Consider the following 136,486-nt stretch of genomic DNA (forward strand, 5'->3'; position numbering starts at 1 on the left):
CCACCTGCCTAGGGACAACGCCACCCACAGTAGACTACCTCCTGGCCCTGTATCAAAAGACAGTTAAGAAATTATCCCATAGATATGCCCATTGCCACTCTGATGGAGGGGTTTTTCCATTGAGATTCCCTTGTCGTGGATGTGTTTCAAGCTGACAACCAAAATTAGCCATCACACCAACTTTGGCTGATTCTATTATTACCTTTGGCTGCCTCTGTTTACCAGGCCCTTGGCCTGCAAAAACTTCCCGCTTGCATTTCCATGTCTTTGTGGGAATACCAGAGGTGACACAAATTCCTCCTAAGGTGGTCCCAATAATGTCTTCATGTCCACCTTGCTACCTTCACTCAGCCTCCCCATTTCTTCCCAGTAAAGACCCTGGACTACTTCCAACTCCTGTGTCCCCCTCTTCGGTCATGCCCAATGCCCCTTTTCTTTCTTTAGTAGCTTCAGGGTACATGAGAGAGAAGAATAGACTATCTGGGTGCTGACAAGATCACTCAGTGGTTAAGCCCACTGACTGTTCTTTGAGAGGTTTTTGAGTTCAATTCCCAGCATCCACCGAGGCTCAGAACCATCTGTAATGGGATCTGTAGCATGTATGAAGACAGAGCACTCACATACATAAAATACAGGAATAAATAAATCTATAAAAGAACAGAATATCTAGCTGTGGTCCCTGCCCACCTGATCTCCATCTCCAGTGATCTCAGGTAATCCCAGGATTGCTGTTCTCTCTCCATACTGTATCATCCTTCTCCCCAGGTGCCAAAATGCCCCCTCATCTCTGCAGACTCAGCCTGAGTGACCCCTCTCAGAAGCAACTTTCTCTACCCTGGAAACAACCACCGTTCCCCACCTGTCCTCCTGCCTTTTCAAATAAATCTCTTCATTGATGGCTTCCCAAGTGTTCTTGGGAAAGTAGAATCTGTCTCCACTCTTATCCCGTTTTTATTTTTTGATGGGTTTGCCCTGAAACAGCCCCTTCTCTAACTCACAAAGGTCAGTAGATAAAAATCTACAGAAATAGGCAGATAAACATGTCCGCCTTCTGTGTACTTCCCAGCATACAGGTTGCCTAGTTTCTATGCTTGCCCCACCCCCACCCCTAAAACTGCCATTGACTTGGCACACGGCAGGCCTTCAAGGAGGATTTTCCCTCCCAAATGCCTTTTTTATTGTCAATGTAACTCTAAAATATCAAACACCACTCAGGCCAACATATGGGTAATTATTTAACACTAACTGCAGATGCTGTCAAAATTGACCACCATGCTGAATAAAGGGGCATGTCCTGTAGGATGACTGGTGGGCAGTAACACCTTTAGAACCCAATAGAATGGATACAGAATGCTAGTGATCTCTTTCTGCCTCCCCATGCTCTATTTCTCTCCTGCCTTTGCCATCTCTTTCCCATACCTTCCTTTTGGTTAAATGCTTTCTTCCTTGATCCCCATATTCTCCTGGCTTCTCCTAAGGGTTCTTAGCCTATCAGTCCCCCTACACCTAAACAATACAGTTACACAGTTCTAAAAGTGGAAGACATTGACCAGAAGGCATGTGGCAGAAATCTACAGGGGTTCCACCTGCTCCTCTACACCCTTCTTCTGCTCCCTGGGGATAGCCTTGCCTCCCCATCTTTGAACAGTTGGTTCTGCATTTGTCTCTGAGTAATGTAAATGCACTATAACACTTGAGTAACCAAGTGTAGGCATCCTGTCTTACAGCTAAGGAAGGTCTGCCATACATGTTCCTTACTCATCTCCAGTCTCCCACTGTAGAATATACTCTGCTCTTCTATGATTGGCATTTCCTAGGCTTTCTTTTCATTGCTCACTATTTTTCTAAAGTTTTTGCTAATTTCTTTTCTATCCTCCAAAAAGTGCAAAAAAAAATTAACAAAAAAAAAAAATCTCAGCATCTTTCTGTGATGAAACCCCATGACCAAATACAAGTTGGAGAGGAAAGGGTTTATTTGGCTTAAACTTCTACAGCACTGGTTATCATAGAAGGAAGTCAGGACAGGAGTAAAACAAGGCAGGGGCTGATGCAGCAACCATGGAGGGGTACTGCTTGCTGGCTTGCTCCTCGTGGTTTGCTCAGCCTGCTTTCTTATAGAACCCAGGGTCACCAGCCCAGGGATGACTCCACCCACAATGGTCTGGGTTTCCCCCATCAATCATTAAAAGAAAATGTTCTGCAGTTGGATTTTTATGAAGGCATTTTTTCTGATTTGAGATTCCCTCCTACCAAGATGACTCTAGCTTGTGTCAAGTTGACATAAAACTAGCCAGATCAGCAACATTTTCAGCATCACCAAATATATTTACCTTCCTTTTGTTCCTGGAAACTTTCCGACTGTGGGGCCAACTGTGGTCCTGATGCTATCCTTCTGAGCCTCTTCTCTGCCTTCCTTTCTTCCTGCTGAGAAAAGACCTGCTTCACAGACTGGTCCAGACGCATCATTCTGATCCCATCATGGTGTTTTATAAAGTCCCACCTCTCATCTCATGACTGTATTGGTCCACCCTTCTGAAGACATCAGTCATAATGCCTGTGTCTTTGTTTCCTTTCTTAATAGCGATGGCAACCCCCTCAATGTTGCTTGCTTGCTTTGATTCCTATTGGGGACTTCTTTACACATTCTGCAATGCTTCATATGTGTTCATAGGTGAGCGTTGAGCTAAAATGTTGTAGTGGGATGTCTGTGAATGTAGATCTGTGTCTCTGTACAGAGGATGAATGTGGGGATGTAAATGTGGGTTTGTGTCTGTGTGCCTGTGTTGTGTACAGTGGTATATCTGTGTATATACTTGTTGGGGATGGTGTATCTCATGAGGATAAAAGACAAAGCTATATAAGTGTGTCTCTATATGAGTATGTCTATGTATGCATGGATAAAGGTGTGTGTAAGTGGTTTTAGGCATACAGAGGTAATTTCTGTGGCTCCCATGAGAATATAAGGAATAAATATAAACATGTAGGTGTGTGTCTCAGGAGTACGTGGCAGTGGACTGGGGACAGTGTCAGTAATCTCTGGGGCATGTGTCTATATCGGGATAGAAGAGAAGATGTGTCCAGGTGTGTCTAGTGTGTGTGTGTGTGTGTGTGTGTATGCCCGTGGTATATGAGATATTAGTGAGAGAGCGGTGTCTATGTATGTATATGCAGAACCTGTCAGCTAGTGGGCTCTGCAGTACACAGACTGCATATTTCTTCATTCTCTAATCCAGTCTTTGGAAAAAAGATAGGGGTAATGCAGGATCCGGTAAGCTTGGCTGTGTCCTTTTGTGGCTGGGCACATGCAATGCGGACACCTCACTGTTCTAACCCCGGTGTCTCACTGCCCAGTTTTGAGTTCAGCACCTCACCGTGTCCAAGACCAGTCCCTTCTCTACCACTCAAGGTATTAGTCTTGTAGTTGACTGCTTAATCTCCTGTCCTTCAAGTTTCTACTCCGCCATCCCCATCTCCATACTGGCATGATATACAGTGCCCCATCAGAGTAAACTCTACTTCAGTGATCCCCCAGTCTCCTACCACCCATCTCTCTGCTCCAACTATTGCTGTTGCTACTGCTGCTGTTGATGTTTGAGACAGGTTTCCCTCTGTAGCCTAGGCTAGCTTGGAATTCACTGTGTAGAACAGGCTGGCCTTGAACTGCCTCTGAAATGCTGGAATCATCATCAAGGGTTTCCCTGTTCAGCTCTCTGCTTCTTTTGTGGCCAAATTCCTTCAGGAGACCCTGTCTGTGCTTTCTCTATTTGTACTTCTTTTGAATCCACAATGTGTAAATATTCACCCCCTATCCCACTCAAATGCTACCATGCAAGTAAGCAATGTCTCCAATATTCTCCAAAGAACACAGAGAAAGCAGTTTTCTCTCTTGGCTAACAACCATGGAGGGCTCTAGCTGGTCACAGTGGGTCCTCACTTACCCGCTTCTCTCCCATCTTTCTCTGCTACCTCAGACCCTCCTCACAGTATCTCTGCAGCCCTCAAGCCCTGAGGTCCTTGGGACCTCATCCTATGCACCTGTTCTCACACATGGCTCCTTTCCAAGTCTCTGGTCTCAACCTAAACTCAGAGGACTAATTACTGTCTTTGACTGACTGCTCTCCAATGTCTGCCTGTAGTCAGACTTCTCCCCTGAAGTTCAGTCTATACACCCAATTGATTACTCAACATCTCTCTTTGGTGTCTAATAGTTCTCTCAAGTTAACCATATTCCAAAGAAGTCTACACTCCTCCCTGCCCCATAATCTGTTTTATCTTGGCTGTCAAAGCCTTACCCAATCAAAAACCCTTTTCCCCTGAATCATCTGTGCCCTAGCCATGCCCACCACTCCTCTGCCCCCACCCTCCCAGCTCTACTGTGACAGTAGTGGTGACAGGCTGACCCAGTGACCTGTGGGAAGTGGGACTCTTGCACATCCCCACAACCAACCTACTTCCGTGTGACTCATAGCACTTATAACCACAGGATGTTTATTTATTCATGTCCCGACACAATATAGCAATCTGAAGACAGAGGCTTTATCTGGTCTGTTGACTTCATTGTTGGTTCCCCCCCCCCCCCGCAGTACCCAGGACTATCTTTAGCATGCAGAAAGTTCCTGAGAATGCACTAAAATAGGAGAATAAAAACCACTGCATGGCTTTTCACACCTCAAGTTAGACTTCCAAAGTGTACATTAGAGGTTTTGATGGCAGAAGTAATGCCTCATGCCTTTCTGTATCTCCAGGTTGTACACACACACACACACACACACACACACACACACACACACACACCCTGGCTGGTCAGTGCCTGCGGATGACACAATGGCTTCAGATGATTAAGTCTACTGAGAGGGAGGGTTAGTTCCTCAAGACCTGCAGCTTATAGCTAGGCCTCTTTTAGGAACCCTGATGCTATCTGTCTCTCATCACTGCTGTTACTGACTTGGGTCCATCCTAGTTGCTGGCTCTGGGTCCAGGAGACCAGCTACTAGGGAGGATAGAGGGCAAGGATCACCTGACACGAACCTGTGCCGTGTTTTCCTATTACCACCCGGAAACCAAAGACCCTCTGACCCACTTAGAAGCCAAGCTGGCAGCCTGAAAGCCGAAGTGGAGATGACACAGCCTCCTGTTTACGTAGTATACATAACCTATATCCCACCCCAGGGGAGCTAGAAGTGACAGATTTTCAGACAAACAAATTTAAAACTCTTTACATTCCAAATAGCATACACAGTTGAGACAGTGTCTATAGCAGTGGGTCTCAACCTTCCTAATGCTACAACCCTTTATTACAGATCCTCATGCTGTGGGGACCCCTAACCATAAAGTTATTTTTGTTGCGACTTCATAACTGTAATTTTGTTGCTACTATGAATTATAATTATAAATATCTGATGGACAGGATAGCCTCTGTGAAAAGGGCTGTTCATCCCCAAAAGGGCTGTGACCCACAGGTTGAGAATAACTGGTCTATAGCCTCTGAGAGTAAGTCAAACCTAAGTAGCAAGGGTATCGGGATTTCAAAGTTTCTTGGGTAAATACATTTCACCTTCAGAGTAGTAATCTGCACACATTTAGTGCCAGAGTCTCTGCCTGCCAGGAGAATCTGCCCTTGAGCCCAAGACACTATTATCTAAAATGCCTTCTCTGTTCTTTTTTTTTTTTTTTTTTAGTTCTTTTTTTCGGAGCTGGGGACCGAACCCAGGGCCTTGCGCTTCCTAGGTAAGCGCTCTACCACTGAGCTAAATCCCCAGCCCGCCTTCTCTGTTCTTATCAGGAATTCCACTTCCCTCATCATCATCCTCTGATGGTGTCAGCAATAGTGTCAGCATGTCCAATGAGCCCCGCTGGATAGGGACTTGCCCAGTGATTGACTGTTGGCATCTCCAGTCATCTCATTACTGGTTAGCCGTGGCTCCTGAAGGCTGTGGTCCTGCCTACAGCCTTCCCACCTCCCTTTATGTCCCCAAAGTTATCCCAGATGGGACATAGGATGAGGTAGCCCCCAAAGATTTGAGGATGTCTTGAAAGAACCACAAACAAACAAAGGAGACATGAAACTCTAGACAGAATACTCCTGTGGCTCTGGACAGAAAGGGTTGGGGAAGCCACTGAGCTCCTAGACGAGTCTGAGACAGGTCTCCTCTCCAGTGTAGATCTTTCTCCTTTCCTCAGTTCTCTCACTCCTACTTCAGACTGTCACAAGCAAACTCTGAAGGCCGGAGCATCTAGCCACCCTGGGAGCTTAGTCCTCTCACAGAACTCATCTTACACCAGCAGCCACTGTCTTCCTCGTAAGGCTCAGGCCCCGAGTTCCGTCCATCTTGTGGCTCTACCCTTTCAGGCCTTTGTTTCTAGTTAATGGATAAAGATCAAGATAAGAGATGTCCAAAACAACACCTGTTTGCTGCTGAGGTCCAGAAGTAATGCAAGTAACCACTACTCGTGTTCCCATTGGCAGAAGGGAGTGGCCGATCAAAGGACAGGACTAGGAAATTCAGTCACTACCACATGGAAGGTAAACAGACCCAAAGAAGGACACCCAGCCACTTCAGGCACACCTCGCGGGCTCAGAGTCTCTGAACTCCCCCTCTGTCCACACATACACAGGAACCCCCAAACCAATCCACTGCCATCAAATGTTTGATGATTGGTAACTTGGCAGCTAAACACATCATTCCGCTGCACCATTACTCTACTGGACACATCGGCGACAAAGAACAGAAGGCAGAAGAAGGGAATGGCGTTTCCGTCTTCACCTGAGCTCACACTCAAGTGTGTCAAATTGGCTGGTTTGGTTTGTGGCTCCCCAGTTCAGCTTCATCCAAGGACAGCTTATGTTCCATGGCGTTTCCACTACATGGGCTCTGCTCTCCGCCCAAACCTAGTTGGGCTGTGACAGATACCGCTGAGGCAAAAAAAAAAAAAAAAAATGGTGAGCTCTGCCTGCGGAGAGGAGCCAGGTCTGGTTCATATTTGTTACTGGTCAAAACAGGAAGTGCTTAGCCCAGTTTCCAAAATGAGCATCTCTCAAACAACTATTTTAAAAAGCAAATGTGCTGCGTTTTACACAATGATGCAGCCCTGGTTGTTATGTGAGGGATGCTTCTAGCATCTCTCACAGCCAAGGAGAGGTCCTTGACCCGCTTCATGCAGGGCACATGCAGGGTGGCCATCACCCCAGTGCTGCTCAGTTCACCTCTAGCTGTGCTTCGCCTGCAATCATGGTATGACTCTCCTGGACATTGGGGACAGCTTCATATCCGATATCTGCTCTTCCCATAGTCCACCGCCATGCTGTATACAGCAGCAACCCTAAACCCACCAAATTCCAACCGCGGGATCTTAGTTTCTCACTGCTGTAAAATGATTCTGAGAGCAGATGCTGCTGCTACTGCTACGAGAAAACATATAGGCTTCCTCTAAGGTCGAAGTCAAAGCTGTTGTCTGCTTCCTCCTCTCCACAGACGCCAAGGCAGTGTCAGGATGGATCCTTTCCTGCCAGGCTCTGTAGCTTTCTGACCAGCTTGATGTCACAGAGGGAGAAGGTGTCTGTGCAGGTGAAACTGACACCGCCTGAGGTCTCCACTCATCTCTTCTCCGGAGACTTCAATGAATCATAATAGATCTGTCTTAGATAGGGTTCCTCTGGCTGTAATAAAATACCATGTCCCAAAGCAACCTGGAAAGGAAAAGGTTTCTTTCAGCTACAGTTCCACAACATAGTCCATCAAAGAAGGAAGTCAGCAGAGGAACTCAAGGCAGGAGCTGGCACAGAGGCCATGGAGGGATGCTGCTTACTGGCTTGCTCCCCACAGCTTCCTCAGTCTGCTTTGTTATAGAACCCAGGACCACCAGCCCAAGAGTGGCACCAACCATGTCAACCATCATCAATCAAGAAAATACACCACAGATTTGCCCACTAGCCAAATTGGTTGAAGCACTTTCCTCTCCAAAAATAACTGCAGCTTATGTCAAGTTGACCAAACAACAAAGAAGCACAGACCTGAAGGATTTCAAGATTGCTTGGCTATCCTACCCTGCAATTCCGGCTACAGGTATTTATGGAAATGAGAGGGAACCAGGTTAGGCACCCCAATTCCTAGAGAAAACTGCCATCTATTCTGGGATGCACCAAATGCTTGCAAGGTTCTTCCCTGATACCCACTAGATGGCTCTCAGATCAAGAAAAAAAATGATTTAAAAAAAAAAAAAAAGCTTAGCAATACCTGTGGCTCCCAGAGGTAGAATGGCCCACACATCTTTTTTGTTCTTTGTGGCAATGTAGAAATGAAACTCAGGCCTTACACATACTAGGCAAGAGCTGCACTACTGACCATCCATCTCCAAGCCCCAGTTAGACGTTCTACCTTATAGCAGGCACCAGCAGCCATGCCTGTCTGTGAGTTCCCATCTGTCTTTGGAAGGAGGAGCTCTCTAGGTGGGAGCGCTCAGCTTTAGACCATAGGATCTACTTGGCATTGTGCCAAGGCTGACAGGCTATTTCCAAGTTCCCTTTCTGTTGCTGTCTGTGAACAAAGGTTCTGAAAAAAGAAAGAAAGAAAAAAACACCTTACTGGCCGAAAGTATTTATTAGGCTTGCACTTCCAGGTCACAGGTCACAGTCCATCACTGAGGAAAGTCAGGAAGGTGACCAAGCCAGCTCAGTCAGTCATCAGGGTCTCAAGGGAGGGAAGGAGACTGAAAAAGACAATTAGACAACATTATAACACGACTCCAGCCAGTGCTGAGGCCGAGGCTGGTTTATTTTTTATTTTTTCCTGGTCAGCTTTTATACCATTCTAGGTACTTGCAGAGAATATCAGTTCTTAGATCAAAGACAAAGTAATCAAACAAGTTAATAAAGAGAGAGATCAAATGAGGCAGTAAACAAAGCCCCCTGGTCACTCTTTCTGGGGGCTAGTCAGGATGACCAAGATAAAAGGAATGCCACACATTCCGAGGCTGAGTTTGCCTTGAGCTTTGCGTTGGCCCAGATGTGAATATTCTTATCTGAGCCTACCTCCTTGAGCCCAGTGACAAGTACTTGCCAAATGTCTATAAGTGGCACCAGGAAGAAATGTCTAGCAGGAACTTGAAGCAGATACCATAAGGAACGATGCTTCTCTGGCTCACTTGAACTCATGCTCAGCTAGATTCCCTTCAGTTTCTTTGTTATTATCATTATTGTTATTATTTATTATTATTAATTATTAATCAGTGATGGATTATTATTGGTGTTATTAGTATTATTAAAAAAGAAAGGGTCTCAGCCAGGAATGGTGGTACACACCTTCAATCCCAACACTCAGGAGGCAGAAACAGGCAGATCTCTGTGAGTTCAAGGCCAACTTGGTCTACAACCCAGGACCTCTGCCGAGGGGTAGAGCTACTCACAAAGGACAGGGTCCTTCTGCTTCTATTAATAACTAGGACAATCCGCCACAGACATGCTCACAAGCCAATCTGTTCTGGGCCATTCCTCACCTGGAGCTCCCCTCTCAGATGACTCTGGGCTATGTCAAGTCGACCATTCAAGTCAACTGTAGAATAAGTAGTAAGCCCCTCTCTCGTCTTCAAGGTGTCAAAGCAAGGAGGAATTATCCACCTTGGGTGGTCACCGGAGATATTTAAAGGTCCCATGTCAACTTCAGATAGAAGCTAGTTCAACAGGAAGGTCAGGATTTGGGGCACTCACCTCATATGCACAAGGTCCTGGGTTCCTTCCCCAGCATCAGGGGGAAAAAATCATAACTTCATCAACAGCAAAACACCCACATAAACATGGAGTGAAGGCTGTTTCATTCTACCTCTTGTAAAAGTCGGTGCTTAGTGATGATGGTGGTTTAAGTGACTGCCCACCTTGCACAGAAGTTGAAAGGATAAAGTTGAGAAATGAAACATCAAATGCATCTCTTCTAAAACCAAATGTATCATTTCACATCAGCTTTCCAGAATGTTAATGCTAATTGGAACTCTGACTAAGGTTTTAGCTGCACTTAATTCTAAGTGCATTTGGGCTTTGTTAATGAGGAAGGGACTAGGGTTGTGCACAAAAGAAGAATTACAGCCAAAGAATTTCGGGTGTGCATCTCACTTGCTAGAGTCCTTGGCTGCCATGCATGAGGCCCTGAGTTCAATTTCCAGCACTGTGTAAGTCGGGTGTGGTGCTGTGTGTCTGCAAAGGAGGTGGCTACAAGAAGATCCAAAGGTCAAAGCTGACCTTGGTCACATAGCAAGTTACAGCTCTAGACTGGCCTGCGACACATGAAACCCTTCTCAAAATAGTAGTACCAATTTGAACTGCAGATACACACACACACACATGCACGCACACACGCACACGTATCCTTAGCAGCTTCAGAGGACCCAAGCTTGATTCCCAGCCAGCACTCATGTTGGATAGCTCACAATCGCATGTACCTCCAGTTCCAAGGGAATCCAGTCCCCTCTGATGGCCTTCTCGGGCACCAGGCACACTTGTAGTACTTACATGGAAGCAGTTAAAATACTCATACACACAAAAATCTTTACAATGGTGGTGGTGATCATTTGGTTAAGCTCCACACCATTTTGAAGATGAGTCTTTAAACTTAAGGGGGGAAATTGCTCTGTAGCCCTTACTGGCTTATCCAAAGAAATACATGTATACAGGGCCCATGAATTGACCGCTGGGAAAGAGCCTGATGAAGCACACTTTATTATCCAACCAAGTCTATTACCATCACTCTTTCCGTGCTGCCCAGTAGTGAGAATCCAAACTTTGGTCCTGATCTGAGTCATTTTCAGTCAACTAAGGGATGGATCACACAATCAACTAATACTGGAAGTTTTGTTTGTTTTTTTTTTTTTTTTTTGGTTTCCTTTGTTTGTATTTTTAGATAACCCCCCCCAAAAAAATGGATCAAGATGACAAAGAACATTCTGGAAAGAAAGCACAAGTCGCTGAAATGAATGGGTTACTTGAAAAATATAAACCATTTCTTCTCAGCTTGGCTCTGCAGACCATCTCAGAAAAGGATGTTTTTACAATCGGAGCAGAAACACGACTGGCTGCACCTCCATTTACATTTCTTTGTTGCAAAATGAATGTGACTTGTTGGGGTTCCAGCCTCGGGAGAAAGTGGCAGCACTGGTGGTTACTTTCCGAAGTGAAACTTCCAACCACAACCTCCGGTGCACAAAAGGCGGAGTGAGTCACAGGAAGAGGCCACTTGCTTGCAAAATGCATTAAAAGTAATGCAGGCTGAATGGACTTCCTGCACCAGTGAACAGATCGCTGGCATTGGGACAGGCTCCTCTAGACTCCCGACCATTTCTGGGAGGACGAGACCATTAGGAATCTGGGCACATCCACCTCTACCCTGTTCCCTGCATTCTCACTCTGCCCACTGCCAGACCTGCTGTCTCCTCTCAGGCCTATGGCTCCCATCTGAGATTACCCAGGAAGGCAGATCTGACTGGACGGATGCCTCCCACCACAGGGTCACAAGGGTATCTTGTGACTTAAACAAGTACCTGTGGCTGGGTCTCTAAGGACCTTTAGTAGAAAGAGGTGAGGTGTTCTTTGTAGAGGCTTCTCCGGTTTGGGCAAGTGGGGTAGGGCTGATGTGTGTCCGGACCGGAGCGGATGGCAATCCTGGGCTGGCCGGATGACAGATGTAAACAAGGGCCTGGGCTGCATGGGCCACAGCATGTGAGTGCTGTGGCCCACAAGGACTTATTAAAATATTTTCAGAGGCCCACACCCACTGCTAGGGTCGGTAGGTCTAGGGTCCTGAACATTTGTATTTTTAACAAACTCCCTCCAGGGCCACAAAAAAAAAAATTGTAAATCAAACAGTTTGGCCTCCAAAACTCACTCAAGGGTTTGGGCCTCCGATTGAGCACATCCAAGGGACATCAATACTGAAACAGTCCCCTAAAGAAACTCCCCTGCCTCCACACAAATCCAATCCACAACCTGGCTGGTCTCCAAGCCTGACACTACAGGGGAAAAGGCCTTTGTCATAGCAGAGGCTGCTTTGAAAGGCTATTCAGTCAAATAAGAACCAACTGTGCCCCCCTGTGGCCACTGGCTTTCACTGACTTCCAGGGACAGCTTCTCTGGTCAGACTCTGCTTCCCTTCGGGGACCCAGGCTGGCTGTACCACAAGTGATAGCAATCATCCTCTTCGATGCTACAGGATTGAAAGGATTGGGCATGCAAAGGCTATGCTGGGGGTGTGGGGCAGGTAATTGCCTAGCATGCATGAAGCCTCGGTTCAATTACCAGTACCAAGCAAGCCAGTCCTAGTGGCACACACCAGCAATCCCGGCACGTGGGAGGGGCCGGGGAAGCAGGCAATGATGGTAATTCAAAGTCATCCTTGACTATGGTGTTCCAGGCTATCCTTGTGAGACCCGTCAGAGAAACTGACACTGGGAAGACAGCTCTGTGGAGAAAGCACTTGCCACTCAAGTGAGAGGCCAGCATTCTGATCCACAGACCACGCAAAGTCCAGATGCCGTGGCCACCTGTAATTCTTGCAGTTCACAAGGTGGAAATGGAATCCCTGTGCGAGCTGACTAGAAAAAGGAAAAACCCCGGAGGCCTGTCACCTCTCCTAGTTCAGGGGAATGGGCAGTGCTGTTCACACTCTGGGACCATGATGGACAAAGTGAGATGGGCAAGTGGCGTATAGGTCTCAGCTCTGATGTTGGGGCCATAGGCCTCCTGAAGTGTTTAGTCCCAAACTGGGCCTCTTTAATTTTCCTCTATGACAACACCATTCCAGGACTGCACCGGGGTCATATGTGTTATGAGACCAGTCCACTATAGTCTGTGGCATCTGATGCAAAATGGGAACCTGTTATTCTTTGAAACCAGACCAAGCCCTTCAAATACCGGGTGAACAGAGCTCGTCTCTGGGAAAGTTTGAGCATCCAAAAATCATTTATGTGCATGGGGGTGTGAGCTGCAGGGACACAGGAGAGACTTGGGTGCCACCATGGAGGTACAGTGTCAAAGGACAAAGAACACATATGAATGAATGGCCTACACACAAGTTTATCCTGGTTTTTAATTCCAGACAAAAGAGCTTTAGACACTGCAGTCAGGTAGCAGAGATCTGTGGTGTCTGCCCAAGGGTTTCTCCTGCTTTGTAACATGTTGAATCTACGGCACCCAAGGCCCTGTTGGAATTTGGCCTCCTCAGTTTTTACCCAGCAATGCCTTTAGCATTTAAGGATGACACTCTTCCATCCCCTCCATAGTCACCAAGGCCAACACAGCAATCCGCAGGAAGCCATTACTAGTGCACAATGTTATTAGAATATGACCAACCTCAGCTCAAACTAGTCACGGGCTTTGCTGGGTTCCTTCAAAATGAAAACCTAAGGACAAACGTCCAAAAGATGGGGGCAGTGGCTATGGACGTGAAGACACCTCACATGGCAAACAGTACCTGTGAGGCACTGTGTATTGAACCTTCTGTGCCTCCTGCCTCAACAATCCTCCCAGGCTCTTCCAGGGAGGAGCCAACATATTCCAAACCTGATGATCTAATGTGAGGTGTGCAAGGACCTCACGCATTCGCTTTAATGGAAAGGACACATTCTTATCTCTCCTGTCCGTCTCAGGGGTAAATGGGGTTGGTATGATACCTGTATCAACTCAAACAACAGAAAAGGTATTTGTTCCCATGGTGAAGGGTTTGTAACCATTAGGCTTCTTTTTCCGTGTTCCCAGTCCACTTGTGTGCTGATCCTTAGATACACGTGTGTGCCCGTCCATGTAGAAGCCAGGACCTCAAGTAATTGTCCCTCCTCAGATTCAGTCTACCATATTTATCGAGACAAGGGTCTCACACTGGGACCTGGGGCTTATGGATTCTACTAGGCTATCTGTCTAGACAGCACCCAGGATCCACCTGTCCTCACGTCCCCAGCACTGGCATTACAAGTGCACGCTATGTCATCTGGCTTCATACATGGGTGCTGGGGATAGAACCTGGATGCACGTGCTTGCATGGCAAGTACTCTTACTGCCTGAGCCATCTCCCTAGCCTACACTAAGGGTTTTTCCCCCTTCAAGTAAATGACTAAGTATTGTATACAGTAACACACCAGGAAAAAATAAGAGCACCGGAAGAACTTATAAAAATGATTTAGAGTTCATATGCCTGATTTTTGGAAGTCGTTCACTCATCTTGTTTATTACAGAAATTTCTAGCTCTGCATCAAGCACAACGCAATGAAATATTACATTGATTTCTTTTCCGTCATCACACCGGCATTTGCAAACACACAGCCAACGTTGTAAATAAAATATACTGAAGTAGTGATCTGAACCTGAAGTCCAAAGGGGACATGTCTGTGACGACAGAAGCCTGTCTCTGCAGTGTGCCAAGTGAGTTCACCTCCATGTGTGTGATCGGCATTTGAGGACATGTCACTACAGAGCAAGTCGCTCATTTCCATGAGCAACTCTGAAATGTATGGCACCCATATAGTTTCCCAGCATGGGACCTTGGGACCCCTGGGGTTTAGTGCATATGCAGATAAGTGACTTGAGAGAACCTGGGTGCAACTCCCATTTGGCCCTCACAAGGGAGCCTCATAGGAAGTGTCGGCATCACTGCCTGTCCAGGGCTCCCAAAGAACTTCACAAGGTAGAGTGCGGTTTTGTGGTAGGTGTGCTCTGTTGGAGGGTAGACTGATGGGGAAGTTTAAGGTAAATCAGAACTAGGTTCCAGAGTCAAGTGGAAGGACTGCTGCATTCTGAGATGGTGCACTGCAGACCAGCCTTGGTTAGAGAGACACTGGCTCCAGGCATAGCATGCTGTCAGAAAGCTACCTGGATATCTGGCTGCGGAGGGCACTTGAAGAGATTCCAAAGCTTCCCCTGGGCATGAGGGAGAGGGCTCGAACCTCTCTGCAGGCTGATGAGCTCATACACAGTCCACAGCAATCAAAATACACACAAAACCAACCCACCGGGAGGATTACTGAGGCCTCTAAAGGTCAGTAGACAACAAGCCAGGAGTTCCCTACAGCAGAACTGTGCTTCATGACTTGTGGGACACCTAGAGGGAGCCACACACTCAGGTCTGAGTTTCTCCATCAGTGGATACCCACAGTGGATGGCAGCTGCCTTTCAGTGGCCGTTCCGGTGAATTATGGTAGGCCACATCCGACCTTAACAGAGCCCAGTGACTACAATGGCAAGGACTCTAGGTTTTCTTTCACAGAAAGAGTAACAGTCCATCCTGCTCCTTTTTGTCCTTTTTAACTCTTCTTTCTATCCTTTTTTTTTTCCTTTTTTTGCTCCTCTGACTCTAACAACGAAATTTAAATAGAAAGGTCTTTCAGTCTCTGGAGTAAATCACCGTTTAGAAAAATAATACTTTCAAAGTAAAGCAAAATCTTTTACCAAAATACTTATTTCATTTTTCACATTGTTCTGAGACAGTTCACAGCTACCTTCTATCCGCTTAAAGAACATTGCTCAAATTACTACAGTTTTTTTTCTTGCCCTTAGACTGCGTGGGGAAAAAAAAACTAAGAAAAGTTAGTGAAGGGGAGGTTCCAGAAGATCAGTGTGGCATCCACAGAACAAGGCTCTTTGGATTGTCTAGCACACTTGACTTTTAATGCATTCATAACAGCCATAATCCTACGGATCTGGCTAGGATGCTCACAACAGCAGCCCAGGGACAGTAAAGTAATAAATATTATCTGCAAAGAAAATAATTTAACTTCCGGAAACTATGTTTCTTAAAAAAACAACCAGTTTCTTTAGCGGCATCCTTCTCGTTTGGCGTAAATGCTGCTTGAGTCCACAGTAGTGGCGCCTCCTTGCCGGGTAGCAGGACGCAGGAGGTGCTGAGATGCCACGGACGCTGCCTTGGGGACTCCCCACAGTAAGGTAAGGCATTGCAGTTACGGAGAGCTAGACAGTGCACGCTAAGTACATGCCTGCTGCAGATGCGTTAAGGCAGACATAGCCCAGCGTTGAGCTATGAGGAATGGGGAGATGCAGCTGCGTCACAGGCCACCTTTAACCAAAGCAACTTAAGAGCTTATCAGCTAAAGTGAGACTAAGTCAGCAATACTGCGAGGGAACGTCTAAAAAGTCAAAGCCAAGGCCAGGGCTGAGAGCCAGTGAGGCCCATGTTCCCTTTACTAAGGATCGGGACACAGCCTTCCCTATGTGAGGAAAGTGTCATGGATGTCACCGTCGTGGAAATGTGCCCCTTATGCTACCAATCACTATGCACATCAGAGTTCCAGGGGATGGGGCACAGTGATACTGAGACAGCTCTCAGGTGGCCTGCCGCTTCTGCTAAGGGGCCATCGCCCATATTGCACATTAACTAACTGCTGGAGCAGACTGGACTGGAGGGTGCAAGATGATGTGTGCTAAACCCAGACAGGGCTGCTTTGCACACTGCTAGTGCACCCAATCCTCTTGACGCCTATGGGATGAGATGCAGCCTCTCCGCCCTCCATGCTTAGAGGTGCCACCCTGGGGCGAGCGAGTTGAGGGAGAAATGCTTCTCTCAGACGGATGGCCACATATCAGCCTTCCCAGCAGCTCCAGGGTCCCCACAACCTATCCTTTAATGCTGGGTCGAATCAAGCTGAGGCTGAATGCACGTCCTGGTTTTCAAAGGGTGGCAGTGGCTCTCTCCAAAAGGTGAAGTTACTGAAAGTGTCTGAACAGGGGAAGTCGCAGGAATGGCTTCTCTTCAGCAAGGGGAAGACGTGGTCGACCACTTCGCAGAGCCGCACATACCTGGGAGGTGAAAAGAACAGTGGGGGTCATTGCCCATGGAGACAATGCCTGACACATGAAGGGCAATGCTAGACTCTGCACTTCAGGCTGGGAAGAGAACACTACCCCAACCCCAGGAGCAGCCAGCGACTCAGCCTGACTAGAGCCATCCTAGCCTTGGGAATTCACTGGAAGTGAGAAGGGGAGCCAGGGTACGCCAAGCCTCACGTCATGAAGAACAGACAGACTGAGAGGAGGTACAAGGGATGGGGGGTTCGGGGGATCTGCCTGCCACAGAGGCCATGTGTGGGGTGAGGGGGAGGAGCCACCGTAAGTCGTATGTCTGAAGCAGCAGAGATTACCACAATCAACGGTGACAAAGTACAGGGTCTCGTTTTTATCTAAGTGCAGATCTGGCATCAATCCTGCCCTGTTATAGCTGTGTGATCTCAGGCAGAGAGGGGCCTGGAAGTCTCTACGCCCTGACTTCCTCTACCATGAGGGAAGGAAAATGAAAACCATGCCACTTGCTTAGCATCAGAAACAAGAGGATAACATACCCAATGATTCCACTGATGTATTGGAGACTCATCATTCCACAGTGGATCACTTAGACCTCAGGAAAGGGGCCCTGGCCATGGGTCAGAAAGCCTGAGGCCTCCAGCCTTACTTGTGTGACTCTGGGAAAGTATCTTACCCCTCCCTGAGCTTCAACCCCTTCATCCTCACAGTGTGTGGGGCTAGACCACACAAGAGTTTCCTACTCAGGGCATTTCCTCTGCCCCCAGGAAGATGTTGCCTAGTCATAGCCTGCACTAACAAGAAGAAAGCAGCCATATGAATCAGCCTGGGAGACCTCCAGGCCCCTCCACACAGTGATTCAGACACACCCAGCCCTCTCCTACACAGCCTAGACTTCTGTTTGACAGTTTCTGAGCCCCTCTCCACTCATGCTAAGAATCAAAAGGGGCTTTCGAAATCCAAACGCCAGGAATTAGCATGTTCTGAGGCATGAAATGACTTATTCAATAAGGCTGAGTGTGTGTTTAATAAAGGGCCTCCAAGAGACTTGTGAGAAACAGTGTGCCTGCACAAAGTAGGGAAACCTCCGTTAATAACGCACCAAGAATTATGTCTTCCCTGGAGATTAAAACAAACAAGCAACATTTTTAAAACACCTCCTGACTTAAAGGTCTAGTAACCTGAAGTCTGTGGCTATGGGGGTGGGCGGCTGCCCACAGGGAGAAGCAAGCTGGTGGGTGGGGCCCGTGTGCCCGAGCAGCAGGACCTGCTCCAGCTGGTGGCCCGTTCTAGCCTCCAGCCATGGGTCCCCTGGAGCAAGGACTGCACATTCCCTGACCAGAATGGGGGAAAACCCTGAGCTCAGTGCTCCACCCAGTGGGCCTTCACTCAAAAATGTTCCAGTTCATCCAGGCTCCGAGGGATAACACCTGCTTGGCTAGGACCAGTCACACGCATGGGACCGCAAAATAACTCAGCCATAAAGAAGTGCTTGTCTTGAAAGTCCCGTGGCCTAATCCCAGGAACCCACATAAAGGGGGAAGCAGAAAGTGGCCTCCACAGAAGCAGTCCTCTGATTTCTGCATGCACACTATAGCATACGAAGGTACTTGCCTGTGCACACTCTCGCTCTCCCCCCCAACCCCCGTCTCTCTCTCACACACACACACCAAGAATAATTAAAAGAAAAGGTCATGCCAAGATTGGCATACATGCTTCCTGAAGATGGGGGTGGTGTTCATCTCAGAGAACCTGGCTGACCTACTACACAGGACAGAAGGGTGTGGGCTCCATGTTCTCTCCCAACACCTAAACAGCTACTTGAGGGCCTGACCAGGAAGCCAGGGTTCCCTGACATCTGGAACTGCTCTAGTCAAGTTGGATTCCAGTCTAGCTGCAAAATAACAACCATCTTCAAAGTGAGGAACTACCCTGGTGGTCTCTCTCAGAAATCCAGGCTGGCCTGGAACTCCCTATGCAGCTTACAGCTAGCTTCAAACCTACAGCCATCCCCCTGCCTCTGCTTTCCCACGGTACTGGGATTACAGGTGTGAGTTGTGAACCAGGCCCAGCTCAAAAAGAGCACAGGAGGTGCTTGCAAACACGAGGAATCTTACATCCAACTCCCCAGATCCAATGCTCCAGCTTACAACAGTGTTGGGATCACTCAAGCCAGAGGCCATTTTCTAGTTTGATGCACATCAAACTAAAAGATGCTCAGTCTCTGCAGGGGACAAGACAGAGTGGCAGCTCCTGCCTAGGCTGAAGTACCTAGTAGCGCTAACAAGTGAGGACGCCATAGGAGATGAGGCAGGGCCAGGAGTGATGACGCTACATGGACCACAATGCCTCATTACAGTAAATCAGCCAGGGGCACACCTGTGGTCCCAGTACTGGGGAAACTGAAGAAGGATTGCAAAGTTCAAGGCCAGCCTGGACTCCACAGCAAGATCCTGTCTCCAACAAAGCAAAGCAAACAACAAGCCAGGAGCTGACAAGTCACCTCTACAGTGCAGTGCTAGCCTAGCATTTCCAAGACCCTGGACTGTGAGAAAGAAAGCATAGCCTTCCGTGGTCCACTTGGGTTACATTTCTAATTGACACCCTAGCTTGGGCAACTGAAATCTAGCTTCTGAACTCATTCCATTCTATTCTGCATATGACTCTAGCCTCTAGTTTAAGCTTTACATCCTGAGGGATCTGACTTCTTTCTTATTGCCTAAAAACTAAGCAGGAGAATAAAGATGTAGAGTTGAACTCTATTCTTTAGAGGAATTAAAGATTAAAGCGGGGCCTGGAGACAAGGCTCCAGTTGATTAACTGCCCTCCCTGAAGACATGAGAACTTGAGATTCTCAACATCCACATAAAAAGCCAGGTACTATTCATGCCTGCAACCCAGTGCTGGGTCATGGGAGACAGGAAGGTCCTGAAAGCTCACAAGCCACTCAGGCTAGCCAAGTGGGTGAGCCCTAAGTTCAGTGAGAAACCGTCTCAAAAAAGCGATTAGGGAAAACAGCTGGCATTCACCTCTGCCTTCCTTACATATGAGCGCATGCACATATGTGTATTGTACACGTGTCCACACACATACATACACAAAGATCAGAACAAAGGTAGCAGTGGCTGCAAGGGTCTGCAGTAGACAGAGCTGGAGGGCCCAGTTCCTGGGGAGCTGATGATACTCACGAGCTGATGTTGGTCTTGGCATGCTCCTGCACCAGCTCACCCTTGGGGTTGACGGTGAAGATTCTATTCAGGGACACTCCCACTTGCTTGTAGGAATACACATCCTGTGTTTAGAAGAGGTGATTTAACACGTCAGGGGGAGTGGAGAGCTCATCATACAAACAAGAACACGCCACCTTTCACCAAACGTTGTTGTAGTATCCGATTTTCACTAATCAGCACTGCACCTTGGTGGAATGGGGACATATTCAGCTGGCTCTTTACCTGGGCCTTAGTTCCTTAAACCTGAGCTAACCTCCCATGCCCACGCCAGGCTGGCTGGCATTCTAACCTGTTAGAATTCTAACCTGTTCTAAGGCTTATTTTCTCACCTGTTTTCTCATTTCACAATAATCTGCTGCCGGTTTTAAAGGCAGAATTTTCCAGCCTACTTAAGAAGTTAATAGCCAGCTATCTTCTATAGACTACGGAAGGAACCTTTTATCAAGTTTGTGTCACATCCACAACATCTGGGGACATTTCTAGCACCCATGAGTCTTTGCTGCAGGCTTCGAACCTTCCAGAAAGCTTGGGTCACACACACCATCTGCACACATTTCCTTCAGCCAGGGAAATCTCACTGCATGCTTCAGGCTGGAGGGGTTGGACCCAACACTGTGGTCAGGCAAGGCTGGCATGGCCCTCCCATCATGGTGGACACAGCACCTGCAGTGTCCTTGTTTTACTAATTTAACAAGTAATGTGCAATTGCAAGTGATGGCCCAGGTCACCAGCTTCAAAGTCACTGGCCAGCCTTCAAAGAAGACCAGAGGTCATGTGTGACGGGATTTAACCATTCTGCCTTAGGATGAGACTCTCTAAGGGGCCAGGCCAAGGGACCTGGAGCTGACAAGGGACCAGGCCTTTGTGGAAACTGCTGGCACCAAGGGCGGTGTCTGTGGCTCCACTGACCTCCTCGGGTACTTACGGCAGGCCGGTTCCCAAAAGCAGCATAAAAGGGCTCTGTGTTTGGGAAAAACAGGTTTTTGATGTCTGTCAAACACTGGACTTTGAACTTTTCTGGCTTCTTTTCAATCACTTCTCTATTAAAACAAACAAACAAACAAGTGGTCAGCATGAGAGGACGCAAGCCTTGCTTGCACTGAAGTGGTCTGAGAGCCAGCAAAGCTGCTTAGTGGTTAAGGGTGCGTGCTGCCAAACTTGACCACCTGAGCGATCCCAGAACCTCAGGGTACAAGAGGACTGCCTCCTGCATGCTGGCCTGTGGCCTGCGCGCACGCACACACACACACACACACACACACACACACACACACACACAAATAAAGAAGTAATTTAAAACGTAAAACTAGTTTTCAATGTGCAAGCTATAAGCTTGGTCCAGCAGCCAGAATGAACCTCACTGTCAGCACAAGAAAATTGCAAAGGGCCAGCCATGGCCAAGGTATAACCTCAGAAACAAAAATCTGTATTAGCTGGACCACACTCGTGGGTGAACACCCAGGCAAAGTTCCAAGAGCATCTAAGTGCAAAGAGAGGCAATGTGGGGAAGTAGTCATTACAGAAAGGAGGAGTGCCCTCTATAAGAGCAGCATGTACCCCAAACTGCTGGGCCATCTCCCTAGCCCCATAATAAAAATTCTTACATCAAGAATAGAAAAAAATTCAAAAACCCACTTCAAAAAGCTGGTTGTGGCAGCAAACACCTGTAATGCCGGAACTGGGGAGGGAGAGGCATGGGGAGGGCCAAAAATTCAGGAGTTAGTATGGTCTACATACTGAGTCCCAGGCCAAAACAGGGCTATATGGTGAGTCACTCCCATATGGACCTCTGCAAACATCCTGTGGGTAGTAAAACAACGGTCCATGGAACCACCTCCAGTCAGTACTGGGCTTCTGATAGTACCCAGAGAATAACAGAAGAAAAGGTAAATAAAGGCTATAAAAATGGGAGTTCTAGTGCATCATTGTTTATGCAAAAATAATCCTTCTGTATGAGTTTGTGTGGACGCATGCATGCACAATTCATTCACATAGAGACCATCAGCCAACCTAAGGAATCAGGCTTTTCCCACCACGTGGGTGGGTACCCAAGAGTCTAGCTCAGCAGGCTTGGCAGCAAGCATCATACACCCTGGCCCATCTCACCGGTCCCAGTCGCACAGGGCCTGGGGTGAGTTACCAGAATAAGAAGAAGGTAGGAAGATTATTAAAAGTCAATAAGCAAACACAAAGCAGTGTACAAAAACCAGTGGATGTTTATGCATTAGAGACAGGTGAAAATATAATCACATAAATAGTATTTTTACTATTCTAAATAGTATTCTTTTTTTTTTTTTTTGGTTCTTTTTTTCGGAGCTGGGGACCGAACCCAGGGCCTTGCGCTTCCTAGGTAAGCGCTCTACCACTGAGCTAAATCCCCAGCCCCCTAAATAGTATTCTTGATGTAAACATCAAGAATCTAGAAATATACCTATCAAAGATGTGATGGACGTTCTTGGATAAAATTATAAGAACTCACTGAAATATAAAAGGGCAGACAATCCTAAGTAAAGAAACAGACTAGATTCTTGAATCGAATGACTATATTATATTAATTCTCTCTAAATTGGTCTCTAGACTTACTACATTTTTAGTCAAATCATAATGGACCGTTGGGTGTTGTAATGGAAAAGCAACACAGCAGAGCAGTGGGTCTGACACAGCTTGGATGCTCCTGGGCGTGGGAAGGAAGCACTGGGACTATGATGGTGCTCAGAGAGTCCAGCTCTGGAGTGAGTGTGTATGCTGCATGCACATCTGTGTGGGCACATTAGGGAGCGTGGAGGCCAAGGATCAGTCTCAGGGGTCATTCCTCGGGTGCTATCAACCACCTGTATTCCCCAGACAAGGTTTCTCCCTGGTCCGGGACTCACCAAACAGGCAGGCTGACTGACCACCGAGGCCCAGGGATCCGGCTGTCTCTGACATCACACCCATCTTCTCTTTTACATGAAGATGAAACATTATGACCACATCTCTTATATCCCAAGACACTGGAACTTTTGCTGGACCTCACAGCCAGAGTTAATACACCTTGAGGTCACTTAAGTGTTGAGACTGCCATCCTACTGTGTGCTCAGCCTGTTTGTTTGATTTGCCTTTAAGAGAACAATGTGACGACTACCTTACCTGCTTCGGAGTTCCCATGTAATCACGTTTCACACCCTAAGTTAATGCACAGCTGTAGTCTTAAGTTATGTGCTCTTCCATGCCCTGTCCCAGAGTAACTACTTGTATGTTATGACAATAATTTGCGAAAAAACAGCAAAAACACAGGTTGAAAGCAACCTTATTCACCACAAATGTTGAGCATAACATTTAGATATCGCTTAATAGGCAACGATATTTGTTATCTGGGTCAGCCAGAGTCAGCTGGAGCCAGTGACTTAATCCCTTGTAAAGCTCCGTTAAACATTTCTATAAAGCATCCCTCAGGCCTTCCCCAAGTGATTCTTTCTGTGCCGTTCAACGAAGACAGAGCAGAAGCCCTTGGTTAGGAGCAGGTGCATACACATACACAAGCAGGGAAAGAGTCACAAGCCTGGCAGGCACAGACTCAGACATAGGACCGACAGACAAGAGGACAGAAGATACAGGGAGAAGGAAGTAGAAAATCCAGATCTGGGATTGTTCTTGATTAGACAACACCAAGGGGAATGATCTCTTTCATTAATGCAAGGCTAATGCATTACTGGTGACTCGGAGTTTATTTAATGATTCAAAGTGACTGCACTTTGGTGCCTTGTGTGAGGAGTCTTCAATGACGTAATACACACATGGCTTCTAGGGCTCAGACCCTCCGTCACACTTGCAGGAAGACATCCACCAGCTGAGTCATGTCTCCAGACAACAGGCTGCTCATTCTGCTAAAGTCGTGATGAGGAAGAGGAAGAACAAAGCTGGCCGGCAGGTCAGGGCGTGGGGGAGGGCTGTCTGGGCAGTACCTGTGCAAGGCGGAGAAGAGGCTGCTGGGGCTCAGCAGAAGCGGCCCCTGTGGCAGCACTGTGCCCCTCTCGTTGACCCAGTGCAGATAGCCCCTCGTCATGTCTGCCATCCCAATGGCACGTGCAGAACAATAGAGAAACTTGTAGCCATTCCTGAAAGATACAACGCATCCACCTTGAATAGCATCATGGGATAAAACTTTTGCTCTGCCTGCCCTAAGAAGAAAGGCATAGCTGCAAGTGGCCCATATGTGAAAGTCTCCCACCACATCACTGACTAGTTCTGCAAGACTTAGCCAGGGTAGCACTCCCTGACAATAAGCCACCATTCACCTGTTCTGCAAACCAGGCCACCCCATGCTTCCCACAGATGGGCAGTGTTTGCAGAACCCTTGGTAAGCACGAGAATGGAGTGACATTCCTGGGGTCGGTTGGGGCAGTAGGACTCATCCACCACTGAGAAGGGCAACACCGCAGACTGTGCAGCCCAAGTCTCTGTAAAGTCTGAGGCTTGTCCTGTCATTCCTCAGCTGCATGCTCCGTGCTCCCAACTGTCCTCGGACCGCCACAATCAGGCTGTGGAAAATCACACACACACACACACACACACACACACACACACACACACACACACACACACCCCAACCACACAACACAGGATTAGAAATTTCCAAAGCCCACAATTAGCCCATAAATAGTTTTAAATGATTTACCACTATCAAATTTTCCAAGACAAGCATTTAGACTGGGGTCCTTGTGGTGGTGCAAATGAAAATGTCCTCGGTAGGCCCATAGGGAGTGGCACTATACAAGGTGTGGCCTTGTTGGAGGAAGTGTGCCACTGTGGGGGGTGGGGGGACTCTGAGGTCTCAGAAGCTCAAACTAGACCTCGCATGGCGTTCATGTCTGCTGCCTGCAGGTCAAAAGTAGAAGTCTCAGTTCCTTCTCCAGCACCAGGTCTGCCTACACACTGCCACCATGTTTCCCACCATGACATGGACTAAACTTGTAAAACTGAAAGCCAGCTCCAATTCAGTGCTCTCATTTATAAGGGTTGCCGCGGTCCTGAGGTCTCTTCCCAGCAATGAAACCCTAGGACATCCCCAGCACGGCCACCTGGGTTGGACCTGCAGTGATACAGTGTGAGGCATGACAATGTTCCCAGCTTCCAACCACTCGGCACCCAGAGCACACAGTAACAATGACAGTTAAAAATGCCTTAAAGAATGGTCACTCGTACCTGAAATGTCAGCACTCCTCCTGTCCAGATTCATTCTTCACCCACCCACCTAAGACTAACATGCATTGACTCCTATCTCAACCTCTCTTCCCATGGCTAGACCCCCCCAAGGGGAGCTTCCCTCTTTGAACCCCTGCTCATCCATGAAGACCCAGCTCGGATGCCACCTTGTCAGTGAAACCACCTGGGACACCTCCAGCCAGTGGGACCTGGTCACCCCTTCCCTGTGTCCTAAACAGTGTCGACTCAGCGCAATGACCCCTTGCCACCTTGTCTAGGAATTACTCGGTACCCTGGCCCTCCAGGACTGTTGGCTTTCCTCAGCTACAAACAGATGCAGTTCTCAGTGGCACACAGGTGGAGGCAGATTGAGCTCATCAGTGCCTCTAAACTACAGGGCAGCCATGGGAGGCTGTGGGCAGGGGGCAGCCTCACAGGGTCATTAAGTCCTTACCAGCTCCAACTTCTGGAAGCCAAACTTCATGGCAGCCTTGCCCTTTATTTATCCAAACACACATTCTAGATTATAAACAGTGCATGCAATTGCCGGCTGCCTTTGTCTTCTCTGGGATGCTCTACAGTCGTCCCCTGGCACTCCACCTTCCTTCTCCTGGCCATCTCTGACCCGCCCAGGCTTCCTTTGGGAGCTGGCAGGAGTCACTGTGCAGTTTCCTGCCATCATTGTCCCTGCACTACCTCTCTTTGCAGGCACACATCTGCCCCCCAACCTTGGTGGGAGACATTCTGCATACCGAGTGGGGGTTCACACCCTGGCGGTTACAAGGTGGGAATAGAATAGACCCATGTATACTTACTGGCTTACTTTGTGATACAGCTTTGCGATGCCCTGGTGAGTCCAATCCTTTCCCAGTGTGGGCAATATGTGACCAAGAGTATCAGATCTAAACAAAGATGAAGAAAAACAAAAGCAAAGGGTTACTGTGAGGGAAGAAAAAAAATGTCCATTTGGTTTAGATACACTACTCACGCTTCATTGAAAAGAAAAAAAAAACATTATGAATGAGGGCTGGCAAGAGGGCTCAGAGGGTAAAGGTGCTTGCTGCCAAGCCTGGTGGCCTGAGTTTGATCCCAGCCCTCACATGGCAGAAGAACAGAACAGACTGTTGCAAGTTGATCCCTGATGTCAATGCATGCACTTGCACCCACAGAAATCTAAAAACAAAACCAAAGGGACAGAAAACTAAAAGAAACAATAGCGTGAATGAATGAATGAGACCCATGGCTTTCTCGAGACAAAGCCCCAGGCTCACAGAATCAAGGGAGGCCACTAAGGTGAGCCACAGTGCTGAGGACTGAGTTTGCCAAACCAAATGTAGGGCTGCTAGCCATTCTAGAACAGTACTCTCCAAACCCCATGTTGGAAAATGATGCCCAAACAGAAACAAGCCACAGCCCCAGCGGCAGCTGCTGAGGCCAAGGTGTTGCCCTCTCTGTGCCGTCCCAGTTACACCAGAAACTGTACTCTGGCTCCCATGATTCTCCTCAGAGGAAGAAGAAAGCCAGCTGCAGACCGCACCACAGTCAAGCCTACCTTGTGATGGTACCATCGATATCTGAGATGATGACTTTGTCATCCCAATTCCACAGGTAGATGGTACCCTCACAGCGACAGGTGCCCTGGTACTGGGTAGTGACACTGAACACCACATCGTTGGGGCCATTCTTCAACTTCAAGCTTTTCTGGAAAAAAAACAAACAAACAAACCATGAACAACTTGTGTGCTTGAGCAGGGGTCTGGATTCAAGCATCATTTGGCTTCCATCCCATGAGAAGGACACTTGGGCTTTAAACCGAACCTTTCCCCCAGTTCTGCAAAGTTCTCACTTCTGTTTCTGTCTCTAGTTCTTTCCCGGGCTGGACAAGCAACCTAAGTCAAACCCAGCCCTCTCTGTCTCCATGTGTGAAAAAACCAGCCACTCGTGACAAGGCATTCTGCCTCTAACGTAATGCTGACTTGATCAGTCCTTAGAGAGTGAGGGTACAGTCAAGTCACAGGCAACCAGGCTTGTCCTAAGTCACATTTAGGACACACTCACGCCTAGGAAACATACAATGCCTTGATGTGAGGACACAAATGTAAGACAGGCAAAAATGTTTCCCTCAAAAGCATGGTTTTGCTGACCATCATAATGACACAGATTGAAAAATGAGGCCTTTTAAATCCATAAAAAATGCCCAAGCACATCATACCACATTCAGAAAACAAAACTACCTTTGGTCAGTCTTGAGTGTTTGCTGGTACCCTTGAGACACAGCGGCTGGCCACACAGAACCACAGGTTGCCTCTAAGTGTCCCTCAGGTTCCTACACGTGGCTAAACATGGAATCATCTTTGCCCATTTAAATACCACCCTATCAAAGCCTGCTCCCTTAAATTCTTATAATAAAATTATTTAGAAAAGTAGAAATATCTGTTCATTGGATGGTCACAATTTGAAATAAGTCTAGGGTGGGAAAGCCCCCACACACACTCACACACACACACACACACGCACGCACGCACGCACGCACGCACGGAGGGAAGGAGGGGAAATCCTTTGCTTCCTAAAATTCCCTAAATCCTCTCACACCTGCTTGATTTCCATCAATATTATAGATATATTTGGGTTAACAAGCATCTCTCTCAAAGCAAAACCACTCAGGAGAGACATCACAAAGTCTCTCATGCACTGATAATGAGGATAAACGGACGCAGTCAAAGCTGTCTCCTCCTCGGTCAGAAAAAGAGCAAGTCAGAATGCGAAATGACACCAAGAGTCCACCTGAGCAGACACAAGTCAGGATGGGAACACAGGGCACCCAAGTGAGGTGTGAGGCCACCAGTGGGCGTGCTGGCATACAAAGGGTCCCAGGAAGGGCTAAGTGGGAGCAGAAAAGTAGAAGGAACCCCCAGACCTTCAGCAAAGCCCTAATACTCTATCCGGCCGTGATCTGAGGACCAGAACCACAGCTGAGACTCACCAACTGCTCCGATGTGAGCCGCAGGGTCTTTTTGTAGCTGACGTTGGACAAGAGAGAGAGGTGGCTCGAGCTCGATGGCTTGGTAGCTGAGTGCTCTTCATCACTAGAGGATGACTCATGCTTTATTCTGGAACACATGGTGATGTAATTAGGAAACGCATCTGGGTAACCATTAAAAACACATTAGGCCCGAATCAATGACTTAGTCAATTGGGTCTCTTGGGTGGTCATTTGCCATATGGCTTTAGATTTATCAATGAACTCTCCTTAAATCCCCATTCATACATGGCTTCATTGTTGAGGGGGAGGGGGCGCCAGCCTCTTCTCATTCACTCCCCAGTTTACGAACTCTCACCACTCACTGTAACTAGTGTGATTCCACCGCTGGTAAGCAGGGCTACATCCATTCTGGCCCGAAAAACACAAACAAATACACACTCTCCTGCCTTCTTTTCTCTTTCCACAGAAGGCTGAAGGTCAGGCCCTAAAATCCAAATGTCTACAGTGTAAACACCATCAATTCCCTCGTATCCAATCTCATCAACTCCGCATATCCAATTCTAGACAATTAGGACTTAAGAGTTACCAGCTCACCCCCTGCCCCCCAAGACTCCTAAGAAGTCACTGTGAGCCAAGAGCTGTGCCAGCACAGAACCACAGACCAATGCTCCAGCTCTTCTGCTGTCTCCTCCAGGCTGGGGCTGGAAGGCAGGGTAAATCAGTCCCACTGTCTGTAAGTGCCTCACAGAAAGCAGGTCAGTGTATCAGTTGCTCCCTGAGCTCAACTTGATGGCTTCATCTCCAACCTAATAGTGTCTGCTCTGCCTCCCAAGTCGGCCCATGCAAAGTGCTTAATGGGCTTGGACAAAATGGAAAGACCCAAGTACCCCCAAAGCAGGCACGTCCCTGATGGTCCTAGTCGGGGTTTCTATTGCTGTGAGAAAGCGCCATGACCAAAAGCAACACAGGAAGGAAAGGGCTGATTTCAGCTTATAAACTGTCCAGTCACACACTCCATCACTGATGGAAGTCCGGGGAGGACCTGGAGGCAGGAGCTGAAGCAGAGGCCATAGAGGAGTGCTGCTTGTCGGCTTGCTCCTCATGGCTTGTTCAGCCTGCTTTCTTGTACAACAACCTAGGACCACCAGGAATAAAAGGCATTGCCCGTGGTGAGATGGGCATCTCCCACATCGGTCATTACATAAGACAATATCTTACAGACTAACCCACAGACCAATCTGATAGAGGTATTCTTTTTCAATTAAGATTCCCTCTTCTAAGATACGCTTAAGATTGGGTCAAGTTGACAAAAGTAAATCCATCAACACGCACACCAACTCCGTCATAATCCCTTTATACAAAACAACATGCGCATCTTTCTTTACCTCAGGAACTGCTCCCTTCTCCTTCCAACATCCTCTCAGCTCATCCCTGCTCTGTTCCCTGGCCTGCCATATGGTCACCCAATAGCCTCCCATACAAGACTCCTCGCCATGTGTACCTATCCAGTACCAAGGAGTCATTAAGGGGAACACTCACACAGCACCCCACATCTGTGGAGACTTGGCTCTCTATGAAGTCAGATATTCAAAAACAAAAAACAAAAACCAGATAATAGCCTGGTGATTCCTGCTTTCCGCAGGTTTTTTCCTAAAAAGCCAGTTACAACACAGCCACCAGGACGGGGGAAGCGCTCTTGACAATCCCAAAGCTTGTAACTAAGTTCTGGTGGCAGTGACGATTCCAAAGGAGACAGGTTGCACAGGCTGCAACTCTGGTTGATCTGAGACAGGCCTGAGTTCAGTTCAAGTTGGAGTACAGACAGCAGCTGAGATCTGAAAACCCAAGGTTACCAGCCCAAGGAGGGAAACACACGCTGCACTACTTAAGGTGAATTAATTATGATTATTCCTGCCTTTCAGCCTGTTCCCCTCATCCTAAAGTCAGAACACGTTCAACTCCATCCCTCCAAACCTCAGGATGAGCAGGTAACGGTGTGTGGAGAATGAGACAGACATGTAAGCCCAATGCCAGACAGACACCAACGGACTCCTCTCTGGACCTCAGCCAGCTCTCCCATAAAACAGCATGCTCGACCAAAGTCCCTGCCCATTCCAGTATCTGCAGATTCCATACAGAGTCCCCAGGGCAGACATGGTCCTGGAGCCTGAGCCACGTGGCATACTCCAGACAAAGGCATCCTCGTCAAGCAGGATGAGCTGAAGGGCCCTCTCTGAAGAGGAAAACATTGGTGCTCTAACCAGACTAGAGAGAAATGAGATCTGAACGTAACTGCAGCTCTTAGTAACAACAGACTGATGTATGCCCCTGTGGGGAGGGGCGATGAGTGTGCGAGTTGGAATGGCTGTGATTTCCATCTGCCGCTTAGGAAAAGAACGGCCCACTAAATTCATGTGTCGTGCCATGTTGAAGGAACACAGGGAGGGAAACAGACTCCAAAACCAAAGCGGGAGTTGTACAGTTGGCTGCTGGCAGCGCTCCGATGGGCACGTGGACAGCGGTTGGAGGCTGCCACCTTCCAGACTTAACCACTCAGAGTGGAACAGGCTGTTCCTAGGCAGAGCCTTCCACATCCCTCTTGAAGTGGCTCATTAAATGTCACTTGCTTTATGGTGGCTGCAAACGGCAACAAAAGGGCCCCAAGTCATTTGAAAAATCTGTGTTCGGATGAGGAACTGTGAACAACGTTTAGGTTAGTGCTTGTCACAGCACACATTTTTCAAATGGCATTTTAATTATTTGTATGGTGACAAGCTGTTTGCTCAATTATGGAACTTTGGGGACTGTTCTGTCAGTCAAGTCTGTCAATTAGAAAAACATTCAGATGCCAGTTTTTTTTTTCTTTTAAGGCATCACATGACTCTGATAAGAGCGGAAGTCAAGGGTGCTGCCATACATGAAGAGGTTCACATCCCTCGGGAGAGCCTCCTCACATTTCAGACTCTCAATTGCACTACGCAGGAGCCAGTTCATAATTTCTCCAGTTGGATAAGTGTAATTCAGGACGGGGCAGAGTGGGGCTGCATTTATGCAACAGGAAACACATTTCTCCACAGTTCAGTCCAGACAGGAAGAAAGCCCAGCACAGCACACACAAACTCCAAGAGCTATGCTCCATGAGTGTCCTGCTGTCCCTCTGCCCTCAGCCCACCCCATGTCCTTGAGTTCCTCCATGGTCAGAAATAGAAAGGATGAAAGTCGTGCTAAGAACAGCGGTGGAACCGTGTGCCCTGTGCCGCTGCCCATGCTCCTTAACACCTCACGGGGCCCCAGGCCCCATCTCCTCCAGCTCTAGGCCTGGCCAGCAGCAGCAGTGTAAGTTTGGAAGACACTCAGCACGTGGCCCATGCAGTACATCCTAAAATAGTTTAAAATACCCAGTTTAGGATTACCACATGTCCTTAGGTGACTATGGTCTGGCCTGGTGGGCCTGTGCATTCTCATCAGGGAAAAAGAGATGTCAGGGCGCCTCACCCTGTGTCACAGATGGTGATGCAAAGAGGAGTCTTAATGAGTCAAAGGTCACAGAGAGTCGACCTGACACCACCCCTGCTCCTGAGCCCTGCTCTGAGCCACTCTGGCCTGTAGACACCACTGCAGACAGACAGAACTCTTGACCAGAATGCCAGGAAGACAGTGCTGAGGCTCACACTGCTGGGCGTCTCATCCATTCCAGGCCTGGGCACAGGAGAGCACAGAGGAGCAGGGCAAGGAGAGTACCACCACCTGGGCACCAGGAGCAAACCCAGAGGGCCAAGAAACAGCCCGTCCATGCCGACCATGGTGGACTCCCAGTCTTCAGTTCTTCTCCACCCTCTTACCCCACCCCAGCACCGTCCCTAATTAGTCTTCTCCATGGAGAATCAGAAAGGAGGCCCTTCCTTGTCAATGGAACAAGTTCCTACCAACAGAGAATTCTAGAAATATATAGAATTCTAGAAAAATATATTAATTTAAGGTACAGAGCTGTGGTCTGGAGCCAGCGGACATGAAACCTAAGCCAGCTTTGCCTGCAACTGAACAGGCACACGACACAGGGACGCCCTCATCAGATCAGGTAGATTCCATGTTCTCAACATACCCCAACCATAATAGGCCTAGCTTTGGCCTCCAAGGTACAAAACTGATGAAGATGTAGGTGGGACCCTCAGTGACTCTGCCCACATGTTCTAGCTGTTGAGTAAGAAAATCTCTGCTGCCCGGGGAACAGGAAGGCTGTAGTGGTCAGGTATCAGTATGTCAGTTCCAGTATCAACATCAGCATGGACAAAAGAGACCACCCTCAGAGTCAAGGTACCCTCAAGTCTTACAGAGACTGCCCTGGAAACAGAACTGCAGACGCTGACTGGGGTGTCAAAAGCCAACCAGGGCCTCAGCTGAATAAAGTGCTTGCCGTGCAACCATGAGGACCTGAGTGGGGATCACCAGCACCCACTTGAAAACCGGACCCATCAGCTCACATCTATAACTCCATTGCTGAGGCTGGGGGATACGGAGACAGGTCTCAATGACCAGGCAGCCTGAGGCCTGTGAGAAACTGCCTCAGAAAACAAGGTGGAAAGCGACAGAGGAAAGCATCCTTTAAAGTACAGAGCTATGGCCAGGAGCTATGAAACCAAAGCCAGCTTCCCCCATAAATGTATCAGGACACAGGGAAGCTATCAGCAAGTGAGGAAGAGTCCAGTGCTGACCTCTGACCTACACACATGCACTCCCGGGCGTGTGTGTGCGTGCGTGCGTGCGTGTGTGTGCATGTGTACCAGGACAGGACCAGGAGAGATAGTCTAGCTAGGTATCTTGATGAGGACTTCCTTTTCCTTGAACCTCAGCTGTCTGAGAAGCTGCATACACCGGAGCAAGGAGAAAGACAAGTCTCAGTCCCCTACTGACTCCAGGAACGCAGTGTCAGGAGGATGTGAGCCACTGCCTGTCCTCATCAGGGACTGGAGGCATTGCTGCCCGAAGGACACCCCTCCCCCCGACTCCCCAATACCTGGTGGTCAGGCCAAGCTGTGCAGGCTGCTCTCCGGTATTGTGGCCCTTCCCAGGCAGGCCCTGCTCAGGCTTGCTCTCCTAGAGAAAAGGACGAGAGGCCATCAGAGAAGGAAGGAAGGAGAAAGGACTCTCCAAAAGCTCGGGTCCCACCCAAGGGCTCCCTAAGGTCCAGGGCGAGACAACGAACGCACACACACGTCCAGGACGGGGACCCACACACAGGAGACTCTGGCGGGGTGGTTGTTTCGGCAAGTCCTCACTACTTCTTTGCCTAGAAGTATCCTAAGACTAAGGTGAGAAACATTTTGACAGAAACGAGTCTGTTATCCATAAGTGTTCCTGGCACCCCACCAAACGCCACCATCCCTGTCACAAAGACGCATGCTTTACTGGGGCTGCCTGGACTCCTGAGCATCTGATTCACGGCATCATCTTCTAATTGCCAAGAGAAATATTCGAAAATATTTGCACACCATATTTTTCGCAGGGAAAATGAGAACACATTTCTCTCTTCCAATGCAGCGAAATCCTACAGGGAAATGTCCCTTGGATACACTGGAGAGAGCCTAATGTGTCTAAGAAAACCCTGGGCCCAGGCCCAACCACGGCTTGCGTTTGTACCACAGGGCAAGCCAGCTGACTCTTCCAGCCTCGCTTCCTCAACCTCTCAGACAGTGATGGAGTGGCTGATACAGAAAGCATGACAGCCACCAGGGAGAAAGAGGGGAAGGGAGAGGACAAGGCCAGGGGACTACCACTGAATCAGAACAGAGCAGAGAACATTTCAACAGATGAAGGAGACACAGGTCAGGAGACAGGTTAATTACTTCCAATGTCATGTTTTAATAAAGCAAGCAAGTTAGCTGGACAAGGTGACTCATGCTTAAAATCTCAGCACTGGGGAAGCTGAGACAGGAAGACAGCTGCAGGTTTGAGGTAAGTGGAGCTCTAGACACTGTCTCAAGGGGGATGGACATAAATCAAGCCAATAGGAAATACGTTAAAGTGTGTGTACTGGAAACTAGTTTGAAATATTCCTTCAGCTGGTTGGATGGATGGATGGATGGATGGATGGATGGATGGATGGATGGATGGATAGATGCAAGGGTCTTGTTATATAAGTCCTAGCTTGCCTGACAATATGTAACCTGGACTGGCCAGCAGTCTGTGGCAATCCTCCTGCCTTTAGTATTACAGTTACAGGCATGCAATGCCATGCCTAGCTTTACTTTGTTGGGTTTTGTTTGTTTCTGATTGTTCGGTTTTTGGCATTTCCTTTTGTTTTGTTTTGTCCTGGTTTGGTTTGAGACAGGGCCTCACTATGTGGCCTTAGCTGGCCTAAAACTCACTAGACCACTCTGGTAGACCAGGCTGGCCTTGAACTCATAGAGATCCGCCTGCTTCTGACTCCTCAGTACTGGGATTAAAGGCATGCACCACCATGCCCACCTGCTGTTTGCTTTGATAAGTATAAAAGCAACAAGACATAGCCAGTTATTTATTATGGACTGAATGATTGTGAGTGAGAACAGTTAAGAACTATTCATTGGGGGCTGGGGATTTAGCTCAGTGGTAGAGCGCTTACCTAGGAAGCGCAAGGCCCTGGGTTCGGTCCCCAGCTCCGAAAAAAAGAACCAAAAAAAAAAAAAAAAGAACTATTCATTGGGCTCATTCGGAAATGATTTCCATCCTTTACAGAAACGTTTAATTCCATAAATGCCCCTTAATTACACTGGAATTCCCCTTAAGTCTAACTGTTGAGACTCTAGGAAACCTACAAATAAGAAGTCTTTGAAGTGTACTTCTTCCTGAAATTCTAGAACATTCTGCCCTCTGGTAAGAAAGCTAGAAAGCCCTTAATGTTTTAAGTCCACTGCAGGATGGCATCCATGTTTGTAGACTTGCTGAAACCCTTGGAGATACCGCAGCAGGTGGCAATATGCAGATGCCCCAGCAGCACATCAAAGGATCTGCAGACAGCTCTTCAGGGCACCTTCTCCCTTTAAACTCACAGAATCAAAGGAGTTCAGTGATGCTTCTGGTAATGTTTACATAACCTTCTGGTTTTCTATACTGCCTTCCACAGAAGCAAGCATCCCTCACTAAGTACATACCTAATCCTACACCAGCTGCACAGCTGTCAGTGGTTTTTAATCTTCCTGGAACTTAGGGAGGCAAGGAGGTGAGAAATGTTAGTCAAATAGAAGGCCATGGTCTACAAAAGCAGCGACAGCAGGCTGGGTTAATCTGGCACAAAAAAAGAGTTGAGTTGCTGGTTACTTAAGTGAAGATGGAATCAAAGGGATCCCGACAGCACGAGGCAGGAAACAGCATTGCAAAGGCCCAGGCGTAGAGTCGCTTTTGATCACAAACACTAAAGGATAGAGGGAGAAGACAGGACAGCATGGGAAGTCAGAGCTAGAACCCGCAAGTACTTTAGGATGACAAAAGCCTTGGTCATCACTGTAGAAGCCCTGGGAAGCCACTAAAAATGATGAAGCATGGACTGAAGAGACGGCACAACAGGAAGAGCACTTGCTTCACAAGCAGGAGGGTCTGCATCAGTCCTCAGCACCTACGAAATAGCAGGGCCCAGCTAGACACGCCCATAACTCCAGATCTGCGGCAGGTGGAGGCAGGAGGCTAACAGAGTTCGCTGACTTCCAGCCTAGCTCCAGGCTCAGTGGGAGACAGAGTCTCAAGGGAATGAAGAGAAAAGGAATAGAGCAGGATGTCCAGTGCCCTCCTCCAGCGTACACCAGACACAGACACACTCTCACACATAAACACACACATAAATACAGACAGGGCAGTGAGAGGACGACGGGGGTGGGGGTGGGGGGGATGAACATTACCGTGTGTGTGTGTGTGTGTGTGTGTGTGTGTGTGTGTGTGTGTGTGTGTGTGTGTGTACATGTACACATCAATAAGGAAAAAAGTTTTGAACAAGGAGCAACATAAATTAGGATCACCACCTTAAACAGATACAGAGAATAAGAAAGAGGAGGCAAGAATGGGCTCAAAACACAGCTCAAAGGCAGCCTGGGAGAGGGGAAGGTGGTCTGGACTTGTAGGAGAGCAGCTAAAGGGAAATGTTCAAATCTGGGCAACACTTAATCTGTAATCTCACAAGCCTCCATGGACAGAGTATGAATAAAGGCCATGTCCAGCCATAGATGGACGGTGGAGCCCTTCCCAGCCCGCTGCTTCCACAAAGGAAACCCTGAGCATGCCTGGAGTAGCTCCCACCTGCATGCCTGGAAGCTTCTGCTTCTCTGGCTAAGTGACAGTGGGTGTGGGACACAAACCAGTGTCTGCTTTGTCTGGCCTGGAAACAAGAAATGGAGTCACCCTGAAGGCATGAACGAGTGGATGCTTGAGGAAAACCAAGAGGTGAAAGCAAAAGAGAAGGGCCCGAAGTACAGTGCAGAGCTGGCCAGAGGAGGAGCGTGAGAGAGCGTGGAGAAAATCCAGGAGAGCCCTGAGCCTGGAGGCCAAGCAAGGAAAGTGATCTGGACACGCGCCGAGAGATGGAGAGAGACCCAAAAAAGCAGAGCCTTTCCCAGGAACTCAGGCAAATCCACATGGCGTCAGACCTGACCCCTCAGGGACACGACTAATGGCTCGATCAACAGCCACAAGACTCAGCAGCGTCATCCTCATCGGCACAACGTGCTTTAAAATCTAAGTGATGTCGAAACCCTTCTGTGATGGTCAATATTGTCAACTTCGCAAGATCTCGGTTGGGTCCTTTAATCTGGAAAGACACACGCTAACTGTGGGTGGCACCATTCATGGCCTAGGGTCCTGGACTGAACCCAGAGGAGAGCGACAGCCTCCACTGGCTCTCACTGTGACCGGCTAATTCAAGCTCCTGCCACCTTCTTGACTCCACTTTCAGTCTGTGAAGCACAATAAACTCCACCTCCCTTAAGTTGCTTTTGGGTTTTCTGTCCCTGCAACAAGACACACACCTAGTACATCTTTTTTTTTAATGATAAAGAAACCGCAGAGTAGGAAAACAACTTGACCTGGGTCTATAAGCCAGAAGGTGACAGAGCCAGGCTCTGCTGGCCTCTCCTCCATCCTCACCCTCTGCCTGTGGCCCCTTTGCAGTAGGACCAGCTCGCCAAACCCCCGCATTATGGCGTGTGTCTCACTCCTACAAACAGAAGAAGTAAACCCGACTACACCAAACCAGACCTCACGGCGTGCAGCCCCACATCACGGTCTCCACTCACCTCTTTGATTGTGGCGTTTCTTCCTCTCCAGGAAAACCACCATCTCCCTCCCTTTTTGGGCATCTTATCTCTCATGATGGATTCCACAGTGGCCTGTTTTAAATGGATGGTAACATAAATAATGGAACCAAAAAAAAAAAAAAAAAAAGCTCAACGTAGCACACTCAAAACAAAAGAAAACATGCGTACAAATCAAAGTCAGAGGCGAAAAGCAAATAAACAAAACAGAACGCAACATACTGTGGGTGGGCTGAAAATTTTAGAAAGGCAAAACCTAATGGCGTCCAAAATCATGTGGAGGTAACTGAGGCACGAAGACTTAAGAAGATGGAAAAGAACCAACGGACAACAAGCAGAATGTAACACAGCAACAGGAAAGAAAGGATTAGGAATCATTAGTGGTTAGTAGATCCTAAGTTTTCACATTAAAATGGCTGATTACAGTACTATGAGCTTTAATATGGTGATTATGAAATAAAACATGAAAAAAAATGGTCACTACAGCACAGGATCAAAAAGCTGGAAATGCAGCCAAAATGCACAGGCTTTGGGGTTGTTTGTTTGTTTGTTTGTTTGTTTGTTAGTTTTTGGGTGGGTTTGTTTTTTTTTTTTTTTACTTTTTGGCTTTTTGGTAAACTTAAGCTTTCAAAGTTTGACCAACTTAAGTTTAGCAGACTGATTTAAAAATCAAGGTTAAAGACAAAATTCCTATGGATACCTTGCATACAAAGCTTCAAGGGGGAGATGAGACATAAAATAATTTTGTAAATAATTCCAACTAGCAATGCCTGACTTAAGGCTATTTGGGGGCCAAGGGCAATGTTATCTAAACTTTCGTCTTCCATTTAGAAGGATTGTAAGCCACCGTTACCTCAGCTAAAGAAGAAACCTCTGAGTGGGGAAACTAAGTATTTCAATCTAACAGGACACAAGTAGGTAGACAGATACATGATTCACAGAGTTGGCCTCAAATATGCAACTTGTATTTAAGAGATCTGTATCTGACACAGAAGGTAAACCGAGCCCACTTAATGCGAACCGTGCATACAATGTTCATGGACAGCACAACCTACAAATTCATAGTCTACTCCCCACCTCCACCCCAGCAAGGCCATCCACAAAGACAAGCCCTATGACCTGAAAAGAAAACCTAATAGGAATTTTAGATGGAGTCTAAGGTTCACCAACAACAAAAACAGCCAAGAAAACCCTCAGACAGGATTACAGTACGTAGGCACTGTCCTGTAGGGAGTTCAATCTACAGCAATCTAAAAAGTTCCATGACACGTCATAAGTAAACATCACTTCGACAGAAAATCTAAAGTTTAGATTAAGAAATTAGCCTCAATTCATAGGTAAATGGAACAGCCACCACCAACCGCCAAGCAGAAGGCTACTTAATAAATGACACTGGGGTACCCTGAGGTGACTGTGAACTTTTAGACCCTATAATTCAAGCAACCTGCCTCCTTCCAAACTGTGGTCCAAAACCAGCTTGCAACATGTTCAGAGACAAATCCGCACTAGCCCTGTACTGTTCACACTCATTCTGCAGCTCTGCCGAGAACCAGGTTAGAAGTTATCGAGCTTTGAGCAATGAAGCACAAAGAATCTGTCCTGCCTCCATTTGAGAGAAAAGTTCTTTTTTTAACTAGACAGAAAGGGTGAAATGTGGCAAGGACCTTCCCCTAATGAATAAAGATTTCAGGGGACCAATCACTGGGCGAGGAGTGGGTGGGATCAAGAGCCTACAATACATGATTTGCGAGCCTTGCCCTGGTGAGGAAGGGAAGTAGGGTCAGGTACAAGACAGGATGATCTGAAACACTGATGTGGGTAACTCGTGAGCATCAAGACACCATGGCCTCAGGTTTCCAAAGTCGAGCTACGATTCCCCCACTAACCTGTCCCTCCCCAGGCCCCTTGCCTTAATCGTGTTAGCGCTCACCTTTGGCAAAGGTTTCTGGAAAGCCTGCATCGCCAGAAGTAGAGGAGCTGCTGTTGTCCAGTTGTAGTACCTAGCGAGACAAGGAAATGGTGTCAGAAGAGGGGGTGGGGACAAAACCATGTCTACTGCCACGTGGGATGTCATGGAACGAGTGGACCCCAGTGAAGCCTTTTATCAGGCCTCCACGCTGCCCCTATCTACACAGTGCCTCCCTCCTCCTGCTCATCTCACTGCTGTGGTGAAGGCGAGGGTCAGCAGTAGACAAGGCAGGAGGGTGAACGCACACACATGCCACCAGCTGGGCAGCAGCCAAGTCCCACTGTGTGGTCCTGCTCCAGGCCATGACCTACTGACCTTCACAGCAAAGGGACAGGCAGCTACTCCGTAAGCCCCTAAGACGACACAGAAAGCACTTGCAACCTCCTCTCAGGGGGGAAAGTCTACCACCCTCAGGTCAGCAGAGATCACGGCATACCAGACCTCAGATGGCAATACACTAATGTCTCTAAGGGGCAGCTGTGCCACATGCATGGACACCACGCCTGACGTGGCCAATTTCAACATCTGGTGCAGGCACATATTAAAATCCTCAAGATACGGCTGGGGAGACAGCTCGGTGGGTAAAGTGCATGCCCTGAAAGAATCTGATTTCAGATCCCCAGTACCCACAGTAAAAAGCCAGGCCTGATAGCCCAGACCCATAACTCCAGTGCTAGGGAAGTATGGAGATAGGGGATACCTAGGACTTGCCCTTCAGCCAGTCAGGCCAAACCAGCAAGTTCCAGATTCAGTGGAGACCCCATCTCAAACAATAAAGTAGACGACCGGGCATGGTGGCAACCACCTTTAATCCCAGCAACTAGAGAGGCAGAGGTAGGCAGATCTCGGCAGATCTCCGTGAGCTTGAAGCCAACATGGTCAACATAGTTCCAGGACATCCAGGGCTACATAGAGAGACCCGGACTCAAAAAAACAAAACAACAACAAAAAAAAAAGATAGCATGCTCAAAGATGACAGACAATGTAGACGTCTGGCCTCTGCACACATACATGTGTAAATGCACACACATACATACATACATACATACATACATACATACTTACATATATACATACACACACATATGCAAACACACCATATACACACACCACACATGTATACTTACCCAGAAAAGGCACACCCACATACACATGCATACACACACACACACACAAACATACACACTCCACAAGACCCGCAATAATCTCGACCCAGCAGCTGCATGGGAACACAGCATTTTACAAATAATAAAGGTGATGACTAACTTTAGCAAAGACTTCGTTAAGGCATGACAGAAGCAGTACCATGCCACTGCCAAAAGGACTGTCAATGAGAACTCACTTATTACCAATCTTGACCACGAGGTTGGGATCATCGATGATAGCAGGGTTGTCGGCAAATTGCTGATATGACACGGCTTGTTCCAAAAATGCATCTGTGGTGGCAACAGTAGGATGGGGGAAAAAAATCACAAAGGGTATTTCTTAAAGAAACAGGCCAATGTTCAGCTTACTCATCGCCATGTGCTTCCCTGAGAGTTTGTAAACTGCACCTCATCAGACAGTCCTACAAATCCTACAGAATGCACTGGTAAAGAGGGAGCATGGCTTCCTGTTTTATTGGGGTGGGGGGATGTCTTAAGATATCAACAGTCTCACTGGCCCAAATCCATGCGCACTCCTTCCCTGGGGAATCCTAAAGCTTTGGGTGACAAAAAGTCCCAGATGACAGCAGACATGGGGGATCACTCCTGTCAAGGAGAACAATGTCCCTTGGTGATATAAACCCATACATACTGGCCTCCAACAGGAGCCCTCAGGATCATAATGAAGACCTAGTGTACTCTCTGGGCTTCCAGCCACCCTGACTACACAGGAACTCGGAACTCCCACCAGCAGTGCACTGTGCATTTATCAGGCAGGGAGTTCCAGTATGTCACCAGCAGAGCAAGCTGCCCCATCACAGCTCAGGAGTATAACAGACGCAGGTGTCAAAACTGTGGTCTCAGAAGATGCAAAGGAAAAAAGGATCGAATCGCTAGGAAGGGCTGGTGGCACCAGGCCAGGATAAGAGGGCCCAGTCTGTGCATAAGAAGTCTGCCTAGGAGGGACACCACCATGGTCAGTGGAGCAGGAAGAGCACTACCATCCCTGCTGGAAAATCTGTCCCCTGGGGATGGAGCAGAAAGAGCAAGCAGCAGTAGACGGGAAAGAAGAAAGGTGGAGGAACATTAGGTTCAGGAATCCAACAGGCAACCGCTGCTGCTATACCAGCGAGGGGTCTCAGGCATGCACAATGGACCCATCGTGGGACATTAGCCCTTTCTTTCCAGAACGGCAGACAGTGTACGTAAGGCCTACCCATATAGTAGCCTCTGGAACCCAGTGGGGAAACATTTCCAGAATTCCCCAAACTAACTCAACTGCCCTTTGCCTCCTCTGGGGCCCCAGAGATTTCACACACACTCCCAACGTGATGTGACATCCAGAGCGACTGATGACCCCCACCCCGTGAGGGCTGGCTCTGGACAGAGGGGACACCCATTTGTACTCAACAATCATCTCCGAGCCCAACAGCCTCCTTGGTGTCTGAAGGCCCTTGCACCCTGACAAAATTCTAACTGTAACCAGATTCTTTTTTTTTCTTTTCTTTTCTTTTTGGAGCTGGGGACTGAACCCAGAGCCTTGCGCTTGCCTAGCAAGCGCTCTACCACTGAGCTAAATCCTCAACCCCTGTAACCAGATTCTTATGGGACCAGAGAATGGTCCTTTTACTCACAGCCAGGAGCTAGAGAACTGATCCTAGAGTTCTCGGCTCAGGGTTTCTGACCAGCGGCCACTAGAGGGTGCTGTCCCATACAGCCTAGTACCTTTGGTGATCTCTCTGTGGTCACTGAGGCCACCGCAGAGGGAGATGGCGATGGACGGCAGGTCCCTCAGGCTGTCGGAGGTGCTCTCCACGCCGCTGTCAATGCCCGAGCTACCCACCGACTGTGGGGACTGGTTGGCTGACCTGGCTCCGTTGTCACTCGCTTGTTTGGGAAGCCCACCGGGATCCCCACTGAAAGGAGAGAGAAGCTGTTCTGAGCATCCCACCCTCCTCGCTCCGATTAAATAATCAATGACCCTCTAGAAAGCTGCACCAAAAAGGAGCAACTGCTGTCACCTCAGGGCAGCTTTGCCATCAAAACACTGGTACAGACATCCAAGTTAAAGGACCCAGCTCAAGAGGGCTTCTCACATTCTCCTGTGACACTCCAAGCCCATATGAAGTAAACCCAGAAAAAGTGTGTGCCTGGGAGGCCACCGTCACCCACCAGGGCACTGGGCCTCCCTATATCCCAAGGGAGCCACGGCTGGGTTGTTCCCCCAAAGCTGAGTGTGAGTCTGTGAGTCCCACTCAGGAAGGATAAGTCTCTCTCTCTCTCTCTCTCTCTCTCTCTCTCTCTCTCTCTCTCTCTCCCCCCCTCTGTGTGTGTGTGTGTCTCTGTCACTCTGTGTGTGTGTGTGTCTGTGTGTCTCTGTCACTCTGTGTGTGTGTGTCTGTGTGTCTCTGTCACTCTCTTTCTGTCTCTGTCTCTGTCTCTGTCTCTGTCTCTGTCTCTCTCTCTCTCTCTCTCTCTCTCTCTCTCCCTCCCCCCCCTCCCCCTCTCTCTCACTTACTCAGTCACTCACTCACTCGGATGGGAGCCACTAATCACTGAAACCCAGACTCAGGCTCCTTCACAGAATAGCCTTGAGCTCACATTCCTGTAGTGAGTACAGGGCAGCCATGTGCCCCTACAAACACACACACACACACACACACACACAGAGAGAGAGAGAGAGAGAGAGAGAGAGAGAGAGAGAGAATGGGTGTGTGTGTCTTTAACTGGCCCTTCTTATACTACAGAAAATGATATCAAAGCCAGATATGATATCTCAACCCTGCAATCCAAGCACTCAAGAAGTTGAGGCAACAGGACCACCATAAATTCAAGGATACCCTAGACCACAGTTAGACTGTATCTCAAAAGCCAAAAAATAAAGTAAGCTGAGTAATGAAAAGAACTTTTACTTCTTGGGGAAATACAGGGCAGCCACTTCCGGGTCCATGTCTGTGAGGTCATCCAGATAAACGCCATCAGCTCCGAGGTGCCGGCTTCGTTTATCTGAAAGAGTGCATGGAGTGGGTCAGAACGGTGTTACCCCAGAACCCAACTCGGGAGCTCCATCTCCAAGAACAGCATCTGAGCCCGGTGCAGATCTGCTCCCTAGTACAACAGCTGCCTCCCCCTCCTGCTTCCCGTACCCCTCCCCCAAAGAGCCACACACTTCTGCATAACCCAGAGGGAGCGACAGCATAGCACTCATCCACAGCACTGTCAGTGTCCCTCAGCAGCGAAGCTGTCACCATGATTACCGTAATTGATAGCTACACTTCCCTGCTGACACGCTAAGGCACAGACAGCATCCCTACGGCTACAAGATGGGTCCCTGGGCACCATGTTCATAGACCTCCTCTCCACTCCCTGCTGAGAGACCTGTGGCTGGTCAATACAAGCCCTCGGTGCTGCACCAAGCTACCCGGCTAACCGGGGCGGGACCCAGCATCATCACTGCTTGGCCCTGGTGGCGAGCTGATCAGGCATCACTGTCACTGACAGGGTTGGGTAACACGGATCTCTAAAAATGCTAAACATGTCTGTCCTCACACTAGGACAATCTCCTCACATGGTGAGGAAGCACAGGTTGAAGATTAAACACAACAGATACCATGGATCTGGGCCTTCTCTGACTGATCTGAAACTGGACAAGGCTGCAGTGTCTCTGGGGTGCAGCCTGGGAGTAAGCGGGGAGCCCCACGCTTGCGCTCATACCTTTTTTTCTGGAAGGGGAATCTGACTTGCTTGATGTCTGTGCTGTGCTGGAGGCTGGGGCCTTGAGCTCTTCGGCTACAGACAAAGGTGGGGCTGCGGCCCCCAAGGCCTCAAGGTCCTCCTCATTCACAAACTGCATTTCCGTCTGAGCCTTGCTCTGGTGGATGAGCAGCCCCCGGGCCATTGTTGGGGACTGGTCACTGAAAGTGTCTGAAGACTCGCTGTGAATGGTCTGGAAGTGGATTTTATCAGCCATCTTCCGACCTCCTAAGGGGCTGGAGTCTTTCATCTTGTGTGGAGAAGACGACTGTAAGAAAGGAGAAAAAGAGGGAAGGGGGACTTGAGGAGAGTTGAAAGCCCAGGCAAAGAGAAAAGTTGCAGAGCCAAACAAGAGGTCAGTTAACACTCTGCAACTCGGCGTAGAGAACCCAAGAGCAGGATCTCAGAAGCTTGCAGAGAAAACGTCGCGGCCCTGGCATCATCTCTCTCATGGCCCAGGTTTTCACTGCGCTGCCAAGGCTGAGTGGCCGAAATGCACCCAAGTGTACTTGGGAGGGGTGGCACGGCATGGTGGGAGCTGTGGACACTTTGGGTCCGAAACTGAATCATAGACTAGAAGGAGGGACACTGCTGCTGGCTGTGACGACTCTGATACATCTAAGCCGTGTGCACTTTCACCGGGCCATCCCTGCCCAGATGAGGACCCCCCCCACCCCCCGCTCGCCATCTCCCATGAGCTCTGTGTTCTCCCTGTAGCACTTTGCTTTCCGTATCTTCCTCATTCTCCTCCAAGTCTAGTGAGATCTCAGTTACATTTAGAATTATGAGTAAAAATTAAATAAGCACAAGGAAGGAAGGAAGCATCAGCTGCCAAGCAGAAGTGACTGAAAGTGAGGGAAGCTAAAGGCCGCCAGTGCTGCAGCCCCCACCACCCTCCACAGAACGTGAGGTGGGTCTCACAGTGGGGGATTCTGCAGAAATGAGAATAAATGCATTCTGTCTATGCGGAACAATGTGGGGGAAGGGATCCCCACAAAGCCAATCTCTGTTACCACAGGGTAATGGCGGGGGGGGGGGGCGCACAGGCAGCACAGGCAGCAGCTAAAGAGAGTAAGGATCTCCATGCTGCTGGCCACGCACAGCCTCTCTGGGACCTGGGATCAGGCTGCACGCACCCGTTGTGAAAATGCAGAGCTGTGTTCTTAAAGCCCGCATCTCTCTAGATGCATGTATCAGACTTCACTAAACTTTCTCCCCAAAACTGGGACTGAAGACGCGCGGAGGTGAACAGTTTGCACGAGAGGGAACTTACCATGCAGAGACCTGCAGTTACGGTACAAGGAAGGCAAACAAGGCCTGAGGTGCTGATCTGCATAGACAGGCCCTCCCTATCTGAAGTCCCTGGGTCCCTCACAGACAAAACCACGCTGAGGCAGGTCTGCAATTAGAGCCGCTCGGTCAGAAGCAGCCAGGTCTGTACTTTCACACTCGCTCTCCGGCAACTGCTGAGGTGAATTTGTTAAGATGTCTGGCTGCACCAGAACTGAGGCTCACAGACAGACCGATTAGAACTCTCCACCAAAGCATAGTACAGCCTGGAAGAGGAAGGGAGCCATCCATAACCAGCCACAACAGACCCACTCTCTGCCTTCACTCATGTATGTACTCACTACACGCTCTGAACGGGGCTTCCAGGGACCATAATATCCTCTGAGAACTTTGTGATATAGACTTAATGTAATGCACATATATGTGTACATATGTACTAGACAGATCACAGACAGGTGAGCTGTGCAGAACTTGCTAGACCAGCTCTATCTCTGACACCCCTCGCCCCACGTGCAGGGATTGCAAGCCTGCACCACAACACCAGCCCTGGTGATTTGTTCTTACAAGGTGGCAATGAAATCATTCAAGATGTTTGCCATGCGTTGAAACATGAGACAAAGTGTCTTGAAACAAAATATCGTCATCCTGAATTCTTGGAAATGCGCCTGCCAGCCTGCCATATATATGTATGTACACACACACACACACACACACACACACAGTGCCAACTGTATATGTGAACTTTACAGGGTGAGAAACTGAGGCAGAGCCAAAAAGAAAGGGAATAAAGAGCTGGTTCATACGTTAAGGGCGCACACTGCTCTCAGAGGACCACGGCTGGGTTCCCGGCACCCACGTCTGGTAAGCCAAGTTACCCAAGTCACAGCACACTGCCTGTGACTCCAGCTGCAGGGTGCCTATGCCCCTGCTCTCCTTGGGCACTTGCATTTAGATGCAGGCTCGCACCCATGCACACCCACATCATTAAAAATAACAACGTTTTTAAGGAGCAGGTGCTTAGAGAAGGCTTGAGGAAGCGACTTCACAAAGTATCTCTTTATCTTCTTATATTTTACTGATAAGGATACAAAGGCTTCCCCTTGCCCAAGACCACCTTGCTACAAGTGCAGTGGGGGAACCCACATCCAGGGCAACGTGCCTCCGGACCCTCCTGGCCTCCACCACACCCGGCTTTTCTCCATCCCTTCCAGGGTTTACAAAGGTACAAGATGAACAGCTCACCAGCTAGATGCTAGAACTATTCTGCGCTGATGAGCTGAAGCCTTCACACTCCATACCTGTGTTTCCACTGGCTTCTCCTCATCCCTATGCTGCACCCCCAGAGGCTTCTCTCTAAAGAACAAGGTGCACAGGGACTCTAGCCTTTCCTAGACCACAGCCTTCCTTCCAGGGGGCTCAGATTCAGTGGCTCCATTTCTATGACAGGACACCTCCCTATCCACCGTGGGCCTCGGGGAAGTAAGGCAGCAAAGTGTTTTTCTTTGCAGCTTCTAGAAGCTAATGTCTATACCCAAGCTGTGTTGTTTTCTTTACTGACCTAGCATTCACTGTGATACACAGTGTAGGTTCATTTGTTCAAAATACACAGGCACATCCGGTCCAAGCACACATCCGCTGAGTCAGCTCCCGGCAGTGCATCCCTTTACAGTGCTGGGATAGTAACTCCACATGATTGGAGCTAACTTAGAAACCCTCCAGGTACTATAGAACTGAGATCAAAAGGCTTACCTTTGCAGCCTGTGGCAATTCACCCCATAGCCAGAGCATTTCCAGGTTATTCTTTGGCGTCAATCTGTCTGCAGACTTACTGACCAGCTCAGAATCACTTTTTGGTGTTGAGGGCCGGGAGCCTGAAGGACTTAAGAAAACACAAATCCATGATTTGAGTGAAGAAGAAGGGGGGAAAAGCAGAAAACAATGACAACAACAACAACAAAAAAAACCTTTGGTTTTGTCCCAGAATCAAAGGTTCTAGTAACCCTGGGGCCATTCCCTCTGACTATCCCTCTTTTGGCCACTAGAGGTCAGTGTGCACCACATCCAACAAGGTGACCAGCCTTGTAGCCAAACTGAAGGACATAAGAAAAGAAAGAAGCTATAACTTAAAAGGTGTGGGGATAGAATCAGAACTGGAAACACTCAAAGAACTAATGGAAGAAGAAGGAGAAGAAAAGGAGGATGGAGAAGAGGAGGAACAATCAGAGACAAAGAGAGGAAAAGCGGGGAAGGGGCTCTTGGGTACAAACTGCTGTCCTTTGTCACACCCAGGCTTCTCACCTATGCTCTCGTTTTCCTAGCAAGCACCTCCTCTTCCCGGCAGGTGCAAAGGGGTCCTGACCAGCTGACACTGTATCCCGAGTTTAGACGTGGCTTTGAGAACAGGGAAAACATCTTGTGTACCAACTTCGTTACACTGGATCACCAGACAGCTATCTCCAGAAACATATCAAAGGCTTTCTGTGTCACCTCACTGTGCTGCTCCTAAGTGACAGTGATGTGCCTCCCTTCCACAGCACACAATTCTACCTTAACATTTGACCCAAGTCTTAAGTCTGTTCAGCCAAATTAGCAGGCCAAAAGCATCAACGTGGGTCTGATTCTCACAGACACCAAGCCGCAAGGCCGGAAGAAATAGCACAGAAGTTCTCTTTCTCTTTATTCTCCCACACCACTTCCCTCAAGAGGAACACGGCGGCCCTTTCTCGCAAAACAGGAAATGGCTTCCCCACAGACCCTATCTGTTCCCCTGGCTGCACTGAGTCTCACTTAACTGAGTCAAGTCCCACCTCCAACTCAAGAGGGCATTTCCTGTTGGTTCACGGAGAGAGCCCTCCCTCATAGTGCACACAACCCTGTGACCACATATATCTTGTATGTACACAGCTAGGCTGGTCCTGGTGCTTCCATAAAGCCAGACTACAGACCCTCATTTTACAGTGAGGCATCTGCCTCCCTTGGCACCTGCTGACCACTGATCTTTCCAATGAAGCACATTACCATAGGGCAACCCTCATGTTCTAGCCCTGACACGAGAGCTTCTACAATAGAACCCTACAGCATACATACACACACACACACACACACACACACACACACACACACACACACACACACACACACGAGCTTCTACAATGGAGGACCTACACCACACAGGAACTGGAGAGGCAGCTGGAGAGGTGAAACACGAAGGAGAGTAAATGCTCTTGGCAGAGGACTGGAATCCCCAGCACCCATCCCAGGTGCTCACAACTGCCTGTAACTTCAACTCTAGGGGACCCAATGCCCACTTCTGGACTTCACTTACACACGCACACAGCCACCTAGACGGACACACACATATGTGCTTTGGAGGTTGAGGGGTGAGGCAGTAAATATAATTAAATGTAAAGTCCGTCTTTAAATTTTAATTCAAATAAAATTGTGGAATTTATGTTTCTCAGAGAGAAATTAATCAGTGTTTACTTGATTATAAAGTTTCAAAAAGTAGATGAGGAATGTCTACAAAAATAAACAATACTGAGGAGGAGAGGAGACATCTCAGACACCTGCCCCCAATAAAAACACAAACCCATGCCTGCCCTAAGACGGCTCCTACGCCGTTCTCCTAAACTCTGCTCTGGACGTGCTGTGCAGTATGTGAATCCACTATACAGACAGCTAACAGGCTGTTTAAATATTTATAGTAAGTGGCTTGACTCATTTTCTAAAGTGACGTTCCAAAAATAGCTCAGAGACTTGTCTGTCAATCGCCAAACCACAGAAAAGACGGTCTCTCGGTCTCGGGCTCCTTGTCCTGATTTTCAAGGCCACTCACAGAGTCAAGCAGCACACGAGACAGACCATTCGAGGGGCTTTAAACAAGTCTAGTCCAGGTTCGTTGGTTAGGAACACACGCTCCCCGACCAAGGGCTCCACCTTAGATTCCCAGTGCACCAGTCCTTTGCGACTCTAGTTCCCGGGGGATCCATTGCCCTCTTCTGGCCTCCTTGGGCACTGCATGCATGTGGGTACACAGACATGATTCGGGCACGCATTCAAACATATCAAAGTAAATACATCTTTAAAATAAAATAAACATTGTCTTATCGCCTACTTATGACTCAAAATGAAAGGGAGTATATTGTTTCATAAGTTGGTTAGTAAATACAATTGAATTTAAGTGTTAGATCAAAATTTGTTTCATATCATGTCAGTTAGATTTCTTCACAAATGATTGGGTTAGAGTTAGATCACGGCTTCTGTAAGAACAGGTCTACCTTTCCGAAGCATGGAAGTGGCAAGACTGCAGAGGACAAGAGCTAGAGAGAACTCCCTCGGCCAGGTGAGGGGGAGTCCTCTGACAATCTACCAGGCTGCTGGAGGCACCGGACAGACACACAACAAAAAGAAAGGGGAAAAAAGTTACAGTCAGTTAAAACGAAATGTCCCATCTCTGCTTGCGGCACTCAGCACACCGCCTTTAACACACAAAAACATTTGGCTGGCAAATAGCGAAAGGCCAGTCTCTGTCGAAATCGGTAGGAAAGCAGTGTGAACTTTCTCTCGACCAGCTTTGTGGTTGAGGACGACCTTGAACTGCCTGGTTTTCTGCCATGACTGGGAGTGAATCCAGGACATCATGCCTGCTAGGCAAGCACTCCACTAACCTGAGCTACCCCCTAGACCATCAGCACAGACTTCCTGGGATGCAAAGACAGGAAGCTGCCAAACATCCCATTTGTCTTCCCCTTTCATCCTGTGCCCTTAGCCAAGGCAAGATCACTCATGTCTGGTCAAAGCTCAGCACTGAATCAAACTCCATGATCTACAGGCTTGACACGGGCTCTCTCTATTAATAAAAGCACACTGCTCTAAGTGTGGATGTAAGTATCTACATATCCTGTGTGTAATCCTGTGACAATAGTCACATAATCTGAGGCCATCAGTATCCTGGACTCACAAAGTGAACAGGAAAGGTAGTGAGGCCCTCTCTGGGCAGTTCTAAACCTTCCTTTTATATTCTTCAGGTTAATGAATATGCTTTTCAACTAGTTAGCAGTCTCTAAAAACCGTGCTCTGGGGGTTGGGGATTTAGCTCAGTGATAGAGCGCTTGCCTAGGAAGCGCAAGGCCCTGGGTTCGGTCCCCAGCTCCGAAAAGAAAAGAAAAAAAAAAAAAACGTGCTCTGTTTTCTTCCCAAATCAGTATATTTCTTTTCTTTGAGATCATCCCCCCTGAACCAGGAGAAGAACACATGAGATTCCAAGCATCTTAGAGATGCACCAACAGTTGTGTGCTGGGTATGAAGAATGGATCACTGATCTTAAAGATTTATTATGAAAACAATATTTGAAATATCTCATTAATGTTTTTAAGTGGACTACCTTGTGGAATGTGGGTCAAATAAAATCTATCTTTCAAGTATATTTGATGTTTTCTGCAAAGGTTTACTTTATTTTTACTTTTGTTTGTGCACACGCGTGTGCGTGTGTGTGTGTGTGTGTGTTGCTTTTTTCAGGGCATTTTATTACAGCAATAGGGAAAGAAATGAAAACAACATGTCTAACATAAAACTACATACATACACATATACATATGTACATACACGCATGCATATATATGGCTAAGTATTAGGTACCTAATGGAAGGTCTGATCTCTATGCGGGTAGACCCTATCCTCTGGTAGATGAACATCTCCTGTCAGTCCCAGCTAAGTCAGACATGATAGATAGCTCAGCCCAAGTTTATGACTGAGGCTGCCTCATTCTCAAGATGACCCTGAGCAAACAAAAACCAAGACAGGTGTTTGACAAAGATGGCAGCCCATGTCACAGCCCCAGGGTGCACCCTCTCCATTCTAAACTACAAGTAAATCTACAGAGTCCATTAGGATAGCCCAAGGGCACCATAGTCATCAGGTTTCCCAGCCTCTTGATTATCTCCATATCTCCAAACATCTCGAGCAAGTTAACAACCTGTCCCCACCCACCATGACATTTAAAGCTATGGTCCCTTAGAGGCCACAAACCATTATCATGCCCAAGATTTATCTGCCGCCCAAGAACCAACCAGTTTTTGCCCTAGCAGGAGTGAGCCTGTCCCATGGAGAACACAGGATTTGGGTCTCTGCCCTTCCTGGGTTCTCAGCAGAAGCACTCCAGAGACCCCTGTCTTCTGAAGTTTAAAGGATTTGAAAGCGTCTGGGGTCCTCAGGAAGCTCCCTGGTGCTTGGTGCAGCTGCAGCTCCGGGCTCAGGCTCACATGGGTGCTCCAGGGACGCACGTGCTCCTGAACCCAGCAGTATGGATTAACTGGAGGGCAGCAGCCCTCAGCCAGTCCTTGTTGGCGTCACAGGCCCCCAGCAGCAGTGTCCCTGCATTTGAAATTCACTTCAAGGCTAAGGACCAAAGTCAGGCTGGCCATACTGCCCTCTCCTGCTGCCAATGGGCACCAGGTAACTCAGCAGGTGCTTTTCCTCCTGCTGGGCCTTCGCCCCGCAGGACCTTGCAGTACGCCTGCCTGCAGGTGGGATCTAAGGTCAACGCAAGTCTGAAATTCGCTCACCCTCCTTCCACACTCAACCCAACTCACACCTCAGCACACACGCAAAGATTCTTATCCTAATTATTTTCAGTTGTAATTTCTACTTCACTATTTTTTTAGACATGCTTCCTATAGCTGACTTCTAAACACTCAAACATAGCAACTTACCTGGGGCTGGGGGACCACTCTCTGTCTGAATTGGGGTACGATGCTGACTGGGGATATGTTGAAATCGAGGGGAGGTTTTCCTTAGGAATATCATCTTGGAATGGTGGTACATCATTAGGAAGAGCTCTAGAGGAAAATAAAAAGCCATAAAAGAAAAATTACCAATTACCAAGGGCAGATTCATAATAGAGCCAAGTTTCTTCTTGCTTACATCTACGGATTTCACTAATTAGCATGACCTCTGACACACTCAGGCACACTCTAGGAAATGGAGATGAAACGGAAGAGGGGAAAGTCGGCACGTATAAATGTGCATTTGTGCATCTGCCTTGGGTGGGCTGTAAACCTAAAACGATCTCACCAGAGCATGAGCACAATGGCTGTACCAACCACCACTGTAGCATCCTCAAGCATTCGTAGGAACCTCTGGTAGCATCAAGTGTGAGTGACCACCACAGTATCCCCAAGCGTGTGTAGTCCTGGTAGCATTCGTGTGTGTGTGTGTGTGTGTGTGTGAGTGTGTGTGTGTGAGTGTGTGTGAGTGTGTGTGTGAGTGTGTGTGTGTTGAGTGTGTGTGTGTATGTGTGTTGAGTGTGTGTGTGCGTGTGTGATTGTGTGAGTGTGTGTTGAGTGTGTGAGTGTGAGTGTGTGTATGTGTGTTGAGTGTGTGTTTGTGTGTGTATATGTGTGTGTATGTGTGTGTGAGTGTGTGTGGTGTGTGTGTGTGTGTGTGTGTGTGTGTGTGTGTGTGTAGCTGGGGATGGAACCCAAGACTCACAGATGGTAGGCAAGCACTTTACCACTAAGCCTCTTACACTTTGAGATAAGCTCTCACTAAGTCACCCAAGCTGGTGATCCTCCTGCCTCAGTCTACCCAGTTCCGGGCTTCCTGGTGTGTGCTACCACACCTGTCTTGCATTACAGCATCTTATTGTCACCTTTCACATTTCCCCTCACCAGAGCCTGAGAGGTAGGTCAACTGGACTGTATCCAGGTATTCCACAACATTCCCGTTTACAGGGCAACTGCCACTCAACCACACACACACACACACACACACACACACACACACACACACACACACACACACAGAGCCCACAGAGAACATGGCTCATGTCTGGCCAAAGAAATAAATGGCAGCAAACGTGTGTCTCTCTGAATTAAAGATGACTGTAAAGCTCCCTAGCTTCACAGAGGGCCCAGACATTACAGCACATGGCTCCCGAGCCCGCTCCCGCAGAGGCCATCTGTCTACACTTCCGATGCTTCTGGAAGCATCTGAGGAGAGCCGCTGGAACGGAAAACCACAGAGAGGCCATAAGAACCAGTCCAAGACCAACAGCCCCGGTACCCACAGCAGGTCACAGGCTACAGTTAGGGAAGACAGTGATGCCAGCCAACGTCTAGTATAAACCAGAAGAAAATACAGATCTGAGGACGGGGGCGCAGCTCCATCGGCTTTGCCTAATATGCTCAGAGCTCTGGGTTCCATCCCAGTGCCACCAAAAAAAAAAAAAAAAAAAAAAAAAAGAGTGCAGTGGCTTACTCCTGTGACCTCAGCACTGGGAGGTAAAGACCGGAGTCAGAAGTTCAAGGTCATCTTCAGTCACAGAAGGACCCTGCCTCAAAAGATAAAAATAATTCACTCTGACCAATGACGCAGAGGAATATTCCATTCTTGGTGCTCCTTAGCCCTTCTTTATGTTAAAAAGGCATAAAAATTACCAAAAGCCACATGAAATTTTAAATATCTGAAACAGAGGCAGGCTGAAGACCTGACTCAGAGGTTAAGAGCACTGACTGCGGGGTTGGGCATTTGGCTCAGTGGTAGAGCGCTTACCTAGGAAGCGCAAGGTCCTGGGTTCGGTCCCCAGCCCCGGAAAAAAAAAAAAGAAAGAGCATTGACTGCTCTTCCGGAGGTCCTGAGTTCAATTCCCAGCAACCACATGGTGGCTCACAACCATCTGTAATGGGATCTGATGCCCTCCCTCTTCTGGTGTGCCTGAAGACAGCTACAGTGTACTCATAGACATAAAATAAATGATTCCTTTTTTAAATCTGAAACAGAAAATATTCTTTACAAGTTAGTTTTCAAAACTGGCTTTTTCCACCAAAATATATACATACGAACTAAGCTTCGCTACAGTCCTAGAAGCAAAGACATAAAAGGAGAGAAGCTCATCAAATTGGGGGCATAATTCAAATTAAAATAGAAAAGTTTGCTTAACATGAAGTAAGTGAGTGTGGGCTCCAGTCATCTTTAGCACCAAGTTGACCACACACCCTCCCAACCTACAGGTCCGCCTCAAGGCCACAGGCAGACCTGGGGCAGCCAGTGAGGGTAGGCAGAGGGACTCATGGCACTGTGTTGGCTCAGCAGGCACAAGGCCACAGATCTGGCCCCCAGCACCAGTCAATAAACAAGGTCTTAGGAAACAGCTTTCATGAAATTCTCATTTGCTGGTTCTTGCTTCTTAATATGACTTCAGAAAGCTGAAGTTATCAGCCACAGAGGCATGGCGTGACCAACTGTGTCTTAGGCTAAAAAACCTGAGGGAGGCTTCATTCCTCTCTAAATTGGGCCCACAAACTGCAAAATTCAGTCTAAGAAGCCTAACAGAGGAATGAACGGCTTAAAAACAAAACTTATAAAATCATCTTTAAAAAACTAACTCATTTAGGACTAGGGATACAGTCCAGTTGGTAGAGGACTTGCCTAGCATGCATAAAACCCCACATTCAAATCCAGCTAACAGGGCACAATGATGTGTGCCTATAATCCCAGCATTTGAGAGCAAGAGGTATGATGTCCAGAAGTTCAATTGTAGTGATGCTCATCTACAATTCAGTTCAATTTGTCAAAAAGGAAGGAAGGAAGGAAGAAATTAATTCATCCTCCTCCAACAGACCCCCGTGCTCCCTCACTGCCCACCTGCTCCATCCACAGATCCCCGTGCTCCCTCACTGCCCACCTGTTCCATCCACAGATCCCCGTGCTCCCTCACTGCCCACCTGCTCCATCCACAGATCCCCGTGCTCCCTCACTGCCCACCTGCTCCATCCACAGATCCCCGTGCTCCCTCACTGCCCACCTGCTCCATCCACAGACCCCCGTGCTCCCTCACTGTCCACCTGCTCCATCCACAGATCCCCGTGCTCCCTCACTGCCCACCTGCTCCTTCCACAGACCCCCGTGCTCCCTCACTGCCCACCTGCTCCATCCATGGACCCCGTGCTCCCTCACTGTCCACCTGCTCCCTCCACAGATCCCCGTGCTCCCTCACTGCACACCTGCTCCATCCACAGACCCTCGTGCTCCCTCACTGCCCACCTGCTCCCTCCACAGATCCCCGTGCTCCCTCACTGCCCACCTGCTCCCATCCATCAGTGCTGTGTCCTCATCCGAGCTCATCTCTATGGGAAACATGTCCTCGTCCTCAGATGTGTTGACATTGTCATCTCTTTTGAGATTGTCCAAATGGGCCTTCCTCCTCCTTTTCCTTCTCTTCTTCCCCAGAGAACCAGTGGATGGGGTGTCGCTGGGAGGCAGGCCCTGGGCAGCTGTAGTGGGATCCAGGCCCCGGATTCTGTCCACAGAGTTCCTTTTCAGCTGGCTTTCCATTCTCGAAGCTCCTTCTGACAGGATGGGGGACGTGGCTAGGTACATGGGGATGACTTCCTAAACAGGAGGTGTTCAAGAGTCCCATTAACACAGCTGAAGGGAAGGAGAGGGGTCATGACAAAGGACTTACTCGGGAGACAGCCCAGCAGGACAGCCCAGCATCTCATAGCCAGAGGGGGGACATCAGAGAGTCAGAGTCATCCACTCCTCAAACACTTTTTTGTACTGAACACAATATTCATAGAATCGTAAGAGTCAGGCCATTACTAGTGATTTCAAATCAACAAAACTCATCTAAAACATCCAAGGCTGAGAAAAATGAAAACAGTCACTGACACTATTGTGGGACCCGGATACAGCTTTACATTGTATTGTGTCAGAGTGAAGGTAAGTAGGTTTCCAGGGGCAGCTGGGTGGGCGTGTGTATGTGTGCATTCTCACTCCCCGGCCCTGCATGGAGACATGCCCATCTCATTTTAAAAAGAGAGAAAGAATCCAGATGACAACTGTGGGCCTGTCACTCCAGAGCACATCCAGCTGCATAGCCGGTGAGGTAGGAGACAGGAATCGCTGGAAAGACATACAGAAGAGTAGAGCTGGCCTAAGGACAAGGAAGCAGTGGTGATAGTGTACAAGTTTCCTGTCCAGCAGGCTCCCAGGCACCCCCTGAGGCTGAGCTGGCCAGCTGGTACACAGCCTCTGTGGCATAGGAGCCCCAAACGGCTCATCTCATGAGAGCCTAAAATGGGTCTCAGCCAGGAGCAACAGGAGGTTATAATAAACCAGCTAGTGAATTCAGGGTTTCCCACAGACAGGAGCTGCCTGGAGGCTGCGGGGCCTACAGCAAACAGTGGGGCAGAAGCAGCCCTTGGCTTCAGGCCCAGAAACTGTTCCCTCAAGTAGATAACGAAATCACTAGCCTAGGGCCATTTAAATTGCAGACACTGTGTTTACTACTTCCCAGAAAGGAATCAGCTTAAGTGGGTTCAGCAAGGAACCCCTGCAAAAGCTCACTTCATTGGAGCCCCAGAAGGGCCGCAGAATAAGAACTCTATTGTTCTTCACCCCACTGAGCTCAGACAGAATCTCTCTCTCTCTGAACCTGAACCTGGCTGTTTCAGCGAGGCTGGTGGCAGGCCAGCGAGTTCTTTGGATCTGCCAGTCTCTGCCCTGTAAGGCTAGAGTCAGAGCTTTTCTTAACCTGGGTGCTAGAGATTTGAACTCGGGTCCTCAAACTTGCAGAGCAAGCGCTCTTAAAACCACTGAGTCTTCTCCCCAGCCCCAGCCCCTCAAAGTGTTAAACGTCATGAAGGTACCACTCAACCCAGTAATTTCACTCCTAGGCATACACAGGGGAGGGAGAGGGCATGTGGAGTGGGGGTGGGGAAGATCAAAGCATCAGTGCTCACAGAAACTTGAATATGAATGGTCACAACACCATTACTCACACCGGCCAAAAGATGACAGCCCAAGAGTCCCTCAAGAGACAACTTAAGTAAACAAAATGTGGTATATCAAACTATTCGGCCACTGAGAACACTAACAGGGCCCAAAAGTTGGCTCAGTGGGTAAAGCACCTATTGCCAAGCCTGACGATTCAAAGGCCCACCTCTGGGACCCACACAGGGAAGAACAGAACCAGCTCCCAGAAGGTGTCCTCTGATGTCCACACAGGTGGTGGCACACGTGCACCCCCAAGAATAAACCAGTGTCAAAACTGAAATTCAGACACGTGTGACCACACGGCTGAAGCTCGAAGCGTTGTGTAAAGTAAAAGACACCAGGCAGGAGCGCAGCTTCCTGCCTTATCTCATTCATGTGAAAACTCAAAGTAGGTAATGTAGCTCCAATGGCTGTCGGGCCAGGTGCTGGGAGACCAGGTGCTGGGAGACCGGGTGCTGGGAGACTGGGTGCTGGGAGACCGGCTAGATATAAGGTGGTACATGGAGATGTGATGTAAAACTCCCAGAACGGAGCGGCTTGACGACTGCGTGTCTGCAAACACACTAAAAACCACTGAACCACTAGTGATAGGTATCTCGGTAAAACTGTCAGCACATCATGGGTAAGACTGCTCGCTCTGAAAGGAAGAGGACTTGAATTCAAATCTTCAGCACCCATGTAAGAGCTGGCCATGACGACACACATGCTGTGACCCCGGAATCGGAGAACTGCGACAGAAGGATCACCAGAGACCAATGCCCAGACAGAGGGCCAAAGCAAGCTTCAAGTTCCATGAGAGACCCTGTCTTAAAACTAAGGTGGACAGTGACAGAGAGACACTATATACATGCATGGGTACAGTCATGAGTAACACACATAAATACACACCTTACGTGCATAGCCCACATACACATAATAATATTAACCTGTCTAGAACGAAAAGTCAGGCATTCCGATTTGCATACCAGCGAGTATTCAGCCAGTGGATACCGTGAGTCCCCACCCCACACCACACACCCCACCCTGTCTCCTGGAAATGGCAGTTAGTTGAAGAAGGCCAGGACTGGGCCGCTGTGGTCTCAGCATACACACTGCCTGGCTGGCTCAGTCCCTCTGACAGGCAAGTCTTTGCTCTGATGGCAGTCAGCATCTAGCCGGCAAAGGCTTCAGAATTCCTTCTCTTGGGCCCACCTGCTGTCCACACCCTGGAGTGACCCTGGACACCCAGCCCTCCTCACCTGATCGTTGTCAGTCTCTTGAACAAAAAACGCTTCTCCGTTGTCTCCCAACTTCATGTGCAAATCCACAGACTCCCCATTGATTTCTATGTCCACCTGAAGGGGAAACACAGTTAAGAGCACAGTGAGCTTCCCCTAGAGCAGCTCCCATCTCAGCCGGTGTCCCTAAGGCAAGCATGCCTGCCCTGGGCACTGGTTTCCAAACACGGCTACACTGGTCCTTTATAGTACCTCCACTGTTGATCCAGAACTTTCCCGCTCCTACCAGTGTGCACACTTGCCCTCCCTCTGAGGATGAGGAAGCCTGTGACTGGCACCCGACCAGTAGAATACAACAGAAGTAACTCCATAGGGCTTCTGAAACCACGGCACAGAAATACCATGTCCACCTATTCCCTCATAAACAGCCACCATGTGGAAAGGGGACCTGACCACACAGAAGGGCAACTTAGAACACAGAACCTGGTCCCAGGCACAGGAGGGGCTGGGCCATCAGGTGATCCTCAGCCTTGCGTTTTCCTGAGAAGTGGCCTAAAAGCCACCCCGGCCTCACTGTGCCATGCTCTCTTGCCCTGCCCTGCCCTGCCCTGCCCTGCCCTGCCCTGCCCTGCCCTGCCCTGCCCTGCCCTGCCCTGTCTGCTGTGCCTTCTGAGCCTTGTACTTGATAAGCAATGGGATGGGTGTGCCCAAGTCTCAGAGTAACTGTGGATGCCATAGTGCCCGGAACAATGTGCTCACTGGTGAGCATTAAACTGTGCAACGAGGCTTCTTGCACGTTGAGTCGGAGCACTCAGGGCAGGAGACAGAGCCCTCGTGCTCTGAGGAGGGGGTGCCCAGGCCTCACCACTTTCTCTCGGGAGCGTAGGACACCCATCTTCCCGAAGCGGACGTGGAACGGGGAGCACTGCAGACTGCCATTGGGCTGGCGGACAACAATGATGTCGATGCATCCTGACAGCGTGGCAGGGTTCAGTCCCTTGTAGAGCTCCTTCACCGTCACAAACACCTGGCCGGCCAACTGCCCCACGTAATTCATTGTCTGAACCTGAGACACAGACAGAAGGCACAAGTTCACAAGAGCAACTCACAGTGGAAGGCCGCCTAGGGCCTCCAACTCATCGCTCCATTTCAATGATGCAGCGAACGTATTCTACTCTCACGCTCTGCCCACATCACTTTGGTTCTGGAACGTTCTCCACAGCACCCCTGTACCGGCCCGTTTCTCCCACCCCGTCAAGAAGCCCTGCATCCAGCACAGAGAGGCCCAGAATCCTAACCCAAGAACATGCCAGGACGACGGTGAATGTGATCTCTCACACCTGTGCTTGGCAATGTTGCTTCATCATCAAACACAAGAAAGCTTAGGCCACTGGACTAGAGAGAGCTCTGTTATGTGCAGCTTAGCTTAGCCAGAGGAAGTGCCTCACAGTAGGAGCTGGGACTCTACAGCACAGGTAACATTTTATACTCCTCCCCACTCCTCCGTCCTGTTCCTCCTGTCCCACAGTCCTTCCACGCCAAGTACTCTTCTGTCATGTTCCCCAGGCCTCAAAGGGGGTGACGCACTTGGCCAGTCAGGGCCAAGCACTCCACAGTTGCTTATTCTCAACATTCTGATGAGTTAGGAGTCCCCATTTTGACCAGTGCTCACTGCCTGTGGTGGTTTGAATAAAAATGGTCCCCACAGATCCATAGGGAGTGGCATTATTGGGAGGCGTGGCTTTGTTGGAGTAGGTGTGGCCTCGCTGGGGAAATAGAGGAATGGTTTTGAGGTCTCAGAAGCTCAAGCCAGTTCACTTCTGCTGCCTGTGGACTCAAGATGTAGAACCCTCAGCTCCTCCTCCAGCACCATGTCTGCCCGCACGCTGCCATGCTTCTCACCACGATGATGATGGACTGAAGATCCGAAACTGTAAGCCAGCCCCAATTAAGTTTTCCTTTATAAGAGTTACCATAGTCGTGGTGTCTTTTCACAGCAACAAAACTCCAACACTGTTGAAAGGTATCTCTGATCGAGCCTGAGAGCCTCAGCTACCTGTATGTATAAACCGGAACTGTTCAGGAGCTGGCAAGAAGGCTCTGCTGGTACGAGACTTGCCACCAAGCCTGAAAACCTGAGTTCATTCTGCAGAACACCAGGGAGGAATGGGAACCAACTCCCACAGATCAGCCCGATCCTCCCACCTCCTCACATTTGCACTGGCATACACTCTCACACACACAACAAATTAATGTCATAAACATTCAGAAGTCCGTTTAGTTATGTGTCCTTTTGGCAAAGCGTTAGTAGCAGATTCCCCCACATCAGTAGTAGGTCCCTCAAAGGGCCTGTGGCCTCCCTCTGTAAGCTCTTGAGCAGTTCTACATGCAGTGTTAGCCATTCATTCTCTCCCATGGAGCAGACTTCAGAGCCAATCTGGAAGCAGTTGGTTTCCTCACAAGCATGCCGCTACTGCAACACGGGCGTATCTTACAGGTCCATTCAGTACTGTAGTACACAGGGCCCATGGCCCAGGGTGACAGCTGATGACTTTTCTCCAACAGTCAGCTTGTATTGCATTCTGACAGTGTGAATGCTTCAACAGGGCTTTTATCAGTCTCTGTCCAGTGCCTGCCTACCCACCTATTCTCTGACAACTGCAGGGGACACGTATGCGGGGGCGCTTGCCAGACCAGCCAGCCAACCTCCATCCTCTGCAAACCTCTGGGACTTCTACCCTATGGACCTGGCACTATAGCTCATATAAAAGACAGAGTCCCTGGGCCAGGCTTGTGATAGAGAACTAATACACCTATAACCAAAACATCAGTCAGTGTTAGCCCATCCCTGCAATCTCAGCACACAGGAGGTGGAGGTGGGAGGATCAGGATCTCAGGTAGCCATCCTGTGGGATGATGTCACAGGTGAGGCAGGCACAAGATAGAATGACGCCTGTCATTGGATGAGAAGGAAGGATGGGCGGGAGAAAAGTTTGAAGGAAGGAGGAGGAGACAGGAGCAAAAGAGGAGGAGAGGGAGAGTAGCCGGTAGACAACATGGCAGGTGATGTTACGATTCCACTCTGTGTATTTACAGTTGTTATTAATGTTCTTAAGGGATGGGTGGTACTGGGCTTTGTATGTTTAAGTGGGCAATTATATCTTATCGATTGGGTCAACGGTTATTGTGTTGTGTGTTCTTTTATGTGTAGATTTAAGTGTAATGGAGTGTGGGGCGGCTGGTCTGGGCCACCATGGAGTTGGGATGTGTGCTCCTGGCCTGGGAACCTGCGCTGGGAACTAGATAGGTAGAGAGATTGCTGATGCCTCAGAGGGAGGCCTTCGGCATTGCAATATGGGACAGAGCAGAGCAGGTGAGAGGCTTTGCTGACTGAGAATTAAGATATCCAGCAGATATCTTGGGGCACTGCAGTGTAGACCTAGTGGGGATAAAAGACAGCATTTTTTATGTTTTATATTTTTACAACACCATCCTGTACTATGTGAGATTCTGCCTCAGAAAATAAAACAGGAGATGCAGAATTCCCCCAAAAGACCTGCAATTTTAAAAAGCACAATGTCCCAACCCTGACATTCTTCCACAGAATGTCACCCTCCACATTAAACTTAAGACTTTAGCCTTTGCTGAGTCTAGCAAGAGAGGAAAAGTCTCAACTCTCTAGTCCTGTGGGATCATTTTTAAGGGCATTTTTTTTCACAATTTCTGTCATGTATCCAATCTCACATCTTGGTGCCTCACTCAATAACCCTGTGGGTAGGAGGCCTGTCACAGGAAGAAACAGAAAAGTACATTCAAACATCACAAAGCAGATGCCCATGGTCACAGGCTTGGTACCAAGCTGTCAGATCAGAGGCAGGCTCACTGGAAGCAACCCCTATTCTGGTCCAGTCAAGCCCTCTTGTGACATCCACCAGAGCATCCCCCTAACTCTATCCTGCCCCTACACAGAGTGTGCTTACTGTGCTTGGTCACTGAACAGCAGACCAAGTTCTTGGGCAAGGAAGCTGCAGGCCAGGCCAGTTCAGCTAAGACCAACTTTGATATTTTCCACAACTCGGAGCAAAGAGAGTACAAGATGGTTTGTTCTAGAATGAATGCAAGTGGGCACTGGCTGACAACACAGGTTCAGCTGCCCTGAGTCCTATGGTGCATGAGACTGACTGTATCAGTCACGGGACACGGAAAGTCATATATGAAGATATTTACCTGACAATTGGCTAAGACTACATAAGCAGGGCACAGTGAGGGTAGAAAACTCTGCTGCCAGGTTTCAAGTGCTATCCAGCGAGAGTCTTAACGGCTGAACTGGTGGAAGGCAGTGCAAGAATACATCTGCAAGGTGTTGATAGTCAAAAGGAAGTGACATCAGTGTGGAGCTTTGAATTAGAAATCTCCCCCACGGTTGAACACTTGGTCCCTAGTTGCTGGCACTGTCTTGAAGAGGTAGAGGCGATGCAGCCATGCTAGAAGTATATTACTGGGGGTGGGCTTTGAGAGTTAAAAGTCTCCCTAGGCTTGCCCAATCAGTGAGTTCTGGGTTCGGTGAGAATTCCTGACCTTAGTGTGGTCAGGAGAGAGAAGACACCCAATGTCCACTCTTGGCCTCTACATTGTCTCAGTTAGGGTTTTACTGCTGTGAACAGATACCAAGACCAAGGCAACTATTATAAAGACAATATTTAATTGGGGCTGGCTTAAAGGTCCAGAGGTTCAGTCCAGTATCATCAAGGTGGGAACATGGCAGCGTCCAGGCAGACATGGTGCAGGAGGAGCTGAGAGCTCTACATCTTCATCTGAAGGCTGCCAGCAGAATACTCACTCCCAGGCAGCTAGGGTGAGGGTCTCATTGCCCACACCCACAGTGACACACCCACTCCAACAAGGCCACACCTCCAAGTAATGCCACTCCTTGGGCCAAGCATATTCAAACCATAACACACATGTACACACATGTACACACACACACCCAATCACATACACACATTCAAGAAGAGGAGGGGAGGGAGTTCTGCCACAGCATGGGTAAGGCAGGAGAGCGGTGAGGATGGTGAAAGAAGCCAGTCAAAACAGGACAAACATCCACAGGACAGCCAGAGAAGTCACAGTAGAGCAGCAGCTACGGGGGGCTGAGAGGAAGAAGCGAGTGGACAACCTAGACCAAGGGTTTCTGATCCAGAGGGGTGCACTGATGGCAGCACTGAGTGGCTTGAATAGGAATGGCTCTCAGCTCCCCCAGTCCCATGACTGCCTGCACACTGCCATGCTTCCTGCCATGATGTTAATGGACTGAACCTCTGAAACTGTAAGCCAGCCCCAATTAACTGTTGTCCTTTCTAAGAGTTGCCTTGGTCATGGTGTCTCCTCACAGCAATGAAACCCTAACTAAGGCGTTCACTTTAAAATTACTGAAGAGGTGGAGATGTCGCTCAGATAGAAGAGCATCTGTCTGGCGCGCAAAAAGCCCTGGGTTCAATCCCCAACACTGCATAAACCAGGTACAGTGGTGCAGCCTGCGGTCACAGTACTGGGAAGTTCTGTAAAAGCGGGAAAATCAGAAATTCAAACTCATCCTAGGTTTGACGCCAGCCTAGACTACATGAGACCCTGCCTCAAAAAAATAAGACTTGAAGTGCAAGGGACAACTCCTGCCCAGGAGGCATGTGACACACTGTGACCTTTTACAAGCCACAATAAATCAGGCCCCTGCTGGGCTGAAATCAGGTAAGGTGGGTGTAGACCAGGCCCTTCTTTCTCTGCCCCTGCCCCACACTAGGCTCTCTTCTAAATAAGCTCTGTGCAATTTTTTCTTTAAAAGTTCTATATGATCAAACCAATAGACAGAAAGTCCCAAATTTCACTTCCTTCAGCTGCACCAGCACTGAAGGCTCTCAAGGAAGAGGATAATTCCATTAGCCTGAAGATAAACAGCCAGAATAAACCTGCCCAGGCAGAGCGGCTTCCCACAGGCCCATAATCCCATTATGCCTGAGGTGTTTCAGCTTCCTTGAAAGCACTTGATGAGGCAGGAAGGGAGAGGTCTGATTTGAAAAGAAAGTATCCAGACACAAGTCCAGGGTGAAGGAAGATTAGAGGAGCCAAAGAGAACAAAGACCAACGCTGACGTTTCTGACGGGCCTGCTTGAAGACAGGGCCACCAGACTACTTTAAAGTCCACTGGGTCTGCTGGGTTTTATCTTGAATTTGGCCAGATATTGTACCTGGCAGAGTTTAACACACTGGAAACAGGAGTCCAAGGTCCCTGTCTCAAATGTATTTTGAAGGAGAATGTTACCAGTTCACACAGACCCCTCTGACAAGCCTGGAATTCTCTACACCAGTGGTTCTCAACCTTCTCAACGCTGTAACCCTTTAGGACAGTTCCTCATGGGGTGATGACCCCCAACCTTAAAATTATTTTCATTGTTACTTCAGAACTGTAATTTGCTACTGTTATGAATCGTAATGTAAATATCCGATGTGCAGGATATCTGATATGCAACCCCTGTGGAAGAGTCGAGACCCCCAGGTTGAGAACAGAACCGCTGCTCTGCTCTGGCCTAAGCCAGGGCCTTGGGGAACTCTGCAGTCACAAAACAGATTTTTTTTTTCTTTAATGTAGCTGCTTCTCGCTTGGCATTGTAAACCAACAATAAGTTCTCCGAAATGCCATCTCTCGGTAAGATCTCCCTAGATAAATATGAAGCTCATATTGGGAAGGAAGCCTCACTTCAAGGCCCCAACCTAGGACAGGAGGCCATGTGACTCCCTTCATCAGTCCTGGCATTCTGCAAAGGCTTGGCACAGCCACCACCCCGGTCTCAGACTGTCCCAGACATAGCCTCGGGACACCATCAAGGAGTGCCGTAAGTCTCGTGACTCCTGATCTAGTTAGGCCATTAGGAAAGTCTATACTTCATCCAAATGTGGTATCTCTCCCCCCACTTTGAAAATCTGTCAAAATTCAAAATCCTTGCCACAGCTCTCCTAACCCCACACATTTTGTTGATGCCTTTCCACCGCCTGAAATATTAAGGTCATGTGAGGGTGGCTTCGGGTCAGTCACTCCCGCTGTAAACTTGTCACAATAACATAAGGGGATCATGTGACAATAAAGGACTCTTGGACAATTATGCATGAGTAGCCATCAACCCAGATCCCCGCAGATATGCAAATCAAAAGAGGGATGGCTCAGTCCACAAAGTACAACTCTCAAAACATGACGACCTGAGTTTAATCCCAGCACCCGCATAAAAAGGCTGTCACAAACCACTGGGGAGGAACAGAGAGGAAGCAGCGAGATCCCTGGGACCTCTCAGGGCAGTGAATCCAACTGAATCAAGAGGAACAAGTTCAGGTAGAGACCCTCGCTCAAAAGATAAAGTTCCTAGGGAAGGTAATGTCAATCTCTGGCAACCAACACATATGTGCACGTGTATACACCACCTGCACACACAAACCTGCATGCTCACATATGCACCGGCCCACGCACACATACACATCTGAACACACACACACTTGCTGCACAGGCACACATCTGCATACTCATACAAACCCACCTTCGTGCACACATACCCCCCCCACACACACACACAGACCCACTCACACACACACACAAACCCTTGCACACACATGCACAAAATGATTTAATTTTTAAGGTCTTTCAGAAAGCCCCAAACAAAAACATTCCACAAACACCCTGATAGTGATGGCAGAATCACAAACCATACACCCAGGGCTCCGGTCATTAACATGACAAAGTCCCAGAAAGAACTGCCCAATTGACACAGCAAACCCCAGCAATTCCTTAGCAAGAACTGATTCTACAGATAGGTCATGTTTTTAGAGTGTGTGTGTACATGCAGGAACATGCATGCACATGCCACAGCATATATGTGGACCTCAGAGGACAACTAGCGGGAAGCAGTTCTTTCTTTCCACGGAACTATCGAGAGTTCGTTCTTTCTTTCCCTGAATGTGGGTTCTAGAAACCGGACTCAAATGATCCTGTTTGGCAGCAGGCACCTCTACCTGTTGAGCCATCTCACCAGCCCCCAGAAACAACAGATCTTTGTGAGTAGCAGTAACCACAGACTTGATTGTGATGGGGAAAAGCAGAAATCACTTTGAGATCTATAAGACCCTGGGTTAATAAATGATGGACTGTCCACATTGTATATGGAATAGCATGCATCTATTGCATAGTGGAAAGGAGTCGTATGCTCCATAAATATCCACGCTCTCGGGACTGCAAGCAAGCGGGTGGGCAGGAGACCATGACTTTTTCATATACACAAGTATTGCTTTCACATCAATTTTTAGTGGGGAGTCTGAGAACTCCTGTGCACTTGGCCTCAGGGTTGCTATGTCAATGAAAACTACTCGGCAGAAAGGGACATTGAGGAACTGGTGAGATGGCTTACCAGGCAAAGCTGCCTGCTGGCAGACCTAAGGACCTGAGTTCAATCCCTGCAGCCCACATAAAGGCAGGGGCAGAATAAAGACTTTATGAAGTGGTCCTCTGACCTCCACACTCATGCTGTAACATGCATAATCAATCAAATCACACACACACACACACACACACACACACACACACACACGTTTCTGAATACTGATTCTAACAAGGTTCTTTTTAGCCTTCATTATAAAAGAAACAAGGCCCCTACTGGGGACAACTAGGATATGATCCCTGCTCTGGGCTGCAAGGTCATCAACAAAGTGACATGGACTTCTCAGAGCTGAGCTCTGGCAACAAGTGGGTATTATAATTCCAGGTGATGAGTGTCCTCAGTTCCCTGCCAAGAAGCACCCAGGGCCTAGCCAGCAGGAAAGGGACACACGGAAGACCCAGTATGGCCTCTGTGCTCTGTGACACTGCCCTGGGTTGGGACCCAGAACCTCACCGGTCCTTAACCATTAGCTCCTTTGCAGGGCACAGGGCCTTTGCTCTCCTTGGAAGCCCCAGTGTCTTCTCACACACTTTCGAGAGCTCTCTGTCCAGATGCACATCTTGGTCAAGAATACTCAGCTCCTGGGACCTTTATACATCAATGCACTGCCCTGCAACCCTGTAGCAGCCATTAGTAATGGACACATATCCCCCTCTGTCCAAGAGAACTGTGGCTCCATTCTGAGCCTGCAAGATGGGTGATTCAAACAGCACCCACCACCCAGAGGTACTAGGAAGTCGCCTTTCCACCGTCTACATCCCAGGTAAAGCCTGGGTATGGACCCAATGGTAACAAACAGCTCCAAAAAAATACTGTATGACATCTCTTGCAGCAGAGTACTTCATGTGTGTTTATATTTAAAGTATTCCGGTTGTACACATACACAGGCAGAGCAGGGGACACTACTGAATCAGATAAATCCTGGGCCACTGGAAGGTTATATTCATGTTTCACAATAAACATGGTTTGAGGCAGGCAAGGTATGGTGGCACACCCCTATGATTCTAGTGGCAAGAAGGCTGAAGCAGGATGACCTTGAGTTCCAGGCTAGCCTGGGCAAGGCAGTAAGGTCAAGAGAACAGCTCCAAGTTTACGTACAAAGACGTCCAAGTACATCCGAATTACCCACCAGCCTGCAACATTCCCTTCTGTTTGTTTTTCAAAAGGCTCCAGAAGTCTGGGCTGTTATTGGACCGGACACCAACCCCATGTCCAGCTGTCCTGGAACAAGTTACCTGTCCCCTGAACACTGCCATCCACGTACTTGCTCAAATCAATTCATATCTTTATTAGTCCCTTACAGACCCCGAACCTAAGACATAAAACACACAGGAAAAAAATGGATTCACATTCTAAGGTGGGGGAAGGGTAAGCCAAGACAGGTCAACTATGGACCAGAGCTAGCTTTAGGTAGCCATGACCGGACCAGCCCTACAAAGGGACCTCAGTGTTACCTTGAGCTCCCCTGTCAGAGTAACAGCCTGAAGTTGGTCTGAAGCATCCGGTTCATTTGAGCACCAGGAAGTGTGTTTTTTCCCTCACTCTAGATGGGGAAACTGATAATCAGGCTCCACAAGTGATGACTCTGGCCCGAAGATTTCCAGCTATCAGTAGTCAGTTGTCTTGCCATCTCCTGACCTTTCCCTCTCTCTAGCCTTCTGAGAGCAACAGATAAGCAAAGACCCGCCCCAGCCCCACCAACTGACAATCTACCCCACACAGAACAGCAACCAAAGACCCTATCTCCTTCATCTGAACCCCATCTTATCACCCAGGCAACAAGATCAAGAGTATGTGTTGTCCCTTTCAACAGAGTGACAAGCATCACAGGAACACTGCTGACTGCCACCTAAAGTGGGTAGTAATCACGTGAGGAGGGACAGCCACCAAGACAAAACCAAGCACAGGTCCCAGGCTTTCCAATCCAACCACCAGGCCCTACACAAGCAGGGATAAGGGCCAAAACACACACCCACACACACAAAACCCGTGACAGCAGAAGCTAAGTCGGCAAACAGGAAGCTTTGTCAACATGGGGAACCAAACACTGGGATCTTTCAGTCTTTCTGGGAACACTAGAAAGTCCCCTTAGTGGTGCAGATATTAGTCTTTAACTGCTTTCATTCATAAAACTTATTTTATGGAACAAACGATAGAGAGTAAACGTCTGAATCCCCATGGGCCGCCATCCTCTCCTCCAAGAACCGTTACCGGCTCATCTCCCCCACAACTTCACTACCCCGTTGGGAGCGGCTTTTTCCCACATACCCCAGACCAGCCCGACCTGCCATTGCTTTCTTTCTTGCCTCCTTACCAAGGAGGGTGGCCATCTGAAGCAACTACTGGCCACACAAATTATCAGCCAGCCCCCTTGACTCTGTCCCCCCCAACCCACCCCTTAATATTTAATATGATTTCCAAAGTGTTGCTTTCCCTTCCATATTCCCCTGGCCTTCCCCAGGAAAAACTGCCTGCAGCTGCTGGGGGAGCCACAAGCCCAGTGCCCACCAGACTGCAAAGCTGCATAGAGAGAGGCCTGCTGCGAGCCTGGTTACCTGAGAATACCGGTTCCCAGCTCGCTGCCGCCCAGCAGAGGTGTGCCCTTGGGCACGAAGGTCAACCCCACAGCCTGGACTCAGTTTCCTTGGCTGCAAAGCCAGAATCCTGAACCCTTTGGGATGAGACTCATCCGGGTCTCGGACCTCAGGGTCCTCGCAAGCTTCGACGCTCTACGGGAAGGCCCAGGGATGTGACAGGGCCCACGCGGCCTCCTGCGGGGCCCCACGTCTCCGTAACGGGCTTTGGGGCGCATTCTGGGCCCCAGGTCCCCACTACTACTCACCAAGAGGACTCAGGAACGTTCGTGCGCGCGCGTGCAGCCGCCTTTGTATGCAAACACCCGGCCCCGGCCGCTGTAAGCTAAGAGCACGGCAAGGGGCGGGGTCTGAACGGAGGCGGAGTCTCCGGGGCGGCTCCAGGGGCGACTCTGGAGCAGCGCGCTACTGGGACGCTTTCAGGTCCCCACCGACCCCACCCCCGCCCTCCCTCTCACATCCCCACCTCCTCATCCCACCCCACCTCTTCCCAGAATGGACAGTCTGTCTGCCTTGACTTTCCCGGGAATAGGCGGCCAAAGTCTTCTATTTCCGCAGCCTGACCCCCTTTAGACCTTATGACAGTTTACACTTAGTTCTTCCCCTAATGTGACACAAGCTAGAGATCCCAATCTTAGCACTCCGACATCCTGCCTCCCTCCTGGCTTACATTCACCACCAGGCAGCAAAGCCAGGAATGAATAAGGGACAATGCCAGGTCTGCTGGTGGGATGGCTCAAGTCAGGCTTAGTGTCACTAGACCCGGAAGGACAATAAACTATGTTTTATTCTGTTTGGGAGACAGAGACTCATATATCCCAGGCTTGTCCCAAGACCCTGAACTTCTGATGTGCCTATCTCACCTCCTAAGTGTTGAGATTACAGGCAACCATGCCCCCGCCATGTCTCCTTTGCTAACTGAGCAACGTCCCCAGGTAAAAAATATCAACTTGTATATACAAAGACCTTCCAAAGAGGCAGAGCTTTCTGTGGAACAGAACAGCAAAGGCCCTGAGGAAGGCTACTGGAGGACACATACCTGGGGCAGAGAGAGCCCACGTATTATATACATGTCATCAAGAACTATATAAGGAATATGGGTCAGGAGGGGATGACAGCCACAGGCTATCCAGGAGGCCAGGGCGAAGAGGGTGGTCAGAATGATGAAGAGTGCTTCCCACCTTGGGGAGATCTAGCTTGGGGAGAGGGACGGGTGGGAGTGTCTTGTGTTATCCCAGGCTGGTCCCACAAACTTCAATTCCTTCTGCTTTCAGATTGCTGAGATTACCGATGCACGCCCCCACACTGGGTTTGCTTGGTACTGGAGATCCCACTCAAAGGATTCCGTCTTCCAGTCAAGTGTTCCTCCCAACAAGCTAGGCCCCCAGTCCAAGACCAGATCACTTTCGAGGCCACCACCGAGGCTACTGCAGACCTGGTCCACCCCCACCCCACTCCCCACCCACCCCACCCCACCACACACACACACACACACACACACACACACACACACACACACACACACCCAATGATGCACCCAGACAGCTCCGATTAGCAAAGTTAGGTCTAGCTTTGCCTGCTGCCTATAAGAAGATCACACAAACAGGACACTTATCTCAGAAACATTCACTAGGTCACAGTAGATGGTCACATTATACAAAAAAAAAAAAAAACTGGAAACCCAGGAGCTCTAATCCGGCAAAGTCTGGAGCCCCCCTAATGGGGCCCCAAGCTGTGTTTTGTCAGCAACCGGGCTCCTGCTGAGCTGTGACTCAGCCGGAGAACTGAGGTGATCCTCTGAGCCAATCCCAGTACCTGCTGTGTTCTGCCGGAGTCGGAAGAGGGTAAATAACCTAATGACTCTAGCTAGAGGAGGAAGGAGCTAGACCTGGGCTCAGCAGCACCGCATCCTAGGTTCCAGACTCAGTTTTACAATCCAGGAAGTGGGTGAGGTGCTAGTTAAGCAGGTCCTTTTGAGGCTGGAAAGGAACTTGGTATGTTCTTGACCTGATATTGCCTAGATTTTCAATTTTAAAATCCAGTTAGGAGTGGGAATTACATGAGGACTTGGTGGCTGTCCCACCCAGTGGCTGCAGCTGACTCCCTGGCCTCTCAGAGAGGACAAGCATCATGCGGGTGTCCATCATGAAGGGACAACAGGCTATAACAGCTGAAAATTGCTCTTCTGCTAAACATGGTACCTCAGGTGTTCCTCACCACACCAGGAACTGGTCCTGGCTGATGTGTCTATAATAACCTCTGCCCCTTATGAAAAGCCATCTCCTCACTTGCTGGCAGTGACCGACAGAAACTGTTCAGTCCTTAGGTTCTGTTTTCCAGACAGAATGCTACATGGCTAACAGGTCTGACCCAGGGTGCCCTGGCGGGTGTGGACAGAAGAGTGAGCCGCCCTCTGCATGAGGCCCCTACAACCACTAGAGGTAGACCTCTCCACTCTAGAGGTCAGCGCTGCAAATTCCCAGCAGAAAGGCTTGCAGAGCCACTGGATGCTGTCCCAGAGAGACAGAGTACAATGCCTAGAGCTTCTGGGAATGGGAGGCTCTTCGGAGTCTAAAGCTAGCCCTTAGTAGAGGGCCCCCCAGCTTTATGGTACCCAAAGGGGACACTGTATGCCCGCTCTTTGAGACAATGGACCTCTGGAGAAATTGGAATTTCCAGAGGACTCCCAAGCTGGGAGAAGACAATGGCTGAATCCTGCAGGAGGATGCTTGTCTCCAGGAGGTTTCCCACACACCTTCTCTGTTCCTCTTCCTGATGGGGCCCACACTGAATGCAGCTCCTGTCTCTGCTTTTCCCTGTTGCCTGTCTAACTGGCCTGTTCAAGGCATGTAGAAAGCCCCATTTGTCAGGGAATTAGGACTGGCAGAGCCCAGGCTCCAACCTGGAGGTGACAGAATGAGGCATCTTCACCATAGGGATTTCCTTACTGGGGTCCTTAGACGCAAGGCTGGAAGGGAATGGTGGCTGCCTGGGTCCACTTCACTAGGGGGCCCATGCTGTGGCTGGGCCTGGAGAAGGTCTGGGAAGAGAAGAGGAAAGCAGAGGAAGAGGAAGGTAATCCAGAAATGGCAAGAGGGCAGGAACAAAAGCATCAGGGAAGGCAGACTTTAGAGGGTCACCAGGACCATCTTAATTAGGGTGAGGCTCCAGGCAGGCAAGGGCAGGGGGTCATATAAGGGAAACTGCTAGTTGGCAGTAAGCAGGCATCTTAGTGGCTGTGCTACTCCAATCCATCGCCCAACATGCCAGGAAGTAAATAGCACCCAGGCTTCCCAGAGACCTGGGCCTACAACATCGCCAACATGCACAGCCTCAGGGCCAACAGATGTGAGCCAACACCTACACTGTGGCTATGTTCCCTAGTCCAGTCTCTGAGAGCAGCCACTGCCCGTGGCCTCATTCACTGACTTCCCAGTCAGCACAGTGGCCTGTGGTGCGGTATGTTCCTGGGGTACCTGTCCTCAGTAAGTAAGCACACAGTCTCAAGTAGTGATCACATGTACAGTGTTGCTACGAATCCAAGGGTTGTCCACTGACGAAGGGTTTGGGCAGCCCAGTCCCCAAGCAAGAGGATTCAGCACAGTCTGCAGTCCTGAGTTCCTCTAGGCAAATCCAGGCCAGATGGAGAAGCTAAGGGCAAGGGAAAATCAACAGCCTATTCTGAGAACCTGACAGGGTTCAGGGCTGACAGAGTCTGGCCTCGAGTGGGCAGGGACAGCGATAGCTGCTATGTAAGATGTCTCTCCCTCAGAGAAAGCCAGAGGGGGCTCACCATAACAGCCTTTTCACAGTGGTCACTGGGAAGGATTCCTAATGAGCCAGGCTAGAACAGAAGGCGAAGGGCAGCACAGGAAAATGGCTATGCCAAGGTACGGAGGGAGGCTGACAGAAGTCAACACCAGCACAGGCTAGAGGAATGAATTCCATGATTTGGGAATGGTGGACGCTGCTCTGGGAAGCTACTGAGAGCTTTACCAGGTGCTGGGAACAAATGAAAATTGTCTGTCCCTAGTCAGCCCTGGGTCACCCGTGACCTTGTCAGGCAAGTGTGAGGGGAACTAGCTGCCCAGGAAAGATGGAGACAAGGGTAGAAACCTAGAGAAACCTTAAGAGTTCAACATGGCGGGGGTGGGGGTGTGTGTGTGTGTGCGGTCAGAGTACCTCTGTGAATCCCATCACTATGTGCAACCTATGTAAGTTTTCGAAAAGTCAAAGTTTAAAGGCTGAAAAAGTCCCCCCTGTATATGGAGTGGCATCCCAACAGAGATAGAGTAGTGTGACAGCCGTGGCTAGCGTTTAGAGGGTATTTGCGAGTCAACCCCAGTGCTAGCCTCTGTACACCGCATTTCTTTTTTAACAAGCCCTGTGGGGTAGATACCGTTTGCTGTTTCAGAGGAATGAAGAAAGTAAGGCACCAAGAAGTGGCTGAAGTCACACGGCCAGTTAGCAGAAACCAGGACTCATGGTGCATACTTGTCCTTCTGAGCCTAGACCTTTCCCCTAGAGTCTCTTCAGCCACAGTGCTCCCTGGTCAATGGAATTCCACGTCTTCTTTTTCAGGGCAGAACCGAAATCCGATAATACAGGATATCTGATATGTGACCTCCAGAGGGGCCATGACCCACAGGTTGAGAACTGCTGCTCTACAATTTCTCATGAAAAAAATAAGCTACCGAGGTGGGGGTGGGGGTGGATAGACAATATTTCAGGGCCTAAAATTTTGTGGGCCTGAGTTCCAGCCCAGCCCATCCATGGCGCAGGCGCGGCTGAACCTCAGCTCCCTTGGCTATCCATCGTGAGTGACCAGCCTCAGCCCACCATGTTGTTGCAATCAGAGGCGTTACTGTGTTTGGACACCGATCAAGTAAAATTCTTGCCGCTGGACCAGCCTTAGCTCTCACCCAGCCTAGCATTCACGGAGGCATATTGTTGTTGATGATTGACAAGTATTTAAGAAAGAATGTCTACCGTTCATCTTGCCAAACTGTCACTTAGGGTAGGTCAGGACACCCCAGCAGATAACTGCACTCCAACACGGTGACTCGGTGCCAACTAGGTGGGAGTCTGTTAAGAAAATGAGCTTCTCCCTATGGTGTCTGTCCATGGGAGGTTTGAAGGCCAGACCCATCCTCACCTTCTACAGAGGGTCACCAAGCAAGTTGGTGGTACCTCTGGGGCAGACTTCTGGGGCCCAGCTCAGCCACTCATCTGGGCTTGCCAGGCCCAGGGCTGATGTCTCAATGGCCTCTGCCCTGTGACCAGCCTGTGCATTGTGCTCACAGTCAGGGAAGAGTGGGGAACATCTCACATCTTGGGAGGAACAGCCCTAGGCCTTGAGTTTGGTCTGGTTGTTTCTGATCACTGGCTTGTCTAAGGGAAAGGACTTTACAACTTTTGTGCGTTAAAATTAACTCCGGGGGTTGGGGATTTAGCTCAGTGGTAGAGCACTTACCTAACAAGCACAAGGCCCTGGGTTCAGTCCCCAGCTCCGAAAAAAAAGAATTAAAAAAAAAAATTAACTCCAGATCCACAGGCAAGAACAAGATATTTTGATAGATGTGTGACCTGAAGCAGCACCCAGAAGCCAAGGGAGAGTTCATAGAACCCTCTCCAGACAAAGGCCCTCTCTCCCCGCACATCCTTCTGCTTCTAGACCTCCACGACCCTGACTTCCTGCTATCACATGCTGTCAACTCTACCAGGTTTGACACCGATAAGCTGTTCTTCATCTTTTCCCCTTTGGATTTTGATTCATTTGTTTTTATGTTTTGATACATGGTCTCACTCTACAGCCTAAACTATCCAGAAACTCACCTCAAACTCACAGCATTCCTCCTGCCTCAGTTTCCCAAGTGCTAGAATTACAGTCGTTGCCACAATGCTCCAGCTCTTTAGTGTTAGTGTTGAGTATCTTTCTATTCTCTTTACATCTTAAAGAAAACAGGGTCTGACTTCATAGCCCTGGCTATCCTGGAACTCACTATGTAGACCAGGCTGGCCACAGAGGTCCTCCTGCCTGCCTCTCATCGTGCTGAGAATAAAAGCGTGTGTGGCCATACCCAGCTTCTATTCCACTTACTTTTACCCTCCTGCATTGTTTAAATTGGGTTTCCTGTTCTACGCACCAGTATCATTTTTCTTTTTATCCAATCAGACAATTCCTGCATTTTAATGTGATGGTTAGCTCTAATTGGCAACTTAACTGAGTTCAGAAACACCTAGACAGCTGGTAAAAATCCTTTGTTTTGTTTTGTTTTGTTTTGTTTTGTTTCCTTTCTGGGTGTATCCATGAGGTGTTTCTGAAAGATAATGACATCTGAGTCAATGGATCAAGAAGGAATGATTTTCCATCAATGTGTGTAGTCACCATCCCTCAGCTGGAGGCCTAGATAGAACACTATCTTTGTCAGGGTTACTACAATTGTGATGAAACACTGTGGCCAAAAGCAGCTTGGGGAGGAAAGGGTTTATTTGGCTTGAACTTCCAGATCATAGTCCTTCCTTCACTGAAGGAAGCCAGGACAGGAAGGGTAGGCAGGAACCTAGAGGCAAGAGCTGATAACTCAAAGGCCATAGAGGAGTGCTGCTTACTGACTTGCTCCTGGGGGCTTGCTTGGCCTGCTCTCTTATAGAACCCAGGACCACCAGCCCAGAGTTGAACCTGCCACAGTGGGCTGGGCCCTCTTCCATCAATCACTAATTAAGAAAACACCCTACAACCTAATCTTTTTTTTTTTTTTTTTTTTTGGTTCTTTTTTTTCGGAGCTGGGGACCGAACCCAGGGCCTTGCGCTTCCTAGGTAAGCGCTCTACCACTGAGCTAAATCCCCAGCCCCCCTACAACCTAATCTTATGGAGACATTTTCTCAACTGAGGCTCCCTCCTCTCCAATGACTATAGTTTGTGCCAAGTTGGCATAAATAGCCAACACACACACACACACACACACACACACACACACACACACACACACACAAACACACACACGCGCGCACGCGCGCAAAGGGAAGTGGAGTTTATCCTTCCCTTTCTCTCTTTCTTTCATTCTACCACCTTTGCACCTTTGCACATACAAACTCCAGGCTTCCCTAGTTTTACCCCCAAAGTGAACAATCCCATTGACTGCCTGGGTCCTCTGCTTTCAGACTAAGAGTTGTCAAAGTCGAGCCAGTTTCCACCTAACTCATCTTCCCAAACTGCCTGTGTCCTAGGACCCCATTTCTCAGGAGAACACTGAGTACTCCAGGCATTTTCATTTCACATCACTGGTGGCATGGTTCTCCTGAAGAATAGTTATTTTTAGGGCCTGGAGAGATGGCTCAGGAGTTAAGAGCACTTGCTACTCTTGTGGAGGACTCAGGGTTTGTTCCCAGCACCCACATGATGGCTCACAAACATCTGTAACTCCAGCTCTAGGGGATCCAACCACCTCTTCTGGCCTCTGTGGGTACCAGGTATGCATACACTCGAGAAACACTCATACACATTTTTTTAAAAAAAATTATTTTAACAGGGCATGTTGGCACACAACTTTACTTCTAGCACTTGGGAAGCAAAGGCAGACAGAACTGAGTTCAAGGCCAGCCTAGTCTACAGAGCAAGTTACAGGACAGCTGGGTCTACACAGAGAAACCCTGTCTCAAAATAACTATCTTAGTACACTTGTCTACTATTCTGCCACCTCTGACAATCCTGTCTCTGTTCATCCTATGGTTTGAGTATGAAATGGCCTCCATGGATTCATGTGTTTGAAAACTTACGTGGCACAACATGCAGTTGTGTGATCTTTGGGGCATAGAACCTAGACAGGTGGACATAGGCCAATAGGGACACTAACTTGGGGATTTTAATCCTACCCATTTCCTGTTCCACTGTCTCTTGCCTCGTGCTTCAGAACTGTAGTTAGTGGCCTCTACTTGCCTCCATGCCCACAAACTCCCCAAGCATGCCTTTCCCACCATAGTGGACTGGACCTTTTGCGACTGTGAACCAAAGAATATTTCTCCCCTCCCTTCGGTTGCTTCTGCTAGGTGTTTGGTCACAGCAAATGCAATTAATGAGTGATTTCCTCCCAGACTGTGATACGAAACTCCTGCTTCTTTGTAAGCCCTGTGTTTTTGCAAGGACATTTTGCCTTGTAGTGGCCGGGTTTTGTTACATTCCTTTAAGCTTTATTGGGCTTTGCTCTGAGATGCAGGTAAGACACTTGAGCTTAATTGAATCCTTCTAAGACCTGACTTCAAGCCTGGCTCCTGCAAATCTGGTATATCCCTTGCGTGAGGACTCATCCGTCACTAATGCTGTAGGACTCCCTGCATGGTCCTCTGCCCAAAGCTCTACATTGTAGGGAACCCTCCCACCTTGGATGGTTACCTGTTGCTGCTTAGTTTGCCAATGAGCACCTTTTCCTTTATTGGGATCTGAGGAACAATCATAAGGGGTAATCTTTGGAAATCAAACTGTGATCTCTGAAAAGGTCTAGTCATGGTGACTGGGGCTGGGACCTGCTTCCCACAGAGCTCGTTTAATGCATTTTGGTAAAGGACTCAGATCCTTATCATAGAAATCTCCCCCTTAGGGTGGCTTGAGTGACATAGCTTCGGTTTCCCCCAGAGCAGTGAGTCTAAGAGAGGGCAAGGTGGAAGGCAGAACACCTTTTTTTTTTTTTTTTTGGTTCTTTTTTTTGGAGCTGGGGACCGAACCCAGGGCCTTGCACTTCCTAGGTAAGCGCTCTACCACTGAGCTAAATCCCCAACCCCGGCAGAACACCTTTTATGGCCTAGTTGCTTGCCCAAGTCACACCTGCCACCCTCCCTGACACCACACTCTGTTCCTGAGAACTAACATGAGTAAGTAAATCCAGCCACACTTAGGGGAAGTAGGATCAGACTGAAAGAAGAATCGCCACCAGCCCAGACCATTCCGGGCCTGGATCCTCTCTGGAGACTGTTACAGCCACAAGACGCCCCTTATGCAGCTTCAACCAATCATGGGCAGACTGAGGCTCAGTCAGAGCGAGGGCGGCCCTCTACCAACCTCTCTCGGGCTGAATCCTCTCTGCACGCTGCCCTGCAAATTCTAACAGCCTCAACTCCAAACTCTCCTTTTCTTGGGAAGACCTTGGGCACTATTTAGGGCACATCTTCCACACTGAGCTTGAACATTTGTTTTGTAAAGGTTGTGTGTGTTTTGTGGCACATGAGTGGGAGTTCCCAAGGAGGCCAGAGGAGGTCATTACATCCACTGGAGCTGGGATTCTGAGCCAACCCAACACGGGTGCTGGGAATCAAACTCTAACCTCTGGCACACTAGCAAGCTATCTGCTGCAATCTCCCTCGTCACAGCCTCCACTGACCGCTGTTTCAAACGTCTGTCCCCTTCTCTGGCTGTTCAGTGATCTAAGTTTTCCCCTGTTGCTCCATCAGTACCATAAGTGGCCATCCCTGGTAGCTGCAGTGACCTCTGGTGTGAAGCAATAGAGATTCATGTTCTTCCCTTCAGACGAATGCTGCCTTTTTTTCTCCCTGGTCCACTTCTAGGTCTACGGGGCCCATTTCACAGGAAGGCATCTGCATTGCTGCCTTAGAAAGGCCCTTCAGGCTATTCTTTAGAGCAGAATGCCTACGTCCAGCTCTGCAGGCTTTGTCCTCCTAGCCCTCCCTTCAGCCTGAATGACCACTGTCTCCCTGCCTGGTAACTATTCTGAATGAAATGTGTACCAGCCAATCAGAACAAGTGCTAGACAGAGCAGGGCAGAGGTCTGCAAGGTTACAGAGCAGGTTGAAAGAAGCATCATCTGGGCCATTATCCCCTCTCTTGGGGACTTAGAGCAATGCTTAAAATTGGCATTTCTAAGGTTTAATTGTTGCCAAGGTTGTAGCGCGCGCGCGCACACACACACACACACACACACACACACACACACACACACATATGCATGCTCAGCCAATCTATTCTACTCTCATTTCTCTGTTTGGTAAGGACAGGATCTCACACAATGTAGGCTAGCCTCTAGCTTGCTACGTAGCCAAGGCACAGGCCACTACAGTGAGCTTTATACCGTGTCGGAGAGTAAACCCATAGCTTTTTGTATGCGAGACAAGTGTTCTACCAATGCAACTATTTCCCCAACCTGTAGGTGGAGTCGCTCTAGAGCAGAGGCTAGAGAGGGCTCAGCAAGTTAAGAGCCGCCCTTCCCAGCACCCAGCAAATATTAGGAACTCATCTGGCCTGTGTGGACATAGAAAGAAAAACTACTTAGAGTTATTTTTCGCCACGATGGGGAGAAGTATCTGCTGTTAACTAGACATTTATGCCTCCCCCAAACTCATGCACTGACACATTCTCCCACGAAACCAGGAGGCGGGGCCTTCAGGAAGTGAAGCTAAGCTCAAGGGTGGATTAGAGCTCTTCTGAGACCAGAGGAAGCCTGCCGTCACCAGAACTACTCCATGCTGGCTCCCTCATTTTGAACCTCCAAGCTTCTGGGACAAAGAAAAATGAATCCCTGTTACTGGTCTTTTTTCTTAAGGTTAGACCCGGAAGAACTAGACAGTTTATTAAGCAGACTGGAAAAGCTCATTTTAATAAAGACCCCAAGTGGCTCTGATCTGCAAAGCCAACCTGTCCAGAATGTATTGCTGGGGTCATTCCTCAGTCCTTCCTCAGAGCTGGTCAGCGAGCTAGGGAAGCTGGTAGTGAGCAACAGCCTTGGATGCCAGTCAGTGAGCTGTCCAGCAGCTGGTCAGCAGTGATAAGACATCCAAGCCACCCCCAGAATTAATTGTTCAGCTACTGGGAGGTAGTTCAGTGGAATGACCTTTGCACCACTTAAGATAAAAATCTTCAAAGCCCGGGGACAGAATCATTAATTATCTCTAAAGAAGCAACCAGGAAACTAGAGAGATAGACTTTGCCAACAAATGATAAGAGTTTCAAAGTTGCCTGCAGAATTCGCAGCTGCCAGCTTGCCGCCTGGACACCTGTGATGGTTGACCTAGAACCTGGCTGGTAGGGAGAAAGGCTTCCTGCTTTTCCCCATCCCACAGGGTTTGCTGTGTGTAGACCGTGAGGTGACTGCATAAGGTTGGGTGACCAGAGGAAAAAGTAAGAAGACTTTGAGCAGCTTCCTAGATTTACACACATTCCTTTGTACATATAAAGGTGATATAAATTCAACATAAAGCACAGTATTAACTTCGTATACAGATAACATTCCATACATCTAAAACGAGAGTCAAGAATGCTAAGCAAACACTATCCTCTTCCCCGGGCAGCCTGAGAACCCTTTCTCAGCCTTCTGGCTCTTGTCTCTACGCCCACCCTTCAGTTTTGTGAGTGGAGCTGTGGAGGGGAAGCTCAGTGTCCCAACCTCCCTTTATCCTTGTACACTAAGGGAAAGAGATTACCTTCCCTGTTTTTCATGGAGCATTTACAGCAGCTACTTATAAATTCTTTCCATAGCCCTTTGTGGGGTGTGTGTGTGTGTGTGTGTGTGTGTGTCCATCCCCTCAAGTTCAGGAACAGGCATGCAGAGGCCAATGGTCAACATTAGGTATCTCCCTGTCTTTTCTTTCACATACCCGAGAAAGAGAGACAGAGACAGAGACAAACAGATAGAGAGACAGACTGACAGATCAACAGACAGACAGATTATTCTTTACAATATCCTCTTTAATTCATGGACAAACACACAATGTCTTTTGCCCACATAGAACGGTTGAGTACTCTATAGGAAAGAACCAAAGATTTAAAAATCAGAAAAGATGGCCTTATGTCTCTGCCCTGCCTCTCATTGGCTGTATGACTTTGGCCAAGGTACACGTGAACTTCAATTTGATCATACCTTTACAAAGAGATCTCTCATAACCCCCTCTATTGTTATTTTTAATAAAATGGAATTTGGAGTTCTTATGCATCTCCCTAAGGAGGATCGCACAGGCTATGCCCTTCCACTCATTGGAAAGAAGGCACAGCTAGGGAGTGACACAACAGTTCGGTTACAGTGGTGAGGAAGAATCCTGATCTGTGCTTTTGCAGGCCAGCCCCCCACCCCATAGGCGAATGCATGTGCTCGTGTGTGTGTGTGTGTGTGTGTGTGTGTGTGTGTGTGTGTGTGTGTGTATCTATACACATATATGTACTGCTACATTAAACCCAGAGTCACCTGAGCAGCTCCCTGGAAGTACAACAGGATAGAGGCAATCTATTGATTGCGATTTTCCTTGGGAATCAAACTCTAGAGTTAAAAGGGCAGAGTTAAAAGGGGGTAGACTCTCAGGGAACCTGCCCATGTGATCCTGAGTGACTGTGGAGCTGAGAGGAGGAGGGTAAGAGTTCTGGCAGAGAACTCGAGGCTGGGGAGTGAAGTCCTTCAGGATGAAGTACAAAATCTGAATGTCATGGCCACTCTCCTACTTCTGTGCATGAGCAACTGTCTTCACTACTGTTCTATTGCTGTGACAAGACACCGTGAGCAAGGCAAAAAGAAAGCACTTAGTTGGGGCTTGCTTACAGTTTCAGAGGGTTAGTCCATGCCATCATGGTAGGAATCGTGGCAGCAGACAGGCAGGTGTGGTGCTGGAACAGCAGCTGAGAGCTTACATCTGATCCACTAGTTGGTGGCAGGGACACAGAGACACACTGGGCCTGGCTTGGGCTTTTGAAATCTCAAAGCCCACTCCCAACAAGGCCACACATCTTAATCCTTCCTCAACAATTTATCAGGTGGGAACCAGACATTTAGACGTATGAGCCTACAGGGGCCATCCTCATCCAAACCACAGTAAGTTCTGCCTTCCTTCCTAGTGCATGTTGAAGGATTGATTAGAGAGGCCCACAAGGTTGGGCTTGGCTCCTGTATGCAACACACATGCACGTGCACGCGCGCGCGTGCGCGCGCACACACACACACACACACACACACACACACACACACGGGGGGGGTGGAGAAGGAAAGAAAAAGGGAGAGGCACAGCAATGACTAATGTAGTTTGTTATTTCTTTGTCTGAGTATATAAATTCCCTTAAAAAGTTATGCTTCACCAGCGTGTATTTTGCCACAAAACACAGATCCTGTTTTGTACTGCTAAAGCAGAATACTTGGTAAAGCAAAGGAATTCACAGAGTCACAGTTTTGGAAACTGGAAGCAAGATCTATTCAGCACCCAGTGAGGCCCTCCTTGACTGGGTCACAACATAGCAAAGGACCAGAAAGAAGAACAGGCATGCAAATATAGGGTATGGTAGCCTTGCTTTACAAGCCCAGCCCCATTAGTACTAACTCTCCCAAGTCAACCAGCATCATTCTCTTCCTGGGGTGGTGCCTCTAGTGACCAAAGGACCTCTAACTAGTCCCTGCAGGAAATCCTTTGGGTTCTGAACTATGCAAGGGAGGATGGGGGGGGAGGGAGGGAGGGAGGGGGGAGGGAGAGAGAGGGGGGGGGGACTGAAGATGGAATGTCATAAAAGTCCAAAGGAAACCAACTAACAGAGTGTGAATGTGAGACACCAAAAGCCTTGATACGGGGCTCTAGTTCCCAAAAATTCTCCTAACAGTTATTCACTTGAGTTTGGGTTTAAGAAACCACTGGGAGAAACTGACATCCAAAGAGCTATTGAGCACCCAGGGAGATGACTCTGTGAATGAAAGTGCTTAATTTTCAAGCAAGAGGACCTGAGTTCAAATCCCCAGCGCTCTTGTAAAACGTCAAGCATGTCTGCACCAACATTGATACCCCCAACTCTATTGCCGGAAGATTAGGGACAGAGAGGCTCTCTGTGGCTTCCGAGCTGCCAGCCTAGCCTCAGATTCAGTAGGGAGTAAGGTAAAGACTGGTAGACCAAGACACCCAGCATCCCCCTCGGGCTTCTACTCCACACGCGGGCACCTTCACTCGTGCATGCAAGTTCATATGTACCAACACACACACGCACGCATGCACGCACACACCTGCACACACACACACACACACCATACATATATGTCAACACACAAATAAAGTAACTCAAGAGCCCTCGAAGCCTCGTTACCCTCCACCCTTCCTGACGTCATGTACCTTAGTTGCCTGAAGAAAGCCTCTTCTCCTGTGAGGACTCCATTTTTCTTCCATCAGCTTCACAGGAAGGTCCCTGCTTGTGAACTTTTTAGTACCCCAGTGGATTGTTCTTTTTTCCTCACCGTCCTATAGGTATTAGTCTCCTAGACCCACCCTCTGTGGTTTCGATTAGGGTAGGCATGACTGGCTCCCCGAGTCTCCCTCTTCCTGTTCTTTCCTCCCCATCCTCCCTCCCCCACTTCCCCCCACTTATTCTCTCCCCTTCTCCAGCTTTCTTTCATGACCATTCTCTGCTAAGGCTCCAGGATCATTGGTGGGTGTCAGGATTATGACATCATCACTGGGGGTGTGACATCACCATCTGATGGAGCTTAGAAGAGAGAGATGGATGAGGACTCAAGCAAATGCTTAGAGTTAGAGACCAGTTTCGGATTCAGCATAGAACAGATGGGTCCCCCATCCTTCTTGCAACCACAGATCCCATAATCTAGAAGTGACACCCAACAAACAGAAGCTGTGAAGGGAAGAAAGAGCCACTTCTGCTTTGCTTTACAGAGCATGGGCAATTAGTATTGTTTACCAAGACTCTTATTGAGATTCTTATAGATGTTGTGTAGAAAAAAATCAATTCCAAAAAATTGTGAGGTCTCAGAAATGCCTAAAGCAGGGGCTAGGGAGACAGCTCCGTCAGTGACTAGCTTGCCTTGCAAGCATGAAAGATGGCGTTCAAGACCTAGTATTCGTCTTTTGTTTAAAAAATGTAGGGCATGATAGCATGAGTTTGTAATCTCAGAATGGGGAGGCAGAGACAAGGGGAAGCCTGGAGCTCACTGGTCAAGTGAGTTCCAAGTCAACCAAAGAGTCTGTCTCAAAGGAGATAGACAGCCTTCCTGAAGATGACATCTGAGGTTGTCATCACACACACACACACACACACACACACACACACACACACACACACTTAAAAATACCTAAAACAGAAAGGGGAGCCACACGCAATCACAGGGTACGAGTACTACATTACTTATTGCCTAGCTCTCCAACAAGAATTTTTAAATGGCTGCAAAGGTAGAAAGTTATTAAAGAAAAACGAGACTTTTAGGTGGCGACAATGCCATCACACAAGTGTCAGGACTCTGCCAGGTGTCACACTAGCTTCCCAGGCTTTCTCTAAGGGTCAGGGTGCACCTTGGCCGTCCTTTCTGTCACTATGTGGAGACCTAGGATCAAAGTTCATGATCAGCTTCCAGGTAGAAAGTCCTCTAGCACAGATGTGAAGGTGAATCCTGGAAATCTAGAGCAGAGCCTGACTATTCACAGAGTCTGACTGTGTGCAGAGTCTTACAGGGAGGACCTGACACTTTGTCTGGGTGGCTCTACAGCTCCTGCACCACTGTTTAGAGTCAGGCAGAAGGGTGTAGAAACCATAGGGGATCTCCGCATTATTGGTTGGCTTGTCCTTAGAGGATAGCCCCTCTTAGTAAGCCATGTGCATCTTGAGCTGTCTTCTAAGAGAATGAGATTGTACCTCAAACACCTGTGAAGAATTCCTACTGAGCACCAGACTCTTCTTCAACAACTGCATGTGATGACCCTTTGGGGGCATAATTCAAATTATCCATCACTTGAAGTTATAATTCTTTAACTTTTTATTGGTTCTTTGTGAATTATACATCATGCACCCCAATATCACTCATCTCCCCATCCCTCCATATCTGCCCTCCACTCTTGCAAACACACACACACACACACACACACACACACACACACACACACACACACAAAGCAGGAGGACTGGCTCTCCTGCATCCCTCTGTCTATCTCTCTGTCTCTATCTGCCTCTCTCTCTCTCTCTCTCTCTCTCTCTCTCTCTCTCTCTCTCTCTCTCTGTCTTACAAAGTGAACCACGGTGTGTTATGCCAATGGAACCTGAGAAGTTCATGGGGAGCTATCCTGTCCTCATCTGAGGAGATCACAGATGGACCTGGAGTGGGCAACTAGAGAAGACCCAGCTTCTAAAGGCTGCTGTGACTCCACCTTGCCAGGCCTCGGTGGTTTTTAGTGGCTTTCCTCTCCTCCCATCCCCATGGAGGATGATCTATCTAGACATGGGGTAACTCCATGCTGGATGTCTCTGAAGAGAGGACCACAGTTTCAATCCATGAGTCATGAGGGGTCAAGAAAACTTGCTTTGTAAGTTCAGAGTTTCCCATTTGCCCTTGAGCCAGACCACATATGCCACCTGTGTGCTGCTCAGTTCCCAAAGTGATCGCCAGATCACTGTACTGAATCTGTCCTGGGATCCAGCCATTCTGCTTTGTTTTACTTTGCACCCCTCCCCAAAAGTCAGGTCCAGTGAAAACAACCAACCAACCAACCAACAAAAGCGCTCAGATCTTTCTAGAACCTAGTGCGTCCTGACAAGAGTGAGCCAACAGAACAGGACAGGGTTCCAGGTTGTTCTCTGACATTACCAGGTCATATCACCCCTGGACCCCAGGCCTCCCACTAGAAAACAACAATGAACAGAACCACCTGGCATCTTCCTCCTCTCACCTACCAACTCAATCAGGGCTTCATAAACTTCCATCCATGACAGCGTGTTGTGACCCTGAGTACATAGGTATATAAAGTAGGTATATAAATCAAACAATCTCTGCTAATAACTCAGAAAGAAATTACTTAATACAGTTCTCTGGGAGCTGAAGAGCTGGCTCAGAGATTAAGAGCACTGGCTGTTCACGCACAGCACTTGGGTTCAGTTCCTGGTACCCACGGGGTGGCTTGCAGTTCTCTAAACCCAGTTCCAGAGGATCAGACACCTTCTTCTGGCCTCCATGGGTATTGCACTCATATGGTGCACTTATATAAATAGAAACACTCATGCACATAAAATTAAAATAAGCACATTTTTTTTTTTTTGGTTCTTTTTTTCGGAGCTGGGGACCAAACCCAGGGCCTTGCGCTTCCTAGGTAAGTGCTCTACCACTGAGCTAAATCCCCAGCCCCAAATAAGCACATTTTTAAAATAGTAGTTGACACATATAATTTTACAATTAAAGATAGGAGCAAATTTGCATACTAATGAGATGCACGTGCTTGCTTGGCTAATACAATCTAAAGACATGCTAATTTGATATTTACATGCCGAGGACTGATGGTAGAAAACCATTGAAAATCTTTGTTTTCTGTAATTAAGCTATTATGTTTCTAATATGTTAGCAGAAAAAAATTGTACGGACAGTGTAAAAAAAAATTGCAATACCCGAGATAATAATCGTGAGCCTGAGTCAAGGTGTTTCAGGCCTAGATAGTTGAACCCACACAGACACATGCGTGCAAAGCACACACATTGTGTGTGCAGATCCAAGGCCGCAAAAATGTCACATGATGCCAGAAACACCTGTGTTTGTTACACTTATGATGTTTTAATTAATTTCTGACAGTCGAAAGTTCAGAAACTTTTGTCGTTTATTTTTTTTCCCTTTTTTCCCCAAAGATTTATTTATTTAATGTATATGAGTTCACTGTCACTGTCTTCAGACACACCTGAAGAGGGCAGCAGATCCCATTACAGATGGTTGTGAGCCGCCATGTGGTTGCTGGGAATTGAACTCAGGACCTCTGGGAGAGCAGTCGGTGCTCTTAACCGCTGAGCCATCTCTCCATCCCTATTTTTTTTTGTTTTTGTTTTTTTCTTTTTTTGTGGCTGATTCCCACATTCAGGTGTCTCAGTTAGAACCCACATGTTAAGCTTTGATGTCCATATCTGTGCTGGGACCTCCCAAGATGGCCTCCATGTCTTTGCACCCTCACCACAAATATGTGTATCCTCCCCAGAAATGGTCAACCTGAAGGGTGTCACTAAACACCCCTAACCACCTAAAGGGGTGTTAGAATCACTTCAGAAGGAGGAATTAGCATGAAGTCCTTATAATTTTAGAATAGATAACACACCATCCAATACTCTCTCCTCTCACCCCTCTGCCTGAGTCACTTACGGACCTCGCCGAGGAAGATTCTGCCCTTGGAACACCCCACCACCACTTTGAATTCTCCTCTCTTACATTTGCTTTGTGGAGTCCACTGTGTCACTGTGTGAACCAGCTAAGCCACCCGCTCCACTCTGCTGCGGTCAAGAGAGCCGGGGCTACCCAGCTGCAGGAGAGCACACCACGCAGAGAGATACGAGGTATCTCTTAATCAAACGTCTGACCGCCAATCAGAAGCCAGCCACTACTACCCTGCCGCGGTGCCGCTTCCCCTCTGGCTCTGGGTTCAAGCCTCCTTGGGTCATTTTCATTCTTCACTATTGTGAATCCCTTCTGCCACAGTGCCTTTGTCCACGCTGCAACCTTGTAACATTAATTATATTGGTAAATGATCGTGTATTTGTACTTGGTAAAATCCGAGTCTGAGGAGGAGGAGGCGCCCCCTCTTTGTCTCAGACTCAGCATGCTTCTATCAAGCGTCCTCTAAGACACTCTGGGGACCGGTCCCCTGGTCCCAAAACAAGGAGGCAGGGGACCAGCTGAGATTGTTAAAAAGCATCACACTCTTGAGAGCAGCTGGAAGGGGCAACATTTCCAACTGAGGTCAGTTTATCATGAGGTAGAAAAAAACAAAACAAAACAAGCCTGCAGCTGGAAGCTCACCCACAGAGAGACAGCTCTCCTCTGCCTAGCATACTGTCCCCAGTCATCTCTGCTGCATGCCCTAAGCCTGCTGACTTGACGATTTCTCTTTAATCTGCTGCTTCTGCCTGTCTGCCGCTCACAGTTTGTTCCTTTACTTTTACTCACTTTGTACTTAAAAGGTTCCCTCATTCAAATCATGGCGAGGGGGGACCATTCTCTATTCAGAACAGCCTCCGGGAAAGGGACTTCCCCTTCTCACCTTCAACCATACAGTAAGTATCACTACCTCCACTCCCAGCAGACTACTTCAGAGTCAGAGACTCTGGCTGCGCTGCCCAGAAGGACTCTAAAGGCAGTGTTCCATTTGTACGCAGGACTGTTATGAATCACTCTGCAGTCGGCAGCTACAGCAAGAGGACAAAGACTATTGATTTTTTTTTACATGTATCTAAACTGTGCCTCACACTCAGGTCTCAACAATATTTTCTCAATGAATGACTAATTATCACATCATGAAGTGTCATGCCTGGATACAAATAGGCTCATTATAATTACAAATAAAGCCATGGTAAAATATACACTCATCACACTAAAAATAAGTGAGTGAGCCCTGTTGCCATATGGACGGTGTCACCGCCCGGGTCAGAGACCATCCTGATGCTTACATCATGCCAAGCCCAGTAGCGAGTAAGTACACAGGAGATGACTCTACCCTCGAGGAAGTTAAGACCCAACCCAACGACAGATCCCAGGCCCCTGGCAAGGAGAGTCCAGACCACGGTGCTCCCTGGGGTGGGGAAAGAGATGGCTATAAGGAGAGCCATAAACAGAAAAGACAGAAAACTGATCTGCTACTACAGTGTGGCCACTGACAAGTCAGGCAATGCCTTGGGGCATCTCTGAAAAACCCAAGAAAAGCCACTGAATAGAAAAAGAAAGTTCTATACTTTATGGTTATATGAAAGCTAAGTACATCATGGTTGTAACGGACTGTGCGGTGCTTGTTGGTAATCAACGCCCCCAATAAACTGATGTTTAAAACAAACAAGAAAAAACCCAGCAACTGGCTCCAAGATAAGAGAGCATGAATATCACCAGATACCTGAGGGGACTCCACTCAAAATTCCTCGTAAGGAGGAAATCACGGCAGAAAGCACCTCAACAGGACAGACCAACATGCTATGTCCCCTTTGCTCCAAAAGGTGTCTCTTAGGGTTACCATTGCCGCGATGAAACACCATAACCAAAGCAACTCGGGGAGGAAAGGGTTTATTTCACTCACAGTTCCATCATCAAAAGAGAGCAGGATCTCAAGCAGGGCAGGAACCTGGAGTCAGGAGCTGATGCAGAGGCCGTGGAGGGTGCTGATTACTAGCTTGCTCCCCATGGCTTGTTCAGCCTGATTTCAATTAGAACCCAGGACCAGGGATGACCCCACACACAATGGGCTGGGCTCTCCTCCATCAATCACTAAGAAAATACCTTACAGGGTTGCCTACTGCTAGGTCTTCTGAAGGCATTTTCTCAATTGAGGCCCCCTCCTCTCTGATGACTCCAGTCTGCGTTAACTTGACATAAAACTAGCCAGCATAAGACTCGAGTTTTTAGAATGTAAAAACTCAATATTGGGAACAGGAAGGCCATTTCACCCATTTCCTGGTTTTATGTCTGTTGCTGTGATAAAATACCTTGACCAAAGCAACCTAGAAGAGAAAATGTTTGCTTTTAGCTCAGTCTCGGGTGAGTGATATCACTGCAGAGAAGTCAAGGCAGGAGCCTGAAGCGAATAGTCACATCCACAATCAAGAACAGAGAGAGAATGAAGATGTGCATGCTTAGTACTCAGCTCCCTTCCTCTACTCTTACACAGTCCAGGGCCCCTAACTAGGGAATGGTGTCACCCACAGTGGACTGGGGCTTTCCACATCAATTAACACTAGTCACCAAAACAACGCCCCACAGACATGCCCACAGGCCAACCTGAACTAGACAATCTCTCACTGAGCCTCTCTTCCAGGAGATTCTGGGTCCTGCCAAGTTGACACAGTAGCCGTCACAATTGAAGCAGAGATTTAAGCAGATGTAGAAACAAGAGAGTTGAGGTAAACATGCCATTATCTGAGGTCCCTAAAAGACCAGATAAGTCCTCCTGATCACTGGCATCAGCTCCTGATGCCTCCTCTCATTCTTTCTGTATCTCCAATGACTCCCCTCGCCAGTCCTGGAGCCCAGTGCCATTTCTTACCTCATGCTCAGCCAACTGTTAGGGCTCTTCCATTGTTCCCCAGAAGACTCACCTTATATTGGAGACTCTGCTCTAACATAGTTCCCAATCTTTCTCTACCCACCTCAGAGAAGCTGTTAACTCTCCTCTCCTACTGCAGAGGCTTGTGGTAAACAGCAAGCTCTCATGTTGGATTAAGTGATTGTCTATTGTACACAGGAACTGGTAGGTTATTAGGCATCTCTCTCAGGGTCTCTCATATATTGTAAGTGACAGAGTAACAGCCATAAGTTGGGATTTCATCCCCTACGTTGGGTGATAAAGATGTTCTGTAATTTTGCCCTTTAAGCAAGATAGCCAGTTTCGGTCCTCTGCCCAGTGTCCTGCCTTGTTAAGGTCAGTTAGTTCTTCGAATAGTATCTATGGCCAGTGATCTGCTCTCCTCACCTGCCTTGCCTGTGAACCATAACCACTGGCCTGCATGTTTGGCCAGAGTGGGCTGAAACCTGGTAGCCATGACTTCTACCCCAGGTTCTGAAGAATAGGGAGTTGGCCACAAGAAGTGATGTCAAGTTACTTCCACAATCACCAGCCTACATGGCCATCCACAGAAAGAGCACTGCTTACCCAGAGACTTCCTGGTCCTACTCATAGAACACTGCCTCCTTATTCTGGGCTCAACTGCCACTAACTGCCCACAACTCAGACTTCCTGGCCTCCCATTGGGCCTACTACTCTCTATAGCTTAGAAGTAGAGCTCCATCCCTTACAGAGTTCCTAGAGCTCTGTCTCTTTAAGCTTCCTTCCTCATTTACTCCACTGGGACCTCGGGATCAGCACAAGGATGAATCCCTTGCTCGGGCAAGCACTTCATTAGGCCTCTGAGGTCTTCTGGGAGTGGCAGTCCACACCTTTCTCCTGAATACCCCCCAGCCTGTGAGTTCTTTAAAGGCAGACCCAGAGTAGTGATGTTTGTTTTACAACCTCAGAACAAGCCGCAGTAGAGTCCATTAAGTCTCAGATAGCGGTTCTCCTTTGGACTATTACAACAGCCTCCCTACCTCAAATCCACTGCCTGCTCTAGATGGTTCAAACGTTCAACAACCTGGGCTGTAATGTGCTGTATGATGATGCTTTTGAAACTATGCCAAGCACCAGGGTAAAGGAACTGTATACTAAGGAAAGGACTTGGGAGGTAGCAGGATCATTTCCAAGATCCCAGTCACTGAGTTTGTCCCAAGATCGGGTCAAACAATCCCTCCAATGTCAGGCCACCCTGGTAAGCCCTGCCCCACCGCCAAGAAAGCCTACCACCTGCTCAGTTCTTTGCTGCTTCTCATCCGAGCAGAGGTAGCCACCCTCCTTGATTTTCTTTCCCAATAAATCTCTTGTGTAAAGTTTGTTGTGTGGTGCGACGTTGTGTTGTTCCTTGGCTTCTGGCTGCCAGGATACCTTTCCATCTGAGCTGTAACAACTTACAGTGGGCATCAGGCTATTGAATATGGTGTCTGGGGAGAGCTACAAAGATGGGCTCCAGGGGCAAACAGAACAAGGGCAAAGTGTAATCCTAGAGATGTGGGGAAGGGGTGGAAACTACTCCTACTAGCCACAAGGAGAAAGGAGTCCTCAGCAGGACCCAAAGGAAGCTGTGAAGAACTCAGGTGTGGCTCCCCAGTGTCTAATAAGAATTAGACACTCGTGACCACAGACAGGGACACCTGTCAAGGGTAACCAAAATGTTAATGGGAAGCTTCTCCATCTACGCTAGGAGCCCTTTGAATCTAAAGTTTAGAGGATGTTGTTTAATTGGGGAGATGGCAAAATCCCATCTGTGTCTGGAGGGGAATGTGCTAGAAGGGAAACTGAGAAGCCAGGCAAGTGGTTAGCTGCCAGGGCAGAGCTTATGAAACACAGGGAGTGCTCTGGAAGCATCTACTGAATGGCATAGTCCCTGCTTTGAAGACTGTGTTTGCCTACATCAGGAAGCTGCACTGTGACAAGAAGGAAGGTTTCATTTTGACCCATGAAATCACAAGAACACCTTATAGCTGCTGTACTCACATTGATGTTTGAAGGCCACACGTTTCGGATCCATCCAGGGTCTCTCATTATTGGAATCTGAAAGACAAGAACAGAAGTTAATTAGAGATGTGCAATAAGCAAACCATGACCTGGGCTCTGGTCATACGTCAAAATCTTTATGTTTTTACATATCTAGTAGAAAATTATGGAGCTGGGGACATGGCTCAGCTAGCAAAGTGCTTGCTCTACAAACATGAGGACCTGAGTTTGATCCCCAGGACCCTCATAATAAAGTTGAGCATGGTGGCATGAATTTGTAATTAGGGAGGCAGAGAGTTGCTGGCCAGCTGGTCTAGCCAAATCCTCTGCAACCCAGGTCAGTGAGAGACACACAAACCCCAGGTAGGTTTTGGGGAGATAGCTCGGTGGGTATGAATACAAGCTGAGGACCTGAGTTCAAATCCCCAGCACTCACTAAATATGGTGGGTATAGCAGTGTGTGTGCATAATTCCAACACTGGGGGCATGGAAAAAAGCAGATCTCAGGAGCTCACTGGGCAGCTGAAACAGTGAGCTGGTCCCAAGGCAACAAAGGGAAGAAAGAGGAAGTCACCCAATACCCTCCTCTGAATTTGGACTCTGCATGTGCATTGATTGGCATTCACACACACACAGAGAGAGAGAGAGAGAGAGAGAGAGAGAGAGAGAGAGAGAGAGAGAGAGAGAAGAGGAGAGGAGAGGAGAGGAGAGGAGAGGAGAGGAGAGGAGAGGAGAGGAGAGGAGAGGAGAGGAGAGAGGGAGAGGGAACAACAATCATTGTGTGGTAACTCTCATCTGTAATTCCAGTGTTCAGAGAAGTGAAGCAAGGGGATTGCAGACAGCTTGTGACTCTCTTAGGCTACACACTGAGTTCCAGGCCAGCGGAGACTATAATATGAGTGAGACCCAATCTCAAACACAACAAAACAGTTAACAACAAAACAAGTTTTTAGAAGAGTTAGTGGAACGATCTAGAATCAGCCAGTAGAGGGGTTAAACAACCAGTGACTGTGCTAAAAACCACAGAGCTATGCACTTTAGCCTAGAGAGCTGCAGCTCAGCCTTTTAAAAAGAAGAATTCAGGGCTAAGCAACATGTGGTGGCTTCCCTTGGCATCTAGAATGTGATGTGGTCAAAACCCCATTCCTTCCTTCTTTCTCCCATCATCCTACCACAAAACGTGGGTGAAGCCATGGGCCAGGCAGAGAGTTAGCAATGGGATCAGAACTCAGGCGAGCAGCCACAGCTGTTTCTTAGGAGTGTATCAGCGCTCACAGCCCACTTGTTCATCTCTAAAGGGGGATCCTATGGGCATTGTATGAACCGAGTCCACAGAGACCAAAGAGCAAAGCCTAGTTCCTGGGGACAGCTGTCAGTACTCCAGGTACAGTGTGCCCGTGTTAAGGAGACCAGTAACCATCTCTTCTACAAAGGACCCAATTAGCACCACGTAGAGTGTATATCACTATTCAGGGTTAGCCCAGCTTTCTAAAGGACATGCTAGCTGTCCCAAGTCTTTAATTAATTACGTCCCAGTTTTGCTCAGAGCATGCCTTTCTTAACTTCTTTCCCTACTGCTGTGGTAAAATACCCAAGTAAAGCAGCTTAAGGGAGATGAGGTTTATTTCAGCTGACAGTTCAAGTCCATGATGATAGGCGAGTCAGGGCAGCAGGAGTTTGAAGCCGGTGGTCACATTATATCCACAGTCAAGAAGCAGATGCTAGCAATACATGCTTGCCTGCTGGCTGACTCTCAGCCCCATTCTCCATTTTATTTAGTACCGGATTCTTCTGCCTAGGAAATGGTTCCACCTTCAGTCCACATGAGCCTCCCCATAACATTTCACATGATCAAGATAGTCCCTCACAGGCATGCTCAGGTGCCCATTCTTCCCCAGGGGATTCTGGGTTGTGTCGAGTTGATGATTAATACTAACCATCACAGTACATGATTTGAGCTCAACTAATACCACGCTTAATAATCAAGCCCCATAGTCTCTCCCCCACCCATCTTGCTACCTTGTTAACTGACTGATGGTGAGTGGTGATGTTCTAACCGTTTTGTGTTGAGTGCCTGTCAAGGTTCTGTGCTTTGCTTGGTTCTTGGAGCACAGAGTGAGATACGACTCTGCGAGTGGCTTAGGACTTAGTGTTACCACAGGAAGACAAGTAAAATTGAAGGCCAAAGTTGACCTTCAAGAGGTACCCAGTGGGATGGTTACTGTTAATTACCAACTTGGAAGAATCTAGAATTACCTTCTGAGTGAGTTTCAATGAGGGATTGCCCAGATCAAGTTGCCTATGGCGGGAAGACTTTCTTGGTTGTGTTAATTGAAGTGGGGAAAACTTCCCACTTTGGGTGAGCCTATTCCCTACGCAGGAGATTCCTGGACTGGGTAACCGTAGAAAAAGCAAGTTGAGCATTAGCATGCATGCACTGCTCTTTGCTGTTGACCAATGATGTAATATGACCAGCTGCTTCAAGTTCCTGCTGCCTCGGTTTCCCCACAATCATCATTGTAACCCAGAATCATGAGCAAAATAAACCCTTTGACCCTCGAATTTCTTTCTTCGAGTATTTTATCACAGAAACTGAAAAAGAGACTAGGATGCCTAGGGAATAGTGAAAACACAGAGGAGGAAGCCAGCCACCCACCTTCCTGCGTGGGCTCAGACTGGAGAAGGTTCCACTCCTGTGCAGAAGTGCAGAAGGCACCATCTGACATAACTCATAAGGCTGAGTACCTCCCAAGGTGAAGCAAAAAGATAAGGCTTCTACAAACAGAGAAGGGGCTGCTCATGAAACAGAAGCCCAAGCCTCAGGGGGCCCTGTGAGTACAGAAACTTGCGGCATGCCCTGGCGTGAAGGTGGTGAAGGGGACAGAAGGCTGCTTGGGCAGGATTGGGAGGAGTTCAGATTTCCATGGGCGCTTTGGTAAGCATTTTAAGAACATGTTTCTCATAGCTTCCCCCATCTTGGCTATAGAAAATCTCTGGACCACAAAGCAAGAAAAGGGAGAGGATGAGGGGTGTGTCTCTTCAATGGATCTCAGTATGTAGAAGATGCCCAGGAGGCAGAAAAATTAGTCCCAACATGTGGCTAGGTCCTTGTCTCCAGTTAAACTGAGGCTCAGGGCTGGCAAAGTCATGACATTGTATGCCCTGAATCACCTCCCAAGAAAACCTCCCTGTTGGAAGGTCAAGAACAACATTTCTTCCATCTACATCCCTCCTCTTTATGCCACACTCTGTAGCTCATCTGGCTTCTGAGCAGAGTCTTTCCATCTTTACGCAGTCCGTTCCTCCTGCCTGGGATACACTTCAGCTGGCTAGACACAGTCACGTGTGTCAGCTCTCCAGCAAAGCTGCCCTTGGCCTCCGCACCACGATCACAGAGAATTGTACCTTCTCGGAGCACCTGCACGCTCCCCTCATAGCACTTAGCACAGCTTGACAGCATGCATTCGCTTGCACAAGTGTCCATCTAACGACAGCCTCCTCCGTAAGGAACGTGGCCTATTCTTGTCATCTAATTCGCTGAAGCCTCTGGCCGTGGTAGGTAGTCATTAAATATTGCTGAGTGGAAGAACAGAGGTATAATTTTCTCAACATTCAAGGGAAGGCACTGGAGCTAAGAGGGTCAAGTGAATTAGATCATTACACAACCGACAGATTGGGAGGGGGAGGTGAGCTGGGATTTGTCCCTGGTTCCAGTAACTTCAAAGCCAGGAAGCTATCTGTATTCCAGGGTGATGGCTGTGGGAGGAGCTAGCACAGCCTTACTCTTAAACACCCTTCCTGAAAAGGTCTGTGTGGGGAGGTGGGGATACTTCAGTTCCCTCTGCAGCTGTGCCTTGGATCTAGGAGTTCCCTTCTATTCTCTGTTCCTAGCCACATCTTCTTGGCTACATGTAGGAGAGCTGAGGTTCCCAGGCCTTACTCAATGTTCACATAAATGTGTGGCTTCTACAGGACCCTCAGCAAGTCTGGGCACATTCCACAGAGCAAATCTAACAAGGACGCTGGAGAGGAAGGACCCAGGATGTGTGAAATCCAAGGAAGATCCACCAAGGACTTGGCCCCATGTCCTGGAGTACGTCGAGGGGCATGGTGCTACCTGAGCCAGTAGTCACTGACTCCTGTGGGTTTGCACAACTTGACTTGTGGGTTCAGATGTCATGCATACTCCATACAGGAGGATAACAGATATCAGTAGATTTATCAAGGGGTGAAGAAGATAATGATGGATTTAAGTCCCAGGGCAGAAAATGTACAGTAAGTCACAAAGACCTGAGACAGACACTTGTAGGCAGCCTGTGAGCTCCTACAAAAAGGTCATCATAGGGCCTGCTACTTCCAGCCTACATATCCCTGCTGGGATTGACTTGAGCTTCCATGAGCTCTGCAGATTCCTGTGTGTGTGTGTGTGTGTGTGTGTGTGTGTGTGTGTGTGTGTGTGTGTGTGTGTGTTTGACAGAGAGTGTGCTTGTGTATACCTGCTTGCATATGGGCATATATCTATTCTAGATTAACAATGCCTTCAGATTCTTTGTGACTCTTGGTATCAAGGAATCTGACCACTCTTACCTTAAATCTGAGCCACCCCGAGTGACTGACTTGGTCAATAACATGAAGGACCCATGACAAGGTCCTCACAGGCCAGGTTGGGAAAGCCCTCCCATCATCCTCTTCTGCCTCCAGCCACGCTCTTTCTTGAAGTGTTAGACACCAGGTTGGGGTCCTGGCTCTGAAGTGTCACCCCTCTGCAGTGTATGACTCTTGCCCACAATCCCTACTGCCCTGGGCCCTCCAGCTCCCTTCTCCCTCAGGCATAGACAGGTTCCTCCAAACCAGCTCGTTTAGCTGACCACTGAGTCAGCCAACACCGAGGGGCAGAAGAATGAGAGCTGAATCCCACACACAATCCAGACCTGGAATAGCTAATGCTCATTATCATATATTGGTTATGTATAATGGGTTTCACTGTGATGTTTCCATACATGTAGATAATGTATTTTGACCCTCTTCACCCCAGTTCCTCAGTCCCTTGTATGCCGCTCCTCCCACAGATCCTCTTGCTCTTCCCACCCAGACTTTCTTCAACCGTCATGTGTTTTTTTAAAATGACCCATTGAGTTCCATCAGGGTTACTTACAGGAACATGGGTCAGGGCTGTTTGCAGGAGCATGGGTGAGGGCGTTGATTACAGGACACCTGGCCAGCAACCATAACTTGTCTACGAATCCTCAGGGAGAGTTGGGGTTCCATGGGTTCCCCATCCCCCTTCACAACAAGATGTCCATGGGCCCATTCTTGTGCAGGTAACACAGTTGCTATAAACTCAAGAGTTCAGTGGTCGAATCATGTGCCGAAATCCACACTACTCCTCAACTACTTTCTCCAGTTTGTACATTTTTAAAAAAAAACAGAGTCTCATTATACAATGTAGGCTGACCTTGAACTCACAAAGACCAGCCTGCCTCCTGAAAGACGGGATTAAAAGTATGCACTACCATGCGCAGCCCACTCCTTACTTTTTAAAACATCCTTTGAGTATGGGCACAACTGCTCCTCTACGACAGTGTATGGGGGTCAGCAGACGCCTTGCGGGACTCAGTTCTGTTCTTTCACTGTGTGAGCTCCAGGAATTAAACTCAGGTCATTAGGCTTGGTGGCACCTAGCCATGCCAATGGCCTCACTGGCATTTTTTTTCCTGCTCCTTCTTCTACAATGCCCCCCAAGCCTTAGAGGAGGTAACACAGTGTCCCATTTAGGGATGGCATTCGGCAGTCACTTCTCACACTGTGACTGGTTCTGAATCTCTGCGGTAACCACTACTCATGAAAAAAAAAAAGTGTTGTGACCAAAGCTGAGGACAGTACTAACCTATGGGCATAAACATCTTTGTTTAAAGGCACGTTTGTCAGGCACATCGTGTCCATTTAGCAAAACAGCAAAACATCAGAGGCTTCCCCATATGTAAGCCAGTAAGTATTGGAGCAGCATGTTCCAGAAGAGTAAACAATCAGAACAGAACATGTACACAGGAGCAGGAAGACAGTCTGGACTGGGCCTGCATCTACCTGGAAGGCGACAGGGACAGTGACTTTGCCTGTCTGGGCAAGGATATCTGTCTTGTCTGTAGGAACAGTTTTGGCCCCTGTGTGATTCATATTCACTCTGTGTGTGTGTGTGTGTGTGTGTGTGTGTGTGTGTGTGTGTGTGTGAAAGTGACACTCTGACTGAAATCAATCCCATGGCTCACTCACCCGCATGACTATTTACGAACCACACCATGCAGACTCCACGTGTTTACACACGCAAATGCTGCTGTGTTAGGTCAGGTTGACTGGGAAACTGGCCAACCCTAAGATCCAGAGTTGACAGGCAGCTATCCCAGACTGGCCTCCCTGGAGTCCTGGCCTCCGAGTCTGGAGACAAGCCAGAGCGTTGCCTCAGAGCCACCCCAACTCCAGTCCCCCACCCCTACCCTGCAGCAGGGAAACATTCTCAGAGGGAACTGGGGGAAGGGACATCCCCCAGTTCTCACTGCAGCCTTCCTCCTAGTTATCCACAAACTCTGTGGGCTTTCTATTGCACAGTCTTTTCCTTGCCAAGCTATGCCAAGGAGAGCAAGGTTTCTCTCTCTCTCTCTCTCTCTCTCTCTCTCTCTCTCTCTCTCTCTCTCTCTCTCTCTCTAGACGCCAGCTTTTTTTAAAATTTATTTAAAGTATGAGTGCTCAGCAGTGGAAGAGGAAGCCCTTGGTCCTACCAAGACTGAACCCCCAGTGAACATGATTGTTGGGGGAGGGCGGTAATGGGGGTAGGATGGGGAGGGGAACACCTATATAAAAGGGGAGGGGGAGGTGTTAGGGGGATGTTGGCCCAGAAACCGGAAAAGGGAATAACAATCGAAATGTAAATAAGAACTATCCAAGTTAATAGAGATGGAAAGAAAAGTAATAAAAAAAAATAAAAATGTATGAGTGCTCAGATGCATATACAGTCACAGGCCAGAAGAGGGCATCAGATCCCCTTAGAGATGGTTGTGAGCCACCATGTGGTTGCTGGGAATTGAACTCAGGACCTCTGGAAGAGCAACCACTGCTCTTAACCACTGAGCCATCTCACCAGTCCCCCAAGTGGCAGTTTTAACCATGCTGCTTCTTTAAATTTATTTATATGGGGATTCTTTGAGATAGGGTTTTCCTGTGCACCCCAAGTGTCCCGAGACTTGCAGCAACTCCTGCCTCAGTCGCCAAAGTGCTAGGATTACAGACATGTGCTACCATGCTCTGCAAAATCTTACATGCCATGCGTTCCCACCTATTTGAAAGGTTTTCAGGCTTTGAGGTACTGGGGACAGAAGGCAAGGTCTCACAAATGCTAGCGAGACACGGATGCTGCCACAGAGCTCCACTCTCAGCTCTTCTGTCTTCTTACATTACACGAGGGACGGATGGCAGATCGCACACATGTTAGACACGTGCATCAGTGCCGAACTACATCCTCCGCTCTCTAGTCTTCTGACGTTTTGCTGCACTGATGTCCTCTCAGGGCTTGTCTGCAAGGCAGCCATTCACAAGCAAACCAAATGAGTCAGAACCTTGCCTCCAGCTGACACCTCTCTGGGCTCTCCTGACCTTGAGCCTCCAACCAACTGTCTGTCCCTTTCACCTCAGGACTGTCAGCACACAATGAGGTAAGCTCCTCTGCCCCAGATGATACGAACTGATTGGTTCTAGCCTGAGTGTCCTGTCTTATTTCCTCTTTCCCATAGAAGTCCCATCTGGCTGCATTATCTGACTTGCTATGCCTCCGGGACAGCTCCTGCTTCCCTAAATGATATTCTAGCCTCCTGCTTCCTAGGGTGTCACCACACTGTCCGTTCATGACACTCATTTCCACATCTGCACGCCCAACACACCTTATTAAAGAAAGTCCTGAATACCTTTAAACCTCTGGCTCCCTGGAGCCCATGACTAGCTAAAACCCAGTGGAGACAAGCAAAGTGGCATTGGTGTACTGACCACCAGACACTGCACAGGCTAGTTCAGGCAAGACAGCATGGGGGATGGGCCTGGACCAATAGACTTCTGCCAGCCAGAACAGACAAACCAGCCCTGGGTTCCCCTACTCTCAAGGGATGCAGACTGCTTGACGCCCTCTAGAAGACTAGAGTTTGACCAGCAGAGCTCATCTCTGACCCATCACCCACATTCGTTTCTCTGCTGTAAGCAAGATGATGACACATGTTAATGCAAGAGTTAAATGACAACAAGGGTGGGGAAATTAGTCCAGAAAGCAGAATGCTGTTTGAACTTGACAACTATCAGACTTCCGTCGTTTGGCTGTTATTGTTTAGTATATCAGTAACTAGCAACAGGGCAGGGCAGTAACTCTTTGGTGTGACAGTCCCCAAGTCTGGGCCCCCTGGGTCCTATGCTGGGGACAAATCTAAGAGCTTGTGGCAGTCGGAGCACAAGCACTGGAGACTGGGTTGGTCAAGTCCAGTGTCACATGAGCTGGGCACTTTCTGTGAGCCATGCCTGTGCTGAGTTGCTGAGCTCACGCAGTGATTTCTAGGAGGATGGAGACAGGATGTTTGGATCGCTCGTGGTAAACAGGGAGGAAGTGCAGAAGCTGCTATCAGTAATTTAGCACAATGTGTATCTCAGAGAAAGAAGGATTTTTTTTTCCTTTGAGAAATGAAGGGGAAGGGGGGGGGGGGGAGACAACCCGAGAGGACCAGACAACACAGGGAAACATGAGAAGAAGAGCGAAGTCAAGAAACTTAGCAGGAGAGTCTTGAGGTCTCGTGAGTAGTGAGAATACAGCTCAAGGCCTCCCGGGAAGAATGAATTGATAAAGAGAAGACATTTGACCACTCAGAAAGAGAAACTAGGAAGAGACAGAAGGACTCGGGGCACCAAAGAAGTGTTTCGTTCACAGTAGAGACAGTGAAACTCCAGCCATAGCCACAGAGGAGCCAGGAAAGCTAAAGAAGGAAGATGAGCTACATGCCACCCTCTTCATCGGTCAGTGAGCGTCAGCCATGATCCTTACTCTGCACCAGGGACCTAGCTGTGTGTCTTTCTTACTAAGTCTGCCACTTCCCTGGGGGCTCATCCACTTAGAAACAATGAAGTCAAGACTCAAAGCAGCTTTATGCGACCTGCCCAAGTTTACACACATACGGTGACCCCAAAGAAGACTGAACTAGGTCTGTCCTGCCCCAAACGCCTTACTCTCTCAGACTCTGCCTCCTGAGAGGTCCACGCTGAAGCCCAAGGGGTGGACAGCAGTAGAACAGAGGGAGAAGCCATCATCACACGAACCAGGGTCATGAAGCATGCACTGTGGGTGTTGTACCCCTGATGAAGGTTGGTGTAGTCCTTCAAGCACCTACTATTTTGAGCTGTTTCTATAGCAGGGCAGGCTTGAGGTTGTAGAGTACAGTGTGTTCTTGGGCACCAGGTGAGCATGCACAATGGACGGTGATCCCAGCACTGAAGTGAGCCTGACACAAGGAATCCATTGGCTTGCACCTGTAGGAACTTCTAACCTGTGTATCAAGGCAGACAAACCATGACAGAAACATAAACTCCTCCTCCTAGACTAGTCAAGTACTACGCCATGTTTTTCTATTGAACTTATTTAATTGTCTAAGCACTGAAACATTATGGTCTTTTCATTTTGGTTGTTTCTGTTTTAGTGAAACTGTTTCAGAAAAGTTGACTCATTTCCTCCAGGCCAGTGAGTCTCATCCTCAACTCCCATCTCTCTCTTCACAGAGCTCCTGCAGGTGGATGTAGCCTTTCCCTATTCTGCCCCTCCTCCACACCCCAATTAATCTAAGAGCACCAAAGGCAGCCTCCAGCCTCATCCTTCTTGTTTGTTAGAAGAAGGTACGCGCTTCAATCACTTGGTGACCCTTGACTCATGGCCATGAAGTATAGAGGACAGAGGTAACATTACTATGCTGGTGGCCAGAAGTCACCTCACTTAGACCTTCCCAGCACATGTAATGTCAATGCCACCAGCTACATCACAGGCTTGAAGAGTGGGAAAGAGGTTCTGCTAACTTTGTGACAACCAGGAAGGGATGGGAAGATGTGACTTCACTTTCTATTCTGTCATCTTGCTCCCACGTGTCTCGTGGACTCCCCTTCATGATGCCACCTGTCCAGTACGGGGTGTGGGCAAAGCCACAGGACTTCTCGGAAGGACTTCTCACCCAGCCCATTTAATTAACCTCACTAGTTTTCACTCATAGAGCTGAAGTCAACCCGTAAGGTATTTCTTTCAACACAGGGATTTTTTTTCCTGGCAAGAAATAGTCTTCGGAAGTGTCTGCCTGTGACTCGAGACTGCAGAGAGATACAAATTTTAAGCCTTCTTAAATTTTAAGCTTTATTTTTAATTTGCATGCAAAGTAACAGGTTTTCCTGCTGTATTTTTATACATTCTTAGTTTTTGTCGCCCCCTCTCATCTCCCTGACTTGTTCCTGGCTGTGTCCACCTGCCCCCGGTATTCCTCTTTTTTTCCAATTGCATATCATGTGTTGCGTTAAAACCTCCTTCCTTCTCTGATTTCCTGACAGCTACCCACACTCTTACCCATATACATACACATAGATAAAAACTAGACACTGGGAAACACATGTGTGTGAGAGAACGCATTGTGTTTGTTTTTGGTGTGTGTGTGTGTGTGTGTGTGTGTGTGTGTGTGTGTGTGTACACCTGGCTGTCCTCACTTCATACATTTTCACAGCTCCATCCATCTCTCTTCCTGTCAATTTCATAATTTAATTTTTCTTTATAGTGGTCCACTCTTTTAATTCAATCCCAGCACTCGGGAGGCAGAGGCAGGCAGATCTCTGTGAGTTCGAGGTCAGCCTGGTCTACAGCATGAGTTCCAGGACAGTCAGAGCTATGCGGTGACACCTAGTCTCAAAAAAACAAGCATAAACAAACGAACAAAACATTGTGTATACGTATAAACTTCATTATCAATTTATTGGTTATGGGCATCCAAGTTGATTCCATTTCCTTTCTACTGAAATAACACAATATTTTGCGTGCAAATGAGGTATCTGTGGACTTGGCCTCACAGCAGGAGGACTCGCTAAGAGTGCATGCTTGGGGGAGGGGCTGATATCGCATCGGACATCTACCATGGGTACTTTAGTCATAGTAAGCCTTCTGCTTACAAAACGCAAAGGCTTGACCTTGTTCATAGCACAACAGCTTCCAGCTGAGCAGATTTGCACACACAGAGAGCAGAGCTCCTCTTTGGAAGGCCAGCCCAGAACTGACAGCTGCTAAAGGACATGGCACTTTGCAGAGTGGGAGGAAAGAAGTCAGTCAATGGTCACTGTGCCGCTGACAACTGTGACATCTAACTCTAAGTTATCAACTCAAAAGCACAAGTTTATCGTAGAAACAGCAGCCCCAAGTGTGGAGAAATCACGTTTCTGACGACATCAGTGTCTAGCTACTGTCCTGGAGGCGCCTGGATTGTTCTTATATTTCTTAGAAGTGGTAGGTGCACGGCAGCCAGTTCTGGCAGCCGTGATCAGGAGAGATGTTTTAAATAAATAAGTCAGACAAAGCCCTTTGGCCTCTAGAACATCCAGTTCCTCCTCTGAAAGCCTCTGGCCTCCTGAGACTGCCGTGGTGACATTACCAAGCATGAATGAGGCTATCCACAGTCAACTGGGTCCCTGCCAATGTAGCCAGCAGTCAAGAGTGCCCTGTGTGCTCTAGCCCTGGTTAGGTCTCGCTGCCTATGAGGATGAACTACATGAAAATACAGACTCCCACATTCCTGGGAGGACCTGGGTAGGATTCTAACTTCAAGGGGGTTCTGTCACTTGGGAGAAAATAATGCCACAGTCAGTCCTGTATGGAGCAAAACTCCAAGGCCTTGCCTGCCTGGCATGGGAAGCCACCCAAAGCCCAAGGGCATGCTGGGAAGCCACCCAAAGCCCAAGTGCATGACAAATCAGGCCTATCTTCCTTCCTTCAATAGTTGTCCTCAGAAGACCTATTTTTGAGCTCACTTCTCCTCCAGTAGGATGAGGTAGAGGTTGTTTCCCAGCCCTGTAAGATGGGCGGAAAGAGCCGGGTTGAGGACGGAAGGACAAACTTCAGGTGCTCGTACACTAGTAAGGACTCAGGGTACTGAGACTTGCAGAACCACATAAGGACATCACTCTGAGACTTTGTCTTTTTGTTTTGTTTTGGTTAGGGTTGTTGGTTGGTTGCTTTGTTTGTTTTTCTCTCACATTTCATGACCTGCAGCATCAAAGTGACCTTTCCCAAGGCCAGCTCTTTCTCCATCCTGGCTCCCATTCCCAATAGGGTGGGCGTTGCTCTAAAAGACAGGGCTGCTCAACACACGTTCCCAGCACCCACCTCTGTACAAGGTTACTCTGAACTCAAAGCCAGTTTTTTGCGAGTACCTTCAACCACCATGTTCTCTTTACACCCAACAAAAACAAACTGAACAGGGTCATGACTCTGGGTCCTAATTGAAATGTGCCCTGCTTTTTAAAAAAGAAATGGTGCCGTTGACTCTGTGTGCCCAAAGGCAAGCCACAGGATGTGTGCTTCCAGTTTCTCAGTAGTAAGATAGAGATAACAATTACTCCCAGGGGTATTTCAGTGCCTGGTGAAATAAGACTCCAGAAACCACGTGTGCATGTGCGTGTGTGTGTCCGTGTGTGTGTGTGTGTGTGGTGTGTCTGTGTATGTGGTGTGTGTGTATGGTGTGTGTGGTGTGGTGAGGGCAATGAGTGGATCAGAGACACACAAGATATGGCGGATCCAAGGATAACATGGGAAAAGGGAGTTTCAAAGGAACTCATGCCAGGTTCAAAATGGTCCCGGGTCCCTCTGGGATGCTCTACATTAAGGACTTTGAGCTGGTCAATATCTGCCTGGAACAATGAGAGAGAAATAACAAAATCTTTAAGTCATGTTTTGTCTAGAGAGTTGGCTAGTCAAGAAGGAGGAAGGTTTGTACCCTAAATTCTGCCTTCCATCTCCTCTCCAGCCAGCAGGCTTTGCGGGGGAGGGATGGAAACAAAGGGAGGCAATCATTTCAGCGTTTAGTCTTTGCCTCTCCAGTCAGGTGGTCAGTCTTGTCCCTAAAGCTCATGATAGCCATGTCTCCCTCGTCTCTTACATTTCTCCCTCATTATCTGGAGATCCGGGCTTGCACACACATAGGCACATGCCAATGTGCATACATGCAATGTATGTTGCACCCACACCCAAAATAAATATAAGAAAATTTTAGATGTTCAATCTAGTTAGTGTTCCTTGATGCCAACCTCGTGCTCTTTTCATAGTCACCTGGGCTGAGCTGCTAGCTCAGACCAAGCCATTAGCAGTACATACCTGCTAAACTATTAGTGCCCCATATGTATAGTAGATTCCTTTTTGCAATACACAGTACAAATGTCCCCATATAATATAATATACAGTCTCCTGTTCATCCCTCCTGGGCCCTAAAAAATCCTCTATCTGGAGCACTTGTCCCCAAACTCAGTGTCAGTTCCTCTGGTCCCCTTCAAGTCTTTGCTGAAATGGCGTCTTCCCAGTGAGCCCAGTGTTACTGTCATCCTCCCTCCCCACTCAGAGCCCTGTCCCTGTACTCTGCTTTATTCTCCCTCTCAGAGCACATCATGCGGTGTTCACTTTCATTGTTTATAGACTGTCCAGACAGGAGGTCCAGGGAGGCTAGACTTTAGTCTAGGTTTGTGCTGTGTGGGTCAGGATTGTTCATGAAATATCCAGCGGTGAAACACGCATCTAACAGCTCTCGGTAAACATTGCTGGGCGACTGAACTGGGCAAAGCACAGCCTGGTGACTGCCTTGGACCACGGTGTTAAGGTCTGATTTGGAGCCTGGGATAAAATTTAATGATAGAATGTTTGCCAAGCATGTGTGAGGCCTTGGGTTTAAACCCCAGCATCACAACAATGATAATAATGGTTGATAATAATAATAATAATAATAATAATAATAATAATAATAATAATAAATAATGTCTCATATAGACTATCATTGAAATCCGCTGAGAAAATAATTGACTGTTTTCTCCTTACCTTGTGTATATATAGACGAGTGTATATATCTTAAAAAAAATTTCCAAAGCTATTTATGCCTATTATATGTTCAGTCCTAGCCCCAGTGGCCTGTGATGTGCTCAAAGAACCATGGCCCCGCAACACCAAGGCTGGAGAAAGAAGCCAGACCAGAGGCCGCTGTCCCATAAGATGCTGCAGAAGGTCAGAGGAAACAGAGATAAGGGAGAGAGGGGTTGCAGAAGCTGAGCTCAGCTCTCTAGAGCCAAGGGAAGGGGGATTTCCTAGAGATGGCGTTGACACGGAGCTGGAGGGCTCTCTGCAAACCCTGTACCAATCACGGAGTAGATCACGTGATGGTTGCGGAGCATCTGAACACATTGTTTAACCTCACGTCCATTTCTGGTCTCCACAACCTACAAAAACCAACTCTATTTCAACCAGCACACACACACACACACACACACACACACACACACACACACACACACACACACACCCAGGAGACTTCACACACACACACACACACACACACACACACACACACACACACACACACACACCCAGGAGACTTCTAATACCTTTGGCTCCCAGCTGTGAGGCTTTTAGCCAGTTCTCCGACTCTCCAGCGCCACCTACTGTGCACCAAGCATCCATCCTCTCCACCTGAAAGTTCCTTGTAGTCCACTGGGACCCAGTTCATACAAAGTCTCTATGATTGATGTATATGGGAAAGGCTGATCCCTGCCCCCAAATAACATCTCTTGCTGACTTCAGCTACTCTCGGACTGCAGCAAATTCTCAGTATCTCAGGGGGAGGTCAGAATCCCGCTCCTCTCTGTGGCTTGGAATTTAACAAAAGGTGTTTGAAGCAACCGATGACTATTATCAAAGGAAGGCATCTATAGAAAAGGAGCCCGAACAAATCTTGTCCTACAGTACTCCGTGATCCAATCCAGGCAACCCTAGAGCCTCGTGTCCCTTGGAGGGAAGTAGAGGAGGAGGAGGAGCGCTGGGAGTTGAGGAGGAAACATTTGTAAGACACTTGCATGAAGCTCCTTTCACTGCTGAACGGTTCACAAAGTTTATGGTACAAAGTCTAGTTGTGGTTTTTTGCCAGAATCAGCTAAAGGGTTTTGATAGCATTATATATTCCCAATCCCTGCTTATCAGTTACCGATAGCAAGCGGATGAGCCGATGAGAAAATTCAGCCTGAAACTATTTGATTACACACACACACACACACACACACACACACACACACACACCTTACAATAATGCCCTTGGCAACTTAATTCTTTCTCCTGAGTTTATAGACTATGCACACATACTTTTCTCCCAAACAACACACCGGGGAACCTCAGAACCCCCTGGGCCTCTCTGCCCACACTAGGAGACAATAGTCTTCTCTGCCCCTAGTAACAGCCAATTTTAGATAGTTGCTATCCACATATCTTTCTAGCATACCCAGGTATGAAGAACGGAAGGGCCAATCTGGTGAGAACTGGTTTAGCATGCATGTGCAGTAAAGCAAAACTATGCCCACCTTGTGCCATCTTATGCATATGCATACGATTAAAATTAAATGTATTATGGGAAGGGAAAACGAAGGTGTGATCAATCAAAATAAGGATCCATTTACTACTCCTCAGGTAAAGTGCCCTCCTTCCCAAAATCTCATGGCCCACTGTAATCTTGATAGTAGATCCCTCTACGACCGGCACTACGGATTTTCAAACGAAATTATGTCGCTCCTTTTACAAATCTATGACCCCTTATTTTCAGATCTTTAGGTAAGAAGCCAAGAACCTGGAAACGCTCGGCTCAGACCCAGATGGCCTATGGTAATGCGGGGACTTGTCAAAGCTCTTGGTGACTCTTGGTACTTGGGAGCCACTCACTGCTTTGCTTAAGTCCCACAGCAACCGGACTCACAACTAAGGCCATTTGGGAGCAGAGTGACTCACGGACATCACAAAGCAAGGATGCACCAGAGCCAAAGCAAAGCGGAGGGAAGAGTGTAGGCTCCTGGAGTGGCACTTTCACAGAAGGTCCAAGTACTGACTACCGCAGGTGAGTAGCAGTGTACACCCTTTCGCTTTGAACACATCAGCACTCCTTTAGGATACCCAGGTGTCAGGGTGTGGATTGTGTCCTAAATGCCTTCCAGTGAGTCATTCTCAGCCTTGGAAAATGAGAGACATTAACTGCCTGTAAGAAGGCATCATCGGGAAGAACTGGGCTGAAGCAAGTTTTCCTTTCCCATGGAGAGCTTGGAGCATCAGACAGAAGTGGAGGCACAGGCACCCAAGGGTGCATGTGCTCTGCACTCCAGGAAGGCATTTGATAAAATCTTTCATGAGGCCCAATAGGGTAGGTGAGAGGGCTTGTGGGTGGTGGGAGTTCGTGTACTGAGTGCAGCTAGACAAACCATCATATTCGGGAAAAGGGGGATGGTTCAGATAGAGGCTTCAAACGGTACACCGGTGCCTCTAGTCTTACCCTCTCTTAAACACTTCAGCAATGTTGGGTTAGGACAGAAAGCACGTTTGTAGCTTATAGCCAAGATGATGTCATGAACTGGTTCTTCAAATCATCTTAACCCCCTAGTATTAAATAGATGAGACAAAGATTACACCATAGGAAAAAGACATAGGCTTAAACAGACAGTGTTTGCAGAAGCCAAAATCAGAGCAGAAGTGTAAAGAGAAGGCCAGCAAGATGGCTTAGTGGGGAAAGATGCTTGCGGCTAATTCTGACATGAGTTCAATCCCTGACTTCCGAATGATGTGCCCTTCCCATACACACACACACACACACACACACACACACACACACACACACACACACAAATGAATGAACAATGTTTTATAAACAGAAATGTAGAGAGCTGGATGTGGTTGAGTGGGCCTCAGGCCTCCACACAGTGGCTCACAACGTTCTGTGACTCCAGTTTCAGAAGATTCAACACCCTCTTCAGACCTCCACTGGCACTCACATGGTACATAGACAAACATGCGGGCAAAACACCCATACACATGAAATTATCCAAATAAAATTTAAAAATATTTTATGACAGTTTTTGCTTACTTGTTATGCATGGGCACGTGCCACAGTACACATTTGAGGGCAGAGTGCAACTAGCAGGAGCCTGTGCAGAAACCGAGCTGAGATCGTCAGCTTGGTGCTAAGGGTCTTTACCTACTGAGCCATCCCACTGATCCCCTATAGTCGATTTATCCCTCCCTCCTTTTCTCTGTGTGTGTGCCTCTGTTTAGTTCTTTGTCTATCTCTGACTTTCTTTCTCCTCTCTCCCTCTCCCTCTCCCTCTCCCTCTCCCTCTCCCTCTCCCTCTCCCTTTCTATCTCTGCCTCCTTAGACAGGCAGGCAGGCAGGCAGGTAGACAGACAGACAGACAGACACACACACACACACACACACACACACACACACACACACACACACAATCCCACTGGTTCTTGGAAGCACCAGCAAGTCAAAATACAGAACATAATTCTGACATTACAGAAAGTCAGGCTTCATTTCGCACAGGAACTCTGGTGCAATTAGAATGAACTTTTTCAGCCCCAGCCAGGGGTCACCACCAGAACTGTAAGAAAACAGGGATGCCCAGGCGCATACATTCAGATCTACGTCATCTGGCTGTTCTCTGAGCGATCCTGACTGCCCAGGGCTGACATGAGCAGAAGATGCCCATTAGGTTGGATGACAGTGTCCAACTCTGCATATAAAGCTAGATGACCAAGCAGGCTCCACTCACAGTCAACACTCGAGACTAATGCCCCATCAAGTCTTCTTTCCCATGGAAATTTCCAAAAATGAGATCCCTAAAAAGTCACTCCCTTGCCGCTGCTCACGTGCACAGCCCATAGCCATCACCCCTAAGAAGACCCCTGCTAGCATCAGCGGGAAGATGGGCATCACTTCAGTGACATTAGATCTCTAACTCAGGCTGGAGAGCTGAAGTATGTGAAAGTCAGGTCCCACCCTTCATGTGCAGAAACAAACAGGAAGGCAGCATCTTTAGCGGAGAGAGCAGAGTCTTAGGAAATAGGGGACCCTCCATGGAAACACAACATGACCGCCAGGATGAGATAGCTGAGAGAGACAGAGGAGTGCGCGTGCGCACACACACACACACACACACACACACACACACACAGAGAGAGAGAGAGAGAGAGAGAGAGAGAGAGAGAGAGAGAGAGAGAGATATGAGATGAGATGCTCTCAGGTTCTCTGTATGTGATCTATCTCATCTGAAACTAATTGTCACTGTAGGATGTCTCTCTCTCCCTCCTTCCCTCCCTCCCTCCCTCCCTCCCTCCCTCCCTCTCCCCCTCTATCTCTGGGTGCATGCATGTGTGTGTGTGTGTGTGCGTGTGTGTGTGTGTGTGTGTGTGTGTTTACATTTTTATTTACTGTTACATGGTGCATGTTAGGGGCTGAGGTCAGAGGACAACTTTCAGGAGTCAGAGGTCTCCCCTTCTACCACATAAGCCTATGGAAATAAACTCGGATCATCAAACTTGGCAGCAAGTGTCTTTATGCATGAAGCCATCTTGCTTGGTCCCACTGTAGGATTCTTGGGCAAGGAAAAGAGCAAAATATGGAAAATGGCAGGCATGCTACCCGACATGAAAATTTACACAGTACACAGTAATAAACCAGATACATCACTTTAAAGCACTTTAGATTACCAAAATCCCAAGAATAACTCATGTCTGCAAAATGCTGTTCCCCAAATTGACGGCTTCCATTCACGTTGACTCACGCACGTTCTTTCTCTCCGTGTATTGACGTCATAGGCATTTCTAAGTGGGTAAAAGCTAGACACTCGAGCTCATCTCACTTCTGCAGCCACTGCAGTGTCTACCAAATGTCTATTAATAAACTAGGTTTCTGCTTAGGTCAAATCAGGTCAAAGCACAGACTAGCTAAGTCTCCCCTCCCCTGACCCTTTCGTTTGAACTGGTTTAAACCACTTCATTCTTAGATGAAGAGAATTCATTTAAGAAGTTCAATAAAACTCATATTGTTAGCTGAAGATGTTTTAGGTATTGATTCATATTCCATTTGTTAACGGTGGCCACTCCTCACTGAAGAAGAAATGAGGTCTTTCAGCCAAGACCTGGCTTGAGAATCTTGTGACATCGCCCTCTAGAGGCCAGAACACCAGAGCCTTATTAAGAAGTACCTAGATCATTAGTGGCTCTCAACCCCTTTGGGAATCAAACAATCCTTTCACATGGGTCACCTAGACTATCAGAAAACGTATTTACATTATGATTCATCACTAGCAAATTCGCAGGTATAAAATAATAATTTTATGGTTGGGGGATCACCACAACATGAGGAACTGTATTAAAGGAACCTTAGGAAAGTTGAGAACCACTGCCCTAGATCATTTCTATAAAGGGCTGCTGCCTTTGAAGAGAAGGGAAGGGAGGTGGTAAATAAGGAACAGGCAAGGCCCAAGAAGTCTGACAGGACAGGGAAATAAAGCAGGTGCCCCTAGGGCAGCCATGAAGGGAGGCTTTCATTTGAAGGCTGGAGTCTGCTACTCCATCTCAAAAAAATGGCAGCCGTGGCTCCAGAGGGAAAGAGATTCGGAGAGGCCTCCGGGATGTTAACTCCTCTGGGGATTTCAATGTATGTTGAGTGGGGCTCGTGCATGACTGTGGAGGGAGACTGCACAGAAGTGACAGGGTCAATATGGGGAGAAGTTGAGAAGGTGAGCGAAGTTCATCAATCCTGCGTCTGCAGTGGCTCTATGTTTATGTGTGTTCATACACAGAGAGAGGGGAGACAGAGGAGGGAAGAGGAGGAGGAGAGGGAGGGGGAGAGGGGAGGGGAGAAGGGAGGGGAGAGGGAGGAGAGGGAGGGAGAGGGGAGAGGGAGAAGAAGAGAGAGGAATAGAGAGAGAGGAGGAGGAAGAGGGATAGGGACAGGGTGAGGAAGGAGGGGGAGAGAGATCTGTAGATATTCATCCATAGTCCATTTATAGAAAGCCTCTACAATGGGAGAGCAGATACTGAAGAACACAGTCAGTCTCGCCTTCTTAAGCCACTCCAGCCTACAAGGCCTCTCTGGGGACATTGACGTAAAGGACCTCTCTGCCTACACAGATTCCAACAAGTTTGCCCTTTCCCATCAGGGCCCAGCAGCCTCAGTCTTGGGCCCAGAAACCTAATGACACAAGTCCAGTTTGGCTTTCAGCCTCTCTTGTCACCTCTACCGGTACCCTGCCACCTTGCACACTGTAGAACTGGGCAGCTCTGCCGTGACCTCACTTATAAAAGCATCCGTCGCAGGCTGTCACCTGACAAGAAACCAACCCGAGCAAGTGGACAGACAGAAGGAACCATACCACACTCGCCCACTCTCTCCTCACCCTGCTGGGTTTACTCAACAGTCGGCATATTTGTTCCTTCCTCCTCTGTGCAAGCTCTGGGGGGTGGGGCACCTCTGTGGGGAGGCCAGAGGTCAGCGACGGCTGTCTTTCTCAGTCACTGCCACCTTCCACATTTCACACAGCTTCTCTCACTGAGCCTGGAGCTCCTGGGATCTGCCGGTCTCTAGATCTCACTGGGATCCTAAGCATGCACCACCATGTTGGAATTTTTGGATTTTTGTTTATTTCGTTTTCTGGTAGTTTTGTTTTTCTTTGTTTTGGGAGACAGGGTCTCACTATGTAGCCTTGGCCTGGCCTAAAACTCAGCATGTAGAACAGCCTGGGCTAGAACTCATAAACTACCTGCCTCTACCTCCTGAGCGCTGGGATTAAAGGTGGGCTGGACTTCCTGTGTGTGGATGCTGGAGAGCCATACTCATGCTTGTCCACAAGCCTGTTACCAGCTGAACCACCTTCCTCCCTATGAGTTTATTTCAGACATGAAATTATCCACTTGTAATCTTAAGGATAGGGGAAGGGAGGGAGGGAGAGGAAAAGAGAAGGAGGGATGGAGGAAGGACTGTGATAGTGATAATTTCACAAAGAAAAGAGACTCTATCCTCCTAGATTCATTTACTTTCCTCATCCCTGAGACAACACCAGACCTAAGAGCGTAATGGGGAGGAAGTCTTTACAGTGGCTCACGCTTTCAGAGGGTTCAGCCCATGGTCACCTGACTTCTTGTGCCTGGGCAGAATGCTGCATCATGGCAGCAAAAAAAAAAAAAAAAAAAGTGGCAGATGGTGACATTTTCTTATGGTTTACAGGAAGCAGAGAGCAAGGAAGAGACCAGAGACCAGATACAACCTTTAGATGCATGATACCAGTGACCCACTTCTCCCCCAGCTAGGCCCTATCTCCTTAGGCGGCCAGAGTATCCTGCCCTCACTAGGATTTCTATTGCTGTGATAGAACACTGGGACAAAGCAAGTTGGGAAGAAAAGGGTTTATTTGGCTTACACTTCCATATTGGAGTCCATCGCTGAAGGAAGTCAGGACAGGAGCTCAAACAGGGCAGGAACCTGGAGGCAGGAGCTGATGCCAAGGCTGTAGAGGGGTGCTTTATCCCCATGGTTTGTTCAGTCTGCTGAACCCAGGACCACCAGCCCAGAGGCAGCACCACACAGGCTCTCCCCCATCAGTCACTAGTTAAGAAGAAGCCCTACTACAGGCTTGACTGTAGCTGGAGCTAATGAAGTCATTTTCTCAACTGAGGCTCCCTCCTCTCTGACGACTCTAGCGTGTGTCAAGTTGACATAACGCAAGCAGGCGCAATCCTCAGGTATCACTGGCCGCCGAAGACGGAGCATTCAATACGTCAACCTGCTCGGGCTCGCTCTTATCCAAGCCACGACGGTCTCCCATAACGGACAGAACATAACGGACATAACAAATTCTGGCTTTCCCTGAGAGATCTAGGTGGGAAGAATCACATCAGTAAACACTCTCACAACTTTGTCTTATTTTCTTCTTTCCTAGTGCAGTACTGGAAACCTTGGCACATCCCCACAGCTATCCAACTCTGCGTCACTCTAGTCCTTTTTGTAAAAAACAAAGAGGAAGAGACATCCACACCTGGCGCTTGCTCCAGTGGACGCTCCTTCCCACGTCAGCATCATTCTTGGCACTAGCGAGTGTTGGAGGTTGAAGCAACTGGCGGGGACCCAGGGTCACTGCTGAGGTTGGCGTGAGCCTGACACCTGCCTGGCGTTCACAGGCTTTGCAGTTCTTGTGGAACTTTCCACTAGTTCATACTTCCCTCTCGTCTTCTTCTGATACATTTTTGATGAGAAGTTTTTTGTCTACCGTCTTTTAAAAAAAAATCCTTTTCTAAGAAAAAATAGTAACAATCAGATTCCTCACCAACCTCACCTCATTCGCCCTTGTCAGAAATGAGGCAAGCGGATTCCTAAGCACCATGCTTTCTGTTTTGTTTCGGAGACAAGACCTCCATATGTAAACCAGGCTGGCCCTAAACTCATGATCGTTCTTCTCTAGCTTCCCAAGTGTTGGGATTATAGGCGTGCATCACCATGCCCCAGTTTGAAAGATTTTTTAAAACCCAAGACCCCTGGAACCCAAAAGCAGTTGTGTCAAGGACAGTAGCTTTGTTTAGAGGCAGCACAGCCAGTATTTCAATCCAGGGATTGCAGGCTCCAAAGCCTGGGTACCTTGTGTACCCTAGCTAGTTCAGTGGTTCTCAACCTTTGGGTCTCGACCCCCTCACAGGGCTCACCTAAGGTCATTAGGAAAACAGTGATATTTATGTTACAATTCATAACAGTTTCAGATTTCCAGCTATGCAAACAATTTCATGGTTGTGGGGGTCACCCCAACAGCACTAGGAAGGATGAGAACCCCTGACGTAGAGGAAGCAATTAGACATCAAAAGTTGTGACATCTCAACTTGCTGGAGGGAAGGAGAGTGGAGGTGCAGGCTGGAGGACTGCAATGTCACAGGCTGAGAAGGATGGAGACGCTAGGTCAGTTAAATGCAGTGTCCTAAGAGTTTGCCTCCGGTAGCCCAACTCCACAAAGCAATACAAAAATCTATTTCTATCAGAAACACAACAACTATGAAGCAAAGAAAATCTAGGCCCTCCCTCACCAATCCTTAATTTATAAAATGCCCCCACAGATTTGCCCTCGGGCCAAGCTGAGAGAGACAACGTCTCAACTGACATTCCTTCTCCCTGTATGACTATATTCTGTGTCAACTTGACAAACAAAACAAAACAAAACAAAACAAAGAAATCTAGCCAGAACACTCCTACACTGTGTTCATTCTAACTTGAAGGTCTCACTAGGGATCAGGTTAGAGCAGTGGTTCTCAGCCTGTGGATCATAACCCCTTGTGGGTTGAATGACCCTTTTACATGGATCACCTAAGGACATCAGAAAACACACGTACAATTCATAAAAGTAGCAAATTACAGTTATCGAGTAGCAATGAAAATGATTTTATGATTGGGGGTCACCACAACATTAGGAACTGTATTAAAGTCTCAGCTCAGCCTTAAGAAGGTTGAAAGCCACTGCGTTAAAAAAAAAAAAAAAAAAAAAATATGGCTGGTTTTCTGCATGTGGTATCAGAGTACGACCTGCAGAGGGCACTCAGGACTCTCATGCTCACCTGGTACTGGCCAAGGTGGGCCCAGGAAGCAGGAGCAGGAGCCATGTAAAAAGGCTGTTGCCAGACACCCCTCCCTTTCTCACCTCTCTGACCATCACTTCCGGCCATTTTTCTCTCTGGCTCTCCTGCAACGTTCCTGCCCAAACAAAAGCTTTTGGACCAGGTGGACAGTGGACACTGGTGCTCAGCTTGCACACAGCATAGACAGACTTTGTCCCTGACTATCAGAGATCCCTGAAGACAGTGACGCAAAGAATCATCCCCCAGCCACCGTCCAGGTATCTGAAAAGTGAAGGCAATATCTTAAAGACAAACATGCTCAGTATGTAGTATTTTTGCAATCCCTAGCAGAGCCTCTATCTGAAAGAGTGGATCATGTCCCTGGAGGTCCAGCTAATACCTCTAAAGGAAAGGACATGGCCCCAGGCAAGGTGTGTCCAGGATGGATGAGTCGAGGAATGGCTGGGCTGACTAAAGGTCTGGTCTAGATGAAGCCTGCACTCGGGATAGATAAAGACACATGGCGCCATGTGTGTATATCCTAAAAGTGCTGTAGGTCCAACACCTAAGTGAATGTATGTACTTTTATAAATTATAGAATATATATAATTTATAGTACAGAGAAAATTTATATAGTTGTATATTATATTTTATAATGTAGAAAAATATAATACACACACATATATATGTGTATATATATATATATATGAGAGAGTTTTATGTATCACATCTGACCCTCAGCTAGCTGTGTAGTCAGTGGTGACCTTCAACTCCTGATTCTTTTGTCTCTACTTTCTGAGTCCAGGAATTACATACATGCACCCCTATGCCTTGCTGTTTGCAGTGCTTGGGGTCAAGCCCAGGGCTTTGTACATGCTCAGCAAATACTAACTGAACTTTCTTAAAGTTTAGATTTATTAATTTTATTTTACATGTGATATGTGGGTTGCACATGTATATATGTGCGTCACATGCATGTTTGGTGCCCAAGCAGTTCAGAAGAGGACATTGGATGCCCTGGAGCTGGAGTTACACATGGATGGTTGTAAATCACCATGTGGGTGCTGTGAATTGAAACCAGCACTTCTGCAAGAGCAACAAGTGCTCTTTCACCACTGAGCCCCCAGCCTAGCTCAAAATCTGATTACTTGTCACTATTACATTTACATCCTGTAGCCACAGGGCATCCTTCCCAAGATCAAGGGTAGTGTTGAGAGCAATTGCTGTCTATGGAGCCCTGGCGACTCTTTTATCATTAGATATTAGAAGCATTGCTTTGCCGATGGGGAAGCTAAGGCTCTAGCAAGCTAAACTGGCATATGAACCCAGGCCTTCTGGCTCCTGCACTTTGGCCTTCTGGGTCTCATATTTGGCTCACGACTGCTTGCTGTCTTTCAGAGGCTGGGTGCCCAGCCAAGATGAATGTCACAGTGCACGTCCCAACTAGGAAGAAAGGGGGAAAAAAGACTCCCCGAGAGCAGGCAGCTTGGGGTAGGAACACCCTGTGCTCTCAAGCATTCCCTGTGCTCAAGCTTACCTCCCAGAGAAGTGGGCTCTGTCTCTGTTTGCTGTTTATTGAAACCCTACTCCTCTCCTGCCTGGCTCTTAGGCCAGCTTCTCAAGGAGCCTTCCTGGTCTTGCCCAGCAGTCACTCCTGAACTTGGCCTCAAGAACTCTGGCTGGCAGGCTGCAGTCTGCCCACCCACGGTTAGCCTGACCTCCTTTAGGGACCAGGCTTAGCATTTCCCCCACCCTGCTGGGCTCTGAGCACACTCGGGACCCTGAAACAGCGCCCAGCGACTCTGTGAGTGTGGGTGGGGCCAACTGAGCAGGTGCCTCTGGGAGTTTCATCTCTGCCAGCTGCCCTTTCCCTCCCCATGGTCGCTAAGCTGCTTTTACTCTTCCCAGAAGCCAGGCAGCTGAGCCTGGGCCCCCAGCCAGGGCAGCTGTAGTTCCTGCCTTTCTTGTCTGTTCACCAGATCCTCTCAAGCCATCCCCAAAGCATCCCTGATCTCACAAGTCCATCTGGCCTTCTGCTCCAGTGTCTGGGCTTGGTCCCAGTTCCTCTGCTTTGCTAAAACCATAGCCTGGACACTCCCTTGTCTCCCAAGATTCAATGCCAGATCCTGATCCAGATCCTGATCAAAGCCCCATCAACAGAGAGAGGCGTTGGTTTCACTGGGACTCCTGGTTAGGCATTCTGGGATACTATCTTACAAAGGGTCAGATTCTTCCAGAAGCATGAGCCAACGTCCCAAGGCCCTACAAAGCTCAACCTTAGAGTCAACCACCCCCCTTGCAGGGAACCAGTAACAGTGTGTCTCCAGCAGCTGCCAGGTAGACTCTTTCACCTCTCATTGTCCATCCCCCCCTCTCTTTCCCCATAGCCTCATTGGCTCTGAGAACAAATAAGAGAAGCCAGGCTATGCTGGCACAGGGGACAGACCTGTTGCAGACTCTGCCCGCTGAGTTTCTTCAGTGAATGAGCATTTATCTGGTACATGAGACAGTGGGGAAAGTGACAGACTAAAAGGGGACAACGATTGGATTTCAAACCCCTTTGTCCCTTTATTATAAAAAGCCATCAAGGACAGAAGCTCAGCCCCTGCTTACAGTGCTCTAGGCTTTTGCTCACACCCTTCTTCATGTTCTGCACGATCCACACTGACCACATTCCAAACATAAGCAGGGGCTGGAAAGTAGCCTAGTCAATAAGGTGCTTGCCTTGCAGGCATGAGGACCTGACTTTAAGCCCCCAGGTGAAGCCCATGTGAAAAGTCCTGGGTGCAGCGGTTACGCGCTTGTATTTGCATCTGTGGAGGAGGCAGAGTCACAGAGCAGTGGGCTTTGTTGGTTAGTCAGCCTAGCCTACACACACACACACACACACACACACACACATACACACACACACACACACACAAGCAAAACACAGATATTCAACCAGAGCTTCCTCAGATTAAAGGCCCAATGGACATGGACTGGAGAGTAGACAGAACCTTCACCATACACCAGAGGTCCTGGCTTCCTGCCATGTATTTTCAATCCACACTCCCACTCAGTTGCCATGGGCAAGTCTCAGTTTAACAGTCATCTTCCTCAGATCCCTGCTACCTGGGCTGGACAAGGCAGCACCATGACAACGAGGCCTGCATCTCAGACCTACAGGGCGTCAGTCAGGATGGTGGGCACCGATGCGACGGGTGGGCATCCACACTGCCCACAAAGGAGGAGAGAGTTTACATCGCAACTGATACAGGCAAGGATGTGTGCTATGTTCTAAGGGGGCGTTCCTGGACTGAAAGAAGAAAAGCTACTTTAATTCCCAACTAACCACAAAAAGAGCTCACTGTCAGAGCAGAATTCCCAAAGGGAGGTACCACTCCTGTCCCCACAGCTAGGCCTGTGGAAACACCTCTACAAGCATGGGTCCTTTAATGAAAAATCTAACCTCAGGATTTATGACTTATGGGTCAGAAGCAGGAACAGAATCCAGGACCTCCTCTCTCTCAGCTCCCCTGACTACATTGCACCCTATCCCTCCAGAGCAGCCCCTAATGGACAACCTGTCTTGAGGACAAAGATGAGCAAACTGACAGGTGCCAGGTGCTCTGGGACACCAGCAGCGAGAAGGTGTCTTCCTGTTGCTGCAGAATTACAGGTGTCCTCTGCGGAGTATCATGGGGGGATCCAGGGGCACCATTTGAATCAGGGGCATATTGTCTACACTGCACCCAAACCCACTGGCCTTTTCAGGAACAGCAGAGGTTTGGATTTTAGCCCAGGTCCTATCCTCAATACTCACTGCCACTTGGGGTGATCACAGCCCCCTCCCCTTCGGGCTTTGGGGTCTTCAGAAAGCATAGCTATGTCTAAACAACATCCCCCTTTCGTGGACTTTGAATGAGGTCTAAAATAGGCAGTACAGAGAAGCTGAGAGCTTCAGAGTCCAAAGAGCCCCCTGTCAGACACAGTGCTGTAAACAATCGTGGTAGAGAGAAGTCATTCTTATGTCACTGCCTTTCTCTCTGACCAGGGGCAGACCAGAAAGCACCCAGGCTCAAAGCATAACCAAGCATTTTCTATCCAGTGCAAAAAACAACAACAACAACAAAAAAAAAAAAACCAAAAAAACAAGCAAGCAAACAAACAAACAAAAAAACAGGCTTTAAGTCTGGAATACATTCCTGTAAACAAACCTTCCTGAGAGCCCTAAGGTGGGAGCTTACAGGGCACACAGCTAGATATTGTGAAGGTAGGACCCTCCTGAATGGAGCCTCTGGGCTCAGACCGCACAGCTGCAGCTGTGAGCAGAAGCTGAATCCTCAGACAGCCACACGCAGCCTTACCCAGGACCATGCCGAGTCCAGGGAGCTCTTGTCCCGTGGTGCCTCCCACTTGGAGCTGCAGACAGGATCCTTCTCTGCCATGGCTGGACCTGCGAGGTCTAGCCACCTCCTCGTTCAGTGTCTGGAGAGAAATGACCCTTGGGGACACCACCTCAGGAGCTGGAGGCTGGGCCTAGTGACACCAGAGTAGGCAAAGCTGCTTCCCTTTACTGAGCCTGGGCCAAGTCACAAGGCCCCAGCAAAGAGCAGGGTGTTGAATTGCAAATCCTTTCCCACCTGGGGACTGGCAGACAAACACCACAAGGAAGATGCAAAGATACCAGAAAATGCCAGTTTCTGTCCAGTTTGTGCAGGCTACAAGGGAGGGGGCACGAGGCCAGCTGACTCAGCAGGACACTTCCAATCCACTATGTTTCCTCCTGCCTTTGAGGTCTAACTCAGGAGTAAGACCCACAGACTGAGTAACTTCCAAAGCTGAGAAGACCTAAGACAGAATCTGGATTAAAACCCACAGAGGATCCACAGAGGGCATTTGCTCAGAGGAAGTGTTGGCAGAGAGACTATACTCCAGCCCCTTTCCTGGTTGAGTGCAGGAAGTGATGCTTTAAAGTGACAAAAATCTAAAAGCCCAGAAGATGGCTCAGTGTGCAAAATTGCTTGCTGTGTGTCTTCATTGGGGTCTCTATTGCTGTGACAAAATACCATGACCAAAAGCATGTTGGGGAGGGAAAGAACCTGGGGACAAGAGCTGATACGGTGCCCACGGAGGATACAGGCTTGCTCCCCATGGCTTGCTCAGCCTGCTTTTTTATAGAACCCAGAACCACCAGCCCAGGGATGGCACCACTGGGCTGTCCTCTCCTGCACCAATCACTAATTAAATAAATGTCCTACAAGCTTGTCTGAGACTTGATCTTATGGAGACATTTTCTTAATTGAGGCTCCCTCCTCTCAGATGACTTTAGCTTGTGTCAAGTAGACATAAACCAGCATACGTGCAAGCATGAGGACCTGAGTTCAAATCCCTAGAACCCAAATAAAGTTGGTACCATCATGGCCATCTATAATCATGGTGTACCTACAAAGAAAGGGGAGGTGGGGACAGGAGACTCCCCAGAAACTTGTTGTCATCTAGACTGATGCCCACAGGCAAAAGGAGAGATCCAAGTGTTTGGTTGTCCTCTGACTTCCGTGCTGTGGCATGCATGTACCATTATTCACACACACACACACACACACACACACACACACACACACACACACACACACACACATATCATATATACAAACGATCACACAACAAAGTAAAAGTAATCCATGCTGCCATTGTACTCTATGAGTTTTCCAGCAAATCTGAGAGAGTTTGCTCTCTGTTGTGTACTGTCACAGGCCAGTTGGAGTCAAGAGAGCAGGATTCAGCATTTCCCCATGTGGCTGTGTGTCACACTGGGTTCTGTCCCCTTTCCCTGCACCCTTCATTAGCACCATGCGTCTTTCAATAACTCTGGTTTTGCAATGGTTTTGTACACCTTGGGAACTCTACTGAGCATGGAGGCTGCATGATCGTGTGTGGTTGGCCAGCATACCTCTAATGTTACACAAAGAAAATAGGAGCTTCAAGAGTTGGCCTTGGGTCAAGACGTGGGAAGTGACAAAGCAGGCCAGGTGACTTAAGGGACAGCCCTTAAGCGGATTCTTGTATTCCCACAAGTCCTGGATTCTGCTGGGCTCAGGTAGCCTGTGGTGGCAAGGAGGGAGGCTTAGTCAGAGGCACATGAGGGGCGCATGCCTGCATAGCGGGGCCTAGGGAAGAGTCTTCAGAATACTGTCAGTGAGTGTGCTGGTGGATGAAGGAAGCCAGCCATGAGCAAGTCTACAAAGTGCTGGTTGCCCACCAGAACTAGAGCGTAAGACGCTATTGCTGAGGACACTATGTGCTGTGGTGAGGACAAAGGGAAATCAAGTTGGAATTGAGTTGGGAACTTCCTCACTGCTGTGTAGCCCTGGTTGTGAAGACAGTATTATGTAGGATGCTGGGAGGAAAATGTCATCAATATGTCGTCCTTAGCTGTGGACTCTGTGTGTAGCACAACGTTGGTCATTCATGTATAGTGGCACAACCTTTATGGAGGTAACCAACTGCTTTCTGCTAGGATATGAAGACAACTCGACAGGAAGAAATTCACACTTGGTCTCGTAAGCTTAGTCAGAAGCCAGTGATTGGGGAGGTCACAGGCCCCAGGAGGAAAAGCTAGTGCTACTGGCTTGTTAAATTGACACAATGTTGTTATATTTTTACAACAACAACACAATATTTCTGTCAAATGGCTTTCTAAATTAATTCCGTTTTTATACCCAGCTTTGGACAGAGATGCTTCCTTTGCAGTAGGAAGGGGTAAATGCAGACCCATAACGGGTCAGAATGATAAGAATGGGTGACTGCTAAATGCCCAGCCATAAGTAGGACATCTATATCCTTTCTAAGACTCATGGAACATCACAGATAAAGCGAAAGAAAGAATATGAGAGTGGGAGGAAGTGGGGGCCCAGTGCAGAAGCCGACTTTCAGGTATGACATTGCCATTGCACTCTTGACCCAAGGCAGAAAAGGAATCAGCAAAGGACAGTGGGTGGCACAAGCTGATTCCCTGTGTGTACCCTCTTCCTCGTGTTTCTGCATCCCCAGAGGCTGACATTCCCTGCTGTCTTTAGCTCTGCCCCTTGGTGATGACAGCATATGATTCTTACAGCACCCCTGAAAGGTTACACACAGACACCAAGAGCTTGCATTAGGTGGTAAAGCGGAATGTGGGAAAGCAGGACAGGTGACTTCAAAGACAGTGCCCTTAGGTTGCTTGTACAGGGACTGGATCTATAAAGTCAGCTTGGGGTTCCACCCTGTGCCTCTGTGTCCCCATCCACTGAGCCCTGATATTAACCACTCAGCAGAGACACCCTGGGCCTTCCTTACCCCGGGGAGGATGGGTGTGCACAGCTCAGAGCAGGCACCCCACCACTGTGACATGGACTAGTGCCCACATCTGAATGCCCTGAAAGGCTCTTAAGTGCAAGAGAAAAAAAATGCCAACTCCCCAGGACACTGCCACCAATCTGGGTCACCGCTCCCCTTACTATTTTTAATTTGCCCTGTCAAGTTATTTTAAGAACCTCATGACTGACAGGTGATAAGATTGTGGGGCGCTGTACCTGTCAGGTTCAGCACTGGCCCACGGTCTGATGAGAGCACCAGCACATGTACCATGCTGCATCCGGATGCTAGACACACGGCTCTGTGAGGAAGGCACAGTGGGCTGCATCCTGGCCATTGTCCCCGAAGCTTCAAGCCTATCTCAGGGATTTTCACACATGTTGGCAACATGCTAAAAGAGACAGTTTGCGGTGACACATGTCTCACTGCTGACTAGACACCTGGGAGTGTGCACTGGGTAGGGGTTGTGGGTTTAATCTAATGCTGCTTTCATTTTGCTAATTATGTTCTCTCAAAACCTGTTTGCCACAGAGTCCCATACATAAAACCTGGAGGGACTCTACTCACATTGGGTTTGATTGGCAAATACAGCCAATGGCTGGGCAGGGCAGACACAGGTAGGACTTTTAAGATTCCCAGTCTAGGAACAGAAAGAGGAAGGGAGAGAGAGGTCAGCCATGCCAGGAGAAGGAACCTAGATGCCACACTTGAGAGGTACAGGAGAGAGATCATAGCCGCCATGTAGGAGTCAGGAGATCACGGCCCAAGAGGGCTGCATGCCTGGGTCTAGGGCAGCAAAGATGAAATATAGATGTTAGTAAGCAATAACTTGGGAATATTGGAGGGTGGATTAACCACGTGGAGGTTAGGAATTGGCCCAGGCATTGAGCTGCTTAAGGCATATATAAATATAAAGGCTGAGTGTGTGTGTGTGTGTGTGTGTTTCATTCAGGAACCCAGAACATTGGAGCAGGATGTGAGGAACATTGCCACCAATGCCAGGATCGGACTGAGTAGCATTAACTGGGTACAGCTACAGTTTAGTAGTATGCCGAGAATGGGAAAGTGACCACCAATGAGGCTCACGCATGGGCTCAGCTCAGCGGAAGTTCAGCCATGGGATGAAACTACACCAGAATTATGCAGCTCTTATCCAACTCTGCCCCTAGAAGTTGACAGAACTTAGGAGGACTTGCTTCACCTCCAGCAGCCTTTTCTTTCCCATCTGAGAAAAGAGATTAAAAACAGACCCTCCAAGCATATACAGTGCCATACAGTGTATAGGTAACCAGGAAACTGAGGCAAGAAAATCACAAGTTCAGAGCTGTCTAAGTTGTGGTGAACTCAAGGCCAGTCCTGGCAACTTAATGAAACCCTGCAAAATTTTCTTCATGAGGTCATGGGGAGACTTGAGGCCATGCTCAGAAAGGTCTCAATATAGTCCTGGTACATTGTGATCTCTGGAAATCAATGACGATTCCTGATCTTTATTGCAACCTTGAGATTAATATCAGGGTACCATTGTGTAGGTACAGAAACAGAGTGTTTTTGTGTGTGTGCGTGTGCACATGTGTATGGATACACAACATGTATTCATGTGTGTGTACATGTAAGTGGTACACTTGTATGCATGTGTGTATACTTGTACGGGGTACACATGAATGTATGTGTATGTGTGCACATGTATGGGGAACACATGTATGCATGTGTATGTGTGCACATGTATGCATGTGTATGTGTGCACATGTATGCATGTGTGTATGTGTGTATGTGCAAGTTCACACACATGTATGGAGTATACATATATGCATGTGAGTGAGCCAGAAAAAAAACTTTTAGTGTCATTCCTCAGGCAACATCACCATTTTTTGGGAAACAAGTTCTCTCTCTGCTTGAAGCTCACCGAGCAGGCTAGGCCGGCCAGCTGGAAGCTTCAGGGACCCTCCGTCCTCCATCTCCATAGCCTTGGGCTTTCAAGCTTATGCCATCACATTTGGCTTTCTCACTGGGGTTTTAGAGATGGAATCTGAGTCTTCATGTTTGCCAGCAAGAGCTCCTCTTAAGTGACACTTAGACTGTGCCAAGGAGGGCTGTTATCTGTGAGTCCATGTCTGGCCATCCCCACCACCACTGGGACACCTCAGGTCTGTGTCCCCAGCCCTAAAAGCTCACTTTTATTTTGAACATCATTGGTTGAGGAGGCTCTACCCTTTCAGGATAGCACAACTCCCTCGGTGATTGGACCAGGACCTGGATAGGTGTCCCTTGCAGCTCCCAGCTGTCAAGACCCCACAGGATGCCACCCTTGCTCTAACAGCCATATCTGGGAGCCACACGCAAGCACTCAGAGCATTTTCTGCAGATTTCATCCTTCTCATGCCTGCCCCCTGCCAAGGCCAAGGCCTCTCTGCCATCCCAGAATGATTTCTTCTCCTTCCGACCTTTGAGGGGAAAGGTCAGCGTTTGGGGCTGACATTGCTGAGGTCATTCTGAGAGCCACATGCCCTTCTAACACATAACGCCCCACAGACTTTCTTGGGGTTAGATAGGATTTTTCCAGGTAAAGTCAGGGAGTTCACAGGTCACAATAGGGGCAACTTCAACAGAGTTTTCACATCCAGTCCCCTTATTAGATGCTCGGAATGTGCCAGGGAAGGTCTGCTACTATGTCTCACAGCATAGCTAGCACAGCAGCCTCTCAGGATGAGGTCCAGACTTACTCCACTTTTGGCATTGTAAAACAACAAACTGATACACAGTTACACAGTGCAAGGCATATTTGAGCAAATAGTGATGCATGAATCAGCCAGTGCCCAACATCCTAATGGGTCCCACAGGGGAATGGCTTTCATAAGGGAAATGCAGAAATATTTCACGGGTTATATTTGCATAGCCACCATGTTTGATCTGAGTTGATAGAAAGGTCCCTGTAGTGTGGTTAGTTGGTAGCTTCGTGGAGTTACGCCAATGTTGTGTTTAATAAAGGCATTGACAGCAAATAGTCCATCAGGATGTGCTTATGTTTGAACTGAGCAAGTCCAATGTATTAGGTCCTTTCATTGTTGCTATGACAAACCTGACAGAAGCAACTTCAGAGAGGGGAGGTTTTGGGTTTGATTTCTGCCCCGCCTCTGGATGTTGCGCTTCTCTGTATCTGCCTGTGTGTCCCTCTCTCCAACTATGATTTAACAATTTCATGAAGGCGTGAAGTGGTTGCTTGCCTTTGATTCCCAGCCTCACAAGCCTTCCCGTGTAGGAGCAGAATGAAGGCAAATTTTCATCATCTCGGTTTCATTGTGGATATAGCTATGGATCCAGAAGAAGATGAAACTATTTTGCCACTGGGCCATATGACCTGTGGGGTGGGAAAAACAGAGTCAGGAGGTCTGGGTGTCGATCTAATTCTGGGTGTCCCCAGTAGACACTAGGCCTCCTCTGGATGGGAAGATGGGTATCTTAAAAGTCTCCCAGCTCCAGAGTTGTCATTTCTTCATGAGCTCACAAGTGCACACAGTAAAATGTTCTTAAGCAGGGTTAGCACACACTCATCCCTCTGCTCTGAAAGTAACATCCTCAAAGGACTGGGACAGTGTCATACCAGGAGTCATGCACTAGCTACCTTCTTGGGATTCCTACTGCAGCAGAGTGTCCTGGTTAGGGTTTTATTGCTGTGAACAGACACCATGACCAAAGCAACTCTTACAAGAACAACATTTAATTGGGGCTGGCTTACAGGTTCAGAGATTCCGTCCATAATCATCAAGGCAGGAGCATGACAGCGTTCAGGCAGGCATGGTGCAGGCACAGCTGAGTTCTACATCTTCATCTGAAGGCTGTTGTGAGGAGACTAACCTCCAGGCAGGAAGGATGAAGTTCTGGTAGCCCACACCCACAGTGACACACCTACTCCAATAAGGCTACACCTTCTAACAGTGCCACTCTCTGAGCCGAGCATATACAAACCATCACATAGAGGCAGCCAGGTTGGCAAAGTTGCTGAAGCCTGTCAAAGCCTTCTCTAAGCCGTCTCTTCCTCAGAATGCTCAGAGAAATGACAACAAACAGACGAGGAAGAGGGATGTTGCAAAGTTCTGTGTCTATCTGTCTGTACTGTAGCTTGAGCAGCTGCATGCCCATTAATTCATTTGATCCGCAGAGAAATTCTGCAGCATGGGTAGTATTTTAAAGTTGAAAAACAATGGAGTGGGGCACAGAGGGCTTTTAAAAACTTACCCACGGGTCAGCGATGCTATCCAGGTGAACCCCGAAGGATGCCCTCCCCACTTTTTTCCACCAACGTATGATTTTCTAGATGGAACTGAAAGGAAGAGAGATCGAAGACTAATTCTGCTTTGGAACTCCCTCCAGGGGCGTGTCCTCCCAGTTTTAAAGGTTCCCAGAAAGGAGGTGGTGCTGGCTCACCGGGCAGCTAGCCCAGGCTCTGGGCAGTGAGAGGGAGGGAGCTCAGGCCACCACGAGACAGAGATGGAGACCAGCAGTCCTTGGCCTCCGAGGCCCAGCCCCAGCGCAGGGCTGAGCCTGGAGGCGCGGCTGGGCGTGGACACTCGCCTCTGGGCCAAGGTGCTGTTCACCGCGCTCTACTCGCTCATCTTCGCATTTGGCACAGCGGGCAATGCGCTGTCCGTGCACGTGGTGCTGAAGGCGCGGGCCGGTCGCCCCGGGCGCCTGCGCTACCACGTGCTCAGCCTGGCGCTCTCAGCCCTGCTGCTACTGCTGGTCAGCGTGCCCATGGAGCTCTACAACTTCGTGTGGTCCCACTACCCATGGGTCTTCGGCGATCTGGGCTGCCGTGGCTATTACTTCGTGCGCGAGCTGTGCGCCTACGCCACAGTGCTGAGCGTTGCCAGCCTAAGCGCAGAGCGCTGCCTGGCCGTGTGCCAGCCGCTGCGCGCCCGCCGCCTTCTCACCCCGCGCCGCACCCGCCGCCTGCTGTCACTGGTCTGGGTCGCCTCTCTGGGCCTTGCCCTGCCCATGGCGGTTATCATGGGACAGAAGCACGAAGTGGAAAGCGCGGACGGGGAGCCTGAGCCTGCCTCGCGTGTGTGCACGGTGCTGGTGAGCCGCGCCACACTTCAGGTCTTCATCCAGGTAAGGGGGTGGGGAGTGGGGCACAGTGAAGGGAAACCGACTCCCTAAAGTTAGCCTTTAACACACACACACACACACACACACAAACACACACACACACACACAAACACACACACACACACACAAACACACACACACACACACACACACACACACACACACACACACTTTTAAAAAGGAAACCCAAGGGGAGCCTGTGAGAATGTTCTATTAGACTCTGCACTTATGCCATTCCAACTATGTAGCTATTGAATGGGCCTCCCAGAAGTCGAGGGGGACGTTTCTCTGAACATGTATTCTGGGGGGCTGATGGGGCTCCTGGCCTCACTTTCTAGACCTTCCTTGCCAACTCTCACCTGCTTTTCTCCCCTAGCTCCGCCTGCCCTCTCTCTGGCATTTAAGTCAAACATTTCTTTGTTCTCTCCCTCTCCCACTCTTCTTAACCCTAGAAATGTTTTCACCTGTCTGAAAGCCTTTCCTCAACACTCTGCTCCCAAGATGTGTCTTCTGTTCCCCACCCCGAACCCCACCCCAGCATGTGACCCACTCCCAGGACTTTACAGTTCCTTTTTTTGAACTCAAGTCTCATCTCTCCAAGTCGCAGGTTTCTGGTGGTTCTATAACTCAGGGCCCTTTAAGTTTGACCTGCCATTGCTCAAATAGGCAGTGGTTCTAAGTCTCTCTCTCTCTCTCTCTCTCTCTCTCTCTCTCTCTCTCTCTCTCTCTCTCACACACACACACACACACACACTGGGGTAGTGAAAGAAACTAAAGCAACCCCTCCAAGGTCCTTCCCAGAATCCCAAAGGACCAAAGCAGGGTGCAGCCAGCATCCCTTCACTACCCATAAATGAACACACACAGGATCTGGAAGGATAAACACATGAAAGTGCAGAGAGGCATGCTGGTCAGTGCATCAGGACATATATGGGATTAGAGGGCTGCATAGATGGCTGGACCATCATATCTTTCTGCACTGAATTCCTGGCCAGATATGGACTGGAGTCTGGAGGGTACTGCTGAGATTCTCAAGTCCTTGTGTGGTTAGGGGCACACATAGGGTGGTAGAACAGAATGACTTATCAGGAAGAAAAGCACTTGTGCAACTAAAGTGGACGGAGAATGGAGGGAACTGTGAGAAGCTCAAGGGCACTGACCAAGAGAGTAGAATGGGGGTGACCTTTTACGTGTCGTTTACATAGCACCTGCCTTCTCCCACATCTGTAATTCATGGTCTTTTCCTATTGCTTGCTTTGTCTCTTTCGAGTAGCTGTGGGTGAGGGTCACCAGCCTTTCTCTGCCATTGGTTCCTCTCATATGAATCTTGATACCTTTTTCTCTCTCCCCCATTCTCCTGCCACAGTACAGGGTTGCAGTGCCTGGCATGAAGCTCCCTGTCTTCCTCTGCACCATCCTGTGTGTATCAGCTGGGTCTGGTGGGTGAGGAGGGAGAAGTCTGGGACTGATTCACCAGTCTTTCACTTTCCACCTTCCTTTTCACCCAAGAGGAATCAGGAGAAGCCATGGGAAGAGCGAGTTTCGCCCATGTTTAACCATTGTCAGCCATCTTTGCCCTGGGTGTGTCCAGATGGCCCCACTTCACTTGGGACTCATGGTGACCCAGCTCTGTCATGGCTCCCTTGCGCCACAGGGCTCTAAATACTGCTGCTCCCTTGCTGGGTAGACTGAGAGGCGTCCCCCAGAGCTAACACTTACCACAGCCTCCTGAACCATTTCCCAACATCTGAGGACTGTGATTTTTTAAAATTGATTTTATTTTTAATCACATGTATATGTCTGGGGATATGGGTATGTCCACATGAGTATAGGTGCCTGCAGAGGCCAAAAGAGAACATCAGATTCCCCAGGGCTGGAATTACAGGCTGTTGTGAGCTGCCCAGCATGGGTGTTAGGGAACAGAACTCTGCGTTTTGCAAGAGCAGTAGTGCTCTTAACCACTGAACCATCTCTCCAGTGGGAACCATTTGAAGACATTGTTTGAATATAAAGACTCCAAAAACAGAATGGGGCACTCAGAAAGTAGTTTGAGAAGGTTGAGCATCCAGTAATGAGTCTGTCTCCTTGGAGATAATTTAACTCCTGTCCATAAGGAAGTATAGCTGCTCTGTGGCCTTGGGCTTGCACTGTATGTAGCATTATACAGCATTATGTAGCATTATAGTTCTGAGACTTTCCTTAGCTTTGCCCCCCAGGCCTTTGGTCCCCCATTTCTGCAGATGCAGATTCTTAGCAAAGAGCAAACCTGATGTCCAGACCCACAGACCTTTGGTGGCCTCTCCCATAACACTTAGAATTACCTTCACAGGTGAATGTGCTGGTGTCCTTCGCTCTCCCCTTGGCACTCACTGCTTTCCTGAATGGCATCACTGTCAACCACCTGATGGCCCTCTACTCCCAGGTACCATCAGCTTCTGCCCAAGTCAGCTCCATCCCCAGCCGCCTGGAGCTCCTGAGTGAGGAAGGCCTCCTGGGCTTCATCACGTGGAGAAAGACTCTCTCCCTGGGGGTCCAAGCCAGCCTGGTGAGACACAAGGATGCCAGCCAGATCCGCAGCCTCCAGCACAGCGCCCAGGTTCTCAGTTAAGTCCTCTACCACAATACCATGAGGGAGAGGAGCCCAGGTACCAGGGCTTCCATCAATCCCTGGCTAGATGACCTTGGCAACCTCTTGTCCCTCTCAGGCCTCTTTCTTCCCTCACCTCAAAAGCGCAATGGTATAGTTAAAAGAAAGAATCAGAATTTTATGCTCGAAAGTACAGAACCAGGCAAGGAGTAGCATACCCAGACAGCCAGGGTCTTGGCTCTTTTCAGAAAGTTGGGCTGTGTGGGAAGGCCAAAAGTAGTTCCAGGGAAGGACTGAAGTCTGACTATTGTGGACTCTCAGACTGGCTGGGTCCCCAAATTCCATTTTCCTTTAGCACTCCCCTCTCCTGCTCACAACCTTCATCTGTTTACTTGCTTGCCTTTGTATGGATCCAGAACAATCTGGCCTTGTAAGACACACTTTTTAAAGGGATAGGAAAACAGGTCTTTCCAAGCACCCATCATGCCCCAGTTGAAATCTGGGCACTAGCTGAAGTCTGGGAGGATCCCACGAGACAATTGTGTTCTCTGCAACATCACCATCTTGTGGGGAAAGATGTAAGTGCTAAATGCACTGATGTGATGAGTGGGAAAAAAAATCAGCCCAGGACGTTGTCAGGTTTCCCTCTATAGTCGCTGAGCAGAAGGTTCAAGAGCCAACATATGGAGGATCTGTTGCCTTCATAGCTCCTTAGTATGTGGGCCAAATAGGACTCCTAAACTTCAAGGGGTGCAGCAGTGATCCAAGACATTGCAAAAGCCAGAGTGCAGGGCCCAGCCATGAGGTTCCAACCCAAGAGGTCTTCAGTGAGTTGATGACTCTGCATTTCTACCACAACCCAGTGGGTGCTACTGCTGCAGGGGCCACACTGGGTAATGTGTGAGTGGTTGTTCTTGGTAGGAGAGAGAAGGTTGCCAGAGTCCAGTGAGAAAGAGACAGAAGCTTCATACGGTGGGTGGCAGCTGAGAAGGCAAGGAAGAAACAGAGTGGACAGTCACCGAGGAAGAACCCATTTAAAGGCAAGATGAGGAGAGGTGGAGAGCTAAGAAGATTCTTGAGGCCTGGTGATGGTATTACCATCCATACAGAAGGAAAAGGAAGAGTTCAGGGAGAGGCGTTGCAGTGCACAAAAGGCATTTATATGAGGCTGCACATGTAGTCAGCCAAGGGTGGGAATATCTAGTCCTAAGTTGAGAGTGGATTCCAGTGGTCAGTGGAACATTCTGGAAGCCCGTTGTGTCCAAGGACATGGAAGGTTCATTTCCTATCCAGTCACTCCAAAATTCTCTTCCCATCCTTCGGCTCTAGGAAGATTCTGCGGGAATTGCTGATGTCACCTTGGGCATGCTTTTCCCTCAACAATGATGTAACTGAGAACACATTTGCTCTATGTCTGCTATGCCCTCTCTATCTCTATCCCATTGTCCTTCAGGAGCCATCGTGGCTGTGTATGTCATCTGCTGGCTGCCGTACCATGCCCGCCGACTCATGTACTGCTACATCCCCGATGATGGATGGACTAAGTAAGTGTGCTGTGTGCCTCTCTGGTCACTGAGAAGAAACTGCTGGGTTGGGCTGGAACCAGACAGTGGAGCCTCTGCTGCCAAGTTTTCTGAATCTTTGGCCTGTAGTCTATCTGATCCTCCTCAGGCCATACTTTTGAAATCTTCCAACTGTGGGGCTGGAGAGATGGCTCGGTGGTTAAGAGCACTGGCTGCTCTTCCAGAGGTCCTGAGTTCAATTCCCAGCAACCACATGGTGGCTCATACCATCTATTATGGAATCTGATTCCCTCTTCTGGTGTGTCTGAAGGCAGCCACAGTGTACTTGTATAAAATAAATATATCTTTTTTTTTTAAATCTTCCAGCTGGAGGTGGGGAACAAGGTATTGTGGGTGTTCTTGCTTGTTTTGAAACAAAGTCTTGCTGTATTGCCTCATCTGGCCTACCACTTTCTTTGCGGCCAAGCATGGCAGTCCTTTTGCCTCCATTTTTCAAGAACTAGAATGTGTCATACCTGGCAGGATCAGGGAATTCTCTAAAAATCTTCCTGGCATGGGAAGGCCATAGTTATGACAGGCCTCCTAGAGAGAAGTCAGGGCTATGAGTATCTTGACACTAGAACAGACCAAAGTCTGCAGCCCAGACAGGGTAGTGATAGCCATGTTATCAAAGACTCAACATAGTTCCATGAGTTGATAAAGACAACATGGAGACCAGTGAACCCTCTTTGGACTGGAAACTTATGGACTGGAACTATAGCTCAATTGATTTAGTATTTAATATTTGCCTAGTATGAACAAAGCCCCATATTTGATCCCCAGCATCACATAAACTGGGCATGGTGGTGCACATCTGTACCCCCAGCACTTGTTGAAGTTGAAGGTTATCCTTGGCTACATAACAAATTGAAGGCTAGCCTGAGCTACGTGAGAGTCTTTTGAAAATCATTATGCCTGTGGTCATAAATGGAAACCAAACCCCCAGCAAAGTAGAGACCTCATGAGGACTTAACTGTGTCCACAGATATCTCTTCCTCAGGAGCAACTAACACCTCACACACACTACAAAGAATCTGCCACACGGAGCATGATGACTGGGGGAAAACCCACTTCCCTTCTTAGTGAAGCCATAGCTCCTCGACTACACCAACAAGCACAGGGCTCCCAGGTTCTCACTGACCTAAGCAGATAGCCTCTGTTATCAGGGTTGTTGTCTGATTTGTAGATGATCAGTAATCATAGCCAGGAAGCCACAGAGGCTGAATGACTGCATCAGGGAAGGGCATCAATAGAAGTATGTACTATTTCCATTGTGCCCTGTCAACAGAAAGAACTTCCTTGCTCACCTGGAACTTCGGAGGGGACTTGGGGCACTGTGAGAGGTGACAGCCTCTAACCAGACCTCTGGGTTTGCCTTCCAGTGAGCTCTATGATTTCTATCACTATTTCTACATGGTGACCAACACGCTCTTCTATGTCAGCTCAGCAGTGACCCCAATCCTCTACAACGCCGTGTCTTCCTCCTTCAGAAAGCTCTTCCTGGAATCCCTCGGCTCCCTGTGTGGTGAACAGCACTCCTTGGTGCCCTTACCCCAAGAAGCCCCAGAGTCAACCACTAGTACGTACAGTTTCCGGCTTTGGGGATCCCCAAGAAACCCCAGCCTGGGAGAAATACAAGTATGAAGAGAACAAACAATGGCTGCTTGGGACATGCCCGTCAGACAAGCCATGCCATCACTAACAGTCCAGGTGGACCTACTGACCCAGTGCATACTGCAGGCAAACCACATAACACCTCCTGCCCTCAGCTTCCCACAGAGAACAACAGAGTTGAAGAATAGGAACCGTGGCCTAGTGATGAAGGTGCCCAGTGCCAGGCCTGGTACATAGTCACTACTCAATAAATTTTAACCCGGTGCTATTTTTGTTCTCTCTCTCTCTCTCTCTCTCTCTCTCTCTCTCTCTCTCTGTGTGTGTGTGTGTGTGTGTGTGTGTGTGTGTGTGTGTGTGTGTGTTGTGTGGTCTCATGTGTATGCAGATACATGGGTGTATCCAGGTACCCGTGTAGGTGGAGGCCAGAGGTTAATTGTCCATCTTGCTTTTGAGGCATAGTCTCTCACCGGTTTTGAGCTCAGCAAACATGCTGGGCTATCAGGCAAGAGAATGCTAAGGGTCCTGCCACTGTCTCCCAAGCACCAGGATGATAAGTACATGCCACCACACACAGCTTTAAAACAACAACAACAAAACCCCCATGAATTATATTATACTCAAACTTATATTATATTCTTCTTGCTCGATGACAAGGACTTTGCTGATAGTCATCACCTCAGGCCTGCTACAGCTCCTGCATTAGCAGTACTGCTGGTGTGAGTTCTCTGGACATCTGCTGCAGTCCTGTGTTGCTCTGTGCTCATAGAGTTCAGGCACAGATATCCTATATGTTTTCACAAATGACAACCAAGTGGCACGCGGGGTGCTGGCTGGGTGGTCGCACTGCAGGAGCTGCAGTGAAGCTCTACCTACAGTCCCTTCTAGTTGGGGACAGCTGCTTGCAGACAGACATATTCTACAGGCTTTGGAAAGCTGGGGTATCCCAAGCTTTCTGCCAGCCTCTGGCTATGTGATGTTTATCTGTGGCAGCCAGGAGAGCTGGCAGAACAATGGCTTTGTGGCTGAGGGAAACAACTGCATACTGTGCTGGCCTCCAAACACACAGGCTCGGCTACACTTCAGCAGCAGCCTTCCCTCCCCCCATCCCCCGCCTTGGAATCCAGGCCTTGTGTATTAGCCAGGCCTAAGTCCTGTGGACTGCCACACAGCACCAGGCCTCCATTGCAGACTACCCCTGCTGTCAAGCCAAGAAAGAAACCGTGATTCTTCCTGGGCATGGAATACGCTATGAGAGAGGCGGATAAGCTTTGGACTATAGGGGATAGGAAGAGTGGGGATGCGATCGATAGCCTGTCTGCTCCCTCAAGTCCACCCAGCTCAGCACCCACTATTACCCTCTATCTCCCAGAGATCTTTATTATTACACTGATTTATATACACATGTACCACATACATTACCTATATACATCCATGTCACATGTCTCATGCATGCCACATCACATATCTCATGCATTACACTCACTACACATGTTATGCATGTATCATGTGCACATATCACACAGACACCAACACTGCTTACTCATTTCACACATACATGTCCCCCACACACCCTACATATATATTTATATCTTATCACGTATTATTACATATATGTACCATACCCACAGCAATAGTCATTATATGAATATCACAGATAAATATCACATATCCATACATCACACACACACACACACACACACACACACAGAGGCTAGTAACTGCTTGAGGAAAACAAATGGAATGGACAAAGGACACCGAACTTTGTTTCAAACCAGGAGCCAGAGGGACTGAACATAGCTTCTAGAGCTTATTCCTATGAGGCCACTCCCCTATCTGCTTCTTTCCACCTAAGTAGCCCCTATCTGCTTCTTTCCACCTAAGTAGGTGGGCTAGAAGATAGAAGACTT

General features: G+C 48.4%; 2 protein-coding genes across 15 annotated transcripts; one reads left to right on the top strand and one right to left on the bottom strand.

The window, feature by feature from the left end:
- Positions 1 to 14,172: 14,172 nt before the first annotated feature.
- Positions 14,173 to 120,908, bottom strand: Lpin1 (lipin 1). 14 transcript variants are annotated; one of them, XM_039112195.2, is made up of 23 exons: positions 120,722 to 120,890; positions 92,669 to 92,725; positions 59,470 to 59,670; positions 58,626 to 58,721; positions 55,694 to 56,001; positions 52,323 to 52,448; positions 49,890 to 49,988; positions 47,362 to 47,491; positions 44,284 to 44,590; positions 43,482 to 43,575; positions 42,295 to 42,485; positions 40,767 to 40,860; positions 39,386 to 39,455; positions 37,678 to 37,755; positions 37,438 to 37,530; positions 33,195 to 33,274; positions 28,181 to 28,307; positions 26,750 to 26,898; positions 26,013 to 26,099; positions 23,958 to 24,110; positions 20,939 to 21,053; positions 19,972 to 20,075; positions 14,173 to 16,783 (listed from the first exon to the last, which is right to left on the bottom strand). In XM_039112195.2, exons 1-23 carry the CDS (start codon positions 120,800 to 120,802, stop codon positions 16,624 to 16,626), a joined length of 3,000 nt encoding a protein of 999 aa, XP_038968123.1. In that variant the 5' UTR covers positions 120,803 to 120,890; the 3' UTR covers positions 14,173 to 16,623. The 14 variants fall into 14 exon arrangements, 13 of the variants coding, with proteins under 13 accessions (XP_038968123.1, XP_038968124.1, XP_038968127.1 ...); XM_039112196.2 differs by having other exon boundaries at positions 49,890 to 49,985; positions 120,722 to 120,875; XM_039112199.2 differs by lacking the exon at positions 37,678 to 37,755 and having other exon boundaries at positions 49,890 to 49,985; positions 120,722 to 120,908.
- Positions 120,909 to 128,157: 7,249 nt separating this feature from the next.
- On the top strand, positions 128,158 to 134,846 carry Ntsr2 (neurotensin receptor 2). Its single transcript, NM_022695.2, is given in 4 exon segments — positions 128,158 to 128,819; positions 131,146 to 131,419; positions 132,857 to 132,947; positions 134,348 to 134,846. Coding segments are annotated over 4 exon segments (1,251 nt in total). The 5' UTR covers positions 128,158 to 128,195; the 3' UTR covers positions 134,610 to 134,846.
- The last annotated feature ends 1,640 nt before the right edge of the window (positions 134,847 to 136,486 follow it).

Source organism: Rattus norvegicus, chromosome 6 (genome assembly GCF_036323735.1).
Source record: "Rattus norvegicus strain BN/NHsdMcwi chromosome 6, GRCr8, whole genome shotgun sequence".
NCBI lineage: Eukaryota > Metazoa > Chordata > Mammalia > Rodentia > Muridae > Rattus > Rattus norvegicus.

Coding starts and splice junctions, on each gene's coding strand:
- Lpin1 (XM_039112195.2), bottom strand. CDS start 120,802: ATGGCAGAGAAGGATCCTGTCTGCAGCTCCAAGTGGGAGGCACCACGG. Junction 58,722..59,469: donor TACGCTCCCGAGAGAAAGTG/GTGAGGCCTGGG, acceptor TTTCCCCTTCAG/GTGGACATAGAAATCAATGG. Junction 37,531..37,677: donor AAATTTTCAGCCCACCCACA/GTATGTTGCGTT, acceptor CATTTAAAACAG/GCCACTGTGGAATCCATCAT.